At 43.0% G+C, this 144,179-nt stretch overlaps 1 protein-coding gene and 1 long non-coding RNA gene across 3 annotated transcripts; one reads left to right on the top strand and one right to left on the bottom strand.

Annotated features, from left to right (window-relative positions):
* Positions 1-33,855: 33,855 nt before the first annotated feature.
* PLPP4 (phospholipid phosphatase 4) lies at positions 33,856-126,209 on the bottom strand. Of its 2 annotated transcripts, XM_081005326.1 has the most exons (8): positions 125,472-126,209; positions 88,179-88,287; positions 80,524-80,614; positions 76,694-76,757; positions 73,526-73,650; positions 44,562-44,732; positions 38,521-38,709; positions 33,856-38,157 (listed from the first exon to the last, which is right to left on the bottom strand). In XM_081005326.1, exons 1-8 carry the CDS (start codon positions 125,525-125,527, stop codon positions 38,108-38,110), a joined length of 855 nt encoding a protein of 284 aa, XP_080861452.1. In that variant the 5' UTR covers positions 125,528-126,209; the 3' UTR covers positions 33,856-38,107. The 2 variants fall into 2 exon arrangements, with proteins under 2 accessions (XP_080861452.1, XP_080861453.1); XM_081005327.1 differs by having other exon boundaries at positions 33,856-38,709; positions 125,472-126,208.
* On the top strand, positions 81,194-100,665 carry LOC308477108. The gene is made up of 3 exons (XR_013986390.1): positions 81,194-81,402; positions 99,073-99,179; positions 100,520-100,665. It is a non-coding gene; the product is annotated as an uncharacterized lncRNA (long non-coding RNA).
* Positions 126,210-144,179: the final 17,970 nt, after the last annotated feature.

The following is a 144,179-nucleotide window of genomic DNA, read 5'->3' as shown; positions in this document are numbered from 1 at the left end:
CCTACTTGTGCACATCTCAGAGGCATCTAGATAGTCACTGTGGGGGGAAAGTTTAGATAGACATTTGACTTGATCCAAGGGGGCTATTCTTATGACATTATGTTGCTCTGTCATTTAAGGGATTCATAGCTTAAGGGTAGCTAAGCCATAATGTGCTACAGCTAAACACACTAGATGACACTAACAAATGATCAGTGATTAAACAGACAGCATAAGCATCAGACAGTTCAAAATGTCACGTTCATTGCCATCCCTGCTTACTTGGCAGGATATTAGCTTCCCAACACATGGCTTCCTGGGCTATGTGAAGCTGGATTGCAAATCATCCACATGTTTAGACAGGTAGAAAAGGGAGGTGCTTTTAAAGGTTACTCCTTCTGTGCAAGTTCTGGAGGGTGTTCCCTCTGAAGACTGTGATTAATGTGTTAATCAGTCCCCATCCCTTGGATAGCCTCAGAAGTAGGACAATAGTAACCAGAAACAGGGAGAATATTCACTCAGTGAAAGGGAAAGGGAGAAAGATTTGCTTCTTCGGAAGCCTTGGGCTATACCAGCTGCTTCCGCTGAACAGCAGGTTGACATTAGCATCTAAGGCAATCACTTTCCCACTGTGTCTCTTAGTAGGTTTCGAGTATTTCAGGATAATTCATTTCCTCTTCCCTACAGTGACAGTCAGAAACTCAATTCTGTTTCAATGGTCCACAGTTAGCACATTCCAGTCCTGCTTTTTTATTATTATTAAAAAGAAGTGAGTAGTTTCTTGCCTCAACAACATTCTCTGCCCATTTTTGCAGAGACGGAATTCTCTTTGCATTCTTGGTCTGTATGTTGCTGTCTACAGAAACCAAACAGAAGGGGAAAGAGACACAGACAATCAGATTGTTCTCAGTGACAGCCTTGAAGACTAACAATATACATTTAGCTGCATTAAGAGTGACTTATGAATAAACTGGTGATGTGTCAAATTAATTCTCTGTAGGAAGCGAAATCCCAACACTAGGATTATTCAATTTCGTAACACTGAGTTGCCACTTAATCCAGTCCTCCTTCCTTCACAGTGTCAGGGGGTATTCAGGCACATTTCTCTCAACTATGCAAAAACCAATACAAAGACCAATTTGTAAGTATAAAGGAGCAATTTGTAAACATCAGATTGGAGATTCAGCTCAATATTCTACTACCCATAATTACTAAGTTGACTTTTAGGTGCCTGAGTCAATAGGCATGTCTTTTCTAAGGGTGTTTGTTGCAACTCATTAGAATAATGAGCTTCTTTTCCCCTCAAGAAAGGCTTGCCTCTGATTCTTTTCTATAATTTCTGCTTCTCTGTCTTTGGCATCACAGCCTGCACCAAAGCGTTCAACATTTCTGGACCTGAGAGAAATGTGGTGTATGAGGACTGAGTCAAATGTTTATGGTCTGAGGTAAAGCATATGACCCCTATGACTGCATGTGAGTTTCCATAAAGAAGTAAGGAAATGTGACATTTCTTTCAAAAGTCTCTTCTACAAAAATATGCCCCGTTATCAGCACCTCTGTGATAGGCATGTCCAACCACCCTCCCATGTCATCTGGGGAAGAAAGTTCTGGCCACAGCAGAGTTTACACCTCTCCTCAGCTCACCCTGCCCTTCTTTGAGGTACTTGTTGCCATCAGATAAGGGACTGATTATTTTCCACCAGGCTGCCTTCAAAAGTTCCCCTGAGTCTCTCTGAAGCCTCCCTAGGTAGTACGAAGTTAAAATGATAGGCTTGAGGGTGCTTACATTACACTCAGACCACACAGTTTTATGAAACAAGAAATTAGTTTACTAAAATGGAAATATGGAATATAAGACATGCAGTTGTTGCAAAGAAAGAAATACAATGCGCCCAAATTACAGACAGCCAAAAAGCCTTTGGAGCAAAAATGAACAAAGTCTATACTGCCCCTAAAACTCACCAGGCTGTAGAATTCCTACTCATGAGTAGCCTTTTGTTCTTTCGAGCCTCCCTCCTAGACTCATCAAATTGTATAACTTCGAGACCTGTCTTGGTCTCAAGGTTGGTACCACTGCAAGCTTCCTGCTGCTGCTCCCGCTCTCAGTAGCCACCAGCAGCAATGCAACCTCATGTGTCAATGCTGGTCTATCTATTTATCTTCATTGACTGGCAACAACTCTCTGGCTCTTTAGTATTTCAAACATGAATCTTTTACTGCCGTACCTTAGATATGGCAGGGATTGAATCTGGGGTATTTTGCATGCAAAGCTTTTGCTCTATCAGTAAGCTGGATCATTTCCCCCAATAAATATTTGTCTGTTTAAGCCAGTATTGTCCACTCTAATGGTAGGCAATGACTCTCCAGGGTCTCAGGAAGAGTTCTTCTCCACCATCTGTTACCTGAACATTTTAACTAAAGATGACACAGACTTTCTGCATGCAAATTATGTGTTCTGCCATTGAGCTATGGACCTTCCCCAGCTAATAATAATGTGAATAGTAAAAAAGAAATGTGCTACTGCAGTAGGAAGATATTTCCTTCAAAGGTGGGCCATCATTACCAAATAAACCAACTGCAGTATTAGTGTGAAATGCATTTTTACAAGAAGCAAAACAATACAGTTACACTTTTGAAGATTCTCTGAATTCTCCAAGATCCATAGCAGGAACTCTCTTTCTTTCTTTCTTTCTTTCTTTCTTTCTTTCTTTCTTTCTTTCTTTCTTTTTCTTTTGAGCTAACTCCAGAAGTCTGAGATCCATCAAGTTTTTCATGTTTTGAAGTGCCTAGCAGCACCTCCGAAAATACTGTTAATGGTTTGCTAATTATTTACTAAGCCATGAATATTGCAGATTATAAAGATGGAGTTCTTAACCTATCAGGCATGCCAAAAATTTCAGTCCTTAAAATAAGCAAACAGGGCATGCTCACAGAAAGCATCAGTTGGACTGCATAGACTTGCATCGTGTGACAGTATTCCCTAAATAAAAATATTTTAGATCAACAGATACAAGGAATAGACAACATTGGCCCCTTCAGCTAGCCCAAGGACTCAGCTATACAGCTGCAAGCAAAACGTTTTGAATGTGCTGTAAAGTGCAATATACAATTGTGACACTAGATGAGCTATAGCAAATTCAATGCATTTCTCAAAATGATTTTTTTTAAAAAAAGCATTTTCACAACGTTTTCAGCATGTGTGTAGATTCCACCACAGTCTTTCCTTGAGGGGAGGGCTGAATGTCCTAATGTTTGTGTGAGCCCTTGTTAACATTACCTCTCAAGATGGGTGTTCCTGATCTGCCTAGTATGCCTGTATGCAAAGGGGAGTTGTCTCTTTCCCCTTCTACATTCAATGACTTCTTATTGAATGCTGATCAGAGAGTGCCCTGACTTTCAGGAGCGACATTTGAAAGCTGTGAGCTATTGCAGTTAGAATGCAGGGTCTGAAGTCTTGGTACACCCGCGGCAGTTTGTATCTTGATTAGGGGGGACTGCACATAATAGACCAATTTTATGAATACACACACACACACACACACACACACACACACACACACGATGGATGGAAACAATGAGCCAGCATTCCCATATCCTGTGTAAAATTGGTCAGATCTCTCAAAAGTAGTTGCATAACTCAAAATGAAAACCATTATCTCAAGTTAATGACATGGGATGAAAAGAAACAATATGCCGTTTCTAAGGTCATTCTGGGACAACTGGTTAATTCAGATCTAAGTTCTATATTGCTATCCACAGAGCCATTGCCCAAAAGCAAATTTAAAAAAAATATAACAAAGAGGTATATAGGATAGAAGCCTGTTCATTTCATTCTGAACCAAAAAGCAGCCATCTGTTGAATAGGATTCTCAATCTGTTTAATGGTCACAGAAGCGCTACATAATAAGTTAAGATGGGACATTGGCAAAAAATATTGCCTCTAATGAAAATACAGATGGTCGCAAGGCAGCAAAGGTCCATATGGCCCCCAAATACTTATGCACACTGTACAAAGCCTTGTTAAAAATGATATTAAAAACTAACTGATGTATTACGGCAAGAGATGTCAGAGGAATCCTTTGAAAGCGGACTATCAATATTATTTCCTTCTGTCATGGCAGCCCCTCATAGCAACAACTGCTGTGAACCCCAACAAGTACTTAAGGTGGAGCAAGGCAGATACACTAAAAAAAAAATTTGAACTAAGTGCAACACAAGAGTGGACAAAGAAACACAGGTTGCAGCTAGGAGTGGCTAGGAGGTAGGTAGAGTCATAGATCTAAAAAAAAAAGTATAGACTCACGCACACTGGCCAGCTTCTGTTTTGACTTGAAATGTTCTCAGAACATTGGGCTTCTCCGAAGTACATAAAGGCAGGAAGCGGGCAAGGGGACTGCCAGTCCGCAATAGTGTCCACTATTCCAGCATGCTCTGCTGGAAAAAAACCACCACCAAAACTAAGCCAGCTCATTAGTCTATTTAGTTCAATATTATTTACAGGGGAGTCTTTCAGATTGAACTGAGACCTTTTCCTTGCAATTTTGTCCTCAAACCACCAAACTGCCATTTCTCCCAATAAGCTCTGCAGAACCTAATTTTGGTCCATGTATGGGCAATCTATCCAGAAGATAAATTGTATTTCGGGGAGTTAGTGATCTGACATGGTTACCCTCTCTGACTCTGTTCCTTAAGTTTTTTGATGGCATGAAGAACAGCCTTTAATGCCCTAATCAGTTGGAAGGAAGTGATAGTGCTAGGTACCTTCTTTGATGTTGGACATTGTTTTGAGAAAGTGAGGCACTGGGAAGGGGTGGCTAATGAATGATCTGCATGTAGCCAGTCGGGCAAGCCACACAGGCTAGCTATCTATAAATCGGATGGTTTTGGGCAGAGTTTTTGAGAAGATCATGCACAGACTGATCTGGCCGCAGGGCCATGCAAACTGAGGCTACCTGGGGAGTCACTTTGCCGCTTCTTGAGGGCTTCCAAGTGGCAGACTGAAGTGCTTGCTTGGTATGTATATATTGCTTGCTGTTTAGAATAAAATCTTTAATCTTCTCACTCACTTGTGTTTTGTATTACTTCTGAATCTCATTTTAAAAGAACCACCTTGCATTTGGCAAGACAGCCCAGCATTCGGTATTGGCTACTCTGCAGAACTCATGCAGAAGCTTTCTAACCTCACCGCCAGGTATCCTTTCCGACTGAACCTGTGACTTTCTGCATGCAAAATGCATACCTCTCTCCCTGAGCTCTGGCTATCTCCAAGTGTTGGTCTTCACTGAAATACGACGAAGAAAAGGGAGATGCATAAACTTAATTTAGCATAGGAAGTTTCATATGCTAAGTGCCAGGTATATTGTACCAAAATAGCACCCTAAGTGCACCTCATCAAGGAATTTGTCATGGTAATTCAACGCAGGGGAGAGGCAGGATCAATCTGTCAAGATCATTTTATTTCAGCAAGGAGCATCAGCTATGTCTGCTTAAATCACTCTGTCCTCACTTCACCTTTAATACAAGGTATAAGTATTATTTTAGAGCTGAGTAAAAATGGGAAGGGGGTCAATTTTTGTGCCCCTGCAAAGCACCCCATCAGTGTTTTGGGAGTACATGAATGGCTGTGATATTGTTCAAAGTGAGGAAAATGTGTTAGTCCCTTGCGGTGGCAACCTGATCAGAGCTCCCTGTCTTGTTATATTGTGCTGGTGGGCAATGAAGCCCCAGCACAGCAAGGCAAGACAGACACCCCAGTCCAACAAAAGAGACTGATGTGTGGAATCAGGTCTTCATGTGCCAGTCATTCACTGGATTAGGAAACATGTCTTAAATCAGAATTCTGATGGGAGAGAGGGAAGGGCAATGTGTTATTTTAGCTTTGAAGGTTAACTGAAGAAACAGAGCCTGGTATATTCTGTCAAATTTAATACATAAACTTAAGTCAGGAGCACATAAATTATGAACTATGTTTGCGTCCAAAAGAGACAGTGGTAATATAAAAGAGATATGGCTTGAGTGAGACATGAAAGGAATAAGACTAACTTATTGGAGAAAAAGCTACACACACAAAAATAATAATAATGAAAGGCTGCATGATGGAACATTTCTTGCTCTGCAAGTGAAGGAAAGAGAAAGAGGAAAGGGTAGCAAAATAAATAGGACAAGAATTCGCAAACGACTGCGGCAAAAAATAAACGAAGATCTCACAAAAAAGTGGCTATCACCAAGGAGATGTGTAAATATAGTACCCAAGTTTACCAGCAATGGAACAAGAGGCAGACAGTTTGACATGTCAGGTCCTCCATCATGGAGGGCACGTGTTGCGGTGAGATCACCAGAAACTGCCTCCCTGTTGTGGGGTGGGACCGTTTGGATGGCCACAATGCCCCATTGGTTGCCCCTTTGTTGCTGGGGCAGAAATTTGGTCAGTTGGGTTGGCTATTGGCTGCTGAGGGGCTACTTAAGCTGCTGCACGTCTCTGGAGAGTTTCACTTTCTTGAGATGTGCAGCAGATCACCCACCCTTCTCTCCCTATATTTAGGGTTGTTCTCATGGCCTTGCTATGCCTGTTTAGGGGTCATCTTTTTTGGAGCAGGGGCCTGGTAGGAATTTTGCCATTTGGCTGATTGGCTGGTGCCACTTGGTTTTTGCCTACCATGTAGCAAATCGTCACAACTTTGTAAGGTTGGTGGTTAGACATTTGGTTCAATGTTTTGGGGAGGGAAGTGGTTGGCTATGCCTGCCCCTCCATTGCTGCTGCTAGGGAATTCCATTAAAGGAATCCAGGGGCTTGCCTTGCTTTTGTCTGAACCCTGTCAAGGGGCTAGGGCCATGCCAGAGCCCCTGGGAGCATCTGGGGTGAGCTGTGAGAGCGAAGGAGTTCTTGCTCCCCCAGGATGCTTTCCCTTACTGACATATGGTGGTGCCCAGTGTCAGTCCTGTTGCTGCCACCATGCAGGTTCAGGAAGTCTGGAACCAATGCCTAAGCAACCACTCCCATGCTGTAATCAATAAAGTTGTGGCCAAAATTTAATGCCAAAAACCTTAAACTAAAATCTATTGTGTCTTCATTTGGTGGTGGTTTTGGAGGTCTTCACACACAACTAACTCAAGAAAACAATTTTTGAATAGATATTAGAATTGTAGCATTAGGCAATTGAACAGGTTAGGAAAGTTTAATAATCACATTTATGAGAGGTATCTATGAAAAGTTTGTGAAATGATTTGTAGACAATGCTTAGAGCAGTAAATTGTGTCTACAAGGAACCAAGCCACATGATCTATAATGCCTCTCTCAGCTCCTAAAGGTATGATCAAGTCCCATTGATTTGGCTAGGAAAATTAAGCACGTATCTAATATCAACTGCTGAAATCAATGGGACTTTGTCTGGATTATGAGTCTAAAAAGGGACCAGAGTGGTTCTGAAATAAAGATTGCCTATCCTAGTTTTGCAATGTATTTCTTTTTCTTGGAGGAGAAGGTAGACCAAACTCATTGGATGCTTGCTGCACATACTAGATTCATCCTTGTAAAGTACATATTCATAACTGCTTACTCAGAAATCTCACTGTGTTCACTGATGGTGAGTTTCAAGTAAGCATGCACAGGACTGCAACCTTATGAGTGTAATATTCTGTATGCCTACTCAAAAGTAAATTCCATCTAGTGCACTTGGGCTTTCTCCAAAGAATGTGTGCATTGGATTGCAGCTTTCATCTGCCAATTTGTTCCACCTTTAATATACCCTCTTTAAAAAACAAAACAAAAAACTAAAGCCATGTTATTAATTGAAATAGTAATATGGTTTCACTTTCAACTTGACAGAATTTAGCATAACTTGAAATAATACAATTCTAATGTTCAAGAATAGCAGTGAACAAAAATTACTTGCCACATAGATCTTGATGACTTTCATGAAGGTCAGATATGACAGAGGTTTTACTCAAATTTATTAGTAGTTAATTGAAAGAATGAGCTACAGACATCAATCTGAATGTTGAATTGTTTGACTCTTCTAAATTTTAAGAGATAATGAACCAAGATTCCACTTTGCCAGTTTTCTGTCTCATTAAATTGCTGCAAGGCTTCCTGTGCCAGATAATTCAGTCCTTCATCAAGGCAACTCCAAGCATCTTCTATAGCCAGGTCATGGCACAAAATATTTTTTTCCTCAGAAAGAGACTAATAAAGTAGAGATAGACTCACTGAGGGAAGAGGGCCCGTTGCCCAAGTGCCCTCCAATACCTGGAGCTGACACTGTCAGAAGCCACTGAAGAAGCTCTCCATGCTTCTCTGTTGGTATCACTGAAAAAACGATTTGAACATCAGGATTTGCCCTTCAGGTGAGCCAGCAAAATATGTTCTTCTCAAAGTCAAAAGATTGTCACCATTCTCCCACTCGTGCATTGGAAATGTGGTACATTCCCCTCTCTTCACATGGGACACAGCACAGCCACCTCCTTTCTGAGATATTGGAGTCAGGAACTTTGTTCACCCTCTCACCAGCTGAAAGAAAAGAAATAAAAGACAGGGCATGAAGAGTAGCACTATCCTTGTCTTCTCTGGAAGTGAGAGGCTTGGGCCTACCTCGTGTTCCTCCCAACTACCGTAATATACAGGTAGCCCTGAGGTTCAGTTGGTAGAGCATGAGATTTTTAATCTCAGGGTAATGGGTTCAAGCTCCACATTGGGCAAAAGATTCCTGCATTGCAGGGGGCTGGACTAGATGATACTCGTGGTCCCTTCCAACTCTAGGATTCAAATTCACATCTTACACTTATTTAGCATACGTGATCGCAGCTTTACACGTGTTACTGATAAATAATTATTTATGAAATGGCACAAAAATGGTGCGCAGTGTGAGGTGGGTATAAGAAAATTGCATGTGGGTGAGGGGGAAGAGGGCAGGAGAGCAGAAAAATGCAGACAGCAATCTCAGAGTGTTTGGCTGCAGAAGAGGCGGTTGGAGAAGGTGATCAGAGGAGCCCAGTTAAGAAGGTGGTGATGACTTTGTTTACCTCTTCCAGGAAGACGTGGAATAGCTAACTGAGGGTCAGCAGGTACTGACTGTTCAAGAACTGGTCAAGAACTGGTCAGATCAAGTTCAGAATGTGAGGATGAGTCAGCAATCTGGCACCTCCAGAAATTTTCTCAACTCTTCCAAGTCATAAAGCACACAAATGATCTGATTGCTCCAGCTTGTGGATGTAAGGAGTGTGTTGGAGATGATCTCATTACAAGGAAATTGATGCAAATTATAGAGATACTGTACCTCGTTTAAAACTTTCATGTTTTACAATTCCCACAAATATTCTGAAGACAGGATTTAAAAGGGGTATTTTCCAATTAACCAGTGAAATTTCAGAAGTGGTGGCTTTAGAGAATGCACTGATTTTTTTCCTATCATCCACTTGAACTACTTGCTTCGGCAAGTTGATGCCATCTAATTCCCTTGCACTTAAATCCACAGAACTGTAACACACCTATAATGCTCCAGTCTTCAGAGACGACCCAAGGTCAAGGACTGCCTGATTCAACACTTAATGCCTACAATCATTCCTAGCTCCTTGTGCAACTCTCTCCATTTTACTAAAGAAAATAATTTCATTAGCGGGAGATGGGTGTAGGTTTTTCCCCCTCCTTGCAGGTAAGATTCCCAGAACTGCATAAGGGGTATTGAAAGATCTCATTAAGTTCTCCTCCTTACAGCTAACCTAGATAATATGCTCAAAAAAAGGAGAAAGGCAGTATGCTCATCTTCAGAACTGCTACCCTGTGTGGGTGCAGACAAGTAAAATATGCCCAATCTTTGGGCATTCTTACAGAGCAGCTCCAACTTGGCCCATTGCCCAGTTGATTTTGTGCTGTCTCACTTCAGAGTTATAGCAAGCAATAGCCCCACAATTACAAACTTTAAACATGCTTATGGAACCCATAGGTTGTATTTATTTAAATCATTTATCGTTGAAAGATTTGGATCAGTATATGTGATGCTTCCAAGTTGCATCCCATCTAAGCCTTTGCTTGGTCAGGGAATGCTGGGTTTCAGAGCTGAAGAAAATAAATTAGCCACATTCTCAGGCTGTTCTCAGATGCTGCAAGATGGACTATATCTTATGTCAGTTTCAAACATACAATTTTTTCAATCTTTCATATACCCTTTTTCAAGTCTGTCACCACAGGAACACCATGTTATTTCTGTTCCTGATACAAGTCTTGAATGATTTTTTATTTATTTATTGTGAGAATTTTTTGAAAGCTGCTTTGAGAGCCTCTTAGGACCACAAAGCAGGATATAAATATTCTAAACCAATAAATGTAGGCATATATTGGAAACAAATCATAACTACTTAGGGGTTCTTTATTATATAAGCCTGAATACAGATAGAGATGTGACCATGGGGTGTAGGGAGGAATCTAAGTGAAAAAGATCTTTTTCTGTGTTTGGCACATCAATAAATTTAGCGACCTCTTCAAGCTGCTCTGGTTTTAATGTCAGCATTTTGTAATGACCCAAGATGTAAAAGGCGCACTTTGTATGGGAAAGGTATAATGTGCTCTTAAACTGCTAAGTGAATGCGTTTCCCTGGACAATAAAATATTAAGCTGACTGGCAGAGTCTGGTCTTTTATGGAAAAAAAGTCCTTTTGTTTTTCATCCGCTGACTTTATAATTTTCTATGTTCAGTGAAGCTTTTTACGACTCTCTTCCCAACCAAAATTCCTCTGACAAATTTGGAAGGGCAAATTGCAGCTGCCACCCTCTCTTGGATCTAAGTGGTTACTCAGTCTCCTGGAGGAAATGACAGAAAAGCTTTTAGGCAAATCCAGTACTAAATGTCCCTCAGTTGTGGCAAACCCTATGGAAATTCAGGCCGTGCAACGATTTCACATTGTGTGGTGCCTCTGAAATCTGTGTCCTCATTGCTCTCTCACAACCTTTATGTACCTTATGTAGACATCACTATCTATCCCATCACCAACTCCTCGGGTGCCATGGGGGGGGGGGCAGTAGGATTACAGGTAGACACTAGCAACCTAAATCCTTGAGAAAACATCTATAGCAACTTCCCCATGGCAGAATGAAGGAAGAAAGCAATACTGAAAATGAATGCCAACTACAATCTGAAGTCTGGAAAGTCTTTTGAAGACAAATGAGTGATATTGAACACTATGAATCTTCAGACAATTGTAGTCAGACAGAGCTTCCTTTCCAGCTGAGCATTTAAACTTCCTTTTTGTACTTACTACACCTTTATATGTATATCTGTGGCTGCTGAGTTTTGTGGGTGGTTTTTTTTCTAGTTTGGCTAACTGAACTGAATCTTTTTGTGAATCTTTTTGTGTAACGTTGTCATTATAGCGTTGCTGGTTGTTCTAGTGGAACAAATTGTTTTGTGTTGAATATTGGATAGGGTATTGACATTGTCCTGTGCTTTTTAAAAGAGTTGTTGATTTATTAATTTTCATAATGAAGTTAATGATTACACTGTTGTTTCCATATCGGAGCCACATTGGGTGTGGGGTAATTGCAGTACACAAATGCAATTCTTGACTTACTTGCAGTTCTGGCAAACGATGACTAGGTGAAAAGATTCCCCCTGTTCCTCAAGACCAATGTTTAGGTTGATGATAGAAGCCACATCCAAGAGTGTCTTGCAAAATCTTGCCTTTGGCTTAAAATAAGCCTCAGGACTTTGTGCACCGATTTCTTAAATTTTACAAGCAGCAGGGGAAGTTGCACAGAGCATGCATTCGAAGCAGTAAAACAAATTATAGGTACTACCCATTTCTTCTTGTTATTTGGATATTTACTTTCTTTTTCTGCCAATTGCTTCTGTCCCATTCATACCAGACCAGGGAAGCTATAGCATACTCACCATACACTGAAAGACAATTTCCTTCCAAAGAATCATGGGAATTGTAGTTTGTTAAGGGTGCTGGGAATTGTAGCTAAATTGGAGTAGACCACAGTTCCAAGGATTACTGAGTGTGTGCTTTCAATGTATGTGTGTACATAGCCTATGTCTCTCTTCACATCCAAAAACAGCAGGTCCATTGATTAGCTAGGCTTATCAGGCACTGAATTAACATTTGTACAGTACAGTGCTATTTTTCTAGAAAAAGAGGTGCCAGAACGCACCATGAACATTCCTCTCATTTTCTTAGAATGGCATGTCAGTATATGAGAACATCGCAGCTGCAGACAGCCAGCTTGTTGACATCACAAGATGCGGCTAGCTGTGGGAAAGAAGATTCCCGGAAGTTCACAGGCTTCTCAGAGCTCTGTGAAGAGTGTAATTTGAAACCTTCCGTTTGCGTATGTACAGGAAGTTTTTCAGACTTGCTAGAAGAATTGAATTGATCGGACATGTTTTCTGTAATGCTGTAAAGTCAGAAATAAAAGAATGTAAATAGACGTTTCTGACTGTCTCCTTTCCCTGCTAGGGAAGCAGGAGGAGGGGGTGTGCATTTACCCACGCTGGGAAAATGTTGCCTATCAAAATCTCCCTGGTCTGTCCGGGATGTCAGCCAGAGGAGGTTACCAGTAAGCAAGCTCCGAGAGCAGTGAGTGGGGCCAGCCTCTCTGGAGGGGGCTTGTAAACCAACATGGCAATGGCGCCCACCTGAGAGGTGCCGGAACTGAATTCCAGAGAGTTCCGGATGAAAAAAGCCCTGGTACAGTATATTAATCTTCTCAAAGTATAGCCAAATTCACATTTATTACACACATTTATACACTTTATAATATCCAACACTCAGTAGGTGTTATGGGGTTGTAATCAAGTAGGTCCCTCTAAGGGCAGACCAATTGAAATTAATGAACCTAAGTTAGTCATGTCCATTCGTTTCAGTGGGTCTACTCTGAATAGGACTAGTGTTGAATACTGCTCACAGACTGTCGGCGACATTCAACATAGTGCTAAGTGGGGATCTGTGTGCAGGGAACAAGTTCTGCTTGCACAACAGGACATCTTCCCTCTTTCCCTCATGCACACCCTAAACCAGTTCTAGACTGAGAAATGGAAAAACCTCTGATTTTATCAGAAAGGTATTTTCTGGGATATTTCATCTGAGCTCCAACTGAAACCCAACACTAGGCACTCCACAACACTGTCTCTAGCAAGTGAGTGAATGATGGGTGCTTTTCACTAGAGCAAAACTGGTTTTAAAGAAATGTTTTGTACAAATGCCTGAATCCCAAAAATCTGCACAGAAAAATACCAGTGAACTAGAAAGCGGGGAGTTAAATGGAAAACTAGGCTACTTCTGTGTCCTCTCCCCACCCCCACCCTGCCTGCTGTTCCTGATTGTGGAGGTTTGGGTGGTGGTGAGAGAGGTACGCCTCATCTCACTGCCAGCATGTCCTGTGACAACTTTACTTAGAGGTGAATCTCATGGATCCCAGCAGCAATTACTTCCAAGTATGTTTAGGCTCCCACCCTAGGATAAATCTTCATGATAAGGCACGTCCTTGCTACTGTAAATAGCTCAGGACCCAAGTACTGTTGCGTGGAGCATTTAACAAGGAAGTATTAGCTTCCAGATAGCCTGCATGCATATCAATATTTAATGCTTACCACTGACACTTCAATAACAGATTTTGTTTTACAAAACCTTCCCCTTCTTCCGTACGCTGTACGATGCATGGAGCAGTGTCTCAGCTGGAAATTTACAGCTTGCTCCTGAAGTAGGTCTTTGTCTCTCCCAAACTTTCTACAAACTTTCCAGACAAAATGATGCTGTGCCAACTCTTTATCCATGCCTCTTTGCCTTGTGCCCTTTCCTCTTCAGTACCGGCAGAGAATATTACATGACTCCAGGGTACAGAGCTGTGGGTCTGTGCCCTTGTCATCTCCAGGACTGGCCCAATCCATTTTGCTGCCTAAAGTAAAGGCCAAGATGTTCCCTCTCTCCCTATTCCATGTGCAAAAGCCAACCAGATTGGTACGTGCATCTTACTTCAGACCAGTCTGGATAGTTATCTTCAAAAAAAGTTTTTGATTGAGTTTCCACTGAAATGAGGCTGCATTTTAATGCATTTTAATGTTTTAATGTTGTATTTTAATCTTGTTTTAAGCTGCATTTCAAGCAATTGTTTTTATATTTGGTGTTAGCCGCCCTGAGCCCGGTCTTGGCTGGGGAGGGCGGGGTATAAATAATAATAATAATTATTATTATTATTATTATTATTATTATTATTATTATTATTACTTCAACACTGAAAAGTGGGCGGTGTCCTCCATTACACCCCAGAGATGCTGTCTAGATTAGGGCAGGCCTGTGACATTTGCTCAGATGCCTCCCCATTGCTGCCTACCCTGCAGCATCTGCTGCCTCACTCTGCCTAATAATATAACCCCCCCCCCCCGGTCATCTCTATATTGCAGACTGCAGTGCGTTTGTTGGGGGGATAGTTTTCTTGCAGCGGAACCAAAATATTCTATCAGTAGCAGTGCACTGTGAATTCACACTAAAGGTGATATTTGAAGAAGGACATCCTGGCATGCAGATAGTTCTATTAACCACTATGATACATTACTTTCCAATTCGTTCTTCAATGGGACTCCCTAGAAACCTAGTTTACCTTGTCTCATAACAGGAGAGAACAAAGAAACAAGCACTTCTGAAAGGAATGTTTGTTTGCCTTTTTCATTATTGCTTTTACCACTATATCTATATTTACACTTCAGTGCAGGCACTCTAAAACTTCTCAAAGCACCTCAACAAAGCAGAGCGGAGGGAATATAGATAGCTGGATGGATGCAAATCACCTGCAAAAGTCCATATACACCAGCCTCCCTCACTGCCACTCTCCCCTCCTCTTGCTATTTACTGGAGTGAGCCACTGCATTTAATTAAATTAGTGGCCTCCCACAGGAAGATACCTTTCTTTATTTCCCATGTCGTCATTCTGAAATGAAACTCTGCTCCTGGGGATTGGAAAAAAATGATTTTTTAAGAGAAACAAAAAGATGCATGGTGATGAGGGACAGAGAAGGGAGGTATGAAGGCAAAATTATAGAGGAACAAATTGGAAAATGAGTACATGCCAGTTCCTTAGGAGAACATGACAGGAGAGTAAACATTGACTATGAGAGGAAGTCCCTTTGAACTCAACAGGACTTGAAATATGCTTAGCATTCTCTTGCATGCAATTGGGCAAATTTGTAGCCCAATTGGTTCATATCTTCCATGGAAAAAGGTTTAGACTGAACATTATGAAGAACTTCCTGACAGTACAAATATTTGACATTGGCACATGCTGCCTCTGAAAGTAGTGGATTCTCCTTCACTACATGTTTTCAAGCAGAGGTTAAATGTTCACCAAGCAGGGATGCTGTAGTGGTGGATTTCTTGCATGGGGTGAGAACCTGGACCAGATGATCTTTGAGACCCCTAGCAACTGTACAATTCTGTGAGATGAGCCCATCAGCCATGCTGCTTAAGATGAAAGGGTAGCAATGGTCTTGTTGTCTTTATCCCACAACCTGTCCTCCATGACACAAAAAAAGGTCAGTTAATCCTACCTTTATGGACCATTCTGAGTTGGACTTTCAACACACGCCTGGAACAGCAAAGCAAACACTATGTTTCCTATTGAAGACAGTCGGCACAACTCCTCGAGAACCTGGAAAACCACTGAGAGTCAGAGTAGACAGTACTGAACAAGATGGCCAAATAACCTGACCTGATATAAAGCACTTTCCTATGTCTGAATAATGCTCAGTGAGGAAGAGAGGGTAAGTTAGCAGCAAAAATCAAGCTCAGTTGCAGCAACCCCACATGACACATGCTGTTGCACAAAGAAGAATGTGATTATCTGCTATGTGCCTATGTTCTGCTCATTTTCCTACACAACTATAGTGAGTAACTCACATTTATAGTTATATAAACATGGGCATGCTCAGAAGCTTAAAAAAAAAAGTACTATGAACTACAGCTGTGCATTGTACTTTCAGAGATTTAAGTAATTCACCCTGATATGCAGGGAGTGGGAGCCAAACTTGGATTCTCTGGGGCAGCCCACAGACCCGGTGACTGCATTAGCAAAAGGTATTAAAATTCTGGGCATGTGTGCTCTATAACTCCTGAGGGTACATTTCTTCTAGTTGAATTTTCTGGGTAATAAATATTTCAGAGGCAAAGCACCACCTATGCAGTCATTCCTCCTATCACAGCTTCGCTCAAGGGTTCCAGCTCATTTATCATTTCCACAGAACCCCACAAGTCTCAGATGTTTGTCTGGTAGAATTAGGCAAGTGCTTTATAGAATGAGAAAGAGTAGTTCCTCATGGAGTGGGAGAAGAGCAAGCAGCAAAAATGGGCCACTTCCATGGAGGCCAACGCTGGCAAGCTCCACTAAATAATTTCTAAGTCTTTCTGCTTAATTATGTTCCAACCACCTCAACCAGGTCAGAATCCCGATAGCTGCATGGGTAGTTCCATCTTCCCAAGCTTTGAGACTGGGTTCAGGGGAAAACAATACTCTCTACCACATAGTGAACCACTTTTGAAACTGTCAAGACTTTTAGTAGTTGTTAGAGATATGAGAGGGCAGGGGCTTCTGGTTAAAGAAAAACAATCCGAAATCTTATAGAGCATTGAGAAGTCCATGAATTCTACTTCCAATAGTTCTTTGGACCCATATACAACTGATTGGCATTATTAAAACCTATCTTTATTATTGAAACCTATCTCAACAACCACAGATATGCAGATGACACAACATTGATGGCAGAAAGTGAGGAGGAATTAAAGAACCTTTTAATGAGGGTGAAAGAGGAGAATGCAAAATACGGTTTGAAGCTCAACATCAAAAAAACGAAGATCATGGCCACTGGTCCCATCACCTCCTGGCAAATAGAAGGGGAAGAAATGGACGCAGTGAGAAATTTTACTTTCTTGGGCTCCATGATCACTGCAGATGATGACAGCAGCCATGAAATTAAAAGACGCCTGCTTCTTGGGAGAAAAGCAATGACAAACCTAGACAGCATCTTAAAAAGCAGAGACATCACCGTATAGTAAAAGCTATGGTTTTCCCAGTAGTGATGTATGGAAGTGAGAGCTGGACCATAAAGAAGTCTGATGCTTTTGAATTATGGTGCTGGAGGAGACTCTTGAGAGTCCCATGTGTTGGGAAAGATTGAGGGCACAAGGAGAAGGGGACAACAGAGGACGAGATGGTTGGATAGTGTTCGCGAAGCTACCAGCATGAGTTTGACCAAACTGCGGAAGGCAGTGGAAGACAGGAGTGCCTGGTGTGCTCTGGTCCATGGAGTCACGAAGAGTCGGGCACGACTAAATGACTAAACAACAACATCATCATCTCTAGTGTGCCAGATCTAGCTCTTGCATACTATTATATTTCTGGATGTCACCTCACAGTGGATGCTAGCAAAGTCAACAAAGTATCTTATGGTACGTTAAAGACTAATATATATATATATGTTGTGGCATAAGATTTTTTTGTTCTAAATATACTCTCTATGTACTTCTGTCCACCTTTTTAAACAGCTTTTTAAGTTATTTTATGATTAAGTGGTTTACATATAAATGAATGAGAAATAACAGGCTGCCATCTATATCACCACGTGCATTTTATTTTATTTTACATTTATAGCCTAAGGCAGTATACATGGTTCTCTCTCTCTCCATTTTATTCTCTCAACATCTCATTAAGTCAATAAAAGCTGGTGCTGCACTATTAGCAAAACTCTTTTATAAACACCCACAATCTAGGTAAAGTCTACCTGGACTAAAGCTGCAGTCCTATGCCTGGTTACTTGTGAGTAAGCACCATTAAATCCAATGGTCTTGCTTTTGAAAATGCACACGTCGCATTGCTCTTTTAATCCTGTTGTTGGTTGCAACAAAGCTGTTCCATTTGTTTCATTGGACCAGTATCATTTATATTCTAGCAGGCCAGCACACTACTTTTTTAGAGTTCACAAATAAAGTTGTCAGAAACGTGTTTCCTTGCGTTTTCAGCTTGGTATCTCAGCAGTAAAAGAGCTATCTGGGCTGCTGTGCACTCACTAGGGACTCGTACACTGAAACTTAGTCACGGCGAGGTTTAGTAAGAAATATATACTGTACCAATTCAATTCTGGGATGCAATTCTTGGAAACCTCAATGAAAGAAAAAATAGTATCTTTTAAGTCTTGTGCACACCATGCAACAGTTGGACTCCAGATCATTACCTAGAGCTGCAATCCTATGCATACTTTCCTGCACAATGAAAGCAGTTGATACTTAGTTCTGTTCTGAGCAAGCATGCATAAAATTGTACTGTAATAGTGCAGCCCAAGGGACTACACAGAACTCAATGTCTACACTGAACCCAATGGCTCTTACACCTATGTAAATTTGTATAAGACTGCAATGTAAATCACTGAAAATCTCAGCTTTATCATATTCTATTTTAAGGAAGGTTTCTGGCCCTAGGGGGAGTGAAAAGAAATCTTAAAATGTGTAAGCAGTTCTGAAATCAGACCGATGTTTCACTTAATGAGGCTTGGTGAATATTTTTGCACCCTGTCAACACTTGATACAAGTTAGCAATGTTGCAAACGTGCCTTCAGAATCCACTATTTAGCCTCTTTGACAACGGAACATTCTGTTTCCTTTTAATGAAAGGTAGGGTAAGCATCTCTTTTTAAATCTATTGTAGCAGGGTGGCAGCAACCTTGCCCTTGCATTAAAAGATGTCAGAGAGAAAGAGGGAGAGAGAGAAATCCCAGCGATTCTTTTTTGATAAGAGAGGAGAGCATACATGAGGAAATTTCTGTACTGAATTGTGTTTCCATGTAGTTTATTTCCCTTGCCACTTTCTGTCATGTTATTATATAGTGGACACTAATAAAGATAGTGACTTCCAATGATCCGAATGAAATTGATGGTGTGTACATAAATAGCTTGCAATGCTGATTAAATGAGAAACAAGATAGGGTAGGAAAGAAAGCAATCTGATGCACGAGATAGCATCTCACAGGAAGGATATTTCAAATATAATAGTGTTGAGGAGAGTTCAGTGTTCAGCATGTACTGAATAGGAGTTGTTGGCTTAAAAACCATTCTTTAGCATTTATTCCCTGCCGCTGCTACATGCACAGGCCTGGAAGCCCCACTGAGTGCAGTGAGACTTACCTCGAAGTAAACCTCTATAGGAGTGTTATATAAATATACCAAACACTGTGATCAACTCCCAAATCTCATATTTTCATTGAATCACAACTCTGCAGAAAAGGGACAAAAGAGAATAAGTTGATAATCTCCAATTTTCTGAATAACCGATGCGCAGAAGTTGAAGAAGGACAAAGCTGCTTTTTCCATAAGGACCACGTGAAGAGAGCCATACATTTGAGGATTTGGTTGCTGTGCTATTAACTGCTGCCAGATTAACAACCGCAAACTAATTGGAAAACATCACATTTAAATTGATTAGAAATACAATATCAAGAAATGTGGACTACAGCGCTGATGGAAGAATTAACAATTAAGCTGCAAGCAATCAAGAAAAGAACTAAAGTAGATATATTTGGAGAAATTGTTTTATTGAATCTAATATATATACATATATATACACACACAAACCTTTACACCACCTGGGATGCATGGAAGCCTAGAGCCATTGGCTTTGGTTAACTGTTTAGTTAACTACTTCCCCTCTCAATTATCTATTAGTCTCAAAATTATAGCTTAACAACTACTCCATTATTAATATATGTACTCTCCTGATATTGTGTTGCCCTTATTATTTTTGTGATGTTATGTTTGTATGAAAAACTTTATAAATAGAAATATGAAATAAGAATAGCATATGGCGCTTTGACCTGATACTTCTTCAGCAAACAGCTTATCCAATTTATAGTTCTGTAATCAAATCAGTTAATTGTAATAGCTGGTTCCTCAATGACTTCCTAGTGTCATCCTAGACATGAAATTACTTAATTGGGGGAAGAGATTAGAGGGGATGTGAAGAACTTTCTAATTAACAACCTGACATAGCAAATGCACAGGTTGGAAGGGGGTGGGAACACGCTGGTCCAAGGTGCCAGGGGGTCACTTGGCAAGAAGTTATTCTGGTAATGCTTTAGGAATGAGATTTCTACAGCCAAATCAGTGACTGGATGCAGAGAGGTCTGTGGAGGAAATGACCAGGCCTATGAAAGGCAACAAACCAGCAGACTAATAGAATTGTAAATTGGCAGCAATGAAGGAAAAACACATTTTCTTCAGGATTGTATTTGCCACCTACGGACACAGAGAGAAGCAATGGAATAACAAGGTTTAATTTCCTCATTATAAAAATGCCACACGACTGGCAATTTTGAGCAGGTGGTACCCAATAAAACCCACACACTAATTATTTTACCGAGTGACTACATTTCATGCAATAGGACTTGAGGTATCATTTCATTAGGACAAAGACCGTCCTGCGGGAGTGGAGAAAGACGGTGCCTCTTCTATCCCCATCTTCCTTTTCAAATGTCACATTTCATGGTACCTTTAGCAAATGAGAATCAAACAGCTGTGGAAGCTTAATGGGAGCTTACAATATCGTTGCTTGATCACAAGATCCAAAGTTCTACAGCAGGCATAGGCAAACTCGGCCCTCTAGATGTTTTGGGACTACAATTCCCCTCATCCCTGACCACTGGTCCTGTTAGCTAGGGATGATGGGAGTTGTAGTCCCAAAACATCTAGAGGGCCGAGTTTGCCTATGCCTATTCTAGGGCCTACGGAACTGGGAGCAATCTTTGAAGTTAATATATTTTGTATTTGTGAAGTCTTGGAGTACGGTAATGTTTCCGGTGAGACTCTCTTCTCTCCCCCCCCCCCCACATAAACCTTCCCCCAAAACGCTCCTTACTATATACAATTTTTAAAGCCTAAACGAAACATTAGCACTGCAATGAATTGACTCAGGTTGGGTCTCCCCAGTGTGTGTGTGTGTGTGTGTGTGTGTGTTTGAGATGACTCAACAAAGCTTATTACAGCTAATAAAATTGTTCCTCCCATATAATCAAGATGTATGTTTTTCTGTCTTCCATCTATTTGGCCACTGAAAATATTTACATTATGTTTAGATAAGATAAGATAGGCACTGGCATAAGATTGTAGCCCTAATATAGTATTCCAGGATGGACATAACATACCATTGACAACTGAGCGTTTGGTAACTTCTTGACATGAAACAGAAAGAAAGCACTGGAACATCCAGACAGCACTGGAACATCTGTAGAAAGAAGTATTTTTGTTCCTACTATGTAGCTGGCAGCAGCTCCTGTGAATAAAGTAATCAGTAGTTGGTGCTAATTTCTCCAGCAAGCAAATATTTTCTCAGCCAAGGAGATTTACAGAAGCGGTGACATATGTTCATAGAGGTATTTCTTTCCTGAAGTGCTTCTGTTTCAATATCCAAAGGGAAACTAGGTGGATACATAATGCTAGCTTCATTAGAACATTTTGTGCTCGTATGCGTGGAGGAAATGAGCTCATCTGGACCTGTCGTTTCACAACTGCTAGAATGCTACAAATTCCAAACACTTCTTATAACTCCCAGATGGATGGAATAATCTTTGGAGGGAGATAGCTACCTTCTCTCTATGGTAATGACTTCCCAGTCTTAAATGGGCAAAACCTATCTTGGTCTCTCCTATATTCCTCCTTAAACACTTTGTAGCATGCAAGAACAGTTGGGCACACTTAGGGATAGAAGAATGTGCCATTTTTGGCTCCCTCTGTTTTTCATTCTTACAATCTTAAATTCAGTTCTCCACATTTTGCAGTGATATTTGATTTTATTTTAAAAAATCCTCATGAAATTTCATCAGTGTTTTAGTGCAAATTTCTCCTAATGAATGCATGTTTCTGCGGATCAATGTACAAATCTTTACAAGCAAATTCCCCTAATAGAATGCATTGGTGTGAGTTATTTCCACTAATATCTTCATTTCTACCCACATGTATTTCTGTAAAAAAGTGGTTTGGTTGGAGAACTGTATCATAAAACTCACATAAGTGCAAATTTTGAAGGATAGCTGTGTTTCAATTTGTGCACTGTTTTGTAAAGTGCAAATTTGATAGATGTGGCTTTAGATGCATACAGGAGGACTCTCCTGTGTGAGTGTCTGAGGGCCCTGCTCCTTCCTGCCACTCACCACCTGGCCCGGGCCGGGGCCTGAAGGACTCACAGGGACTGCTGCGCTCTGCTGCCCAGGAGGACTCTCCTGTGTGAGTGTCTGAGGGCCCTGCTCCTTCCTGCCACTCACCACCTGGCCCAGGGCGGGGCCTGAAGGACTCACAGGGACTGCTGCGCTCTGCTGCCCAGGAGGACTCTCCTGTGTGAGTGTCTGAGGGCCCTGCTCCTTCCTGCCACTCACCATCTGGCCCAGGGCGGGGCCTGAGGCCTCACAAGGACTGCTGCGCTCTGCTGCCCAGGAGGACTCTCCTGTGTGAGTGTCTGAGGGCCCTGCTCCTTCCTGCCACTCACCATCTGGCCCAGGGCGGGGCCTGAGGCCTCATAAGGACTGCTGCGTTCTGCTGCCCAGGAGGACTCTCCTGTGTGAGTGTCTGAGGGCACTGCTCCTTCCTGCCACTCACCATCTGGCCCGGGGCGGGGCCTGAAGGACTCACAGGGACTGCTGCGCTCTGCTGCCCAGGAGGACTCTCCTGTGTGAGTGTCTGAGGGCCCTGCTCCTTCCTGCCACTCACCACCTGGCCCAGGGCGGGGCCTGAAGGACTCACAGGGACTGCTGCGCTCTGCTGCCCAGGAGGACTCTCCTGTGTGAGTGTCTGAGGGCCCTGCTCCTTCCTGCCACTCACCACCTGGCCCAGGGCGGGGCCTGAAGGACTCACAGGGACTGCTGCGCTCTGCTGCCCAGGAGGACTCTCCTGTGTGAGTGTCTGAGGGCCCTGCTCCTTCCTGCCACTCACCACCTGGCCCAGGGCGGGGCCTGAAGGACTCACAGGGACTGCTGCGCTCTGCTGCCCAGGAGGACTCTCCTGTGTGAGTGTCTGAGGGCCCTGCTCCTTCCTGCCACTCACCACCTGGCCCAGGGCGGGGCCTGAAGGACTCACAGGGACTGCTGCGCTCTGCTGCCCAGGAGGACTCTCCTGTGTGAGTGTCTGAGGGCCCTGCTCCTTCCTGCCACTCACCACCTGGCCCAGGGCGGGGCCTGAAGGACTCACAGGGACTGCTGCGCTCTGCTGCCCAGGAGGACTCTCCTGTGTGAGTGTCTGAGGGCCCTGCTCCTTCCTGCCACTCACCATCTGGCCCAGGGCGGGGCCTGAAGGACTCACAAGGACTGCTGCGTTCTGCTGCCCAGGAGGACTCTCCTGTGTGAGTGTCTGAGGGCACTGCTCCTTCCTGCCACTCACCATCTGGCCCGGGGCGGGGCCTGAAGGACTCACAGGGACTGCTGCGCTCTGCTGCCCAGGAGGACTCTCCTGTGTGAGTGTCTGAGGGCCCTGCTCCTTCCTGCCACTCACCACCTGGCCCAGGGCGGGGCCTGAGGCCTCATAAGGACTGCTGCGCTCTGCTGCCCAGGAGGACTCTCCTGTGTGAGTGTCTGAGGGCCCTGCTCCTTCCTGCCACTCACCATCTGGCCCAGGGCGGGGCCTGAGGCCTCACAAGGACTGCTGCGTTCTGCTGCCCAGGAGGACTCTCCTGTGTGAGTGTCTGAGGGCCCTGCTCCTTCCTGCCACTCACCATCTGGCCCGGGGCGGGGCCTGAAGGACTCACAAGGACTGCTGCGTTCTGCTGCCCAGGAGGACTCTCCTGTGTGAGTGTCTGAGGGCACTGCTCCTTCCTGCCACTCACCATCTGGCCCGGGGCGGGGCCTGAAGGACTCACAGGGACTGCTGCGCTCTGCTGCCCAGGAGGACTCTCCTGTGTGAGTGTCTGAGGGCCCTGCTCCTTCCTGCCACTCACCACCTGGCCCAGGGCGGGGCCTGAAGGACTCACAGGGACTGCTGCGCTCTGCTGCCCAGGAGGACTCTCCTGTGTGAGTGTCTGAGGGCCCTGCTCCTTCCTGCCACTCACCACCTGGCCCAGGGCGGGGCCTGAAGGACTCACAGGGACTGCTGCGCTCTGCTGCCCAGGAGGACTCTCCTGTGTGAGTGTCTGAGGGCCCTGCTCCTTCCTGCCACTCACCATCTGGCCCAGGGCGGGGCCTGAGGCCTCATAAGGACTGCTGCGCTCTGCTGCCCAGGAGGACTCTCCTGTGTGAGTGTCTGAGGGCCCTGCTCCTTCCTGCCACTCACCATCTGGCCCAGGGCGGGGCCTGAGGCCTCACAAGGACTGCTGCGCTCTGCTGCCCAGGAGGACTCTCCTGTGTGAGTGTCTGAGGGCCCTGCTCCTTCCTGCCACTCACCATCTGGCCCAGGGCGGGGCCTGAGGCCTCACAAGGACTGCTGCGCTCTGCTGCCCAGGAGGACTCTCCTGTGTGAGTGTCTGAGGGCCCTGCTCCTTCCTGCCACTCACCATCTGGCCCAGGGCGGGGCCTGAAGGACTCACAGGGACTGCTGCGCTCTGCTGCCCAGGAGGACTCTCCTGTGTGAGTGTCTGAGGGCCCTGCTCCTTCCTGCCACTCACCATCTGGCCCGGGGCGGGGCCTGAAGGACTCACAGGGACTGCTGCGCTCTGCTGCCCAGGAGGACTCTCCTGTGTGAGTGTCTGAGGGCCCTGCTCCTTCCTGCCACTCACCATCTGGCCCAGGGCGGGGCCTGAGGCCTCATAAGGACTGCTGCGCTCTGCTGCCCAGGAGGACTCTCCTGTGTGAGTGTCTGAGGGCCCTGCTCCTTCCTGCCACTCACCATCTGGCCCAGGGCGGGGCCTGAAGGACTCACAGGGACTGCTGCGCTCTGCTGCCCAGGAGGACTCTCCTGTGTGAGTGTCTGAGGGCCCTGCTCCTTCCTGCCACTCACCATCTGGCCCAGGGCGGGGCCTGAGGCCTCACAAGGACTGCTGCGCTCTGCTGCCCAGGAGGACTCTCCTGTGTGAGTGTCTGAGGGCCCTGCTCCTTCCTGCCACTCACCATCTGGCCCAGGGCGGGGCCTGAGGCCTCACAAGGACTGCTGCGCTCTGCTGCCCAGGAGGACTCTCCTGTGTGAGTGTCTGAGGGCCCTGCTCCTTCCTGCCACTCACCATCTGGCCCAGGGCGGGGCCTGAAGGACTCACAGGGACTGCTGCGCTCTGCTGCCCAGGAGGACTCTCCTGTGTGAGTGTCTGAGGGCCCTGCTCCTTCCTGCCACTCACCATCTGGCCCGGGGCGGGGCCTGAAGGACTCACAGGGACTGCTGCGCTCTGCTGCCCAGGAGGACTCTCCTGTGTGAGTGTCTGAGGGCCCTGCTCCTTCCTGCCACTCACCATCTGGCCCAGGGCGGGGCCTGAGGCCTCATAAGGACTGCTGCGCTCTGCTGCCCAGGAGGACTCTCCTGTGTGAGTGTCTGAGGGCCCTGCTCCTTCCTGCCACTCACCATCTGGCCTGGGGCGGGGCCTGAGGCCTCATAAGGACTGCTGCGTTCTGCTGCCCAGGAGGACTCTCCTGTGTGGGTGTCTGAGGGCCCTGCTCCTTCCTGCCACTCACCATCTGGCCCAGGGCGGGGCCTGAGGCCTCACAAGGACTGCTGCGCTCTGCTGCCCAGGAGGACTCTCCTGTGTGGGTGTCTGAGGGCCCTGCTCCTTCCTGCCACTCACCACCTGGCCCAGGGCGGGGCCTGACAGGCCTCACAGGGACGGTTGTTGTCACTGCTGCTGCGACCCAGGGGGATCCGGAGGGGCGCAGAGTTTGTTTTAAAATGTTCCTTTTCCTTTCATTTTTTTGTATATGCGGGGACGGGGATGGGGGTGGGATGGATGTTTAGTTGGGAATTTGTTTGATTTTAATGGATTTGTAATTTTTATAGTTTTTCATTTGTATTGTTTTTTGTTTTCTGGGTTTTTTTTATTGTTTTAAGGTCTTATTTTGTTCTTAAGGGGAAGGGTCAGGGCTGCCGGGGAGTGGGTCCCAGCCAACAAAATGGCTGGGGTATGTTCCACGGAGGGGGATGCGCTGGGACAACCGATCTCAGTGATCACGGGTAGGAGGAGGAGTTACGCTAAGACCAGACCATGTCATTACAGAGGAGGCAGGTTTAGTCGTTGTCTGAGGACTATCCCTGCCTCCGGGTCTGGTCCTGTCCGGACGGATACTAGAATCAGCAAGGGATACCCACATAGCCTGAAGGTGCTGCTGTGCAATGCCAGGTCAATGATTCATAAGACCACTGCCATCCATGACGTGATCATGGATGGAGGATTTGACCTGGCTTGTGTAACAGAGACTTGGTTGGATGAAGCAGGTGGGCCTGTTCTTGCCGCTGCTTGTCCACCAGGTTTCTCTCACGCACAGCAACCCAGGCCCTGTGGGCGGGGAGGGGGGGTTGCAGTGATTTTTAGGAAGTCATTAGTTTGCACCAGGCATCCTATTGGGAAGACCCAGTTCTCTGAGTGCATGTTCTGGAAGTTGGGCAATAGGGGCAGTACAGGATTCCTTTTGGTGTACCGACCTCCCCGCTGCACCAAGGATTCCCTGCCCGAGCTGCTTCAGGTCGTGGCGGATGTTCTCCTGGAGACACCTAGTTTGGTTGTCCTAGGGGATTTTAACATCCATGCCGACACGACCTTACAAGGGGCCGCTCGGGACTTCGTGGAAAGCATGGCCTCCATGGGGCTGTCCCTGAATAAGTTTGGCCCAACCCATAGCCACGGACATGCCTTGGACCTGGTGTTTACCTCCATGGATGTTGGTGTTCTGACACTAAGTAAAAGCGAAACAAAAGAAGTGCCATGGTCAGACCACTTCCTGGTGCAACTTGACTTCTCCGCGACCCTTCCCCTCTGCAGGGAGGTGGGACCGATTCGGATGGTCCGCCCCCGCCACTTAATGGATCCAAATGGTTTCCAGAGAGCGGTAGGGGATGCTTTATCCCATGTTGATGGCCTTTCAGCTGATTCCCTGGTGGCCCGCTGGAATGTGGAGTTAACCAGGGCTATTGACTGTTTGGCTCCGAAGCGCCCTCTCCGATTGCATGGAGCCCGGATGGCCCCGTGGTTTTCCACGAATCTGAGGGCAATGAAACAATCGTTGAGACGGCTAGAGCGCCGGTGGCGGATGACCCATTCTGAAGCTGACCGGACACAGGTTAGAGCTCAGTGTCGAGCCTACCAAGTGGCGGTAGCGACGGCGAAGAAGGCTTTCTTCGCCGCCTCTATTGCATCTGCAGAAAACAGCAGCAGGAGACTTTTTCAGGTGGTCCGCAATTTAGCGGAACCACCTGCTACATCGGGGCCCAATACGGGCCACATGATCTCCTGCAATGATTTTGCAAAGTTTTTTGCAGATAAAGTCGCTCAGATTCGGGAAGAGGTAGACGCCACCGTGGGAGCAGGGCCGGGGCGGGGGAGTGCTAGAGTCCTGTCTAGTCAAATTGTGTGGGATCAATTCCAATCTGTTACCTCCGAGGATGTGGACAGGCTGCTTGGACGAGTGAAACCAACCACCTGTCTCCTTGATCCTTGCCCATCCTGGCTTATAAAAGCTAGCCGGGAAGGGCTGGGCGATGGGCTTCGTGGGGTGGTGAATGCTTCCCTCCGTGAGGGAGCCTTCCCAGACCCGCTGAAAGAGGCGGTTATTAAACCGCTTCTTAAAAAACCATCTTTAGATGCGGCCACGATGGCCAACTATCGCCCAGTCTCAAATCTTCCATTCTTGGGCAAGGTGATTGAGCGAGTGGTTGCTGAACAACTCCAGGCACGCCTGGAAGAAGCGGACCATTTGGATCCCTTCCAATCGGGATTCAGGCCTCATCACGGGACTGAAACTGCCTTGGTCGCACTGGTTGATGATCTCCGGCGGGCTAGGGACAAAGGTGAGAGCTGTTTCCTAGTTCTGCTGGATCTCTCAGCGGCGTTTGATACCATCGACCATAACATCTTTCTGGACCGTCTTGAGGGGCTGGGAGCTGGGGGCACTGTCATACAGTGGTTCCGCTCCTTCCTCCTGGGCCGTGTTCAGAAAGTGGTGTGGGGGATGAGTGTTCAGACCCTTGGGCTCTCACTTGTGGGGTGCCTCAGGGTTCTGTCCTCTCCCCCATGCTTTTTAATATCTATATGAAGCCGCTGGGAGAGATCATCAGGGGGTTTGGACTGGGTGTTCATCAGTATGCAGATGACACCCAGCTCTACCTCTCCTTTAAATCAGAACCAGTGAAGGCGGTGAAGGTCCTGTGTGAGTGTCTGGAGGCGGTTGGAGGATGGATGGCGGCAAACAGATTGAGGTTGAATCCTGACAAGACAGAAGTACTGTTTCTGGGGGACAGGAGGCGGGCAGGTGTGGGGGATTCCCTGGTCCTGAATGGGGTAACCGTGCCCCTGAAGGACCAGGTGCGCAGCCTGGGAGTCATTTTGGACTCACAGCTGTCCATGGAGGCACAGGTTAAATCCGTGTCCAGGGCAGCTGTGTACCAGCTCCATCTGGTACGTAGGTTGAGACCCTATCTGCCCGCGGACTGCCTCGCCAGAGTGGTGCATGCTCTGGTTATCTCCCGCTTGGACTACTGCAATGCGCTCTACGTGGGGCTACCTTTGAAGGTGACCCGGAAACTACAACTAATCCAGAATGCAGCAGCCAGACTGGTGACTGGGAACAGCCGCCGAGACCATATAACACCGGTCTTGAAAGACCTACATTGGCTCCCAGTACGTTTCCGAGCACAATTCAAAGTGTTGGTGCTGACCTTTAAAGCCCTAAACGGCCTCGGTCCAGTATACCTGAAGGAGCGTCTCCACCTCCATCGTTCTACCCGGACACTGAGGTCCAGCACCGAGGGCCTTCTGGCGGTTCCCTCACTGCGAGAAGCCAAGTTACAGGGAACCAGGCAGAGGGCCTTCTCGGTAGTGGCGCCCTCCCTGTGGAACGCCCTCCCACCAGATGTCAAAGAGAACAACAACTACCAGACTTTTAGAAGACATCTGAAGGCAGCCCTGTTTAGGGAAGCTTTTAATGTTTGATGTATCATAGTATTTTAATATTCTTTTGGAAGCCGCCCAGAGTGGCTGGGGAAACCCAGCCAGATGGGCGGGGTATAAATAATAAATTATTATTATTATTATTATTATACTGAGTTACATTTTTCGCCCATCCCTAGGCGCAGTAGGCAGATTTGTGGAGGACATGGCTGTCAATGGCTACTACTCATGATGGCTGTGTACTTCCCCAAGGACCAGAGGCAACTGAAGACTAAGCACCGAGGAACTGCCATCACAATCTGCCTGTGGGCTTCCCTGGACTAGATTTTCATTTGGTCTGATCCAGGAAGGCTCACCTTGTGTTCTTGTTCACCAGTCATAGGCCAGGTTCCTATTCAGTAGCTTGCTCCCTTACAAAGATAAAAGGGGAAAGTATTGTAGATAAACGGTTTAAATAAAAGAAAAGGTTCATGTGCTATCTCAGGTATTTGTTTTGGAGGGAAAAGCTGGGCAGTTAAGAGTGTGCTAGCACATCAGATATGAGCAGCAGTAGCTCTCTCCAGCAGAAAATGGCTGACATAATCTCCAAGTACGTAGCAATTTAAATCAAATACTTTACATTTAAATGTTTCATGCTGCTTGGGTACTCTGTTCCCAAGGGAGAAAATAAATCTTTTTTAAAAAAATCAAATGTACCTTTTTATTTTCAACTCCCCCCCACCAATTAAAATGTCAGTAGGATCAGCGTAATAGTCTCCTTTGTGGATCTCAGTAGGGAGAGCTTTACCAGGTTTTTATGTTGCACTGCAAACATCATATTATGACATTTGTGTTCAGATGGAACTGGGAAGATTTCTCCAAGGACATAACATTTATTTTCTCGGGTTTTTCTATGGACAATATTTACAATTGCTACATAATGAGGATGGCGAGAGCTTTTTAATGATCCAATAGAGACATTAGCCTTATGGTAGGAAAGGAAATAAATTGAGGGTCCAACTAGACAAGAATGCATTTAATGTCTCTGATTTTCCTTATTTAAATAGCAGCTGTGTGGAGTGGGAGTGAGGATAAGGATCAGGGCCATTTTGCACAGGGATGAGGCTGATCCTTTGTCCCTGTGGTCTTGATAAAAAAATGAAAAGGGGGGGGGACTCCCCTGTAGCTGCTATTTGGCTGGGTAGAAAAGCTGCCATTGGCGAGCATCATTTCCCTACCCCTGGTGGATGTTTTTCAAATAACAAAAATCAAGACATGTTTATTGCATTCACGCATTTAACATATCATGTACTTTGGCCCTAGGTGGCTGTGACTAAAATTCTGCTTCATTTTATACATTCTAATAATGAATTAAGCAATCAAAACATTGACTTTCCTTCCCTCCTTTAATTCTTTCCAGATCACTTTATATTCTCCTGGTGATATTCAAGACATAACTCCATCCTGACGTTTACAACTGAGTATTAAGTGGGTCACAGAGCTCATCTTTATACTTCTACATTTGTTTCTTCATTCTTAAGATATCCTTCCTCTGGAGGCTTGTACTCCCCTCTGGCAGTGACTCCAGTTGATACTGAAAATGTTCTTGGATCTGTTGCCAGCTCTCCCATAGTCCCTTCAGATGCTTTCCCCCCTCTTTATTCTCCTCACAGGGAGTTCCTTTTCCCTCCTTTTTTCTCATGCCTCATATTATTCCATTTGATCTTCTTCTCTTAACCTCTACATTTCTCAGGAACTTACTGGCTCACTCCTTAGATGTGGCTGACACCTCTTCACCCTGGGCCTCTGACACCTTGGGAGACATATTTTTAGGACACTTTCTAGGTTTGATTGAAATTTATTTTAAACCATTTTTAATGTTGTATTTATATTGCTGTAACTTACCCAGGACATCATCACCATTGACCGCTATTTCAAGCAGTGACTAGACTCTATTAAAGACTATTTTCAGGCATTCATCTCCTTAGGAAAAATAATATAACTAGCTGCACCATAACTCCAGATGGTCAACACAAGGTAGAGACCGTTGCCTGGGCGAGATTTCTTCTATGTTGGCTAAACATCTACCTCACATTAGACAAAGATCCTCTCCTCAGAGAAGTCTTGTCAGACCTCTTTCTTTCCCCAGGGCTACAACAGTTTAACATAAAGGTACAGCAACTTGGACTGTCAATGGAACTTTTGCGATCAATGCCTCCAACATCTGCCAAGGCTATAATAAAACTAGGTTGTGGGACATTGAACTCCAGGAACTAGCAGCAGCAGCAGCAGCAGCAGCAGAGAAAACATGTTCCCCTCTTTACTTTCAACTTTCTTGGGCACATGAAACTAATTATAATTATCTTGAATTTCTGCCAGGTTTAATTCAAACCCATCAAACCTCCTTTGGGGTAGGTTCTCGGGAATGGTGGAAGGAGAAAGAATATGCCCATGTGAAGACCACCTGCTGGAATCTCTTACTCACATGGTTCTTAAATGTAAACTATATGCTGATCTCCACCAGCAGTTTCTAGATCAACTCTGCATCCCCAAATGGAAACCAGAGTTGGAGGTCATACAAACGCATTGCAGACGTCTGATCTCCCTGGAGACCTAGAGATGTAACGTTAGACTTTTTCGCCTCTTTTCATTTGACAAATGTTCTGTGACATTGGGGAGGTGGTAATTCTGTATTGATTTACTATGGATGTTTGTATGTGATGCCAATAAAAGGTTTGATGATAATAATGATAACTCCAGACCAGTTTGTCTCAAAATATAAATTTAAGCTATATAAGAAAATACTCATCTGCCACAGGTTAGCCACAACAAACTGGCACCAAAAGGCTTATTTCATACGTTTTGTTTCAAATCAGTATTCCAGGTCTGAAATTACCCAAAGTGACAGAGATTCCCACTCATTTATTACATGTTATTTGACATCACCCCCACAGAGCCATCTCCAAGGAATTGAAGCTCCATAGTACAGACTCTGTGTCTGACTTTCAGAATGGTCAACCTTCAAGGCAACTTTGCAGGCAAGGGATTTTGGGGAAAATCCAATGAGTATAAGAGAAGTGAAATTTCTCTTGTGAGATTCATACAAGCATATTGGCTTCATCTTAGTACTAGTGATAGGTGAAATCACTACAGATTAAACTGGATTGGCTCAAACATTATCTTCCCCCCAATTATTGTACCTCACACATTGCAGCAGAACAGTTGTAGTGGGAGAGACTGTGTGTTCCCTTTCCTCCTTCAGTTTGCCATCACTTCTTGCCTCTATTATTGGCTGCTTCTATTACATGTCGGAATATATAATCCTTACCTTGTATTTCAGGTGAGTATTGTATGCTTGCAAGACTAATATCTGTGAACCTAGAAATACAAATTTCAATGATACCACTAAACCAGACTTTACCCAGTTATCTGACCAGCTATCCAATGCATTGAGTACCACTGTATGAAATAGCACAAATCTGCTGAGTGCCAAAAGCTCTCTTTGAGTGAGTTCTTATTATATGCACAGAAGGCAACTTCTCCCGATATACACATTGTCATTTCAGTATGCATTGATGGCTGCCAACAAGAAAATATTGTGTAATATAGCTACGATTGAATTTTTATTGTGCATAAGGGATAAGAATTAGGAACAGAAAAGGGACTGCTTTGAGAATGTGGGAACCACTTATCAAAAATAAATAAATTGTGCAGTTGGGTTGCCTGAAGCTATAATAAGTGCTTTGTAAATATAGCATTAGCTTTGTCAAAACTATTGATCAGGGGTAGGGCATCTATGGCTCTCCAGATATCATCAACTCATACTCCCATCAGCCTCAACTAGGATGGCCAATAATTGAGGATGATGGGAGTTGTAGTTGAGAAAAACCTGAAGGGAAACAGGTCCCCCAACCATGACCAATTATATAGGGTATAGGGCGGTGTATAAATTGAAATAATAATAAATAATAATGATAATGATAATACATCAAGGGTGGTCAATATAGTGCCCTCCATCTGCTTTGTGATACAACTTCCATCTGCCCTAACCACTAGTTATGTTGACTGAAGCTGATAGGAGTCTGCAATGTCTGGAGGGAGCCACATAGGCTATATCTGTGCTAAATAACCAGATGCAAAACTAGAGACAAATCTCTACTGTCCTGTAATTAATCTATGCATTTTCTGCTTCTACAAACCTACCAGCAACAGGGCTAGGATGAATGAAGCCAAAATTTAGCATCTTCTGCTTTAAAAAACAAACAAACAGAAGACTGAATCATAATTCATGTTTCACTGCCAGAGAAACAGATACCCAGAGCCTGAATGCGTCCACTGAACCAGGCAGCCGTGTTAAAAACCTGGTTTATAGTCTACTGGCTTTCTTTTCTCTCCATTTTCCCCTGGAGCTATAATTCAAAGTCACCTGGGCATCTATTGCTCTGAGTTGATTAGGCCCTAAGAATGTGATGCTACTTGCTTTCAGTTAAAGGACATAATATACCATCTCTGCTAAGCCAAACATTTTGATGCACAGAATCATATCATCATATGCTATCAGTCGCTCTCACATGCATCACAGAAACCACAGTTTCTCCTGGCAGAACGTAGAGAGGTAAACATGAATGAAGCTGAATCTATGACCAGAAAATTGGATTGTGGGAGTTGTATAAAAAGGAAAGAAATAAGATCATTTAGGGATTCAAGGAATATTACAGACGACATTTCCTTTGTGAGACAGCCGTGGGTACTTCCCAATACCAGCTTGATGACAGCTACTTGACAACATTATCAACATTCAGAAGTCAGTAGGGTTTAGAAAGCCAAGTCTCTTGCCAACAAAATGAAAATTACAGCATCACAATGTACAAAGTTCCCACATTCAAGTTCATTTTTATTGGTGCATTACAGCATTTACATTTCCTTCACATTAAAAGCACAAAATTAAAAAGACAGTGATCCACAAAAATGCCTTTTCCTCACCATCTTGCACTAGTAACTGCAGCTCTTCTGGATATTTCCATAAGGTTTACATCATTACATCCTCAGTAAATTTTAATTACATTAAAATCAAAAGCTTTTACATGGATTCTTTTATGGCCCTCAGTGTAATTACCTCCATTAAATACACTTCATTCTTTTGCCGCATTGCAAACTCTCTCCCAACTATTTATCTAGCAGTATAGATATATTTTTGTGGCACTGAATGCCACATTCTATAATCTGGTTAGCCGGGATTCATTTAATGGTTGGCAAGTCTTCTAATTATATCTTAAGGAAATGGGTGGAAATGGCTGGAGGAGGAAGGGATGTCTTCTTCCAAGACATGGTAAGTTCATACAGCATTCTGGAGGAGAGCCTATGTATTTCATTCATTTTTAAGAATTAGGCAGAACGAAATGCATTTAATGCATCACTTAGAAACATTCAGTCTTGTTGTGAGAGGAAACTAGGAAGGCAGCTTTGTTATGGAAGAGGGAACATTTATGAGGAAAATTAAGAATGATTGATGATACCTTAACATCATTATGCGAATCAAGCCAAGATCCAAATGCATACTGGAACAGTGGCTACATTCAAATCAGCAGAGTGAAGCTGCTCTACATAGTGACCAGGCCAATTTTGCCATTGACACTGCAAGCCACAGAAAAGAGCTTGAAATGGTACGGTGGAAGTCAAATGCCCTGCATAGTGAATTGTGGTGCACAAATGGCTTGCTACAAGAGGTTGCTTTCTTGCTTTTGAAATGGACACCATGTTCAGTTTGTTCCTGTAAACTGGGCCACCATGAGAAGTTTTTTTTAAAAAAACCATATGGATTAAGCCAGAGCTTGAGGGCCACATTCACCAACCTGGGCAACTTTCTGGGGGCCACGTATCAGTGGCAAAAGTGGTATGAGCAACAAGCATGAATTTTACTTTCATACAGTATGCTAGCTTCTTCACACTAACACACTTCTCTCGATCCTCCATCAAGACGCATTACCAGAGTTCAATGACATATTTCAGCCAAGTCAAAACACTCAAGGAACATGCCTAGTCAGGCATGTGGCTTTGGGGATGTATGGCCTAGAGGGGGTCTCAGACAGAGAGGCTTAGATTGCTGCATTTGCCTCCTGGGCCTGAAGTTTCCCATACAGTCTACTTGACTTGGTAGCCTCCAAAGCTCCACCTGGTTTAGAAATTCGAGATGTGCCAGTTTAGCAACTTTCAGTTTTTATCCCAAATATAGTGACATTGGTGGAGGGCATGTATGAGTAGTACAATAGCAGATTGGGGCCAGCCTCAAAGGAAATGAAGCAGGGGAAACAGACCATTGGAGAGAAACCTTGTGCCTGATCTACTAGTCTCACCAGGACACCTGAAGGCACAGGAGCAGCTAAACCTCCAGGAAAGCTTTTTAAACCCAGGGCAAGTTCAGCAACACCTCCTGCTTAAAGGCCGGTTCCCATGACAAAGGCTTTGGGTGTTCTTCAGGACATTCCCACAGTCCCTCCTCCAACCACAGTTGGCACATATAACATACTAAGGTTTTGAACTGTTTGTTTCATGCATAGACAGATGTCTGAATAAAAAAATTAGAGCACCTCTATAACAGAATTCATTCTGTAAGAATTTTTTTCTCTCAAAAATATAGATCTAGGACCATTGTGAAAATTTCACTAGTAAGACAGTAAAGACAAGTGATTCAGAGTATATGTAAGTATCTGATCATTGGGGGAAATACTGCAAAACTTCCCAAACCCTATAAGGTAGGCAAAAGTTATGTCATTGCATATTCAGGAAAAGTGAATCCTGATACTATTCTGACTTTCCGCCCATTCATAATTTCCTTTTCTCTCATACATACAGAGGTGTAAGATCCATATCTCCACAGTATATTTTACATCCCAATATATTTACATAAAAAACACACACAGGAACACAAATGTCTCTTCCTATTAAATTCTACAGGGCTTTTAAAAGAATGTGATTCTAATTTATTGTATATTTTCAGTGTATACAATCCTCATTCCGGGTATTTTTTTTATTTTACTGTGTGCAATGGATCTATTTTAAAAAGGGGGTTCATCTGTTCTCACCTCTGACCCAAAAAAAATCATAGTTGTCAACCAACAATTACTTCCTTCAGGTAACCCTTGACCCCCCGCCAAAAAGGAAAAAATTGGCAAAGAAAATGCTCAGTTTTTATAGGGGGATGTGAACTTGCTAAATTACAGACTAGGCCAATGCATAGTCCATCAGGCACACATTAGGTGTAAGTATAGCTATGGTAGCAATCCCTTCCAGTTGAAAGCACCATAATGGGTAGCATTGATCAAAGCAGTCTCTGTTAGTCCAGCTAGCTGATCAAACCAAAAAATCCCATTGTCAGATTATTACATAAAACATCTTCTTCCCTAGTACGCTTTTATAAAGATTTCAGTGGCATGTTTTTCTTTCTGTCATCAAAAGGGACATCATTTCACTGCAGTATGACACTTGCACAAAGAATTAATGGAAGAAGAAGAAATAAAGGAGGGAAAGATTAATGAATGTGGATATGCTACATAATTGCTCTGCTCCTATAAGGGTGGCAGAGACCTTCACCAATGCATCCCTAACTAAACTGGGGGAAAGATGCACAAGGCAGCAACCTGGACCACGTGGTTGTCTTCATGTCCTGAGGCTGTGAGCATTGCTCCCAACACTGGGTGTGCAGTGTGCAATGAGGGACCGAAGAAAGAAAAATCTCCCTTGAGTAATCCTGCCCACTTGTTATTCACCACACCAAACAGTGGCCAATGACTTTGTGAGTTTTTGCTGAGATATCTGAAATCTGAAGAGGGGCTGATGGAATAATGAACAGGATATAAACCATTTTGTCAGTAGATGCAGTCTTGTGCACACCTGTGAAATATCACAGCAGGTTCACGAATCTGAGGTACAGCCTGAGGTACTTATCAAAATACAGTGGGCTAGTTCATACTTCGAACACTGCCAACAACCTTGCATAAGCGAAAGGCTGCACACGAGTGAAGGGTCCCTATGGAGTTCACCAAAGCAGCATGCTCGGCTGGGAATCCCCGCTTTTTGCCACAGACTTCTGAAATGAGGTCTACGATTGTTCACATATATGCCACTGAGTGCTGCCACACACACACCTTCCCATGCATGCACTTGTAGTAATATAACAGCAGCCTCCCAAACAAGCATAGCTGTCAACTTTTCCCTTTTCTTGCAAGGAATCCTATTTGGAATAAGGGAATTTCCCTTTAAAAAAGGGAAACATTGACAGCTATGCAAACAAGGTGCTTGGGAAAGTGCTAGATTCAGAATTGCAGATGCAGAAGATAACACAAGTTAATATAGCGTTGGTGGGGGCAGGGAGAGTCAATCTTCCCAAAAACAGATTGCCATGAATGGCAAACTATTAAAATCCCCAGAAAATAAACAAAGGAAGAAAAACCCATTAGACTAATGTGACTCTAGCTCACGTATTCACAAAAATGTGTTGTTTTTTCACCTTCACAATTCAGGATATTTTCGGTGTTAGGTTTTTTTTGTTTTGTTTCTTTAAAAAAAGGATTACAACTTGCTGTTTGGCAATGAGTTATTCAGCTTGAATGTAAATTATGCTCTCAAGGGAAAGAGGAAAAAAAGTTCCGCTAATGTGTTAATATTAAGAGTGTCCAAGTCATCCTATCAATATACGTTATTGCCAGCTAAGAGTTCCAAGGTCTTTGCATAACTGTGCTGTGGACATCTTGCTCAGGAATGACTGATGCCTGCAATCTTGGCCTCCTCCAGCTCTTGCTCTTTTGTATATTTAAAACCATCATTTCATTATAGTCAGCACAGAAGAACGCTGCCAGACTTGATGGGCAGCACAAAGATATTTGCACTGCTACGTGTTAGACAACTGGGAGACACACAGAATGCTCTTGTAACCGCATACAGAGTTATGAAACATAAAAGAAATAAACCTTTTTGATACATGTTGAATGCCTTCGGAAAAGAAGGTGTGGTGTCAATCACGGTTCAGAATGCCTTTAACTTCTTAGCAGAAGATATTTAATCCCTTTGCAGTCGATATGGTCCATCCGAGTAAGAGTTGGTCCTGATCCGTGTTCTAGCTCAGCCACAGGTTCACTGGGTGGCCTTGAGCAACACATTCTCTTCCAGCCTCTGCCACCCATCTATAAAATGGGAATAATAATGACCTGCCTCAGACGGCTGTTGGTAAGTATGAATAAGCTAGCACTCTGCACGCTGGAAGTGCCATGTAAATAGAGATTAGTAATCATGAGCGGCGTCTCACGGATCTTAGTTCTGTATTTGTCCCCCTAAACAATCATTGCTTTTGCATGGAACAGAGGGTGTGGGAAACACAGGACAGAGGTGTGTGAGGGGAAAGAAAAGGATATGGAAAAGTAAGGGAGGGGTATGGCAGAATCACAGCTGTTTAAGAGACATTTGTTATGCAGAGAGACCAGTTTGGATTGGCGGAATGTATGAAAGGGCTAGAAGTTCATCCTGCATGTGTATTAGTCATACCGGACCTTCTGTTATCCCTTCCAGAGGCAGGCTGGTTGCATTATCCACTGTGGGCGCCTCTTCTTTCTTCAGCACGGTCTGAGCAAGCAGACTGACGTAAGGCTTGTGACAAGACAGGTTACCCAACGGAGGGTAGTGTTGTCTGTAGCAAATGTAAGCAAACATGAGGCCGATGACCCCTCCGACAAAGGCATCTAAATGTGGGAGGGAAAGGAAAACAATATTTGCTTAAAAGTCATGTATTACTGTTAGAACTACAGGAAAGGCAGAAAGGGAGGGAGCCCCCAAATTAGATACAGCATGAACTCACTACGGCCTTCCCATCCCCTTCAGATAGGGGGATAGCTCAGTTAGTGTGGGGAGGGTGGCTCGGTGGCTCTGGGCTACCACACCAGCAGGTACTGAACAATCTTCACGACACAATAGCTTGTCTTCTTAAACTGGACTGCTGAAATGAAGTCAGCTTGGAATGACCAGAGACTGATTTTTAAAAATGTAGCTCACCTGGTTCAAAACAAAATCCTATGCTCTCCTCAGAGGCAACATGTCTGCACATTAAAATTAATTGTTTGATTAATGCCTTGCTCCTGTTGAAGTTTGGGGTTCTAGTAAAACACAAGTGTCAGCTTCCTTCCCCCCCCATTTGGATGAGACTTTTCTGGCTTTAATGTTAATTATTACCTAGGGTTTTTATTTTGATCATCTTGTTATATTCAGTAAGTCAACAGAAACAAGCAACACACACACCAAAATTAAGAAAGGTAGGAATCACACGTGCTTGATTTTGGTTAACCAACATGTTCTGTATTAAAAGGGACCTGGAATACTTTAGCTGTGGAATTCTTACACTTTAGTTTCGTTGGTCAACTTTTGATAGTCAGCAGAAGAAACTGTACACAGAGAATCTGTCTTCAGGTGTTTATTTCCCTACAAGATTGATATTGCAAAGAGGAGGAAGCTGGGGTAACTGCCTCCCTGCCCCCAATGCCCTCCAGCGCTGTCCTCTACATAAAAAAGGCAACCTTCTGTACAGTTACATTCAGTGTAACAGTATGAATTACACTGTTACAAGAGCCTGTTACACTCATGTATGCTTCCTGCATACATTAGAGCCCTAATTTGCTTTATTTTGCAAATACATGTATTTAAATATATAAGGGTTCTAAAGCTGGGGTAGCCAACCCAGTGTTGTGGACTTCAACTCCCAACATGCCTGAGTCATTGCCAGGCTTGCTGTGGCTTATGGGAGTTGTAGTTCATAGCATCTGGAGAGCACTGCAATAGCTTTCCCTGTCCTTAAACATGTAAGGAGCTTACACAAGTGCAGCAGACTCCTCACTGCTGAAGTTCACACTCCAAATCATGGCAGATGGCAACAGACAGGTTGAAGAGAAACCCATAGAGGGTTCATATACAATTTCAATGTGATTATTAGCAGTAGCAGAAAACTAATTTGGGGTTTATCTCATGTTGTTAGGAAGCCTATTATCTGGAAATGCTATCGCCCTGAAAATCGCTTGCAAAGGTTAAGTGAGAATCACCACTGTAGTTAAACATATGATCTTTAATGACTAGTCCTGGTGCTAACAATTCCACATATTCACTTTAATAGTAACAACTACAATTGCCATGTGGATAGTATAATGGCTTGAAAACACTTCATATTAAAGCTGGTCTATGACAGTCATTCCATGCAGCAAAACCAGTTATCACATAAGTACAGTCGTACCTTGGAAGCCAAATGGAAGCCATCCCAGAAGTCCGTTCTACTTCCAAAACATTTGGAAACCAAAGCGCAGTTTCTGATTAGCTGTAGGAAGCTCTTGCAGCCAATCAGAAGCCACAGAAGCCCTGTCAGACATTTGGTTTCCAAAAATAGTTTACAAACCGGAACAGTCACTTCCGGGTTTGGAGCGTTTGGGAGCCAAAACGTTCGGGAACTAAGCTGTTCGAAAATCAAGGTGCGACTGTACTGGGTTATGCTGTTGCTATTACATTGGTGTTAAATAAATGAAATTTGTGCTTTTTAAGACCAACCCAAGCAATTTCCAAGCAACTGTAATTTGAATAGATTTACAAGGTGGCATCCAACTTCAACCTTGTTCATTATTTGAAACCACTAGAGGAAACTAATACTTTGTTCTATCAAGCAATTAGTGCAAAACAAAACATGCCATGCTGAACAATACGTATTTGTTTTAATTGATATTGATGACTAACACCCTCTCTCTGAGCATTATCACCCATTTCTTCCACCTTTATTAAACTCCTTTGCACCTATGTATGCACTCAAATGAGGGGCTTCAGCTACTTATTGCTACTTTTATTATATTTGACACAATAAAACCAGGACATTTAACCAAGATATTAGTGCAATATGCTTGTTCTTGTTTCTTAATTGCATGACTGCTTTCCACAAGGAATTGCAAAAGAAATCTATTTAAATACATGGCTTCATGTTTATAGTCTTTACCCTCAGCCTTTTAAAAGTTCCTACACAGAATTTATAGTGCCCTGTCACTAAATAACCAAGATCTATTTATTTTTCTCCATTTGTGTTCTGCACTCATTATAATTAGCATGCAGTACTTCTCTCCCATCCTCTATCAAGAGAATCTTCTTCCTTCCCATGAAAATAAATGGTGTCCCAAAGAAGATAAAACAAATTTAACACAAGCAAATATTGGAGATCATCTTGTATTCAAGAGAGCTGTATGCATCTAAGGTTGTCAACGACAACCATATAGAAATGTGAAACAGTGAGCCCCAGGATACTTGAACAATTACACTTGCACACACACATATTCACTTGCGCAACTAGTAAAATAAGAGACATTTTGGGGGACACATATATAGAGCAATTATTTCATGCAATAAACTTAACACTAATGTGTAGGATAATCAGAAACCTAAGAACATAAGAAGAACTGCTGGATCTAATCCAGCAATTCCCTCACAGTGGCCAACCAGATACCCATGGAAAGCCAGGAGTTTAATTTGAACACCCTGATGAGCATGCTTTCCCCATCTTGCTTGAAAATACCTCATCTTGCACAGGTGTGTTTCCACTTACTTCAAGGGAAACCTGTGAGTATTCCTCTTGAGTGAGAATCTTCTCCCGGGGTGGGCAAATATTTACATGGATTTTATGTCAATTTGCTTTTTTTAACATATAATTTTATGAGTAGTTAATGAATATTTTATATTTTTTATATAACCCACTTGGAGATTTTTGTCAATTAAGTTCTATGTAAGACTTTAAAAACAAAAGCCTGAAAGCTGAACCTGAATGCAACCCTACTCTTCTCTTTCCTCTTTGTGGTGCTTCCATTAGCAGCTGGCAAACTAGAAAGCCATTTCCCCAATCCCCCACCTCAAATGGAAGGGCCTGTGACTTTGAACTTTTTGGAACTGCCTCAGAATTATTTTACTTTATTTTTTTATCTCTACAGTATGGAAATAAACACAAAGGATGTCACAAGGAATAGGCTGTTAGCCCAGATTTAATGCTTGACACTCAGTAGCCTTTTATCCATTATAATTATTTCTGTGTACCTTGTTGGGAAAATAAATTGCAGTCTTTTTTTAAAAAAAAAGAAAAGAAAAGAAAAGAAAAGAAAAGGAGGGTGGAAAACCTTGTTAAAAGTAATTACCGACCTGCTTGGAATTCATAATGGAGCAAGTTCATCTGCCATCGTTCCACCGTTATGCTATGCTTTCCCATTAGAGTGGAAAGGGGGTTGTCATATTAATTTAGTCAAACTTATATATGACTTTTTAGGTGTATGCTGTCCTATTTGCCTTTCACATACAGTACCTGTGTCCCATATGTTATGCTGATCGTCCCTGTTTGTTCCCCACTGGGCAATAAAGGCTGTTATCACAAGTAATTCAGCACAATTGCCTGTCTCCTCTCATCATAAGAGACAATGACTGAGCAACAAAGCCTGTAGCTGCATTTTACTGAGTCATTTAAGTCTCCCCATTCTGGACGTGGTCCTTTTAGGTAAGTGCTAAGGCCACCTGCAGAAAAACATGTTGTTAATACAGTCCTTGGTTCCCATCAAAAAGCCAGCAGAGTTTTCCCAGTTCTACCTCCTTAAACTTCAAAGACAAGCATAGACAGCCATAATGGACATAGCAGTAATCCCCTTGGGTACAGTGTATTTCCACCATACAGAAAACGCTCCTGTAATTATCTGCCTCACAGCACACATTTCATTCCATGAATAATTCTGGCTTTTGGCACAGCAGATTTCTTAAGCACATACTTCGAGACTTACCTCTACAGCAGCCTTCGGAATAGTTTTGCCTTTTACACATATACGTATGCATACCCACAGGTACACACACATACACATTCTGAACACATCACATGCCCTGCATAGCAGATCAGGGGAAAGCATATTCTACAACATAATATCTATGAATTTGACAACACACTCTCAGTTCATGATATGAGGTTAAGAGAAGACTTCTTGTGTGAGTAGAATTCTGAAATAGTTTTCACTGAACTATCCCCAAGAGCCTTCCAACACACCCTCTACGTGCTCATCCAGATGCAAGACCCACTGTATTCAATGGGTCTTCACTTTATTCAATGGGTCTTTTTCTAAACCTTTGGTGCATTTATTAGGGAGTTGCAGGACTGTTATCTGACTACCTTTAAACAAACTGGGTTTCTTCTCCTTTTTTCTATATTATCTTAAAATGCAACCTTAAAGCTATTAAAGGATTCATTTTCAATGACTCAGAGCTGGATCAAAACACCAGATGATAAAATTATTCAATCCCTTGTCAAAAACAGAAGATAATCTACTCCCAGACCTTCAAAGTGTAAGATAGGTTATCAAAAAATTGCATTAATAGGCAACACCCAAAATGTGGAGAACGTAGACATTCAGACACAAATGCTGACTATAGCAAATGGTTTTTGTGTGTGTCTGAAAATAGTTATACATTCCCTCACTTCTTGAAAAAACACCAGTGTATGCTGACAAATCACATTTAGGAGTCTATTAACAGCCATCTGTTTATTTCTAAGATTCTGGGCATAAGATTCATCTGGGATGCTAATGTTCATATGAATGTAAACATTCACTATATTTTGGATTCACTATGTTAATGTTATATCATCTATAGTATGTTACAAATACAGTATTTATCTATATAGTTAACTACAGATCTAAACTACAGTGATTCTGCTTTCTGCAGGAGACGAAGAATCCTGAAAATACAGTTAAGCACCTGATGCCTGGATATAACACTTGATGATGTAAATCAAATACATGCATGCCTGTACCTCAAATCAGTACCTATCTATCGTAAAACATAACACAAAAATGGACACATGTAGGCTCAGTAAACTAACAGTTAGAGTGGACCATCATTTCTTTCTACTTTATTATGTAAAAAAAAATATATATTTCCAAAGGAATACCCTGGGGTCAGAAAATTTGTAAGGTGGAATGGGGGACAGGTTGGAGCCTCGCCAACTCTGTTCTGTTTTACACTGGCTAAACTAACTGCTGACCTGTAGCCAGAGATCTAGCTTCCAATTTGTAGTCAGGAATCTTGTGAGTAAATTGCTGCTTATGGGATACCCACTGGTGGAAGAGGCCATCAATACCAATCTCCCCTCTAACCTACATTCCTTCTTCCCTTGGAAAATCTGTTCCAGAGGGTTGGGAGACCCCCCAGAGTCACAAGAGAAGTGGGATGGGGAAGAGGAAATTGGCAAAAATGTTCCACAAGCCAGAGCCTCTGCTGGATTATTCATGGAAGAGCAACTCTGAAATTGGAACAGATGTCACTTACAAGCCTACAATTACAAAACTGAACTGGGTCAAAAAGCCTTAACTAATTACCTCTGCCCTGTATTTCATTTAAAAGATTTATTGTTGTTGTGTTTTTTTAAAAAATCCTATGTGTGGATACTGAATCAGAGCAGTGATTTGTCTTTCCCCTTACTGTACATGGATAAGAATCACTATAGCAGACAAAGAGCATGGACAACTGACATAAGGGGGGGATTCCCATGGCTCACCTTGCCAATGATGCTTGTAATCGCACATGCGTGACAGAGCGATCATCATGGCGCAATACAGAGGTAGAATCGCTGCACAGAGCCGCCAGCTTTTCCCACGGCCTTTCTCGGTAAAGCAATGCAACTTCCCAGCCAAGTAGAAGGTGGTGAAGCCAAGGCCTGAAAATGCAACTGCCAAAGGAAAAAGAAAATGTAGAACCAGGTAGCAGATGAGAGGTAGCAGAATGATACAAAGAGGCTGCTTAGAGAGTTGTGCATCTAGAAATCCAGTCCTTTTGCTGCAGGGAAGCAACAGCTAATGATGGGATCTTAAGCTCACAGTGCATCATCGTTAAGGATCTCTTGTGATTTCCAACAACTGGTATTCAGAGGCATTTTTCTGTATCTGCTCTCATACGACTTATTAGAGACTTACATTTTCTCCATCTTTTTTATCTGCAACAACCCCTAGGTACATTCTAGTTTCTTCCTGTTTTATTGCAATAAAGATTCACCTCCATAGCAATACCAGCATTGCTTAATTCACCTCTCCCCCCCCTCCCCATGGCACATTTCAATCATTTGTGAATATTTACATAATGTTACTCTGGTAAACATTATGTAAATATTCATAAATGGCTGATATATATCAAGATGCACATGTAATTGGCTTTAGGTAATGTGCGATGCTGACATTATTTATTTATTTTAAAGATTTCCTTACCATCTTTCTTTTTAAAAAATGTCAAAGTAGTTCACTTACTTTTTAAAAAAACAACAACACACACAAAATAGAATAAAACAAGCAATACAGCATCAGCTATAAGCCAATGCAAATCTCTGTAAGCTGGTAGTAATGACCAGTGAAGGCCTGGGAGAATAAATATTTTTTTTAGCAGGTTCTGATAGCAAAGCACCATTGGTGCCTGCTTTCTTTCAGAGGGGAGGTTGTTCAATACACTGGACTCCACCAAAACAGAAAGGCCCTGCCCCTGCTTGCTGTCAGCTGGATCTCATCAGGATGGTCCTCAGCAGGTTGTTTTGGAGCTATTTTTAAGGAAAATCGGCAAAAATAAGACTGCCAACATGGGTTGCCATACATCTGGACATTTTCCCCGATTTCTGCCCAGATACTGTTTCCGACTGCAGTATTCTGTGGTTGTCTGGGAAATTCCAGACACATGGCAACCCTCCAAGGGCCTCATTAGAAGATCTTAGTGAAAGAGCAGGTCAATATGGAAGAGGGCCAGTAGTCAATGGTGGGCTGGGATGGCAACTCTTGGTGGGGCGAGCTAGCACCTTATTGGCTCCACCGTTGCATTTGCACAGCAGAGCTCCTTGCCACTTTTCCACTTCCAGCTGCTGGTAAGTCAGGTGGGCATCTACATCCCACTCCACCCTAGTATCCACTACTGGAGAAGGCATTTCCTCAGATAAACTGGTTTAATATTTATAGGTCAGTACCAACACCGTACACCTGACTGTGGACAGCAAACTGGCAGCCAGCACAGTTCTTTTAAAAGCGGTGTCTCAGGATCATGGCAAGTAACTTCACTTAGCAACCTAGCCACTCCATTCTGCACCAACAGCAGCTTCTAGGCCAGTCTTAAGGGCAGATCCTTTTGTTGTGCCTGGTTTGTGATGCCTTGTCCTCAGGTTATTCAGGTTGGCTCTGGTGTGTCTATAAAAGGTAATTCCAAGAGTCCTGGGATAACTGGTGAGGATTCCCATCTCTAATTAAGGGGTTCCATTGCCAAAAGTGGGAACCAAAATATGAAAAATAAATGCAATTTCTCACTTGATTTAAAGGCATTGCTTACAGGGTGCTCTCTGGCTATCCAAGTAAATGGGAGTTGTGTTTACACATAGAGCATGTGAGATAATTTAAATGGAATAGCTACTGTTATTGCTCGCAAAGCACTTAAAGAAAAATCCCCATTAAATTCAAGTTCAAATATAATAATTTACACATTTGATTTCTATAAACTTGCCACAGGCCTCCACTCGTCCCACTGTACATACCTTCCCATACAAAATGAAAAAAAGAAAATATAATTACTTCAGTGCACTACAGATGAAGATGCAATTTTAGCTGAAATTATAATAGTTGTTTTTTTTAAGCATGCTCTAATTTGAAGCCTGCAAGCGTTTGTGCACAATTACTAAAGAGCTGCTTTTTGCCTTTAATCACACCAATACATCACCTCTTTGAAACAAAAACAACAACGGGGGAGCCCAGATACCAAATTCTCTCATGATGATTTCAAAAAAGTCTTGCAAAGATGCAGCAGCCCAATGTAGTGCAAGGAAGGCAGTTAGTGGAAGTAGCAAAATGCATAGACCACATCAACAGCTGATTTGCATGAAGGCATATAGGAATTATAAGATAAAACCTAGGGGGAGCACTGGTGAATAGATTGTCCCTTGAGCACAAGCTGTCAGTTTTCAAAACCACAATTTAAGTCAGAGCGATTACTGAAAACCCCTCTAGTTAGGGGTTTGCCCCACCTCTGAAAAGATCTGTGGGAAATGCACAGTGCTAAGAATTATAAACTTCATCATGCGAGCCTATTCTCATGAGATTGTTTCACGTGAACACTTCCAAAGGGGTCAGAAAAGTGGGTGAATCTTTTCTGTGGCATAACACTTCTTTGGTATAATGTCTTCTTTCATTTAGCATCAATGAAGGTCAATTTCTACACAGAAAAAGAATCAGCAGCTGCAATTTCCATCGGGACGGCAGCTCCTTACAGTTTTATAGTTATGCCTTGTCTAAAGATAAAACACCTCTCTCAATCAGCCTCCCAACTGAACTTGCCATCGATTTGAATCTGTGATTAAAAATGCATTTGTTTTGAGAGATGAAATGTGCCAAAAGCTTCAAAAACAAATGCCATTTTGGCCTTTGTTTTCAGAAGCAATGCATGCAAGATAAGAGGGTTAACAAAACTCCAGTACTCAATAATTATGCCTTTGTAGGAGTACAGTAGGGACACAGGTGGTGCTGTGGGCTAAACCACAGAACCTAGGACTTGCCGATCAGAAGGTAGGCGGTTCGAATCCCCGCAACGGGGTGAGCTCCCATTGCTCGGTCCCTGCTCCTGCCAACCTAGCAGTTTGAAAGCACGTCAAAGTGCAAGTAGATAAATAGGTACCGCTCCGGCGGGAAGGTAAACGGCGTTTCCGTGCGCTGCTCTGGTTCACCAGAAGCGGCTTAGTCATGCTGGCCACATGACCCGGAAGCTGTACGCCGGCTCCCTCGGCCAATAAAGCAAGATGAGCGCCGCAACCCCAGAGTTGGTCACGACTGGACCAAATGGTCAGAGGTCCCTTTACCTTTACCTATAGGAGTACAATGCCCATTCTTGGCTACTGGCAATTTAGGGAAAGTTTAAGTGAATGGAAGCAAATGGAGAAGGAAGCAAATGGTATCCTATTGGTTACTAATTCCTCTGTATTGAGCAATTAGGATAATGTAATGGAGTTGGGCAGGGAAGATCTGGATTACCATCAGTCATTTGCCTAGCTAAAATCAGTCATTTGCCTAGCTAAAACACATCATGTAGAAGGGGAGATGGGAATCTTGTGCAGGGGTGCGGAGAGTGACTGTCACATTTGGGGTATCTGCCACAGAGCTGTCTCAGGGAAGGGTATTGTAAAATAGTGATGAAAATGGTAAAATAGCTTACAAGCCATTTTAATAATCTAAATGGGCACTTGAAAATGATAGACAGATGGCAGATAGATAGATAGATAGATAGATATAGATATAGATATAGATATAGATATAGATATAGATATAGATATAGATATAGATAGATGATAGATGATAGATGATAGATGATAGATGATAGATGATAGATGATAGATGATAGATGATAGATGATAGATAGAGATAGATAGATGATAGATAGATAGATAGATAGATAGATGATAGATAGATTAGATAGATAGATGATAGATAGATAGATAGATAGATAGATAGATGATAGATAGATAGATGATAGATAGATAGATAGATATAGATAGATAGATGATAGATAGATAGATAGATAGATAAGATAGAAAGATAGATAGATAGATAGATAGATAGATGATAGATAGATGATAGATAGATAGATAGATAGATAGATAGATAGATGATAGATAGATAGAGACAGATAGATGATAGAGAGATAGATAATAGATATAGCTAGAATCATTATGAGTTTTCCTCCAGCCTCATAGAAACCAGAGATAATAGGCAGCTTCCTTGATGTTCCGCTTTTGCAGAACGGATAGTCTCAGGAGGGTTCCCAGAGTATGAGATATTATTTTTTCCTTTTAACTACACAAAGGCAACATGAAGAAGGCACAAATTATCACATCCACAGGGTTTCCAGGCCTTATTTTAGGGGGGGGGAGAGGCAGGCTTTAATGCTTTTCCCCCCTTTGAGAATAGAACAAATGTAATTGGGGCTAAGGGGCAAAAGACTGTGAAACAAATCAGACTGGAATGTATTACGACTGAATCAAACAGACTATGTGGAGCTGTTAATGTCAGATGTGAAGTAGAATTTGTTCCTATAACTAAGAATTGTTTAGGAATGGAGTTGTGTGGGTTTTTATTATTATTATTGTTTGGTTTTCATTTAAGAAAACTGACCTAATTCATACCTCCTAGACTAAGCATTGGGGTTTTTTGTATGAATGGTATAACAAATAGTTCAGTGTTGAATTTGTGGGGAAAGTGGCTGAATTTAGTTTGCTGGGAATGACATTTCAGGGCTCTTTACATTTCAGTGTCCCCACATTGTGTTTTGTATTGTTGTAATATTTTAATGCCATTTGATGCTGGTATGTTAGAGGGAAAGCACGTGTGATGTGGTCCACCTATGAAATGGAGTCTAATCTAACTGTTACAATCAATATAGCTCTTTCCTCTTCCCTTTATTAAGTATTATCTTTTGGCTGTGTGAAAACTGGTAAATAATAGAAAGAACATGATAGGATTGAACCAGAAGGTGAATATCTAGCAAACTCTGCCTTAAATTGTTAAGCTTATTCCTTTAAGGTGAAGGGGATGAGGGCAAATATTGACACTTACAGTCCTGAGTACCATCAAATCTTTCCTGTCACCTGGAGCTGCTACTCTTGTGCAAGATGACTAACTGAGGGAACCCTGCTGTGTTGTGTGGTTATGAAACTAAATACAATTTTTGCCAGCCCTAGCCTTTCTAGTGAAATATTTATTGTTAAGATTGATTTTCCCAGCTGTGAAACCATCCAAAATTGGGTTATTTATCCAACAACCAGTGCACATAATGTTAGCAGAAAAGAAAAGAAATGTAATTATCAGCAGTTTGAAAGCTCTCCAGTCTTGAGATGCATATGGATTTTGAAATTGTCGAATAGCTGTGCATTGTCTGTAGACTAATTCTCAGTTTGATAAGGTGAGGGTGTAATTAGTAAAATAAATAGGAGTGGTAATATTATGTCCTAAGGACTTGGGGATGCTGTTTCCTCTGCCACAAATTAGCTTTGCTTCTTCCAATACTATACTTTGTTTTACTACACTCTATACATTGTGAGGTGATCAGCCTGTGGTCACAATGTAATAGGGGCTTATGGCACACTGGCACAGTTGCAAAAGGATCCAGAGGATGAGTCACGGCATACAGAAGCCAGCCTCTCTCTCATATGCAACATACTGCTGCCAGGCACCTGGCTCAATGTTGTTGTTTAGTCGTTTAGTCGTGTCTGACTCTTCGTGACCCCATGGACCAGAGCACACCAGTTACCTGGCTCGATAGTACAGCTGATTCTCAATAGTACAACTGATCTGTATTTTCAAGATGGGGAGGTGGTGAGGCATTTTTCTACTAGGACCCTGCATGTACCCAATGATTAACCTTGTAACCATAACTGTGTTGTTAAAACAGTCCCATAGTTTTCTCAGTCTGTCCTCGGTTCACTTCTGTGATTTGAGTTTCAATTCACTCTGCGTAAATCAAAGCTCTGTGTTTCACATTCATTCTTAAGGGAAATCTAAAAATGAATATAATTTTTTTCCCTTTGGGCAGAAGCGTATTAAATTTGCAGGCACAGAAACTCCTACTGAGTGGGTTAAACCTGATGGCACAAAAAATGCTTTTGTGAAAATGGTAAAAGGCCCCTAAGAATGCTAGCTAAGTTCATATGTAATGGCAAGTATGGTTTGACTGGTGGTACCACCAGAATATTAGACATACATGTTTTCCTCTTCCTTCCCACATCATGCACTCTTGATTTGCTCCCTCACTTCCTTGGTTGAGGAAGTCTATGCTCTGCCATTACATTTGAACCAGTGAAACTATGGTTTCTGCAAAGTACGAAGTAAGGGAAGGAACTAGAATATGCAAAGAGAGGGAGCGTACAAGCCCAGATGTGGGAAATAGCAAAACCATAGCTTGCAATTATGTGAGAATCAAACCACTATTTGATAGGTTTCATGAAGGACGAGGAGGAGGAAGCTTAGGCATGGAAATGCAGCACTCAGTAGAGTGAAAAGGAAGGGGGAGGCAAAGGTAAATATTGGGGGATTTGATGTGGTTGGATTGAGATAGGTTATTGTAGTGGTTCTAGGGGTTGCTCGTGCGTAAGCCGGTGCAAACACCTGGCTGGGTTGCCTGAGTGAACCTTTTCTGTCCGGACAGCCACTCACCCGTGGCTGTCTCAATCACTGGCAGAATCCGTCAGTGGGCGTTTCTTAAACTTCTTCCAGCAAAGAAGCTCTTTGACGCCTAGTCTCCTCCTACTCTCTCTGCGCGAAAGCCTTCTGCGCAAGGAGGGCGTAGGCAGTGGAGGACCTCTACTCTCCCCGCTGGTCCCCGGCAAGGAGTCATGGGACCGCCTTGCTGCTTCCCCCATCTGCCCCCCTTCTCCACTGGTGCTACGCTGATTCTCTTCCCCAGAAGATGGGCTGCCTCTCCCAATCCCAGGACGCTCTCTGGAATCCCTCTGGATTTTGCTCTCTCCCTCCGGCACTGATGGCAGTTCCCTGACAGTTATGTACAGTCTGATCAAAATTATCTCACTATCTTATTTTCTCAGCAATTTCTTTCTTTCCACAATGATTAAGGAAAATGAAAAATCATTTGAGAATAGGTCATGAAGAAAGCACATTCAGTAATCCTATTAACCAAGGAGATACTCAAGCAAAGTATATATTTTTAAAATGCAAAGTATAAATTCATCACCTCCATCCAACCATGCAGACACAAACACACACACAATTCTAATAGACCTATACAAGCTAACAAATAAAGCTGGAAAACATCATATTAAAGTATTAACTGCAGTACTTTAAACAAGGTTTACATTCTACTTTTGCTCCATTATCAACTGCCTTTCCCCCTAGTTGTGAAGAATTAATATTCTGAGACGGTCCATGTAATGATTTGACATACTACAACTCCAGTGAAAACAGGAGAAAACAAATGGCAAACAATCATCAGAAAGTTTGTCAGGCTTTGATAAATCTACCATTAACATAAGCTCACTGTTTTCAAACCTTGATACTAGGAATACACCTATTCCAAGTCCATTCATCTTGGTGGATCTTGGGTTTGGTGTTAATAGGAAAATAAGAACCCTTGTACCAAGTGGGACTTACTTCTGAGTAAACACACTTGTGTTTTACATACTGTAGTGAACACTTAAGTCTATTGCACTATGTGTAATTGTCATTTGAAGAGGGCTCATGTTGAATGGATGGGAAAATAACCTGCAAGCCAATGGTCTCCATTTCCTTTTGTCTGCAAGCTCATCAATAGCTCCTTCTTAAAAAAAAAACCAAACAAAAAGAAAAACCCCCACAGAAGTATGGCTCATTGCATGATCTCCACATGAGGGAGGGCCAAAGCAATTTTTCTCCTCAAAGAGTTCCCCTATCTTTTCAATGCTGAGAAACATTCCATCAACCCACCATAGGCAGAGGTGAAGCAGTGCACATTCATTTCACGCAGGTTCTCACGGTGAAGTAATCCAAAACAGTATTTATCGTCTGCTTTGTAATAATTTAAGGGGCAGAAATTCACTGGGGGAGTTCACTGCTCTCTCCGCTTAGGACTCTGCAGTATGTCAGCAGCAATGCCAACCCTGACAAACACTGGAAATATTACAGGGTTTACTTTCTCTAGGCCTTTTGAAGCTATAAGTAAATGCTGCAGAGATAGAGGAAACAAAGCAACTGGGGCAGATCATTCCATAAACACTGTTCTTCTGTGGTGCCTGGCAAGGATGATAACAGACTGGCTTTCCTCTAGGCTGCTGAAGCCCATGGAAGACAGCAAGATGAAACAGAAACCATAAAATATTTGTATATAATATGAATTATAAATATTTAAATCATGTAAAATGATTCAATAGACTTAAATAAGAACATAAGAAAAGCCTGCTGAATCAGGCCAATGATCCATCTAATCTATTATCCTGTTCTCACAGTGGCCAACCAGATGCCTGTGGGAAACCAGCAAGCAAAATTTGAGCACAACAGCATTCCCCGTCTTCTGGTTTCCAGCAACTGGTATTCAGAAACATTGCTGCCTCCAACTGTGGAGGCAGAACATAGCCATCATGACCATGACTCTTTCCTCCATGAATGTGTCTTTTCCTCTTTTAAAGCCATCTAGGTTGGTTGCCATCACTGCCTTCAGTAGAAGTTCCATATGCACTGAGTGAAACGCTTTTATTGGTCCTGAATCTTCCATCATTCAGCTTTGCTGGATGCCCACAAGGGGTTAAATTCATTGGATGTCCACATTAAGACATACCTAAGCAGCTTTCCAGGACGCGGGTGGTGCTGTGGTCTAAACCACTGAGCCTAGGGCTTGCCAATCAGAAAGTCGGTGGTTCGAATCCCTGCGACGGGGTGAGCTTCCATTGCTCGGTCCCTGCTCCTGCTCAACTAGCAGTTCGAAAGCACGCCAAAGTACAAGTAGATAAATAGGTACCACTCCGGCAGGAAGGTAAACAGCATTTCTGTGCACTGCTCTGGTTCACCAGAAGTGGCTTAGTCATGTTGGCCACATGACCCAGAAGCTGTACGCCAGCTCCCTCGGCCAATAAAGCAAGATGAGCACTGCAACCCCAGAGTCGGTCACAACTGGACCTAATGGTCAGGGGTACCTTTACCTTTACCTTTAAGCAGCCTTCCCAACCTGGTGTTCTCCAGATGTTTTGGACAACAGCCAACAACATCCCTGACCATTGGCACTGCTGGCTGGGACTGACAGAAGCAGTAGTTAAAAATGTTCAGAGTGCACCTGGATCTGTAAAAATTGTGAAAGGCTGAAACTAAAGCTCAATTGTTTATCAGTGCTCCCAGCCTATTTGGTTGCAGTGGTGGAAAGTGGGCAACAGGTTCATGCCTTGCGGAACAATTGTCTAGCATTGTGATTTGGAAAGGACTCCCATCTGCTTGGAACCCTCTCGACATGGACCTATCTCTCAATAAACCCCTGAACATGGGTGAGCATTCTGAGGTACAGCCTAAGGCACACTCTAATCTAGGCAGGGTTGTTGGGACTAAAACTTCATCCATGTAATAAAGCATTACAGCCAAACTCCTCTGTGGTTGTTCATTTACAGGGGAAGATCAGTCATGGCAAAAAAAAACCCCTGATTTTCAGGGAAGCTTGGTCATCATGGCTGATTGTCTAATTAAGGAACACCTAATAAATACCCAGGGACATGGGTGGCGCTGTGGGTTAAACCATAGAGCCTAGGGCTTGCTGACCAGAAGGTCGGCGGTTCGAATCCCCGCGACGGGGTGAGCTCCCGTTGCTCGGTCCCTGCTTCTGCCAACCTAGCAGTTTGAAAGCACGTCAAAGTGCAAGTAGATAAATAGGTACTGCTCCGGCGGGAAGGTAAACGGCATTTCCGTGCGCTGCTCTGGTTTGCCAGAAGCGGCTTAGTCATGCTGGCCACATGACCCGGAAGCTGTCTGCGGACAAACGCCGGCTCCCGCAGCCAATAAAGCGAGATGAGCGCCGCAACCCCAGAGTCAGTCACGACTGGACCTAATGGTCAGGGGTCCCTTTACCTTTACCTAATAAATACCCAATAAACCCCAAGGTGTGCAAGAAGTGATGGCAAGCCTCATCTTCTTCGCTTAGAAAAGTGGTTCGGCATGATTTTTGCATGCAAACTTGGAGTGAATTTTCATTGATTGATTTGCACTTTTCATATCTAGAATGTGCAAAGCACAAGCTTGTTAGATTGATGCATTAAACCTCAATGGGTGGTATTCTGTGCTAGTCCTGCTCAGAGTAGCCCTACTAAAGTTAATGAGCATGACTAACTTGGGTTTATTCATTTCAGTGGATCTACTCTGAATAGGGCTTAGATACAACCCAAATACAACTAAGATGTGCATGCAGCATTTTTTGTATAAAATGAAACAAAAATTGTATTCCGATTTTAATACTGCAAAGCAACATGTATGACAAATTAGCTCTTTCTGTATACAGTTGTCACAGAATGTCTTAGCTTGAGGCAGCAGATGGTAAATATTCATGTGTTGATTTCGTTGTGAGACAGATATGTCTCCGAAGAGTCTTAACTCAGATTTGAGCTGGCTCTTCCCTTTAACATGTTACTTTTTTAGATCACAGAGGCCACAGAACAGGGGAAAGATTGGGAAGCTTAAGCAAAAAAGAAAGTGAAGCAGTGATCGTTTTCCTCTCCCACAGGCATTGTAAGATGTGAATGCATCCCCTCCCTCCCCCCTCCCTCTCTCTCTCTCTCTCTCTCTCTGAGAGAATTCTGGAAGAAAATAATTCAGGGTGAATATTTATTATTTATAAAGCACCAGAAGTGTGCCAGGTTTTTATTTATTTATTTGCAGAAACAGATGCACAAGAAATTTGCAGAGGAAGCTCCTGGACAGACAGATTTTTGTCCACATTTTAACCGACAAAAACAGGAAGGGTCTGATGAGGGCAAAAGCTCTAACTGCCCCAATCTTCCCTTCATCTGCACCTGAGGCCCAGAACCAGAAAGGGCAACAAAACAGTGGCACAGGTAAGGACCTTGAAAGACACTTCATGGCTGTGCAAAACTGACTTCTTTAAGTGCACCCTTACGGTCTCACTTCGGAGACTGGAAGGAGAGCAGCCATCTAGACAACATGGATTGGCTCCAGATTTCACAAAATACAGGCAACCCCTGATTTGCAGATCCCATTCCATCCTCATTCTGCTCTCTTCCAGATTCAAAACGACCCACACGTCTGCGGTTGCAAGTCAATTGCATGCACCCAAAATGGTCACAGCCTGTACACTATGTTAGTTCTGCAGCCCATAAGCATGACACACATTTGAACCCACGCATACCTGGCAACATGTTTCTGCATGTCAGTTGGTGAATACAATATAGTTATCATAATGAACTTCTCCTACTTTATGTAGGGTTAGTCGATGAATGCAACACCAGCACATTCCCCAGCCATTAAACGCTACCAAAACAGCCAGCCAGCCAGTCGACAAACAAAACAAAACAAACAAACAAACAAACAGAAATAGGAGAACAAAAATATATGGCCAAACATCTGAAGGCCCCAATTACGGGGCTATCATTTTAAAGCTGACTTCCGTAGTCGGGTACTAATCTTCTAGTACTGATACTTGACTTTGGAAAGCTTGACTTAGAAGTCTTTGCAATGTGTTACTATGCGTAACATGTAACCTTTTGGATCTGCTGCCAATGCAGCTGTGTTCTGAGTACTTGGAAGTGCTGTAATAACTGATACCCCCCCCCATCTGCCCTTTTCAATCCCTGAAAAAAAAATATGTGTGTGATGATGGTGAGGAACAGTTGAGACTTTCAGAGGTGGTTGGCTACCCTTAGTAACCCATCAGTATTCCCTTGGAAATTGGAAACAGAATGTCCCAGGGCAACAGAGCTACACCTATAATACAGCCCTGGTACCTAGTGCATTTCTTGCTTGTCTCCTGCAGTGGGCTGACATACCATACCTTGAGAATGCTAGGTCATAGAATTGTAGAGTTGGAAGAGACCTTAAGGGTCATCTAGCCCAGCCCCCTGCAACCTCATACAATATTGCAATGTCTGCTGAAATATGAGCTGCATCCGATGAGCATATATTACTTTGCACTAAAGAAGAAAATTGTCACAATTTCTAAATGGCAGAAAATTACAGAATTGCCAAAATACCAATTTACAAAGCTGCCCGAGCAACAGCAAGAGACAAATGATCCAGCGCTTTTGTTTATAGAGCCTGATACTTGCCATGATTACCATCTATTTTCCAAATGCAAACAGATAACATTCATCATTGGAATGGCACAACAACTTGCTACAATTCTAGAAGGGGTTTTACACTGCGAGCTTCACACTGTTCCTGCAACTGGATATATGTCTCTCTCCTTAAGGAAAATGCATGACATCAGATGGAAGCCGAAATTACAATCTGACTGTGCAACCAAAAGAACAGTTGATGGATGTACATTTCAAGGTCAACATTCTGGACTTATTGGCACAGGAACAATACCTTTGTGAACAAATGAGATAATAAACCAGGACAGAACGGTATGTTCTCACATTTTTTAATATACAGAGTAGCAGAGAAAGAAGGCAGTGAACATTTCAAAAGAAGGTATATGAATATTATGAATATGAGACAAAACATAATAAGCAAACAATATAGCAGACATTGGCGATAGGATTTTACAATGATACATAACTTACCAATGCTAGATACAGTATGTGTTCCTCACAGCATCCCTGTAAGGCAGGCCAGTCATATAATCTCCCTATAAAATATGGGAGACTGAGCTCCAACACCCCAACAGTGTTGACACTTCTCTAGAACTTTCCACATTCGGCAGCTGGGTCTGCGAGTATCCATTTAAATTTCCCACAATGCCCTGGAGTGACACTAACTTTTGGCATGCAACTTTTGGCATGGACGTGGCCAACTGAAGTGGCACCTCCCAGCTGCCCCTTGAAGGTTTCTTCTTATCCTATGAGGTTCACCAGGGGGCATTTTGCCCAGGACCACTCTCAGACTCAGAGCCTGCCCTCTAGGGTATGTAGGTATGTGAAGTCAGGCAGGTTGGAAAGCAAGCAAACCAAACAACCAAGAAACAAACCAAAAACACCTTTTGCTGAAGCATTTGTTACAGAGCGTTTATAGCTGGATTTGGATTTTTTATGTGAGGAACACTCAAAATAACTAAACCCATGCAGAAAGTTTGCCTTTCTACTAAGCACATTTATCCTTTTGATGCATTGTACCTCTGTAAGAGGTAAAGTACGGCTTATTAAAGTCAAAGGAGAGCAGAAGTGGACATTTTTTACCAGTCTTTTGGGATTTGTGTTTTATTGGAATCTGCCCAGTCTCCAATTACCTATAGCAAGCTTTTTCATCTCCCAAGTATGTATGAGACAAAGGTGTGTGGAATTACCTTTGGGGAAAATGTAGCAAATATTGTTCAAACTGAACTGGGTCATAGCATCACATTTATAATAGTATTACTTCAGCCAACAATGGGACTTCTTTTTTGCTTTCTCTCATAGAACGATATTTAATTTGGCGTTTAGTCACAAGCTGCTATGATTCTTCTCAATCCTGCTTTCTTGTCTGCTATTTTTAGCTTAATCATTTGGTTCCTTTCAGTTTCTTTGCCTTTCTTCCCAGAAGCCAGACCGGTGATTAATTTTCCTCATAAGATTTACTTCATCAGGTTCCTATATAATATTTGAGGCCACGCATTTTTTATTTATTTAAAAGTTTCTTGAGTAATAAAAAGCTAATAAACATTAAACTTTAAACAGGAGTTTTGTTTCTCCTCTGAAGCTTCAACCATGACCAATGGTAGGTAGCTGAAACTGGGGCAGGAACTTAGCTAATTAACTAATAATGTTTGCATCCCGAGGCCCCCAAGCCCTTCCCCTGAAAATAACTTCACACTGACATGTAATTTTAGTTTAAGTTATTGGGCAAAATTTAGGCCACAACTTTATTGATTACAGCAAAGTGAACGGTGTTGGCTTAGGCATTGGCAACAGACTATAACTGACTCCTGCCTCTCTGTATGGAAGTCTGAAAGGGTTAAAACCAAACGAGGGAGCAACATCGATGAAGACCAACGAAGCTCACCCCGGGGTTCCTGTGGTCCTGGCATGGCCCTAGCCCCTCAAGCGGACTTCGGACGAGATCCAGGACCCCCAGATTCCTTTACCAGAATACCCTTATTAATGGAGGGGCAGGTGATGGCCACACCTCCTCTCTCACACACTTCAATAAGCCAATGCCTAACTGCCAAATCTTACAAAGTGGTGGCGATTGCTAAGGGGGTAGGCGAAAACCAAGTGGCTACATCCAATCTGCCAAATGGAATAATTCCTACCCAGCCCCTGCTCCAAAGCAGGTGACCCAATCCAAAGCAAGGCCAAAGCAGCAGCACCTAAAATTAGGGAGGGAGGGTGGGTGTTCGGCAGCGTGATGCAAGTTCCCCCAGTTACGCCACACTGCCGCTTTTATAGGCCCCAGGAATCGCGCCAACTGCCCAGATTGGCCCAAACAGCCTGGCACGATCCCGGGGCCCAACAGTTAAGGCTTGGGCCGTGCCTGGCAACAACTCTCCCAGTGGGGTGGCTTAGGGGCCCGTGCGCAACCAGGACCCTCCATTAAGGAGGATCCCATATCCAGTGCTATTTTTCTTAGAATGGCAATGGTGCCCACCTGAGAGGTGCCGGAATTGAGTTCTGGTGAGTTCTGGCTGGAAAAAAAAGCCCTGGTTGTATCGATTCTAGAAGGAGAATTCTTGAGGTTGCAATCCTAAACAGATTTTTTATACACACTTAGGCTGCAACCCTATACTCACTTAATTGGGATTAAGTCCCATGGAACCCAAATAGTAATTAAGTCTGAGTAACTACATAGAGGACTTCAGTGAACAGGAGTAAATTCCATCAAACAAAGTGGGCATAACTTCTGTGTCAACATGCATAAGATTGCACTACAAACTAAATTTACGTTTTCACAGCTGAAGTAGATTAAAGTCCTCTGTCACAACAAGTACATTAGAAAATTGAAGTTTTGATGTTAAGAAAGTGATGCAGAAGTGCATTGAAAAGTGTGGAACGAATGTGTGATGAAAAGGAAGGCATACAAAAAGACTACAAGGAAACTGGGATAGAGATTGTCTGAATGCTCATTGTCATATAAATTTCCTGCAAACAAATCAAAATGAATGCTGTATAATCTAACCGCCTTTGTGCAACCTAATCCAAGATGGATGCTCAATAAACAAGAGGAACCTATAATCTGAGACTACCTGTTCATTTCATGTCCGACTGGCCTTCCCTGCCCAGTTTGAACACCAATGGAAATGTTATCTGAAGCACTTCTTGTGTTTCAAAAGTGGCTTGCTGTTCTAAGTGAAGAGGGGAGAAAGATTTAAAACTACACTGGGAGTGCAGTTCTCTAGACTGTGACGAAAATGCTCAACTCATACTTGTGTGGTGTGTGCACTGAAAAATCAATGTCATTTTCATCAAAGTAAGCAAGTAAACTGTTTGGTTATAATATACAGCATGAGTAGGCTGCATGCTACTCAAATGATTCTTCATGGCCCACTTCTCCCCAAGGTGTTTTGTGTTGGCAATTGGATTTTATTAAGCACCAAAGAATCCCAATGGTCCATTTGAAATAGTAAATTTACAGCTCTTGAGTCTTTGGGGGTAAGTTTGAAAACAATGATAGCAGTTCTCATTATTTCTAGGACTCTATCAAGGATTTCATTTCATTGGCTCAGGGGATTTTAAACATTTGGGGTTTAACAACACAGAACTGGAATGTAAAAGCAGCCCTACTCATAGCCCAAGCCCCAAAGCTACTAGTTCCAAATTTGCAGAGGACTGTGTAACAACAGGAAAAAATAGATTTCTGCTGTATGTTCCAATGCTCTGGGTGCTCAGAATTTTAGGACTACAAATGCAGATTAATCTAAACAGGATGCTTAGACATGTGCATTTTGTTCCCTTTCTTTTTCCTTTTACAAATAAAAAATAAAAAATGAAGTCATAGGAACTACACTTTACAGTGAAAAACTCGTGAAGGAGAGTGGCTTCTTAACCCTTTCCACTCCTGGCTACTTTTTGCCACAGAGAACATAATAATAATCTGGGTACCCATATTTGGATAGCTTTCTCCCTCTCAGTTTAGGGCTGCAGCCTCTGTAACTCTGCATTTTTTATAACAACAAAAAGAAAAACCCCAGCTGAAAGAAAAAGAACATCTTGTATAATTTGGCTGCAAGCTCTTCCCTGTCCCAAGCTTCTCTCTGAAAAGCTATTGATTGTCCTTAGTCCTTTGCAGATTTACAATTACACAACAGAATTTGACCAGCTAGATAGAGAATTCTTTTGTGGTTGACCAGTCTAGTGGTTTTCTTCTTAAGATTGGTTTTGTCTGTTGTCTTTGTTTCTACTGCTATTTACTTTTGTCAGTATATTTGCATATAACGTTGCATAATTAGCCAGGCTTTAAAAGGAAAACAACAATATGTGAGTGTCTCAGACATAAGAGGGTGTTCGAAACGGGGCAGACCAATGCAAGCAGAACTGAAATGGGTCAGAATTGCCAAATTTCAGGTGTGAATCCCTTAAAAAATATATTCCTCCTTCATCCCTACTGCAGATATTCCCCCCAAAGTGTAGGGAAGAAGCCAGTGCAATCCACAACAGCAGGGATGGGGCAAATGTGCACATCCATCATATGCTTGTCACTGCATGCTTCTGGGTGCCTTGAATAGGGCTCACCCCACTCGTGAAGTTTATGGAATTGCCCTTACAGAAGGGAGCGTTGCATGTATATATGGATTTGGATTTGATATCCCGCTTTATCACTACCCGAAGGAGTCTCAAAGCGGCTAACAATCTCCTTTCCCTTCCTCCCCCACAACAAACACTCTGTGAAGTGAGTGGGGCTGAGAGACTTCAAAGAAGTGTGACTGGCCCAAGGTCACCCAGCAGCTGCATGTGGAGGAGTGGAGACGCGAACCCGGTTCCCCAGATTACGAGTCGACTGCTCTTAACCACTACACTACACTGCATATGGTGCCTGGCGTGCTCTGGTCCATGGGGTCATGAAGAGCTGGACACGACTAAACGACTAAACAACAACAACTTAATGTAAACTGAATGCAACCCTTCAACTTCAACGCTAACAAGGAAGCACTGGATGGGGGCAGATGTCCTTAACTCAAATGTTGTTATGCTGGGAGACAATTAAGAGAAAGAAAACCTTCCAGGGTCCAAACTATTCTAAACAAATATAAGAGAATGAGGATAACAAATCACACTAAACGTCCCCAAACTAAAATTAGGAGGTGTACGGGAGGTCTTCATTCTCCTCAACTGAACTCTTCCCTTTATTGCTATGGCTTCTTCAGAGGGTGAAATATTTCAGAGAGACATTCCTACACAGTTGTTAATTAACAGATTTATCTTGAAAATAGGAAAGTGGTTGCAATTATGGCCAAAGACCTGGAGCTTGTAGCTCATCTATTACTTAAACTGTTCAATCAGTGCTGAAGGAAATATGGTTATACTCCATGAAATTACTAACTGAAGATAATTAATAGCTCAGATTCTCATACCCAACTATAATGGCATGTGCAGAAATCATGCATGATATAAATTCTCTTACTGTACAAAAGTAGGCTATTGAAACTAAATTATGTCTCCACTACACCACACACAGTTTGAGTTTCTTTAAGCTAATGAATAGCTTCAGGAAAAACAAGACTATTGTCTTCCATAATTCATTCATGTCCCAGTTAGTTTATGTGAAGAGATTTTTGATGAAAATAATCTGCCAGATTGCATATTTTTCTACATTAATCTTATTTCCTTTGGAATGCATCTTACTAAATCATACTCAGAGTACATCAACTGGAATCAATGAATTCTTTAGTCATCTGTGGTACGGAAGTAAATCCATATATTCAGAAATGAATTCAATTAGCAAGGTAGCCATGAATCACTTAAATTCATTGATTTCAATGGGTCTACTTAGTGTAACAATGACAAACCTAGACAGCATCTTAAAAAGTAGAGACATCACCTTGCCAACAAAGATCCTTATAGTAAAAGCTATGGTTTTCCCAGTAGTGATGTATGGAAGTGAGAGCTGGACTATAAAGAAGGCTGATCGCCAAAGAATTGATGCTTTTGAATTATGGTGCTGGAGGAGACTCTTGAGAGTCCCATGGACTGCAAGAAGATCAAACCTATCCATTCTTAAGGAAATCAGCCCTGAGTGCTCACTGGAAGGACAGATCGTGAAGCTGAGGCTCCAATACTTTGGCCACCTCATGAGAAGAGAAGACTCCCTGGAAAAGACCCTGATGTTGGGAAAGATGGAGGGCACAAGAAGAAGGGGACGACAGAGGATGAGATGGTTGGATAGTGTTCTCGAAGCTACCAGCATGAGTTTGACCAAACTGCGGGAGGCAGTGGAAGACAGAAGTGCCTGGCGTGCTCTGGTCCATGGGGTCATGAAGAGCTGGACACGACTAAACAACTAAACAACAACAACTTAATGTAAACTGAATGCAACCCTTCAACTTCAGCAGCAGAAATGCATATACACACACACACACACACACACACACACACACCATAGAGGATGTGCTTCTAAACTTAGGAATGCTTCAAACATGCATATCATCACTTCACAAACTTGAATGTGCAGATGTCTCATCACAGGTAAACCACAGATAGAACTTTCCTATTATCTCACACAACCGCTAATGCAGGTGTTAAGTTCAAATATTCAGATATTACATTGAAACATGTATGAATCATCCCATTTTATCTTCCCTCCATTATACCCTGACAGCTTTGCGAGGTATGTTAGGCTGACAGACAGCAACTGGTCCAAGGTGACCTATAACAGGATTTATGGCCAGGTAGCATTTGAACCTGTATCTCCAATGTCCTAGTTGCTAGTACAACCAGTACAACCCAGTGGCCAAGTGCAGCACTAATTCAATTTCAACTCAATTCAATTCAATTCATATCTAGTGTGTCAATCAAAATCAAGCTATCAATTTACCATGCAAGATTAAGGAGTGTGTGGTTTCCACCTTTTATTTCTTATGTAAGATTTGCCCTATATAATTTAGCTTATGCCTCAATGGCACCTTCAAATTACAACCATCCATTTCACACCACTAACTGGCTGCCTAATTAAACAAGAGATAAAACAAAATCATGAATGCAACCAGCTGGGTTAAGAAATGTATATTAAGTCGTGTCTGCTTTTTGGAATGTTGCCTGGATAATGCTAAAGCCATTTTTCTTTTGCACCACAAAATTGACCAAATTAGGAAGTTCTCACCTAAACATAAAATCTTCTTTAAAGTGATTTTATGATGTGTAAAATCCTGAAAACATTTTTTTTCTTAGAGGTGTGTTCACCCAACCAGATACTGGCAGTTACTCCTAAAAAATATGGAGTTATTGTCAAGGACCAACTGCTTCATAATTCTTACACAGTGAGTGCTTTTGAATACTGTAAACATATTGGGAATGGTTGGTATCTGCACAAAGACGTTGCAAGAGGAACAGCCCTGAGGTTACCATAGCTTAAAATGAAACTATTGTTGAATTTAAGAAGATAAGGGTGTAAGAAAAGCCTACTGGATCAGGCCAATGGCCCATATAGTCCAGCATCTCATATTGGCCATCCAGATGCTTGTGAGAAACCTGCAAACAGGACCCAAACACAAGAGCACTCTCTCTTTCTGCAGTTTCCAGCAACTGGTATACAGAAGCATTATCACCTGGGACTGTGGAGGTAGAATGGAGCTATTGTGGCTGGTAGCCACTGATAGCTTTATCCTTTATTACGTTGTCCAGTCCCAATTTAAAGCAATTTAAAAAGGTTACCGGAAAAATAGCAAAAACATCAGAAGGCTATAGTCTTGGGCAGAACACAATGAGATCAATCTGCATTTTGTGAAACAGATAATATTAAACACACACACAGAGAGAGAGAGAGAGAGAGAGAGAGAGAGAGAGAGAGAGAGAGAGAGAGACTATTTCACAAACAGCTCATCCAGCTAAAGAACTCTGGACAATTGCCCCTGTTTACTAATATGATGCAACTTGCAGCCATTTCATAGGCTATAAGTTGGCACTGGCACAACACATTCCTACATTTGAGAGTCCATGAGAAAAGGCTATAATTTCTATGCAAGGGGGAGCTGGACAGCAGCCTCAACCAATATATCTGGGTCCAATCAGTTACACACTGAAGTGCTCTTCTGCAGTCCACTGATCATGGAAATATCCAACATGCTGCTTCTATATTTTAGAGCTGTAATGTAGCGTAGTGTCAGTGTGAGCCTATGTCCTTGCACTCAATTTATTTTAATTTTTAAAGCAATATTATACCACTTTCTATACCCTCCCTAGCTATGGCAGCTATCCTGAGATTCCTTCACTGGATTTCTACTCATCTCCAGTCAATGCCCCATCGTCTATTGAATGCAATTGTTATTCAGGGACTTATGAGTGAGGGGTCATGCTAGCTGACAGCCTGCAGCTTTCAACACCCCCTCTGAATTCCTTGCTTACATATTAGGTATCTTCCTATTAGCTCACTGATTAAACTGCTGGGGTGGACACAGGCTTCTTAGATATGATACACACAGCTACTGCTCATGGGCATACCTTCCCCATCCCCACATAAGAACGGGAAGCCAAATCCTTGTCCTGTGCAATGGACCACAGTCAGGAGTTGCATACCCTTTGTGCTCCATCCCTGCAGGATGTGTAGCCCCTGGACCATGCGGTACCTAAACTCCAGGTATTCCAATGACCGCTCCCCACATCAAATGGGGGGCACCTTTCGCATGGTCATGTGCAGTCCCCCAGATCCCAATGTGGCTCCCAATAGTATGGGCTGGCTTCACCCTCCCCAGGCTGGATACCTGGAGTTCTCTGCCTACCTCAGCCAATTGCCCAATCCCGCCTGGGGAGGCATTGCCAAGGGATTGGCCAGGTTGGGGGGCCGCCCTGCCCACACATCAGAAGGTGAATCTCACCTGAGAAGCGTCAGTTGGCTCCAGAGCTTTTCCCACCCTGCCCTTCCTCAGTTAAACCTTCTTGTGTAGGTTAACCTCTTCTCCACAGGTATGCAGGCGCTGCTACGTCATGGTCGCTGTTGAAGGGCCGGAAATTAATTTTTCTGCATTGGCAGGTCTTGCCTTCCCCGTAGCAACTTTGGCGGTTTCAGGCCTTGGGCGGAATCCTTTAGTCTATCTTCCCTAAATGGGGGGGGGGGGCGGTGTGTGAAGCGGTGATCCACACACCCCTTGCGGCGGTGATTCCAGGGTTCCCCATTAAAGGGGTCTTGAGGGGAGGTATTGCCCATAGGCTGAGAGGTTGTCATTGCTCTCCCCTGAGACGGCAGCAAAACAGGAGGCAGGCTCTCTGCTTGAGCATATGTTCTCCAGAGCCAGCCCAATCCCCACACATTCCGGATAACCCTGATGGCCCCCAGATCCCCAGCTGGGGACTGGGAAGGATAGACGCCCAATGCCTGAGCCAAGATCTCCCTACATCTGAAACTTAATAAAGTTGTGGCCAATTATAATCCCATAGCACGTTGTCTTGAGTCATTATTCCACTCGGGCGTCACCTGGGGTTGGGGGGACTCCGCCTGTCCACGCAAATGTTTTCTGATACTCAGTTGCCTGCATTGGCACAGGAGGAATCTTTGCATCTCCTCATCTTAGCAGAATCCCAGGTGAGTAAATTCCATGTGACTCCAGTCTTCTCGCAGGAGTAGGTGGGGTGGGGTGATCAATAAACTTTATACTGGCTTTTAAAAACACTAGCAAAGGTTTTCTAGTGGTTTCGGTTAATGCTTGCTGTTTTATCATTCTTGGCAATAAAAATATAATGTAATATAAAAGAGCATGCTTTTTGACCAGAAAGCATCAATAGAAACAGCACCCCTTATTAGTGCATTAACTTTCAGTTTCATACTATTATGTGTATTAGTGAACCTGGAAAAGTGAAACAGCTTTTCTTTTATAGGGACATAATTCTTTCAAAGAAAGTAAAAAATAAAAAAATTCTACCTTAAAAAAAATGGAAGTCAGAGTGCAGCCACTTCCACAAGCAAAGGACACGATAATTACTGTTATAGAAGTTACAGCCAAATACACTGATTACAGGCTTTATCTCACGGTTTCTCATAATGAAAGACTCTGATCTGCTGTAGTCAACCGTAATTGCCACAACTATTATTCAGTCAATAGAACACACATAATGGTTAGATGAAAATAAACAGAAAGATTTAGCGTAAAGGGCTAAAACTTATAGTGGAAGAAATAAACAATGAGCAGAGATAATACCCGAAATAATGTCCTAAATATTCAGATCTCAAGTGAGTGTTGTTGTTTTTAAGTCAATGAAGGCTTTTGGCTTCAAAAGCAATTGCACACTCTACCCAAAAGTCAACATATCACATCAGTGAATCTTTACTAATTGAAATATGTCTAAGAAAATTAAACAACTTACAGGGGTAAGGGGAATAAATTAAATCAGGCACCCCCAAACTCGGCCCTCCAGATGTTTTGGGACTACAACTCCCATCATCCCTAGCTAACAGGACCAGTGGTCAAGGATGATGGGAATTGTAGTCCCAAAACATCTGGTGGGCCGAATTTGGGGATGCCTGAATTAAATGATCTCATCAGAGGCCACACAATTATTGGCAGGAGTGCAGCATACACATTAGCCCCTTTATTCATCAATATTAGGGTATATAAACATTTCTCACAATGTTATTTTTCATTTACAAAGTAATTCAAAGTCTCCAAAAGTCAAGAGAAGTTCAACAGAGTGCCAACATTTGGGCTGAAATTGTAACTGGGTGTTAAAAAACAGGGAATTCAGGAATTGCCTGGTAGAAAGGACATGGGTGATGGACAGGAAATAGCTTAATGCCCAGGTTAAAATATTGCACTCCACCCTGCCTGGATTGCAGAATCCCAGCTATATGGAAGAAACCCTGGTAAAGTATATACATTGCATGCAGAATGTTGAACCCAGGAGGGAAACACCCCCATATTTTTTAAAAAATTGATTCATTGCAATGAAAAGCTAGACAGTAGGCACCAGAAAAGCTCCATTTTTAAACAGATGGAAGTTAATTAAAAACTCAGATAATAACTTTGAAAAAGAGACTTGTCAGGTTCTCATACTGTTAGAAAATTGGTATGCTAATTCAGCAGGAGGCTGTGCATATAATGCCCAGCAGATTGTTTTCCAACTTCTAATGGCAATACACATTCCTCCTAATCTGATTGGGGTGGCTTGCTGCTTTTGTGCCCTCCTTGTGATACAAGACTAGATGGACCTTTGCTCTGATTTAGCAGGACTTTAATTACTTCCTTTTAAATTCAACAGCTGTGTGTGTGTGTGTGTATGTGTGCAAGCAATCTGGGAACCCCCATATATTCCATGCATACTGCATGTTCACAAAAGAAGTATTTGAGAAATGGTGCAGTTTTTTATAGCACAGTACACATAATTACAAAGGTTTTTAGCTAGACCTTTCAGAACAAACCACGCTTTAAAAGTTTAACATTAATAATTGTCCTAGAAGACATGCTTTTCAGAATACTTTCCAGTTGTATTAATAACACTGAGCCTTGTTGAGCTATGGTGAGACTTCCAGGCTAAAATAATCCAAGTGTTGATTTAGGTCACACTCAAGCCATTCATCTCCTCAGTTCAAGAATGAATGTAACTTCCCAACCCTCACAAGTAGCAGCTGGTGCCTGAAATCAAGTATTCACTGCAAGGGGCAGAAGGCATTCAGAAATGAGGCACTGAGAAATCATTCCTCAATTGCTCAAAAACAGAGGGCTACTTACAGTAACAAAGAGCGGAGCTATTTTTAAAAAGCACCTCCCAGATTTAATTTCCAACCTTTTATCGCTGGACATCTGGTCAGCCTGGATTTGCTTCACTGCATGCAAATGATGGCCTCGGAAGAGTTTATTTCCCATGCACTCTCACTCTGTGACATTGTTCAAAGCCAAAATTACACTTAACAAGAGACGCTTGTCCAGCGGAAGTTCTCCAACAAATATTCGAAGAGTGACACATTAGTAATTTGCTGATGAATTACCCTACAGGACTCAAGCCACATACCTCCCTTATGAAAGTATATTCTTGACTTGGCATGGATATTAGGACATTGATTACTTGAACCTGCCACAAGTCCAATCAAGAAGCACCATTTGATTATTCTGTTAAAGTACATGGAATGGTTGCCAACTTTTCTATCTTATTCAATTAAAACACATATACTGGTCTCTAGAGAACACAGGTGACTAGCCCTTAGCCTAGGGGCTGTATGTCCTCCCCTAGTGCTTCCTGAAGCAACCGCTTCCATCTACCCATCACAGCTCCTTCCTTTCCAGTTGTTTCCTTCTTATTCTTCCTGCTTTAAAAATGTTTCCCCCTCTTTCAAATGGGGGAGAATACAAGTGCAGACCCAGGCAGCAAGAATAGCAGATAAAAAGACCAGTACCAGAAAAGTATCTATCAAAAGGAATTTGGAATTTAAAAAAAAGGATTCAAATCCCATTTAAAAACCTTCAAAATAGAGGACATACAACATGATCTAGGAAGGGAATTCCATAGGCATTGGGCCATCACTGAAACCGAAGGGGAGAGAACAAAATATAGTAGTATTTTATGAGCTCCTTGGAGAAAGTGCAGGATAAAAATCTAACAATAATATATTTTGTTTTTACAAGATAATGAAGTCATAGGTACCTTCAAGATTTATCTGATAATTATGATTGGCCCTGATGGAGAATGGTGCTCAAAAAGGATTTTTTTAGCTTTGCTAAATCCTTTTGCAAGTTTTTATGGCTTTCTTCTTTTGCACTATTCCTGGCTGCTTTGGGAATAACTTTGGTTTGGATTTTTTCAGTGAGCCAACTCTCAAATTCCTTTCTTCGCCACCTGTCTGTCAATTTCTGCAAGTGAGCCAGACCAAAAGCTCCCACCTGTGACAAAACCCAACAGATAAAGCCATGGGCTTGTGTGGACCTTTCCCAAAGGCCAACAAGGATCTTGCGCTTCATTTTTATGGCTGACATGGAATTGATTTACTAATGGAACTCGGCATTTGTGTAGGACTTGTGTGAGTACTCAAGCACATTACAGTAGTACCTCAGGTTAAGTACTTAATTCGTTCCGGAGGTCCGTTCTTAACCTGAAACTGTTCTTAACCTGAAGCACTACTTTAGCTAATGGGGCTTCCTGCTGCCGCTGCGCCGCCGGAGCCCGATTTCTGTTCTTATCCTGAAGCAAAGTTCTTAACCTGAAGCACTATTTCTGGGTTAGTGGAGTCTATAACCTGAAGCGTATGTAACCTGAAGCGTATGTAGCCCGAGGTACCACTATACATGCATGCTGAGAACGATCTTTATGGCTCTGTAAGGGAAATCAGTATTATTAATATTAACCCCATTTTGAAGATAGGGGTGAAGAGACTGAGAAATAAGTGGCTTGTCAAAGATCACCCAATAACTCCATGGCTGTTCTGACATTTGAATAGGGGCATGCAAGGCTCATGTTCTTAATCACTATGTTCAGTCCTTTGCTCTTAAGAAACTGATAGGCAATCAACATCTCTGTAAACAAGCAGTATGTTTTGAAAGACTGAGAGCCTCTTTTTGTATTCCTCCGCTCTCTCATTTAATTTTGTTTTGCAGCCAGCTGAACAGACACCAGCATCTATAAAAAGACTGACAGAGCACAAAATAAGGCCTTTCTTCATGAACCACACACTTTTGTCAACTCCTGTTCATCAGTTTATTTCAGGGCCTACTCAGCTAATTGTCTTCCTATACATCCAAGGAACATCCAGCCTTCTCCCAGTGAAAAAGGATGGGCGGGGTATAAATAAGAAATTATTATTATTACTATTATATAAAGAGAAATACTCAGCAATACTTCCTGGAATAAGAATAATACAAGGACAGGCTGACATATCAAACAGTCCCCATTTTAGCACTGTCATAATCAGCCTGCAAAGAAATCACCCTCATTTGATGCCAAGAGCAAATTGTATGATTTAAAACATGTTTTGATCCTACCACCCACTGATCATTGATGGTAAGAATATGTTGTTGCTTATTGGATGTTCAGCTATCACACTTGCTCATTAATAAAGTGGAAAGATAGCAGAGGATTTTGGGTTTTTTAAGTCTGGCAGATCTAGGACTAGATGTACACAAGAGGATGGACTGCAGATTTATGTGAAAGCAAACTATTAAGCAATTTTCCCTCCCTCTTTAAGATGTGAGATTTGTCTTGTTTTGCTTTCAGTAGGACCCTCTCCAAGGTATAAAGAGAAGAGGAAAATCACAGAATATTCGCCAACATTCTGTTCTATCCAAAAGCATGTCATAAAGACAGGCAGTGAGATACATTGTAATGTATCTCCCTTCCAATGGAGTTCATGTGAGTGGAGGCCAGGAGTTCCACGTCAGGTAAAGTGAGCAGGTTTTGCAGGCACTATAATGCTGAACCCAAATGCAGCACTTTCTTCTTAGCCTGTGATCAAAGACCAGAACTCAAGGCCAACTTTGAATTGAAAATCTGTCCCCTGGCTCTTCCTCCTCCCCTGCAACTACATCCAGAATCACAATCCATTTATTTAGAAGGGAAAAAGCCTAGAAGGCATTTTCTTGGGCTTCCATGGTAATGGATTTCTAATCTCACTACATGACTCTTCCCTTTTGCTGAGGTGCTCATTGGATTCCTTCTTCTGGCGTTATGCAGCTTTCTCACTTCAGCTGTTAAATATTCAAAAGAACCGGAGAAGTTAATGCATGGTCTGGCTCTAGGACCAAGGTGGGAAATGTTATGTAATATGTCAAACATGCCAATCCAATCCTTGCTGAACACCGTCAAGAAAATGGAACCTCACATAGCAAGAATTTGATATTATGAACTAAGAAGATCATCTGCTTTCAACTGATCTTCTTTACTCATAGCGTGTGACATGTTAGCTTCATCTACAATTTCCTACCCATGTTCAGACAAACCTGGGTTGGGGGGGTATATTTAATCATAGGAGACTGCTTTTAATTCTCCTTTCAAGAGACCCATCATGCATTAATCATGGCAACTGCCATTCTTTTCTGAGAGAGCCAGCTACATTTAAAAAAAAACCCTACTGTAAAAAAAAATGAAAACAAGCAAAAAAGGGTTGTGTTGTCGTTGTTTTTGCAATATTTCCAAATGCAACAGGTGCTGGTGAAAATTTGTTGAACTAACCTTGAATGGTGTTTACAACAAGAGTGGGGAACCATTTTCAATCCGAGGGCCACATTCCCTCACTGACAGATTTAAGGTAAGGTTACCAGATGTCCCCGTTTCCTGGGAAGAGTCCCAGGATTTACAAATCAGTCCCTATACAAAATCCATTGAAGTTAAAAAGTGTCCCCGGATTCATTGAAAAAAATCTGGTATCCTTAATTTAAGGGTGCCACATTCCAATAGTGGACAGGTCCAAAGTACACAATTTTTTTCTATAGTAGGCTATGTTTCAACTATGCAAAAGCCAGAAGGTTCTGCACATGCACATCTCTCTCTATCCTCCATCCAGGCAAGCAAGAGGCATTATTAAGAGTGAAAGAGCACCTTCCAGCCAGGGGGAAAGCATTTGAGAAGAGTGTGGAGCAGGCAAGTGGGAAATGTGGCCTGAGGAGGGGGAAGGCCTGGGAAGAATCGTGAAGGATTGATAGATTTGGGAGGCCACCTTCAGCACCCAGGCCTGAGGTTCCCTATGACAACACAACATATATTAGCAGAATGCCATTCTGTTGAATTAACTGGCTACAAATAAGACCAACCCTCTCACTTCCATCTCCCGCCTGGCTCTCATGTGTTTCACAAATTCACAGGTTCGCCCCCTCTTTTCCTGCTTCAGACAACTGCTTCTTCAAGAGATCCTATATATTTTGGAAAGGGGCGTCTCAGATCAAACTCCATCAAAAGCATGCATATAATTCTACAGCCACTTCTCTAACAACACTGCTAATCTTTCAGCAATTTTCGCAAAGCAGATTACTTATTCATTCAAATGCAATGCACTTGAGTAGCTGCCACTCTCCGTGAATGCCTGACAGCTCTGCGTGCACAATGACAGTGTTCTTTTGCATTCTTCTGTACATAATTTGCTGGGTGTGTGTTACTGGTGCATCTACCTGCTCTAGTTTTTTATGTAAGTTTCTTTCTTCCTGTAAAAAACAACAACACAATAACAGTATCCCAACAGAAATGACAGGTGCTGAACAAAAGACTGCCAAGAGAGATGACAATCACAAAGGCTGCACTTCCTCCAACACATCATTTATTTCCTCATTTAAATTTATACAGTTACTTATCTTGTAAACCAAGCCTGAACAACTTGCGGTGCAACGTACTGAATGCAGCTCTCTAGCCATGTATGATGGCTTATCAAGGTTCGAAAAACTCATGGCCTTCCAAAAAACAGGGACTGATGAAGCAGGCCATTCTCAGGAGCACCTGGTAGAGAAGGGCAGAGTTCTGAACCTGGCCTCCCAAGGAGAGGCTTTGCTGCTGTATACTAGGATAGCGGGGAAGCATAGTAGCAAGGTTGTGACAGTTCAGATTGGCAGAGCCAATCTGGTGCTTCTGCCAATATGCTCAAACTGTCCTGACTTCGCTGCCACCACTCACAATCCCAATATCCAGTACTGAAGAACATTTGCTGGTCCTTTAGACCCAAAACATTTCTTTTTAACTTGCAGCCCTGGACATTCCTTCCATCTCAAATCACTCTTGAACCCTCAGGAGAAATAAAGGCGAAAAAGAAAGAAAGAGGTGAGCAAAAATGTGAAGCTACTTTGGGATGAACTTACAGGAAGAATGGATGCTTGGAAAGCTTTTCCTGCCTTCGGAGACCACATCTGGATCACCTGTGCAGTCCATGTTAGACTTCATGTCTCCATCTGGAAAGCAGCGGTAAAAGAAATCGGGACGAGGTCTGCAAGGAACACCATGGACATTTGAAACGAAAGAGCAGCCATTAGTAAAACCTCAAAGTGATAATTACATTAAACTGACTGTTTACACTGAGGGAGTTCATTTCCTCCTCTGTTCTGTTGAGCAAGGGTGCTGCAGGAAATCAATTTACTTGGTGATTTAATCTAGAGTGCTCTGGCCATGAAAGTTGTTAGGAATTCTAACAGCCTACTACATAGTGTTGGTAAAGAAATAGATGAGCCTCAGAGTGCAGAGCAGTTTCTTTAGAAAATTAACTGGATAGTTCAGTTTTAAAGTACATTTACTATATATATCAGGGAAGGGGAACCTGTAGTCCTCCAGAATGTAGGATTTATCTAGCCTCATATAGCCAACAAGCTTAACTCTAATTAATGCATGAAGGTGTTAAGACCATTGAGTAAGCTGTCCTGCCAGGCTTTGCTAGGTCACAACTTCTCACCTTGGGAGGAAGAGCTACTAAACACTTTGTTCTCTCTCTTTCCACCATGTGAACCCTACCCGTAAGGAAGTCTAAACTAGATCATCCAAGTTTAGACAGTGTGGCTTAAGCAAACCATCTTTGTGTTTTTATACAAATGATTTAGAAGCATTTACGACTTTTGGAACCTAAGTAAAGCTGCATGTCTTTTCTTGCTGCTGTATGGAGTAGCACCTGAATCTAACCATTGAAGAGTTTGTAAGTAAACCATTTCTAACTTACCAAATGTGTGGTCTCTTTCTATGCTAAGGGAAGTGGAGAACTTTGGAAGCAATTTAGAATGTGATATTTTAAAGGTCTTATATTTCCATACTTTGTTTTGTTTCATGTTTTGTTATTTTAAATCTCTGATGGGGCTCTCACCAGAGAGTACTTGCCCCAAACCTGGATCTAGGCATCCAGGGAATTCACCTTTTATTCTATCATATCTATTTTCCCTTTTACCAAACCAACACAGACACTGCCAGACTTCAGCTTTCATTACCCTCACCCAGCATGACCAGCAGTCAGGAATGAGAAAGCTGTAGTCCAACATCATCTCTGGGAGCCTCAGTTGGTATGGGCCCATATGTCATGCAGAAAGCACAACTAAATTCCAGATTATTATAAGTCTTTCTTTTAAGGCTGACAGAGATTTCAGCTGATGAAACCAAGCTAAAAGAGAGGGAGAGACTGGTGCGAACCTAAAAATTATTATGGACCCCTCCCCTCCCTCCAAAATTCACTATTTTATAAGGGACACCAGAGAAAGCTGAATATGTAAACAACAATTTATAGAAACAGTATGTATCTCACAGACACAAGAATGAAGAAACATTCAGGCAGGGGACAACTGTTCATAAATATTAAAGATCTTCAGCAAGCTAAGCTTTTATCTGCCCAACTCCTAATGAATCACTGGAGTGCACATTATCAAAATTCATGGGCAGAGAAGTGGTGAAAAAAACACCACACCCTCCTATTGCTCATGATGTTGACAAACTGATGCAAAACCATGGGTGAATGTCATGGGTCTTCCCAGCCCGCTGGCCACCACATCCCTGATCCATTCAAACTGAGTAACCCTGAGATGCTAATGTAAGGAAAACAAACCAAGCCTACGCTTTCCAAGTGATGCCCCCTTTTCACACACCAGAGAGAAGGAAAAGAGTAAGATTCCATTAAAACAAAGATGAGGAACCTATGGCCCTGGTCAGTGGTGAGGCCTATTGGGAGTTGTAGTCCAGCATTATCTAGAGCTGCTTTCTACAAGTGGTGTTCTCCAGATATTTTAGACTACAGCTCCCACCATCCCTGACCACTAGCCATGCTGATGGAGTTGTGGTCCAAAAAAGTTTAGAGGCATATCAGGTTGGAGAACGTGGATCTAGACAGCCAAGGTTCCCCAACGCTGAGTTAAGATATATTGCTGCAGCAAGTGTTTGAATGAAAAATAACTGGGATGGCGGGAGTAGGAGAAGCACAGAGCTTGACATCAGGCCCTCTATCTGACATTATACATAACAATAATCCCAAAAGGCCTTTTGGGGATTGTGCATAATGACAAGAGAATATACAAAATTCAGTTGATTAATGCATATTTCCCTGCTTAAAATTTTGCATATTGACCAAGCCACAATGTGCCACAATTCCCTCTGCACATTCTTTGTGAGGCGGTTGTTAACTATTCAAATTACATTCCCCTTAACCATCATTTAAGTGACACTTCCTCTTTGACCTTTTATGTTCTTGCTACTAGTTATTTTGCAAAAAAAAAAAAAAATGCTCTTCTAGGAAGAAATCTAACTATGTCCAGTCCATTCCACACCAACTTTCCATAATCTTTCAGTGTGGCTATGAGCTTGTTGCTGAAACTTATTTTCATGAGATTTTATTTTCAAGGACTATAAAATGCAGGGGTGGGGGGTGGAACTCTGGCTGCCAGATTGTTTTTTATAGCTTCTATCTGGGTACCTGCACCTCCGAAGAAGTGTGCATGCACATGAAAGCTCATACCAATAACAAACTTAGTTGGTCTCCAAGGTGCTACTGGAAGGAATTTTTTATTTTGTTTCAACTACAGCAGACCAACACGGCTACCTACCTGTAACTATAACTCCATTTATATTGTTCATTCTATTGGGCATTTAAAACAATTGTTGTGATTCCACACTGGCCATATGAAAAAAAGGTTCATGGGAGGTAGTTACTGGAAGAAGGAATACTGGATATGAATACTGTTTCATAAGGGGACTGCATTATTCCTGCTTATGCACAATGAACGATTTCAGGTACAGAAGATTAATACCTTCAGATGTGCTACTGAGCCCACACATACTAGATATTTCTAAAGAATAGCAGAACTGTTAGAACAAGCCATTAGTATCTCCATCCTTTATATAGCAGTTTCCTATTCTACAAGGACAGGTGCTGCAATCATCACACTACCTTTGTACTAACTTTTATTTATGTAAACTTCCTGATTACCATGTCCATTCAGAAGCGTTCATGGTTACTTGACAGTTAGCAAAGCTCAAGTCAACAGTTGGAATATTCCAAGACTTACCTCCCCACAATTAATTTAATAGTGTTTGTGCAGACTCCATTCAAAGCAAGAGCCAAGGAAACAGCTAAAAAACAAAATGAAACAAGAACATAATAACCCAGAAGCACAGCATATAGAGCCAGATTCAAGTCAGTTGTTGCACTAGTGCAACAGGATATTCCACCCCTCTCCTCTCCACATTCCCTCCCCAAATCTGTTCAAGAAGGTCAGAAGAACCCTCAGAATAGAGAGGAGAGATCATCCCTCCTAGCAAACAGAAATGCTTGCACTGAGGGAACAATCTCCTTAGCATGATGTTGAATTCCAACCATACATTTTAAGTGTTCAATATGTTGAGAACTCAGAAATAGATTGAAATAAGAGTCTTCAGTAAGGTTAACTCATAGCTTGTAAATATTCAAAGCGTGTGTGTGTGTGTGTGTGTGTGTGTGTGTGTATCACCCTTCCTTCAAAAATCACAGGGTGGTTTACAATCTAAAATATTGTATACAGGCTATTCTCAGAGAACCCACACTAAAATCAATGGGCAAGTTAGTCATTTCAGTAGATCTCCTCTGAGTATGACTTACAGTAGTCAGATACAACTCAAATACCCAATTCTCCTAGGTTTTCTTGCATCATGGGTTTGTGACTTAAAGTTGCCTCTTTATTGGCGAGATAGATGGTTTTGTGGTGGGCTCCAATTACACATATAGCACTGATGGAGCCCATAAGGCTCCTGATTTCTTAAGCTCCACCTCAATAAGAGATCTTCTTCTGGGGTACGTTGGGTAGTCCCCCACACTCCTGAGGTTTGGTCAGCCTTTAACAGGGACTAAGCCTTTAGTGTAACTGTCAAATGCCTTACCAACAGAGGTGTGGCAGGAGTCATCCATGCTTTCTCATCTTTTAAACACTGTACTGCTTAGCAGGTCTTTAAAAGTCTCATTGTTTCTCCAGCCAGCTTTTATCAAATGTTACTGTTCTTGTGCCATGCTTTCAGATTGCACATCACCTTGCTAGCTTTCCTATAAAAGCATGGTTTATAAATATCTAAATAAAGTAACACTACTAACCAATTAGGAAACTGGGTTGTGATTCCAAAGTTACACTGGGAAGGTCAGCCCTGTACTGAGTCAAGGAGATAAGAGGAAAGTGGACAGAAGAAAGCATATGGGTCCCAGCAAGCCAGCAATCAAAGAAGCAACAACCGATAGCAAAAGACCATCTCGGAATCTTCCATCCAACCAAAAGGACAAGCAGGGGATGTTGGTCAGTTCATTAGCATCCAGAAAAGTTATACAGAAAACTGCCAAGTGCTGAGACCTACAGATCCTAAAAAGCGAAAGAAAGCTTCTCCCCAACTGCCTTGTGGCTTTGATTAAAAAGCATCCTGCAGTATTTTGAGATAGATTACTCAGATGAGACTTGCTCCATGAGGTCTTGTGTTTTGTTTTAAAACAGGCATCCCCAAACTTGGCCCTCCAGATGTTTTGGGACTACAATTCCCATCATCCCTGACCACTGGTCCTATTAGCTAGGGATGATGGGAGTTGTAGTCCCAAAACATCTAGAGGGCTGAGTTTGGGGGTGCCTGTTTTAAAATCTCATGATGGCTCTCTAATTCAAGGTGATGATTTTAAAAGGCCACACAGTGAGACTTATGTATATTTTGAACTAACTACACCTGGAATCTTACATATCCAGTGGCATGAAGATTGTGCTAGTATGAGAGAAAAGCCCACCAATAGCTTAGTATTCCCCATCTTTGAGCAAAATATGTGTGGCTTCTCACTTGTCATAGTATTCCAGTGGAGTTCTTGCTCAACAACAAGTTATTTCGTCTAGTATAAAAAGGCTGTTTATGCAATACTATTTAAAGAACAGTATTTCATGGCCTCTGCTAACAAACTTATAGGGCTTTGCTACTCGGTGTTCCTTCCTGCAGAGTCATAGCACTGTGCAACACTGTTAGGTGACAAGTTAGCACAGGGTCATCCAGCAATTATCTGAAGTCATTCAATTGTCCTGAAAATTTCTGAACAATCGTTTCTTAAGGGTTACTTGCCTCTCAAAGGATTCATTGGAAATGCAAGCATGTCGCAGCACAAGTCTGTGGTATCACCTTGAGATGCTTCTGGTTTGAGGAGCCAGAATTAAATTAAGGTGTTGCCGTATGAATAGCATTCTTTCACGCTATATGCACCAGCAGAAAAGTGCTGGACAGCTCCTAAGAAACAGCTTTCTTGTGTAGAATGTGGCAAGGCACTTCACACTTTTGTGATTGAAAGCATCATTTTTTGCAATAGAGGTAGACAACCCAAGTAATGAAGGCTACAGTGCTGGAAGGGTCAAAGTTGACATTAAATATGTGCCATTCCAAGGAACAAGTTCCATGAAACAGCTTTGCAGCTGGTATGAAGAAAATAACTATGAACGGTAAATGAGCAGGGGATGCCAATAGTTTTGTGGTGGAATTGGAACTCTTCCACCCACAGTTCTTGTTTATGTTCACACTTCAAATGACTCAAGTAGGTGCTTTGAAATAGTGGCATGAGAGTACGTCCTCAGTGACTGCTCAAAGCAAATGTGCCTTTTTCCTTGTGTAGCATTTGGAGAGGCCGTAAAGATTTGCTAAAAAGCAAAGCCACTGAAAAGGCTAATGTAATAGGAAGGGACATGTAACTCTAGTGGTCTGGGCAAAATAGAGTGGAAAGGGGTAGAAGAAGAGGGATAGAACTGGTTTGATGGAGTGTAATGGGAGGTGACTAGATCTTTCCAGTCCCCAATTGCCCACAGGCTACTTTGACAGGTGATGCCACTAGCATGATAGCTGCTTCGGCTTCAAATGAAAGAGTAAAATCCTTTCTTCCTTGAAATCAAATGACACCTGCAAAGGAAGATCCATTTTATTCCCAAGATTAATTCAAACTGGGGATACATAGGAAAATTTGGACTCTAAGAGAACTCCTGGATTTTTTGTGTACACACCAGGTGTGGGGATCCTTAAGCCTTTCAGAGGTTGCTGAAATAATAAATTAGTAGTAGTAGTAGTAGTACCGTATTTGTTTGCCACTCTGGGTGGCTCTCAACAGAATATTAAAAGCATGATAAAACATCAAACATTTAAAACTTCCCTAAACAGGGTGCCTTCAGATGTCTTCTAAAAATCAGATAGGCACCCAATTCAAAAAGCACAGAGTGTTGGCTGCAAACAAAGACTTGAGAGTGTCATACAAGTTCTTTTGTCTTCACTGCAGCTTCAAATTTCAAGTCATGGCTTGAACTTTTCTGTGCCTGGTTATCATATATGATGCTGGGCCTGGGAAAGGTTGCTGGGCTTAGCCTAAAACTGCCTGGCAGACTGAATGTTAAGGCTTTGGTGTGAGGCTCACTTAGAAAGTTTAGAAATCTCTCACTCTTTCTCTTTAGATCAGTTACCACAAGAAGAAATGTAGGCTTCTTCCAAATAGCTGCAGCAGAAATTCAAACACGCACACCGCTGCTCATCTCCCCAAGGACAGAAAGAAACACTATTTTATACAACCTTCCACTGCCACATAGCTTTCGCCCACTCCTCTCACCTTTGCCTGTTCTTTACTGCTCTATCAGTAATTTCTGCTGACTTTAAGGTGCCGGAATGAACACAGGTTTCAGGAGGAATAAAAGCTCTTGCCTAACAAAGCCCAGGAAATGTTGGTTGTTTTTGTTTTACTTTTTCTTTTAAGGGTATAAGAACATCTGACACATGCTTCCTGAAAGAAATAAAAATGTTCTTCCCACATTTTCTGAGAGCAATAGCTTTCCAATAAAAAACAAATAAAAAAGCAAGAATATGATTTTCAGTTTACCTAAAAAAGCTTCCTTAATTTCAGTCTTGTCTGTCCGTCGAATGATTTTCACCACAAAAATGACAGCCAGAGGTGTCAGGAATGAAATGGCCTATGAGAGAGAGATAAAAAGGCATCATTTGTTACTGCATCTTCTCTCCATCAGTCCCATGGAATTAATAATTTCCAGTTAGCTTCATTTAGATGATCTGACTGAATTATCTCTGGCGAGTTCCCTAGATTAGAGCAAAGCTGCATGATCACTATCTGTAGCCAAATAGCACACATGCTTTAAAAAATAAATAAATGAAAAAATCAGAGGCTTAGTTCTGAATCTTAACTGATATATAAATCGCTTGGAGCCCTACTTAAAATGTGTCAGCTTTTAAAATGGAAACAAAGAGCTAAAAGAGGACTGATTACTAAGTTGCATATCAGCAGTGTTTCCCAGAAATAGCTACACTGTTTGTAAGCCCCATGTGTGGAAACTCTGTGTGTACATGACAGTCCAGTTTGTACGTCATGGTAAACCATAGTTAATGGTTTCCCATGAGCACACCAAACTGGGTACTTGCACTACTTCCCAATCACACCAGGGAGAAATAAGCCATGATCCCTGGTTAAATATTATGTCCAACCCAGGGAACATGATTTGTTTCTCTCCAACAAGCCAGAATCAGTAAGCCAAGAACAAACACTGGCTACATTTTGTTGTTTGTTGGGTTTGGATAAACTCTAAGGCAAGGATCATGGTTGGTTTCCTCCCAACACAAGCTGGAAAGCATGGGGCAGAGTGGCAATTGGTGCGGATAAGGAACTGCAGACAGAAAGGAAATCAACAGTCTCCTTAGGCTTGAGCATGAGCGTCCATGCATCCTTGATGTATGCGTTTATTGCCTGGTATGTATGGTAATGCACCTAAATGTTTGCAGCATCAGGATCTATTCCGATAGATAGTATACTATAAAAATAATGTTGCAAAGTTAAATAGTAAACTAGCCTGTATGATTTTTGCATTCTCCTAGGAAGCAAGGAATCCCTTGCTGCCATAGACAAAGCAAAGTTTGGCACAAGGATGTCAAGGCAGTTCATATTGCTTTGAATAGGTTTTCATGCTAGTGATATACAAAAATGCAACCTAGTGTTGTTGTTTTAAAAGCAACCATGTTGTTGGCCCTGGTACCACTAGGATGCCAGTGTAATTAACTGGCAGAGTCAGGTAGTTATTACTTGGGGGGGGGGGGGAGCAAGCAGCTAAAAGACCAACAATAAAACAATTCTAAAAGACCAACAATAAAACAATTCTTTAAATACATTAATAGCAGAAGGCTGACTAGGGAGAGGGCCGAATCCTCTAATGGAAAGGAAGTCAAAGGTATGCTAAAGAAGAATAAGGAGATTGTGGAGAAGCTGAATGAATCCTTTGCATGTGCCTTCACAACGGAAGATATAGCACAGATCCCAGTGTCTGAACTAACTTTTGCAGGAAGGGAGTCTGAGCAACTGAGGGAAATTGTGGTGACAAGAGATGATGTTCTCGGCCTAATAGACAAAATTAAAAATCACCAAACACCAGATCCAGATGGCATCCATTCTTTAAAAACTCAAATTTGAAATTGCTCATTTTCTAATGAAAATATGTAATCTGTCCTCAAGATCAGTCTGTATAGCTGAGAACTGGCCAATGTAACACCAATTAATAAAAAGGGGATCCAGAGGAGATATGGGAAATTTAAGAGCAGCTAACTTAACATCTCTTCTGGGAAATCATAGAAAGCATTACAAAAGATAAAATTATCAAGGCATGTTCAAGAAGAACAAGTCTTGCTGAAGCAGGGCCAGCATGGTTTCTGCAAGCGCAAGTCCTTTCTCACTGACCTATTAAGTGTTTCTTTGAGAGTTTCAAGAAGCATATAGACTAGTTGCTGGAAACCACAGAAGGGTAGAGTGCTCTGGCATTCAAATCCTGCTTGCTCATTTCCCACAAGTATCTGGTTGGCTACTGTGAGAACAGGATGATGGACTAGATGGGCCACTGGCCTGATCCAGCAGGATCATCTTACGTTCTTATGTTCTGTTTCTTGTTAACAAAGGGATTAGAGATTTTTGCTTTTCAGCCACAATGTTTCTGTGCAATGGCATGATGTGTTTGTGGGGTTTCTACTTGGGCTCAGTTCTCCAAGAATTGACAGTGTTCCTGTTCTTGCTTCCAAAAAATAAGGGAATGGGCTGATTTACAGTCCAGAGGTCTGGTAAGTGGAAATGCATGGGGCCTTGTCTGCTGTGAAATATGCCACTGCCCACAGCTTCCATCACTCTTATCACAAGCCTCATAAGCTTCATTAGTGCTGGGACACTGCTACCATTCATCATTTCAACTTGTTCCTGCCACTCTCACAGAAAGGATTATTTTTGTCTTGAGATGGGATTACGATATAAAATGTAAGTCTAAATTCAAAAGGCCCAATTAGTTGGAACAAGACTTACAGTGAAATCCTGTGTATGCTTACTCTGAAGAAAGTCTCATTACATTTAATGGGACTTACTCCCAGATAAGCATGTATAAGACTTTCCTTATACATAAGTTCTGGAAGCCTTCTCCATTGCTGCAATTATGTAGGCTCCACACATCACAAGGTTGCACCTGTGTTTACCATCCAGTTACCATATACAACATGACACATGAGAACCTCATAGATGCATGTGCGTGCATCTTTAAAAAATATTATTATTCCAAATGTTTGCAGGCTGTTAAGGGGGAAGAAACTTCTGCCTCTTCGGTCTCTTATTTGTATAAAGAATTGCATTGTACCATATTCAGACAAATGAGCCTGCCTTTGATTATCCCTTGGATAAATGCGTTTGGTGAGTTAGCTTTTCCACAATGGCTATAAATCATATTTTTTAATGCTATAAATCTTTAAGCAACCTGTGTTTGTGTATATAATTGAGATTGGATTCTGAGCTGCGTATACTAGCGGTGTGGCATCAGCTCTGTGTGTTTATATGAATTACGTGAGGTGATCCATGTTAACAAGGCGTGTCAAGGTGGATCAGGGAGTTCCCGAACTTCTGAGAGACTCTGCTGCCTTTTCCTTCTTTTTTGTACATAAAGTCAAACTCTCAGCTCCCTACCCACTGCCTTACTTTGCTTTCCCGAGAAATGAAATGAAGCTGACTAGGGAAATGTCAAGCAGTCAAGAAAGAAAAAGTTGGGTCATTTGTTTTGACAAGCAGGTCTACCTTTTAATCACAGTGAATTATTCTCCCAGTGAACTCCAATCAAAGTTATTTAGGGGAGGGATGCTGAAGGAAACACACAGATCCTCCTCCTTATAATTTTGGCTGGGAAAGCAGAACAAAAGTTGTTGGGTTAAACTATGGGGGTGATCTGCTTTCCCCCCAATCATTCTTTTTCTCTCTCTTACAAACAGATTCCTAGCACTTTGTTTTTTCTTCATGGAGGGTACTTCCAGGAAGAGTGATGAGAAAAAACCCCTAACTTTTCAGGGATTTTTTTACTGCAAAGGTGAAATCACTGAGCACAATAGCCAGTGGACCTATTACTCCAGACTTTTGTGGCTTTGGTACCCAGGCACCATGTATGAATGTTCCCTCATGTCCCCAGTTTTCAAAATGATTGCCCAAAACAATGTGAGAGAGGGAATGTGTCTGCTATTTTCTCGTCCTCAAATGGTAAAAGTCTGCCCTTGCAGGGAAATCGCTTCCACATATTTTTCTGAAATTTGGCAGGCTTCATTCCTTCAGAGAGCATCCAATTCTGGCAGAAAATAGAAGAGGCTAAGTCTTTTTTTAAAATACAAAACAAAACACCAACACATAAATGCCTTGATAAATTTGTTTGAAATTTGGCTGGCACAATCCACTCAGGAAGGGTTCCTTTGCAAGCAAATGTCAACCACTTATGTGTAAAGAGGGAAAAGTTATAGCCTTTTTAAGATTCCACATTATAGCCAACAGGGCCAAAATAGAGCTTTGGATTTAACCAATCTGACTGGGACCCAAATGACAAATCAAATTGGAATGACACAGAGCAGATTTGAAACAGACTGGGCTGTAGAACCGCTCCAGGTATAGGGCGGTATATAAATCCAGTAAATAATAATAAATAATAGAACACTACAGATACAAGGCTAATAGTGTGATTGCTGCACACACCTAGCATGTGCATGCATATGAGACTAGTAACACCAGCATTTCCTGCAGCAACTATGCTTTGTGAATATGACCTCAGTAACGTGAAGTGTGGAGCTGCCCTTGCAATAAAGAAAGCTGCTCAAAAGGTATTCCAAGCAGGTTAAAACAGGTCTCCTAGCCACCGGCAATCATACGCAATGCCCTATCCTGAGTTCCTATTCATATATGTGGGAATTCACAGAACATTTCCCTCTGTTGTTCTTTAAACTGCCTGAGGGCTGAACTACACATTATTGCAGTAGATCTGTGGTTGGCTGTCCAGGTGCTTTTCCTTCATTAAAGAAAAGAAGATGCCATGTGGGGATGGGCTGCCAATTTGTCTGGAGCACATAACGGTCCTGATAATTTTGATGGGCTTCCCTTTATGTGGGACATGATTAGAGCTCCCTGTTCTCTCCCCCCCCCCTTTTTTTTTTAATGAAATGTAGTTATAGAGCAACACTGCCAATTTGTTGAGAGCAGCAGGTTCAATACTTCCCCCCCTGAAGTTTTCCCACTCAAAAATCCTCCCCCTCCGGTGGGTGTATGAACTCAACAGTTCTTAGTTTATCTTTTGGTTGCTATTTTGTTGATGTTGTTAATACTGTTCTATAGATTGTAAATGCTGTGTTAACTCGTTAATCATCTGGCATGACTTTTGCTTTAATTGTGATTGTGACATTCAGCTTATTTTTTTAGTTGTTGCTTTGTTAACAGAGTTTAATAATTGCAATTGTTTCACTGATGATCTGTTACTCTATATGCTTTATGCTGTATTTGTGATGTTCCATTTTCTTATTATTATTTATTGTTTGTAAGCCACTTTGGGACTCATTTGAATGAAAAAGGGGCATAGAAATATTAAAAATCAGATCAGTTAAAGCAATCAATGGTAAGCTACCTTAAATCTTTTTGTGACCTGTACCATCTTTCCCCTACATACCATCCTTTCATTTCCTTACATAGTATCAGATTTTCTGTCCTTTGTCTTAACTATGCTATTTTCCAGCAACAGAGATCCCTGCATGCTTGTCCCTTCCATTAACTGCTATAGCAAAGTCCCATCTTTACAAATTAGCCACCTAAGGTCACCTAACTCCAAGGTCAATTCTAGACCTGACAGCAACCAACTCATAATAGCATAATGAATAGTACTTTGTGTTTATGCACACCCAAAAAATGTACCGTAAGTATAAATACAATGCTATGGTGTGCAACTCTAAAACATTCTTCTGTACTCCACACACCCCTTCAAGAGCCAAAGCTAGGGTAATTGGTTGTCTTTTACAAGTTGCTATCACTCCTAAGAATAAAATCCATAACATAATCCTAGATGAGATCTCCTCTATATAATTCCAGGTAATGTTTTCTGTCCTGCCAGTGACATTTTCCTGGATAGTGGCTGCTTTCATGGGCAAGACCTTCTTAAAATCAAGCACATTCATTATCTATCCTGGCAGCTGAAAGATACAGAGCTGTACAAACCTTCCAGAAAAGCACTTCATGCCCTCTCATTACTTCAGGAAAACCCACTATCAGATAAGATTTAATGTGTGTGCTGAAAAATATTGATTTTCATTTAGGGCCACCTGGATAATATTTTTCCTGGATAATATTTTTAATAGGTCACTGCTGAACTGAAACATCCCCCCCCCTTTCCTTTTAAACAAAAAAGTCAGTGGACAACTGGGCAGCCTTACTGCTATGAAATGAAAGGAAGCCATGTTTTGCTCCTGAAGTGCAGAACAACACATCAGTATACAGAATTTGCAAGATTTTACCTCCCTCTCCAATCAGAGAGTAGATTCATACCTATGTACGACAACCAAGTACAAAATGCTTATGGCCCATATCAGAAGTGAGGGGCACATTATGTATTAGGAGGGCTTGGCACAAATACAGGCCTAATCTTTTCCCACTAGACAACTTGTGCTTGTTAAAGAGAGAAGTGCCATGAAAAAAACATATGCATGCAGAGCTGACCTCAAACATTTGGCCATCTGAGGTAAAGGACAAGATCGTGCCAGCCATTCTGTGTACAGAAGACAACATGATTGGCAGTTCAATATTACTTCAGTGCTGGTGACAGGATCTTGTCCATACAGGCCATGGTGTTTTTTGGGTGAGGAGGGTGCTACATGGTGCACTCAGCTCTGATCTCTAACAGAACAGAATGAGTGGTGATTCAGGATGAATGGCTACAGGGCTGTCCCTGGCATATATTCTACCTGAGGTAATCACCTCACTCTGCCTAATGGTAGGGCTAGCCCTGCATGTATATCCTTTGCAGCAACCTCAGCTATGCATGCACCTCATGAAAGGTTAAGGAACAGAGAACACTTCTGTTCCTTTTCAATAGGAATCCAGAGGACTGAATCCATGTTGCAGAACTTGTCTGAGCAATGTCGAACAAAAAATAAATAAAAGCTAGCCTGCCTGCTCAATATATCCACTGGTGCTGAAAACAATTATATACTTCAGGCCTACTGGCTGGCTCTGAACTTATGGCAGTCCCACATCTCAAATGGCAAATGCATGTGGTGCATACAGTATGGGCTGTCATCTCCCTCAGCAAACAGGTTTGTAGTACACAGCAAGGTCTTCCAGCTGTAAAACACCAAACTGACTTGGTAAGATCTCCTGGAAAGCCAGATAGCATGATGGCACAGAGTCCATGAAGAAAAGCAGGGAACCCTCAAGCATTCTGGCCCAATCCCTGTTAGAATTACTCTACTGCCATCTGCACTGGGAAAAGATCAGAACAGTAGGCTAGACTGACCATCAGGCTAACTGCTGCAAGGATGCTTCTTCCTCTCACGCCTCCAAGGAAGCGTAGATGGCAATGATGAAACTGACAAGTTGGGGAGGAAATGTGGTGGATATTGAACAAGAGATGGGTGTTTAGCAGCAACTGTTTGAGTTCCAGAAGCCTCCTTTGATTTAAAACCACTATCACATCAATATTTAAAATGCTTTGGGATCCATGTTTACCTGACACAGGGAAAGCAGACTGGCACCAACAATTTTGGTTGCAGGCAGACATTTTTCTATTTCCTGGGGCATCTGAACAGCACCAATGATATGATATTGTATGGCTAAATCTATTTCAAATAATGCTCTTGTAATACACACGCACACACACGCACACACACAATCTTTGGTTGTAAATCAGTTTTGGAACTTCTGGAGAGGGAGTGATATATAAATTGAACAAACCTAATTTGACTGGCAGTCAACAATTTATAAAATGAGAACATCAATCAATCAGAATTTGTGACAGGGTGGCTTAAAGAAATGTCATACTGTCCTTCACCCCAGCATGCAAATAATATCATGTTCCATTTATGTTCTCACTGCAGCCTGCGAACGTAACTGTTCTTTTAAAAATGCACTCATTTCCAGTTTCGCTTTAGCTAACACACAGTCATCAAACAAGCCTCACACAGCCATCAAACAATCATTAAATCTCTAGTACTTACAAACATGAGGCGTGTAGGTATGTTGTCAGATTCAACCAAAGGGTTTTTATAGAGCCAGATCTCTTCTGGCTGAATTACTCTCTGGAATGGATCCAAAAATTCTGTAAAACTAAACAAAACAATAAAAGAACACATTGTTTCACCATGTACCTGGAGCAAGAGACCTCAAAAAGTACATCACGGGAGATTCCCGCTTGCCATAATGAAAGAGAGACATTGTTTAATCAAGCGCAAGCAAATACAAGGCAGAAAATGTTTGCTTATCTCCCTTCTTACCCTTACCCATCTCTAGAGTCCAGGGTGAATTCTATATTACAATATGCAAAAAGACATAGCAAAATAAAACCAGACTAAGAAAACAGAATACATATTATGAGTTGTATCCAATGAAGCTGTTGCACTTGTGCAATGGAACGTCCCCTCCTACCCCCAGCAACCTCTCATTGTACACCCTCAAAATGGGTTATGGGATTCTCCAGAGCAGATTTTTACAGTTCGCCAGAAAAGTAGAAGAAGGGGAAGCCATGTTACATGAATGGTACTCCACTCACTGCTTTACATCTCCAGTTCCTTATACCATACAAGCTGGAGTTTTCCTCACACCACTGTTGTCCAAAATGAAAAGGTTTCAGCAGCATGAAGAAAAAAACCTAAGTTATGTGGTAAACTTACAAAGCAGTGACAGACAGTATTTGGAGCAATGAGTCAGCGACAAAATGCCTGAAGTATTTTATTGTTGCCCAACACACTCTGGAAAATAACAAACTTCCTCACCAGCAACCTGCAAAAATATAGTACTCTAGCTTCCTCCTTTGCCAAACTATTAAGGAGGATTGTCCCATTGAAGAAATCTCTTGCTTCCAAAATTTGTGGGGCAGCAATATAATATTTTGGACCTTTTCCTCCACTTGTTTCCCCTTTGTTTGGCCTTAGAGAGTACAGTTGTGCCTCAGAAGTTGAACGGAATCGGTTTTGGAAGTCCATTCGACTTCCAAAACATTTGGAAACCAAAATGCGGCTTCCAATTGGCTGCAGGAAGCTCCTACAGCCAATCGGAAGCCACAAAAGCCCCATCAGACGTTCGGCTTACAAAAGAACATTCGAAAACCGAACACTCACTTCTGGTTTTTGGTCGTTCGGGAGCCGGAACGTTCGACTCCCAAGGCGTTCGGGAACCAAGGTACTACTGTACTTGGAACTACCTGAAAAGCTTCCACAGGGCAACCATAATATGTAAACTGACCCCCAAGAGGCACACATCTATCAAAGCTGCCACAAATGGCCACACATAGAAACACAGGAGCCTGGCTTAGGTTGAGTCAGACCACTGGTCCATCTAGCCCAGTCATTGTCTACATTTACTGGCAATGGCTCTGCAGGGTTTTAGGCAAGGCTCTGGCCAATCTAGAGATGCTGGCAATGGATTCTCTGCCACGCAGCCACAGCCCTTCACACTCATGAATCTCAGATCTGCAAACCAATGGCGTGCGCAGCAACAGTGGGTGTGGCCCAGCAGACACAATTCTTCATTCTCTATCCAAGCAATCAAGAGCTATTATCACAGATCAGGGACACAGTCTAGCCAGGTTAAATAACTAGAGGAGGCTCCTGGGCCAAAGGGGACTGTAGCCTGGAGTGGTATAGCCTGGACTGAATTCTATAAATCCCTGGAAAGCTACGTTCACCCTCTGGGGCTGAGATTCCCCACCTGTGATCTCTTCGTTCCTTCCCACCTCCCAGTCTTGCATTGGATGGGTGAAAAACCTATTAAAAGATGTGTTCAGAAGCGTTTTTGAGCAGGCTGGCCTGCACAGCCTGTGGCCCAGCAAGCCAACGTGACCCAAAGACTCATTCAAAATACTGGGTTTGCTACCTTTCTGGGAATGCAAAAGCAAAGGGTGAGGCGTTGTCATGCATCTGACATGCTCGAATGCATGCTGCATTTGGCATGCCAGCTCACCAGTTTCTTCAGGCCTGCGTTACCTTTTGTTTTATAAAGAAAAAGTAAATGTAGTCACAGCAACAAAATCCACTGCATTTAAATACTGTCAGATTGCTGCCTTCTACATTTCCTCTTCTGTCTATGTAAAATGTTCAAATTGTGTCTTTCAGCCATATGCGGGGGAGGGAGGGAACAGGCAAATTAACCTGATGAAAGCGAACAATAATCAACTAGAGTCACAACAGAAAAAGAAACTCCTGCTGAAGACTTGGCTGCAAATCCAAAAAACAAAACAGCACCGCTCCCCCTCCCGTCAAAAGACCAGATGTATTTCATGCTGTTTGTCAACACTTGTGCATATATGAACTCAGTAGTACAGTGGCTCCTAAACTCTACAGACCAATTATTGGAGGTCTCGGCAGACCACTTTTTTGCCTCTTTTTTAGCATTTGTAGTGCATGGTGCTAGATACCGAAGTCATCACTGGGGCCTGAATGAAGCTTGTGGGCCCCTGGTGGTCAATGGACCTCATTTTGGGAACCTCTGCTGTAGTGTACGAATTATATTAGTGGGCCTTCTCAATAATAATAATAATAATAATAATAATAATAATAATAATTTATTATTTGTACCCCGCCCATCTGGCTGGGCCTCCCCAGCCACTCTGAGCGGCTTCCATAGAAACCAAAAATACACTAAAATATCATAGATTAAAAACTTCCCTGAACAGGGCTGCCTTAAGATGTCTTCTGAATGTCAGGTAGTTGTTTATCGTTTTGACATCTGATGGGAGGGCGTTCCACAGGGCGGGCGCCACTACCGAAAAGGCCCTCTGCCTGGTTCCCTGTAGCTTTGCTTCTCGCAATGAGGGAACCGCCAGAAGGCCCTCGGCGCTGGACCTCACCGTCCGGGCAGAACGATGGGGGTGGAGATGCTCCTTCAGGTATACTGGGCCGAGGCCGTTTAGGGCTTTAAAGGTCAACACCAGCACTTTGAATTGTGTTCGGAAACGTACTGGGAGCCAATGTAGGTCTTTCAAGACCAGTGTTATGTGGTCTCGGTGGCCGCCCCCAGTCACCAGTCTAGCTGCCGCATTCTGGATTAGCTGTAGTTTCCGAGTCACCTTCAAAGGTAGCCCCACGTAGAGCGCATTGCAGTAGTCCAAGCGGGAGATAACTAGAGCATGCCACCACTCTGGCGAGACAGTCCGCGGGCAGGTAGGGTCTCAGCCTGCGTACCAGGTGGAGTTGGTAGACAGCTGCCCTGGATACAGAATTGACCTGCACCTCCATGGACAGCTGTGAGTCCAAAATGACTCCCAGGCTACGCACCTGGTCCTTCAGGGGCACAGTTAGCCTATTCAGGACCAGGGAGTCCTCCACACCAGCCCGCCTCCTGTCCCCCAAAAACAGTACTTCTGTCTTGTCAGGATTCAACTTCAATCCATTAGCCGCCATCCATCCTCCAACCGCCTCCAGGCACTCACACAGTGTTGGGTTTGGAACTTAACAGGTTAAGTTGTTCCCATGATGCCTCAGCATTCTGACGTCAGCTTTAGAAGCTGGGAGGAGTTTGGGAGGAGTTACGTTCTGTTCCCCTCTCGGTCTCTGAGGGAAGAGGTCGCAGTGTTTAGTCATGGCTGCGGTGAGCCCAGGAGATTCCTGGGGAATGTCGGAATAAAGGACTGATAAATAGACAAACCGGGCTCTGTGTGTTTGTCTGAAGCTAAGTGAAGCTACGTGACAGTTTTCGCTGCTGTGTTCAACTCTGCTGAGGCGTGACTGGAGAGCTACTGGAGACGGAGCTGAGTGGCGCAGCTCGGAGGAAGCGCGCCGGGCATAAAGAGCTAATTGGGGATCGTAAATCAATTAGCGGGGGTCACGCCAATAAATCAATTTCCACAGGTTATGGACCCTTAATCACCGATTGTAAAACTGTCACAGGAACGCTTTGAAGTGCCGGAATGCGTTTGAAGTCTGCGGTCTAAGGCAGAGAAAGCCGGCAGGACGCAGCGGAGATTTTTGCCTGGTGTTAAGAGGCAAAGGAGAGCTGCGGAGCTCAGAGCAGCTGAAAGACACTAAGTGGTTGCCTGTGCTGAGAGCTGAGTGCTGGGAGCTGAAGAGCAGCTGGAAAATCGTTTCTCCACGGATGAGTGCCGGAGGAGCTTGTGATCTGTGAGTACAGCTTGGGGCCCCTTGGGAGAACGGAAGACAATGGCAGGCAGCCAGGTCTTGGAGGACATTGCGTTTGAAATGCTCACTCTAAGAAGTGGAGCAAGGGCTGCCTGGGATGTGCTGTGAAGCTTCAGCAGGAGGCCAGAGCCCTGGAGAAAGCATTGAGAAAAGCCTGGAGATGGCTGGTGCCCCTGTTCCTGATGTTTTAGCCTCAAGGAGTGCTAGTGAGCAGATCGGGGGGGCGAAGGATTCCAAAGGCAAGTGTAAAGGCTTGTCCACTGTGCGTGCTGGAGTGGAATGTCAACAAAGCAGGTTCCCAGAAAGCCGCAGTGGGAGCCAGGCCAGAGGGGGCGGAGCTGGCAAGGAGTGCTTTTCCAGAAGAAGGAGGCCAGCTGGGAGGAGCCCCGGGCAGTGTTTTTCCACTGGAGTTCGTCGTTGCTACGTGTGCAATTTGACGCGACGCTTGCTACGTGCTGCCCATGGAGAGCGGAGACAGCTGGGCAGGAAGGTCCCAAGGTCAACCAGCTGAGTTCTCATGGGAGTCAGTCTCGGAGAGGAGGCCAGCGTGGGAACGCAAGGGAAAGACGTGGTTCAGACGCTGGGGAGGGTTGTTTTCTTATCACTGCTTCTATGGCAACTGTGAAGAACAACTCCAGCCAGGACACGGTGACACGCTGAGTTTTGAATACTGCTGTTGGTCAGCACCTGCTAAGCGAGCCTGCTGGCGAAATGCGGAACTGCAGGGCTGTTTCAACAGGACACAACTGTGATGTTAGCAGACGGAATGAGAAAGTCGGTTTCTGCTGTGGCTAACATGTTTTTTTCTCCTTTACAGGAGGAGCTAGAGGTCTACGTTGTGCCGGGTCTGAATTGTTGTTTGTTATCCATTTTCAGAGGGGGCAAACAAGTGGCCAACGTGAAAAGGGGGCAGAACAATCTCTTTGTTCTGGAGTCACCTCTGGAGGGTGGTGGGAATGCTGGAAAAGCACAGGCGCAGTGTGCTAAGGTTCCCAGTCATGTGCAAAAGCTGCACAGGTGCACAAAAGGGTACAAACTCCGGAAATGTGGGAGGTCCCTAGGGTGCAGGGCAGGCAAGGGTGCACAGGTACATGGTTTTCCCAGGTTTGGGAGGGTAGCCAAAGAGCCCTTTGAGCTCTTTGAGGCAGGTGGTCCAAAGGTTCAGGAAATGATCTCCTGTGGATATGATCCTGCAACCAATGGGTGGAAGTTTGCATACCCAGAGGGTGATCAAACCAAGCTGCTGGTCAGTAAGCAGGCTGAGTTCTGTGAACAGGGTGAGTGTTCAAGACTCAGGGATAGTCCTGATTTTTCTCTCAGAATGTCTGTCTGATTCTGAGGAGGAAAGGGAGCCAGAGGCTGATCCCGGTGATAGGGACCAGGTCCAAGATCAGGGTTCAGAACCCGGTGATGGGGACCAGGTCCAAGATCAGGGTTCAGGGCAGGTCTGGGCATCTCCAAAGGTTATGAAAGGAGTGTCCAGGTGTGAGGCTTCATCTCCGGTTAGCGTAATGGAGAAAGCTCACAAACAGGGTGTCAAGTCAGAGGGGGAAGGATCTGACGGAGAAGACACAACTGCTGGCCCAAATGGGTCAGTAGGGTATCAGGTCACAAGTGCGTGGAAAAGTGTCGCACAGTGTGATTCTGGGAGTGTTGAAGGGGTTCAACAGGTGCCTGGGAAAGATGCCGGGAAGGGGCACAAGGCAAAGGGAAAGGTGTTGAACTCAAAAAAGGTCTTGTCAGAATGGTTCGGCAAGAGGGGGTGTTGGGTTTGGAACTTAACAGGTTAAGTTGTTCCCATGATGCCTCAGCATTCTGACGTCAGCTTTAGAAGCTGGGAGGAGTTTGGGAGGAGTTACGTTCTGTTCCCCTCTCGGTCTCTGAGGGAAGAGGTCGCAGTGTTTAGTCATGGCTGCGGTGAGCCCAGGAGATTCCTGGGGAATGTCGGAATAAAGGACTGATAAATAGACAAACCGGGCTCTGTGTGTTTGTCTGAAGCTAAGTGAAGCTACGTGACAGTTTTCGCTGCTGTGTTCAACTCTGCTGAGGCGTGACTGGAGAGCTACTGGAGACGGAGCTGAGTGGCGCAGCTCGGAGGAAGCGCGCCGGGCATAAAGAGCTAATTGGGGATCGTAAATCAATTAGCGGGGGTCACGCCAATAAATCAATTTCCACACACAGGACCTTCACCGCCTTCACTGGTTCTGATTTGAAAGAGAGGTAGAGCTGGGTATCATCTGCATATTGATGGACACCCAGTCCAAACCCCCTGATGATCTCTCCCAGTGGCTTCATATAGATGTTAAAAAGCATGGGGGAGAGGACGGAACCCTGAGGCACCCCACAAGTGAGGGCCCAAGGGTCTGAACACTCATCCCCCACCACCACTTTCTGAACACGGCCCAGGAGGAAGGAGCGAAACCACTGTATAACAGTGCCCCCAGCTCCCAACCCCTCTAGACGGTCCAGAAGGATGTTATGGTCGATTGTATCAAAGGCCGCTGAGAGATCCAGCAGAACTAGGAAACAACTCTCACCTTTGTCCCTAGCTCGCCGGAGATCATCAACCAGTGCGACCAAGGCAGTTTCAGTCCCATGATGAGGCCTGAACCCCGATTGGAAGGGATCCAAATGGTCCGCATCCTCCAGGCGTGTCTGGAGTTGTTCAGCAACCACACGCTCAATCACCTTGCCCAAGAATGGAAGATTTGAGACTGGGCGATAGTTGGCCATACTGGCCGGGTCTAAATATGTTTTTTTAAGAAGCGGTTTAATGACCGCCTCTTTCAGCGGATCTGGGAATGTTCCCTCACAGAGGGAAGCATTCACCACCCCGCAGAGCCCATCGCCCGGCCCTTCCCGGCTTGCTTTTATTAGCCAGGGTGGGCAAGGATCAAGGAGACAGGTGATTGGTTTCATGCGTCCAAGCAGCCTGTCCACATCCTCGGGGGTAACGGATTGAAATTGATTCCATGCAACTTGACCAGACAGAGCTCTAGCACTCTCCCGCCCCAGCCCTGCTCCCACGGTGGTGTCTAGCTCCTTCCGAATATGAGTGATTTTATCTGCAAAAAACTTTGCAAAATCGTTGCAGGAGATCTTGGGGTCTTTACAAGGCCCCGGTGGTAAAGGTGGTTCCGTTAAATTGCGGACCACCTGAAAGAGTCTCCTGCTACTATTTTCTGCAGATGCAATAGAGGCGGTGAAGAAAGTCTTCTTCGCCGTCGCTATCGCCACTTGGTAGGCTCGACGTTGAGCTCTAACCTGTGTCCGGTCAGATTCGGAGTGAGTTTTCTGCCACCGACGCTCTAGCCGTCTCAGCGATTGTTTCATCACCCTCAGCTCCGAAGAAAACCACGGGGCTGTCTGGGCTCCATGCAATCGGAGAGGGCGCTTCGGAGCCAGACAGTCGATAGCCCTGGTTAACTCCGCATTCCAGCGGGCCACCAGGGAATCAGCTGAAAGGCCATCAACATGGGATAAAGCATCCCCTACCACTGTCTGGAAACCATTTGGATCCATTAGGTGGCGGGGGCGGACCATCCGAATTGGTCCCACCTCCCTGCAGAGGGGAAGGGTCGCGGAGAAGTCCAGTTGCACCAGAAAGTGATCTGACCATGGCACTTCTTTGGTTTCACTTTTACTTAGTGTCAGATCACCAACATCACTAGAGGTGAATACCAGGTCTAAGGCATGTCCATGACTATGAGTTGGGCCCAACTTATTCAGGGACAGCCCCATGGAGGCCATGCTTTCCACGAAGTCCCGAGCGGCCCCTTGTAAGGTCGTGTCGGCGTGGATGTTAAAATCCCCTAGGACAACCAAACTAGGTGTCTCCAGGAGAACATCCGCCACGACCTGAAGCAGCTCGGACAGGGAATCCTTGGTGCAGCGGGGAGGTCGGTACACCAAAAGGAATCCTGTACTGCCCCTATTGCCCAACTTCCAGAACATGCACTCAGAAAACTGGGTCTTCCCAGTAGGACGCCTGATGCAAACTAATGACTTCCTAAAAATCACTGCAACCCCCCCTCCCCGCCCACATGACCTGGGTTGCTGTGCGTAAGAGAAACCTGGTGGGCAAGCGGCAGCAAGGACAGGCCCATCTGCTTCCTCCAACCAGGTCTCTGTCACACATGCCAGGTCAAATCCTCCATCCACAATCAGGTCATGGATGGCAGTGGTTTTATTCATCATTGACCTGGCATTACACAGCAACACCTTCAGGTTATGTGGGTTTCCCCTGTTGATTCCGGTATCCATCCGGTCAAGGCCAGACCCGGAGGCAGGGATAGTCTTCAAACAACGACTAAACCTGCCTCCTCAGTAATGACATGGTCTGGTCTTAGCGTAACTCCTCCTCCTGCCCATGATCACCGAGATCGGATGTCCCAGTGCTTCCCCCCCCCTGTGGAACTTGTCCCAGCCATCGTGTTGGCTGGGGCCCCACTCCCAGGCAGCCCTGATCCTGCCCCTTAAAAACAAAACACAAACTATACAGAACCAATAAAACAACAGAAAACAAAAACAGAACAATTATACTAAAATTAATCCCCAACCAAATATCCATCCCACCCACCCACCCCCAACAAGGGAAAAAAGGAAAAAAAGAAATACAAATTTAAATTGCCACCGACTGCTTGAGGACATTTTAAAACACATTAACCACTTGGAACAGGGAAGCAATTGCATAACACTTCCCAGCTTCCCCAAAAGTTTGTTCCAAATAAGGGCCTGGGCCAGTTGGAAAAGGCCCTGGAAGGGAGCAGGCCCTGCAGTCCTCACCCAGCCAATGGGTGGGATTGCAGGATAATATCACCTATCCTGCAATCCCTGCCCCCCCTCCTCAGCAAAGGGCTGTTCGGAAGGTGCAAACTTGGCTCATAACATACATTGCACTCCTCTGTTTTATTGATGCTGTTGATGGATTCTTTGTTTTTACTGATGTATTTCTTTGTATTTTAAACTATAATGTGTGTGTGCGTGCACGCCATTTACTCTACTTTTTCTTGTCACTGGAAGGGGGGGGGAGCTCTGGAAGTCCTATAGTGAAACCCTTAGTACAACAAACACCCTCTGCCAAACACTTCACAGGGCTCGAAAGTCTATGGCAATAGCTATATCACAGTATTAATTAATGATGTAGCAACCTTGTAGATGTGGCCGGAACTTTGGGCTTAATCACATCTCCGTTTGCCCAGTCACTTTTCTCCAGAAAAACCCATCATTTAGCACTGAATTGGAACCAATAGCAATCATATTTTCCACAAAATTGCCTTTTGTTCTGATTTAGTGCTAAAGGGCGGGTTTTTCCTGGGACAAGCAGCAGGGCAAAGCCAAAACTGGTGGAAATGTGAACAAGCCCTAAGCAAGAGAGAGTCAGGAGTGCAGACAGCAGTTTCCAGAAGACATTTCCAAAGCAGCCATCAAATTGTGAAACCCAAATAATGGGTTTGGCAAAGTCAGTTGTTATTGCATCTGCAGGATCAGTGAAGAGGAACATATCTTTGAGTATGTGCTAATTTGCTGATAGTACAGTGGTACCTCGGGTTATATATGCTTCAGGTTACATACGCTTCAAGTTACAGACTCCGCTAACCCAGAAATAGTAGCTTGGGTTAAGAACTTTGCTTCAGGATGAGAACAGAAATCGTGCTCCGGCAACGCGGTGGCAGCTGGAGGCCCCATTAGCTAAAGTGGTGCTTCAGGTTAAGAACAGTTTCAGGTTAAGTACAGACCTCCGGAAGGAATTAAGTACTTAACCCGAGGTACCACTGTATAGGTGAATATTTGTTGTTGGGCAGGTTTTATTTCCTTTGCACCAGGCTCCAGTTGGTGGATCTTGGGATTCTAGTAAAAAAAAAAAAAGGAGTTTTCATAAGTTTGAAGGGTCTCTTGCCTCTCCTCATTCACACACACACACACACACACACACACCAGAGTTCCTTCAGGAAAGTTCAAACAAAGATTACTCCCAAAGACATACCGGAAAATATTTCACCAGACTTTCACAAAGGAAAGTCTGGCCTTTTTTCTTTTTTTCAGTGAAAATAGGAAGGTCTTTGTATTTCATCCAGAATCTCCAATCCAGAATACCATATGTAGGCTTCCAGCTATATATCAGTCATCAGAAACAAAATACTTACCCTGGTGTTCTTTCTTTTTGCCCTTTTCTGTACAGTTTGGCATAGAAATATGTATTTGCTGAAGGCTATGAGCAAACATTTCAAATCTAAAGCTATGATACAGGTGCCAATAAGCCAATGGAACAATATTTGCAGACTTTTAGTGCCTTTTAATAAGACTTTCCCAGAGAACAGAGTTTTCAGTTTTCATGGGAAGTCAAGATTGCCACATTTTATAAAAATTGGTTTGGGTTTCTGTGTTTTTTATTTTATGCTTTGCTGGAGGACCCAACATGAAAGGTTTTAGACTCAGACCATAGTTAAGGGACAGGTTTGGCTAAGTTTGTTAGATGAACCAGTGAGGACAGATATCTGATTTCTTCCGTATAATTGATGTTTCAATTATTTAACAATCAGAAGGTAGATTTAGCATTTATTTCATCATATTCATGTTAGCTACTTAACACACTGCACCCAGCCTCAGTCTCCATCTGCCTGAGGCTGCACCTTCTTACATAAACCTCCCAGAGAGTTTACCTCCAAAATATAGCAAGCCTCTCGAAAGGATATCACCACAAATTAAACTTGAGAACGTTCTAGAGGACAGGTCTCTCAAACCTTTCTTCCTCCCACAGCCACCTGCAAAGTGAGGCCATCTGTGAGAGGATGCACAGCAAGGCTAACTGAGGAAGATGATCTTAACAGGAGAGACTCTAAAGGATGGGAATGAACATGTTTGCAGGTATCAAGCCTAGATATCAAATTTGGAAGTAGAAGGGACTCCAGTGTAGAGAGAAGAGCTCCATTTTGAGAGACACCCTTTGGTATGAATGAAGGAGCCATGATGGGCCTCCAGATGCATCTGGACTTATCAGCCCTGGCCAGCATAGCCAAATGCCAAGGATGATGGGAAATGGAGTCCCATTCTCAGCATGACCAATTGCCAAGTTGTAGTCCACATACCCCAGGAAAACCACAGCTTCCCCATTCCTGACATAAGGAAAAGGAGGAATAGAGGTTCCACTCTTGAAAGATGTGGAGCAAGCCTTCTTTACTAAATAATAATGATGCATGTATTGTAGATTACTTCCAAATATAATCTGGGGTAAAGGTAAAAGTCCGCTGGATGGTTAAGTCCAGTCAAAAGCAGTCGCGGTGGGGTGCGGTGCTCATCTCGCTTCAGGATGAGGGAGCTGGCATTTGTCCACAGACAGATTCCTGGGTCATGTGGCCAGCATGACTAAACTGCTTCTGGCGTATGGAACACCATGACGGAAGCCAGAGCGCATGGATATGCTGTTTACCTTCCCGCTGCAGCAGTACCTATTTAGCTACTTGCACTGCTGCGCTTTCGAACTGCTAGGTTGGCAGGCGCTGGGACAGAGCAACGGGAGCTCACTCCATTGTGGGGATTCGAACTGCTGACATTCTGATCAGCAAGCCCAAGAAGCTCAGTGGTTTAGACCACAGCGCCACCCGCATCCTAATCTGGGGTACACTACTTAGAGATTTTTAAAAGTATTAAGCAGTTCATTTAAATGCTTACCAACAATTCCCTCCTTTTATTTCACTACTTAAACCTCACCTTTCATGCCTTGAAAATAACCACCATAAACGTTAAGGAACCTTTGCATCACAAAAGAAACTTTATGTCACCTTCATGCATATTTAAAATACCACTTTAAAAAACCAGTTTTTGAACCTCTTTCTAGTTCCTCTGCAAATAAATGACCGATATGAAATTCCTTACTGCAGCTTTGATGAAAAGCCAACCCAAAAGGAGGCCAGAAGCTGATAGTCAGGGGCATTGGTGAGGCAAGATAAGTACAAATGCCGGTGTTTATCACTGTCATCCTGTTTACCACATGGAAGTTGGAGGAATTCTATTAAACAGAACAAAATGTTGCTGACCAGTTGTGCTGCTCAAATAAACTGCTTTTATTTGAGCGCAAAGACTCCCCAGAGCAGGGAGGCTGTTTTCAGGACAGTTGCAATTCATTAGTCTGAAGGGTGCAATAAAATAAACAGAATACTATTACCAAAATATTAAGCTGGCATTGACAATGTCCCCCACTTCTACAGGGCAACATTCTGCCTTCTTTGCTGAATATATAAAGACTGCAACAGATTCAATGGAGCAGAGAGTATGGACCAGCTTCAGACGCCCATAGGATGAATGCTGAACGAACCACTGTGATGGCTACTAACCCTTATGGCTTCAGTCTTCCTCTGTGTCTGAATGCTGGTTGCTGGGAACCATAGGCGCCGACTCCATAGGGCCTGAGGGGGCCCGAGCCCCCTCAAAAATTCGTTTGGGGGGGCTCCGCCCCCCCAATAATCTCGGGCGCCCCTCCAGCAGAGCGCCACCGCCGCCCCTCCCCCAGCCCAAAATGCACAGGGTCGGGCTGCATGCCTCCTGCCCTCCCTCCCAAGCAAAAGCTCCACCCAATTTCCTTCGGAGCTGATTAATAGGCGCAGCACGCTCTCCCCTATTCGCTCACGAGGAGGCGGCGCCACTTTATTTGCATATTCATGAGCTCATTTATTATTCATGAGCTTTCGCGGGCTCCCCCAATATTTTTTATAAGTTGGCGCCCCTGCTGGGAACCATAACAGCGGAGATGATGCTGAGCTCAGGGTGCTGCTTGTGGATCTCACTGGCCTCTGGCCGGCCACTGTGGAAAAAGGATGCTGGACTAGATGGGCCACTGGCCTGATCCAGCAGGTCTATCCTTATGTGAGTGCACACATTATGGTTTCTGTATGTATAGTCCCCACACAGAGGAGGCAGTTCATATAAATGGCCATAAGGTCAGAATCTGTTTGGACAGTTCCCAAGTGATGGGAGACACATCACACCGATTATTGCTGTGGACCCCTGTTCAAAGGATGTTTGAGGAGCTCATGTTTTGCAAATTCCACTAGAAGCTGTCCTGACCCACATCTCCTGGCCTAATGCATGGATAAGAATTCAGTCATCCATTAGGTTTTGCTCTTCTCGGGCCATTTCTGTTTTCAGCCGAAAGAGGCAGCAACAAGCATTTCAAAATCAACATTTTGAGATGAAATCCTTTAAAATGTTTATCTTGAAGAACAAATGTTTCCATTGAGATCTGAATTTTTTCTTTGGGGTCTTCATAAAAAGCTAAAAAATAATGTGAAAACTGGAGGGAACAAACCTATGAGTGCGCACGTGTAAAAGTGGCATAGCTTAGGAAGAGACTGCTTTGTCCATGCCTACCCTGCCACCTTCATATTTTCCTGGGGTGAGGAATCTGTGGCTACAGGTCCTATCGGTTCTGACCATTGGCCACGCTGTTGCAAGTTGAAGTCCAGCATCTGGAGGGCCAGAGATTCCTCACTCCTGATATATATCGGAAGGGTGTGAAGACAATAGATTTAGCATGGGGAGAGAAAGATGTTTGCCAGACCTGAGAGAAGAAAAAAACTAAATTCCAGCAACACATTCTATTTCAGGGGTGGATAATTGGTGACTGACACCTTCCCTGTCCTGGCCCTTTGGCTATTTTTGCTGGTACTGATAGGACAAACAAGACCTGGGACTCGGATATAAGCTGCAAATAATACATTTTAAATGTGTTGTAAAGTGCAAGATACATATATGACACTAGTTGGCGACAGTCAGCTATGCCAAATTCAATGTATTTTTCAAAACGTTTTTTAAAAAAGATTTTCACAGCATTTTTTATATGTGCGTAGGTTCCACTCTGGAGAGCCACAGGTTTCCTACCCATGTCCAACATACAGCAGTATTTGTTCTTCTGAAAAACCATTGAAGTCTAGAATGCAATTATCTAAATAATTAAAAGCATCAATAATTATCCTGATTGCCCCCACACTTCAACAAATGTCCATCAAGTATACTTGTTGTGTTCATGCACTACAAAGGCTTATTGCAAACCATAAGATTTATAGTTTGACCAGGCTGTTAACACTATTGCAAATCAAATTTTGCCTCCTGTGTCGTAAAGGGGAAATGCCGCATGATAAGTTTCTGAACAAAGTAATATGCAGTGTTTACTCTCAGTTTTGATTAACAATCTATAAAGCAAACATGAGGCTCTATTGCCTTTGATTGTCCTAAGGGACAGAGGGTTCTTAATATTCAGCAAACACACCATGCAAAGAATTTAAAATTTGTTTCAGAAATGAACAGATCTAGTATCTCATTTTTATTCTTAGCCACACTGTAATTAGGGATTACTTTAAAAAAAATCAAAAAACCGCACCAAATATTAAGACAGCAGTAATGACAACTATTGGGAATAGATAATATAGTTTGCAGTAGGAGGCAGTCTAGATGACAAAGTTAGTAAAGCATGGGTCAAGAATCCAGGAAGCCCAATCAAAACTAAATGGCAAGTCAAATGAGATTCAAAACATAAAAGCGCATTCCAGGTACAGCCCAATGCTAAAATAGTACATCGCTATGCAAAGACAGTGAGTGCAGCAGCTGTAACCAAAGATATCTTTCTCAGAAGAAGCTGAAAACACCCACCCTCAAGTTCAGGAGTCCCCAAATCTTCTGGGAACAGGGGCACATTCAGAAATCTAAGAAATGGTCAAGAGCACCACAAAAAAGCAGGCAATACCCGCTTCCAAAAAATGGGCACCCAACCCAACAAAGGCCTTAGTGGGTGCCAAGAGTGGGGGGCATGCCCAGTGGTGAAATATTGGGAACCTGAGTCCAAGTAAAAGTTCTATGGCAATAAACCTATACACAGTTAAAAAGGTAAAGGTAAAGGTAAAGGACCCCTGACAGTTAAGTCCAGTCGTGAACGACTCTGGGGGTGCGGCTCATCTCGCTTTACAGGCGAGTTTTTCCAGGTCATGTGGCAACGGAACACCAAAACCAGAGCAGCGCACGGAAATGCTGTTTACCTTCCCGCCAGAGCAATACCTATTTATCTACTTGCACTTTTTTGGCGTGCTTTCGAACTGCTAGGTTGGCAGGAGCTGGGACCGAGCAACGGGAGCTCACCCCATCGCGGGGATTCAAACCGCCAACCTTCTGATAGGCAAGCCCAAGAGGCTCAGTGGTTTAGACCACAGCACCACCCACGTCCCTGGTTATACACAGTTCTCTGGGAGTATATCTCTGGAACTTAACATGCATTGACTTGCACAATTTTACACTATAAGTTTATTTTAAAGTATGCCTCATTGTTTCACTTGAACTTACTACCTTAGAAAAGGAGCACCTTTGAAGCCTGTGGCCCTTCAATTAGTTGTTTCCTGTTCATATTAGATATGAATTGGCTACAGTGGTACCTTGGTCCTCAAACGCCTTGATTCCCAAATGCCAAAAACCCAGAAGTAAGTATTCCAGTTTTCGAACCTTTTTCAGAAGCCAAACGTCTGATGTGGTTGTCAGCTATTGTTTCCAGGGCGCCTGCACCAATCAGAAGCTGCACTTTGGTTTTTGAACATTTCAGAAGTCAAACGGACTTCTGGAACGGATTAAGTTTCGCGCTTTTGTTTTTGCTATTTATTTTGCGTTTGTGGCTTTTTCAGTTAATTTGTTTTTGTGACTGTGTGGAACCCAGTTCAGCTACTGATTGATTCAGTGAGTGAGTGAGTGAGTGAGTGAGTGAGTGAGTTTGTCAGTGAGTGACTGCAGAAATGGATAAAAGCCCCCCATCCAAACAATGACTATCATCAGTGCAAATAAGATTTTTTTTTTAATTTTTATCATCTATTTTATAGTATAGTACATTTATTGCTTTCATTTTATGGATCAATGGTCTTGTTAGATAGTAAAATTCATATTAAATTGCTGTTTTAGGGTTGTTTTTAAAAGTCTGGAACGGATTAATCCATTTTGCGTTACTTTCTATGGGAAAGCGCGCCTTGGTTTTGAAACACTTTGGTTTTGGAACCGACTTCCAGAACGGATTAAGTTTGAGAACCAAGGAACCACTGTATTTAATTAGTCAGGTCCTCCTGTCAGGTAGGATCTTGAATTGTTCCTTTCCTCTTTTCAAGCCAGAGTAATTTCTCCTTCATTTATTTTCTTTTAATCTCCATTTGTTTCAGTTCGGTTTTATCATAGTTGTCGAAAACTAGTGTGGAGCAAACTCAACTGTAATTAAGGCGTATCCATTCTTAAAGAAATCAGCCCTGAGTGCTCACTGGAAGGACAGATCGTGAAGCTGAGGCTCCAATACTTTGGCCACCTCATGAGAAGAGAAGACTCCCTGGAAAAGACCCTGATGTTGGGAAAGATGGAGGGCATAAGGAGAAGGGGGCGACAGAGGACGAGATGGTTGGACAGTGTTCTCGAAGCTACGAACATGAGTCTGACCAAACTGCGGGAGGCAGTGGAAGACAGGAGTGCCTGGCGTGCTCTGGTCCATGGGGTCACGAAGAGTCAGACACGACTAAACGACTAAACAACAAATTAAGGCTATCACTTCTAATTCAGTGAAACAGCAGTTTTTATCCACTTCTTTTCTAACTCTCAAAGTAGCTTCCCCTTCCCAGAAATAGTGTCTCATTTGCAAAAGTTAAAACAAAGGATACAGTAATTGAAACAAAATATATCTTTGTCTATTTAAACACATATATAAAATTTTAGAAAACTCAAAGAGAATAAAAGGGTCCAAAGTTGTGGCTCCCTTATCCTACCTTGGTGAGCAGATAAATGGCTACAATTCACCTCCGGTTTTGATGGACATGGATCAAATGCATAACACACCCATTGGCCAGTCACATCTGTTAGAATTCCTGCTCCATGATTGCAGTCATGGGATTTTTGTCTATCACATGACGGTGCATGTTTTGACTCCACAGAGTGGGAAGTGACGGAGACAGGATGTTTGTGTTACTGTGTTCTGTGAAGTGGGACTATTGCCCTTTGCTCTTTCTCTTTGCTGTCTGATGCTAGAGAGAGGGGGAACCATGCTGCAGTGCTCTGGGTGTGTTTATATGTAAATAAAGTAGATTAGCCAAAATGCTGAGTTGCTGAGGTCTGTTACGCAAACCGCGAACACTCTGCAGATCCCTAAGTGTGCTGATGTCTGTTGGCATCAGTCGCTGTGATGTTCGGGCTGAAGAAAGCTTTTGAAGCTCCCGAACGATCGACCAGGAGGGAGATAACATGCCAGTCAGGCATGTGTCTCTGCCAGGGTCCTACTCAAGAGTAGGATGAGCTCCTTACAACATCTCCCCTCCATTAAATAATGTGTTCCTCCTCTGTCAAATGGAAATTGCTTTTATATACTGTCAATCTGGCCAACTGACTCCACAGGCCTGGAGCAGTTACCAAGCTATGCACTATTTATTTATCTTCTCTCCTTCGGGAGGAAGGGAAGAGCTAATTTTACAGAAATCACTGGTGTAAGTAGGTAAAGGATTATCACCCACTGTGCCCTATTGAGTCAAATGCTGGGGAAATATTATAGAAACTAAATTGCACTGGAATACTAATTGGCAAACAAAAAGTTATTAGAACACACCTGTATTTTCTGACAAACTTGGACTAGTAATCAGAAAGTCCGTCTCGCTTACATTTGTTTATTAAAATCAGCTTCCCAAAGAAACACTAATTTGTCGTGCACATCCTCGCCTGGGTATCCCAGATGAATAAGTAGGAGTGACCTCAGAATGTTTAACAACGTTGCTTCTTTGTGGAACCTATATCGTTTCAAACATGAAAAATTCATGGTTGCGCCCTGGAGATACTTTAAGGAAATCAGTAGAAATAATAAATTACTTTTAAAAGGGAATTTCAGTGGAGAAGGATTTGTCTTTGTCCTAGTCCAATGATACAGATAAGATAAAGATTCGCTATATATTCTTCCTTGTTGCTTTTAACGTCAAGGAAAATCAGCAGCAGTTCAAAAACTATGAGTTTTATTTTTACCACAGTCAGAAGCTTTCTGTGGAAAGCCCTTGAGAATGAACAAATTTTAAAAGTTTGTGCACACACAATTTATATCCAATAATCTGCTGATTTTGCAATTCACAATTTATTGTAATTTTATGCTGATCTTGATATCCCTATTAGTCTCGCTAGGGTATCTGCCATGAAATATACAATCCTGATACTCTGCTGATAAAGGAACATCAATTATACATTTACAAACGACCGAAGTTTGTTGAGGGATTTGGAAAGTTGAGTGTGAATGTAGATATTCAAAGGAAATGGATCCTTGCCACTGACTTACAATCTACTATGATAAGCAGGTAGGGAGGAAACAAAGGCTTTGAGTGTGTCTGTGGAACCCAATAGGCTTTTTCAGTAAGCCACCAGGTGTTCTGTAAATCAAGTTCTCTTCTAAGCACAACGGGGGGTTATAGCTGCTTTTTTCTGCTTTCTCACTCAGCAGATGGCTCCCAAACCAGGGCAGGCTTACCTTTCCCTAGGCTACAGCTGTTCTGCAGTGCAAGATCTCTTGCTCATATTCATTCTGCCTATATTTAAGGGCCTAAATCTCACTGAGCGTCAAGACCCCTAAACAGAGGTGCCAACTTATGCCGTAGGTTGAGGGGGCCCAGGGTCATGGGTCATGTTACACGTGAGATGCACGAGTGTGACGTCACACACACATTGTTAGAATGAGGCTGAGCAGGGAGCCATGCATGGTGTGGCTTCTAAGGCCAGCAGCTCATCCTCTCTCGTACTCAGCCTCCTTCCACAGCAGTAGCAGGAGGAGGAGCAACCAGCCACACCACCCAAGACAGCTCACCTCCCATGAGCTGGCACTGCTGTCCCCAAACCTAGATATTCTAAGGAAGATACAGAGGAAAGGAATTACACATTTGCCCCAACTAGAGGTCTTTGCGGCCCCTCCCCCGGCCCCTAGTCTGAAGATATAGCCCTTTTGCCTTTTTCAGACTCACAAACTGAACCCCAATAACATCTCAGTTCCTTGCAATATCATGAATTCTGCACATACAGACTTGATGGGGCTTTTTAAGACAACACAGCAAGCTGCTTCCAGGAGGAGTCAACTTTCCCAGCCTATTTATGGCCCTGCAGCTTGTAGAGAGATATGGGTTAAAACCAGTATCAGATCACAAGTATTACCACTCTCTGAAGATGCATTGTAGAGAGTTCTCTAGCAAGAACCAGGTGGAATCTACACACATATTAAAAAAAGCTGTGAAAATGCTTTTTAAAAAGTTTTGAAAAATACATGGAATTTTGCATAGCTCACTGTCACCAACTAGTGTCACATTTGTATATTGCACTTTAAAATACATTTAAAATGTTTTACTTGCAGCTGTGTAGGTGAGTCCCAGGAAACATTACAGTTAGTGTCCTTGTAATTGTAATTAGTGTCATATAGTACTATACTGTGTCACTAAGTGTTTGCGGCTGAGGTCAGGAGTTTCCTGTTGAAATTCTGTTCTCATTTAAGAGAGATAAACTTCTTGTTTAGCTAACTGTTCAGTGTGTCCTCACAGCTTTCCATGACAGTTTTTTTAATAAATAAAAATAAAACATTTATTGGTACGGAATCAGCACATTTTTAAAATGACTGTTGCTCTTGCTGAGTTTGTCTAAGATCTACTCTGTATCAAGCTGAGTTAGAACAGTGATTTAAAACTAATTGTGTGTTGATTCTGTACCTATGAATGAAATGCATTTATTTATTTAAAAACCCTTCAGGAAAAAGTGTCATAATACTGCAAAATACTTTAAACAAAACACTGAAGAGAGAAAAATTACCTTTTCTGTCTTCAAAGTAGTGTGTGTGTGTGTGTGTGTGTGTGTGTGTCAATACTGGGAAAATAACCCCAAATTTATAAATCCCACTTCATAGTCTAATAAAACACATTAATGTGATGGTGGGGGGTGGGGACTTTAAATTGTCAAGCAAAGCAATGTACAATCCTATAAATGTTTATTTTGAAATAAGCCCTGCGGTGTTCAGTGTGGCTTACTGTCTACTGTGTTTAGGATTGCAAACATGCACATTACAGCTTTAATAATGGAGGATGAAAAACAGTCTTGGAGGCACAGTAGATAGGAATAAACCATCACAATCCCGTAAGTATCTAAATACCAGATCATGGAGCTTAAATAAGTTTTAGCCCTTCATTCCAACCATGGGGATGAACTGAATTTCATTTATTGAAAGGATAAATCGTGCAATAGCGGAATATCCACCTCTACTCAGTAAAATATATGAAGACCAATTACTCAATAACAAACCATTGAGCTAAACCACTGAGATGTCACAAGTAGCAGCCGCCATTGACGCTGTGCAGTACATTATTCATTCTGGGCCCCTGACATTCAAATATTGGGAGGGCCTCCTGTAATAGGGCATCTTCTGTATCCATAGGGACTCTTTGTGCCTTTTAGAACCCTGCTTTCCCAGGGTTTTGAAATGTGTGGGGAGCATCCATGAACACAGAAGTCTCCCCGCTTCATGCGATCACACCCCACCCACCCCCAACTCAGAGAAGGTAACAAGGGGAAAGAGTGAGCACACTCATCCATACAGCCCACTATTATGGGATTACTCTACCCAGCAACAAAATGCCTGACCAAGGCTTCAGAATTTAATTTGTTCTGAGAAGTACCAGAACTGAACAGAGCTCAGATAAAAAAATCCACTCCTAGTGACCTCGAGCTTTCTTCATTTCAGCAGTACAATTTAGGGTGGATTGGGGGACGTCATTTTGTTGCTGCTATCGCTAAACAAATCAGAGTCAGAAATCCTTACTGATCTAATACCAATCACCCAGGGATCTACCAGCATATCTACCTTCTGCCAGCCACTGACTTAAAAAGGAAATCTGGCCGACACAATGTGAAACCTTGCCCCACAAATTTTACTTGTGTCCAAAGATTTCCGAGAGCTTAATAAACTAGCTTCTCTTATTATGAATTAGATAATGTTTGGTGAGCTCTTAAGGATGTGAAAAGCTCTATAGAACTGTTAAGTATCACTGTTTCAGATGTGACAGTAGTGAACCATTGAACCAAGATAGATACAGTTCAGTGAAGGGAAACACTGATCAAACAAGCTCTTTGCTTTCCTTTTTATTGCCATCTCCCCCTTAGTAGTGCTATGAAAACAGAAGCAAGGCAAGAAGTAATGGCTTTCAACAGTAGATATGGAGACGGAGGTAAAACAATTGTCCTAATCTTAAGAGCAGGTCAGAGTTGTGCAGGGATGGGGAATTGGACAGAGGTTGTTGGACTCCAACTCCCAACAGCATGATCAATAGTCAGGGATGCAGGAACACAAGCTTTGAAGGCTGGAGATGTGTAACACGTGGACCACACCAGGACCAGGTTCATACCCTGCAAAGTTGTTCTTTTTCTATTGCCTGAGCCCTTACCAATCACTGTGTGGCTTACCAGATGACTCACACACCAGGAGTGTATGATAACCATGCATTTACTTCAAAATAATTCACCAATAAGCATTATTACAGTAAATCATAACTCCTTTTCCCCTGTTGTAACCAAGTCTGCTTGGCTTCTTGGAAGCAAGCAGCTTCAGCGATGCAGATGGTAACTCAGCAGCCTGGGTGCTTTTACCCTCCAAGTAGGTCAGCCAGCCTGGAAGACGAGGCAGAGCACATCCCCAGCTTGCAAGCTGGAGCTTGACAACTGTAGCAGGGTCAGGATTTCCTGCCGGTTCTTCTGTAGCAAACGCACCGTTCCACTTGAGGTGTCCTGCTGCCCACATTGTTCTCCCTCAGCTTGCCCAGCATCTGATGCTGGTGGTTGAGAACTGGATTGTCACCTCACTAGAAAGGGCTTAACTGAACTCATTTACTGAAAGAACAGTGGGGCTCACATTGTAGAGTACTGCCCCATGCAAGGGGAGATCCTGATTTGCAAAGGATCTTCTCTTCCAAGGAGGAGCTAATAAATAATAATAATAATAATAGTAATACCTTGATTGTCATTGTACAACCTGTGTACAATGAAATTAAACAAGCCTCCCTCCCCCCCCACCACCACTCAATCTCTTAGCGAACAACACACCACCTCGCAAGTCAATTTCGTGATGTTATTTTCCGTTCAACAGCCTAACAGCCCATGGATAGAAGCTATTTTTTAGCCTGTTGGAACGGCTGATTATACTTCTATATCTCCTGCCCGAGGGTAGAAGATTAAAGAGGTGATGCCTGGGGTGTGAGTCATCCCTGAGAATTTTTTTCGCTCTCCTGAGGCAACGATCCCTTGCGATGTCATCTAGCGCAGTGTTCCCCAACCTTGGGCCTCCAGCTGTTTTTGGACTACAATTCCCATCATCCTTGACCACTGGTCTTGCTAGCGAGGGATGATGGGAGTTGTAGTCCAAAAACAGCTGGAGGCCCAAGGTTGGGGAACACTGATCTAGCGGACTCAAGGGACAGCCCATGATATCATGTGCTGTATTCACCAACCTCTGTAGAGACTTTCTGTCCGTGGCTGTCAGGCCAGCATACCACACTGTGATACAATATGAAAGGACACTTTCTATTGTGGACCGGTAAAAGGAGTTCATCAGTTGTTGTTTAACATTATTCTTTCGCAAAACCCTAAGGAAATGGAGTCTCTATTGGGCCTTTCTTACCACCTGAGTAATGTTGATTTTCCAATCCCAGGAATTTAAAGGAGGAGACTCTCTCCACACAGCCCCCCCAATATACAATGGGGCAGGTTCCCCTCTCTTCTTCCAGAAGTCCAACACCATCTCCTTCGTCTTACTAATATTTAGGTGCAAGTTATTCTCTAAGCACCATGTAGATACTTTTTGAACCTCCCCTACAGGTGCACAATGGGATGAGGCCCCTTCTCAACAGTTGCTGAACACATGTCTAGTGGGAGTTATGACCAGCCTGGGTTAGGATATAGGAGCACAGCGGAAGGGCTGCCTATGAACTGTGAATGAGGCAGAGATAGTAGATGGGTTGGAGCTCCTTTAATTTCCTTGGTCAAACCCAATGGGTGGGTGGGTGAGTGAGTGAGTGAGTGAGTGAGTGAGTGAAGGACAGACTATCCTTTTGGGGCACCTCTATTGTTGCTTGGGCCAGTCCTTGCATTTTTCTTTAGTGGGTTTGCTAACAAAATTCAATCTGCCTTGGATTCCTTTTCTCATCCCAAGTGTCAGGGACAGGCTGCCGGTTTTGGTGATGAAGGAAAACATTCTGCGCATGCATAGGCACTGTTCTTAACTTTTGTTGTGCATACTCCAGAGCTCAGCCTGACAACAAATCTAGGGCTGCTGAACCATTCTGTCATTTAAATTCCACTATCCAAGAAACACATCTTCTCCCACAGTGCTGATCTGAGGCAGTGGGAGTGGGGAGAGAAAGATTTACTAGAAGGGTATCTGGATATCTGGAATTTTCCCATATTTGTCAGTAGAATCCTGCAACACAACTACATGGGAGTAAGCACCATTAAACTTGGGGGGACTTATTTTGGAGAAGAGATCATACATTGGTGAGTAAATCAAAGGAACTTCTGCTTAAATATGCATAGGACTGGACTGAAAGCTTCATCGCAGTCTCCCAAGCTGCTCTGTTTTTTAAACCATGCCTAGAATTAAAATACTGAAGATCTGGAGGAGAGTTTTCAAAACACATTGTTCTCCTTGTGGATTAATTCAAAGCAGGTGGTTTTATAGCCTTTAGAACTAAATGAAAATCATCATTCATATTAGTGGTTTAAATTACAGAAAGGCAAAGGTAATTCATTGAAATGCCCTAATGTAGGGGAAATATAAGCTTCACTCTTGGTAGTCAAATCTGAAGACAATAGCATCTTCAAAGCAGTCACTCTCAATAGGAAATTAGTTTCTACTGCAAAGATGGCTTCATACAGCTACAAACATTTTGTCGTCAAAACACTGATTTCAGGAAGGTATATAAATATGGCTCGATGGTTCATACAAATGCTTTTGTTTCACCACCCCTTTCCCCCCTCTCTGTGTGTTTTTCTTGTATCTGCACATTTCCTTTGCTCCTCCAGTACATCATCTTAAATTTAAGCACTTGTGGTTCACTGAGTTGTGCCTCGTGTCACAGATATGTCATTCTTGATAGGACAAGAGGAGAACAACATCCAGCAAAATTACTAGCCATGTGACTGTTATTGACTAAAATCCAGATCCTCCAGCTTATACACTTCAAAGCATGCTTCTGAATACGTAAGGGTAACATTTTCTTCCTTTGCAGCTGTGAAAGGCGGCAGGGAGCCATCTCTTTACAGGTCTGAAATTGGCAGACCATGTCTTGTCCAAGTTCACAGTTCAGAGTTTTGTTCAGTTATTAGAAATCACAAGATGGAGATTGCAAAAATAAAAAGTAACTGACAGCAGCGGTGCCAAGGAGCAGTCTCAGAGCCAAGTCCTCCTTATTTATCTACCACAGTAGAAAAGGTCGATGATGTTGTTTTGCAACAGAATGAATTACATTTCTCATTGCAAGTGAAAAACATGCACTTGATGGCACTACAGCCTCCCCACAATACAAAATTGCAATGGAAATCGATTGTAACCAAAATTCAATCAACAGGTTCAAAAGGAAACTGGCCACTTTTTCGACTGGGTGCAACAATGTAGCACACTCACATTATAACTGAACATCCAGACATTCACATGGAATAGAAAAGATGGAGACATAAAATGATAATACCCAATTTATTTGCAGAATCCGTTTCACAGTCTTGTCTCAACAAGAGCCCTTGGCAGCTTCGTTGTTGAAGGGTTACTGAAAAATGACAACAAGGAAGATGAAATTGATGGTGACTTATTGACAATGATGTGGAAAGTGCCGAAGCAGCAGTGACTGGTACCCAATATAGCTGGTGAGGTGGAAGGCAGGAAGCCCACCAGGAGATGCAGCCAGACCAGCAAGGAAGGGCTGGGCCATGGGAAGTAGTCTGGAGCAAGTCCGGAGTTGGGAGCCAGGACTCTGGATCAAAGAGCAATCAAAGATCAAACCAGGAAGCAGAACCAAAGTATAATTAGGATCCAATGGAGAACATGCAGGCAAGGCGGGAGAACAAGTCAGGATTCAAGGAAAGATCAGAAATGCAGAGATATGCCAGGGCTTAGGCAGAGTTTGCTGCTCAAGCAAGACACAGATGAAAAGGGGAAGCCTTTTATACCTTTTCCTGCAAGGGAAAAACAATGATCAGCCAACGTAGTGGGAAGTGGGGGGCAGTTAAGAAGGTTTCTTAATGCATTTCAGTGGTTTACCACATGAGGCAGCCACACATGTCCTTAAGCTGCTCTTGACAGGAAGCTGGACAAGAATTTCATCACCTCTGAAAACAGGAACAGAAGAGCTGTAGAGAGCACTCAGCTCCACTCTAAGTCCAGGGTCACCAAGTGACTCAACCATAACATGACATTAGAGGTTGGGTGGTCATTGGTTAGTCATGATTTAGTTGAGATTCCTGCATTGCAGAGGTTGGACTAGATGAGCCTTGGGAATCCTTTCCAATTCTACAAGTCTATGATTCATTCCCCGCACAAATGTAGCAAATGGTTCAGCAGTTTAGTTACTCCTTGCAGACAGCAGAGTTCAGAACAGATAAGAGAACAGTCAGGAACATTAATCTGTCATTAGCAGGATGCCCACCAAATGTGGACAATGCCTGTAGTTTTAAACATAGGCTACCTTTCCATTGTAATCTCAGACTTTCCAAGCATGTAAATACAGGGAGGGCAGACAGAGAGAATCAACTTCTGACTCCTGGGATAAAAACAACCCTTAAGATATGTTTGTCCTTCCTGCTCTTCTTAAGTGGGTATTTCATTTGGGAGGGCTGTCACCAAACTGCCTTTGCCCCTTCCCCTTCCTTGCCATCTTTCTGACAGTCCACACTGGTCAAAAGACAGGTGCACAGACATTTGGAAATCATATAAAATTGTTCTGGCTTCTCAAGGAGACTGTTTCAAGAAAAAGTTGCATCTGAGGCACCAAAAATCTTTCTGCAGAGGAACCCCAATTCACTGTCCATCAAGTCATATCAGTGAGAGCATGAGACAAAATTACTCTGTCTGCATTAAATACATAATCTTCTGAAGATCAATTGCTTGTGCTGTTGGATGGTCTATTTTCTACTTACCACCACAATTTCGTGCCAATATAAAAGCTTTAATCCTTTCTGCTTACCTAGTACTAATACTACTTATTATAAATCACCAGTTGTTTGCTGGTACCTTGAAGTACATAAAAATGGCATGCTCCATGTTGAGGAGGTTTGCAATAGTAAATGAGAGCCACCGTCACACACACACCCCGCACAAAACACCTGCATTGAGGACATTGAGATTAAATATAAATAAGGTGAGAGACAGGACCAATTTGAGGAACTTTTGCATCATCATACAGCACAGGTGGGAGAGAAGAAAATATGTTCGTATCTTTGTTTCTCATGGGGACTGAAATGTAGGATTCTATCTATAGTCATGAGTGAATGTATTTGTTATGCCACCCACAAAGGACAGGTCTGGGTTACCAATAGCTGATTAAGTCTTAACTGACGTAGGATTACACAGGTTTAATATAATAACTATTCAATAATAATAATGTACATGTCTATACAGATTACATCCATATCACCCCACAGATATACACATGTCTCCAAGGGATGCTGTTAACAAGATATTGCTTCTAAAGCACAATCCAATTACCCTGAATGACATTTCTACTGTGAATTACCTCACAATCAGTGAAGATCTCAAGCTATGATAAAATGGCCCTGAAAAGATGTTGTTCTTAATCAACACGTGAAACAATTTTTAATGTTAGACAATGTCACCTTAATCAACACTAGATCCCAGTCATGGCTGCAGTAGCCAAATCTGAAAAGTCACAAAATAGCATTCTTTTTACGAATGCCATCTCACCAAAAAGCTAAATGTGACCATGCAAAGGCATGCATGGTATGTAGGCTTTTTGCAGTTTGATAATGAAAACTGTTACTTTGCATGTTCCTTTATTTAGGCTGGCAGCCAGGAAATCAAGAGCTAAATTTGTGACTCAACTATGATTTTTTTCCTGTTGTTTATTTTTTGCATTCTGTTTTGTTATGGCTTTTAAGCTAAGCAAATAAAATTATTCCTAGCTAATGACAACCATACCCCACCTTGTCACTGCTGTATTTTTAAAGTCCATGCATCTTATAAGCAGCCATGTTACTTTTTTAAAAAAAAATACACCCAAATCTACTTCAAGTGTTTAATGAGCAGACACTTTGTTCCAATTTGTATCTTGTATTCTAGATAAATATATTTATATGGTATCAGGTATACAAGATACAAAATGTAGAAACCAAGCTCACAAATCAATGCAGAGAACATAATAAAATACAGTATATATCAATGAGTTCACAGAATACAATATGAGACACTTTCAAAGACTTGCTGGAACAGTAACATTTTATTATTTAGCCATTTTTCTTAACACTTAGCTAACGCCTAAAACACATTGCAGATAGTGCCAGCCTGATCCCAGTGGACACAGAGTTCCATAATCTCAGTAGCCACAACTCTGCATGCACATTTCTAGTTAGTGATAACATGACATTACAAGAGCAGTCAATCATGCCTCAGTGATGGACCATAAATGTAGCGCTGGGATATAAAAAGTAAGGTGGTCCTTTAAATACCACAGAACTATGAAGAAGCCATAAACTTCACTCTGACTTTGTGCTTTGTCTAGTCTAACAGCAAAAAATAGTAACACTTTTCAAAAGGAACATTTTGATTTAGCATCACTGCAAGCCTTATTCAGGCATTATGGTCGCCACAAGTAGAAATCTGCTTTGTACACTTTCAGCAGTAGTAAACCATGTAGAATTAGTGGTCTGTGTTCCTCTGCCCACATCTGCCTTGAGGTTCTAAGTTAAAACTGAATCTTTGTTTAAGCAGGTTCTAGATCATGCAATCTCCCCTTGACTTCTCTTATCCATCTCGCATCCTCACTGTCATTCATTTTAACATCATAACACCATATCTAAGTTGTCATTTTGGTGGTGTGATTCATCCCAGCCCCCTGTCCAAAGTCTGGATATTCAACCCTATATTTCATCCTACAGTATCCAGCATGCTACATGCAAACAGGTGGCTACAGAAGGTCAGAAAGAATAGAAAGGTGCATGCAAGTGTATGTAGAAATTAAACTACTGTACAAATGTAAGAGGTATACTTGTTCCTCCACTTGCCTTTGCTTCTGGCCCTGCCTACCTCAGGCATACAGTCCAAAAGGTTATCCAGAATGGAATGCACACCTTGATACCAAAAAGGTTGCCCCAACCCTGCTGTAGACAGAGATGGACAGAGAACAGGAGGATCTGGCAGGCTTTTCCTCTCCAAGAAAAGGCAGGAAAGGGAACCAGGATTGCAAAGCAATCTACTTTATCTCTTGTGTCTGCCTGTGGGGAAAAAACACCATTACTCCAAAGAGTAAATCGGGGATGCAGATAGATATTCAACTATTTACTGGGCACAGAAATGTCTAACTATGACTATGAATCATGTCTGAATAGACCTGCTAGGTCAAACATTCTGCCTTCAAAAGCCTTCACTTCATTCTGCCTTCAAAAGCATACACTTATCTTACCCCTGATTTGAACCATCATTAGGCTACTTAAGCTATCTAACTTCAGTAGTAGAACACCCTGGAGGATGAGGTAACCTTCACCATTTGATATTTCTAAATGCAAAGGAGTATTCACTTACTCAAATTTTAATTAGGTTATTAATTACTCATTCATCAAGTACAGCTGATGCCATCTCAAACAATTGCTTGCAGTTTTATTACTTTTATGGATGCCATACTCCCACTCTAACTCAAATACGTGTCACACCCCAGTGCTCTGCGATAACTTAGGCCCAAGAGTTTTCACCACTTTGAAATAGCTGGAGATTGCTAGTCAAGTCCAGCCAGGGTCATTCACATGCAAAACCCAGTCTGAATCTTGAGTGCCTGGATGCTCACAAAAGAGAGGCATGGTGAGAAAAAGAAAGCTAGTCCCATGAGTATGCACAGGCATTCATGGTTATTATGTGCTCTGCACATCACCCTTGCACTGCACCACTGTTGGTGCTCTGGAGAAGTGGAAGTACAGTAGTACCTTGGGTTAAGTACTTAATTTGTGCCGGAGGTCTGTTCTTAACCTGAAGCACCACTTTAGCTAATGGGGCCTCCCGCTGCTGCCGCGCCGCCGCCGCACAGTTTCTGTTCTCATCCTGAAGCAAAGTTCTTAACCCGAGGTAATATTTCTGGGTTAGCGGAGTCTGTAACCTGAAGCGTATGTAACCTAAACCGTATGTAACCCGAGGTACCACTGTACTATAAATATAGGTACTGTCCATTGTCCTGAAACAGGGCATCAGCACTGTCCTACTGGACAGCACCCGTTCTTGGCTGCACTGCAAGGAAAGGCAGACTATTGGGAGAATTTTATGCACAACACAAAGAAAATAGCCCATTACAGCACTGGTGTTTGTTATCACAGTTAAAGAACACGGCCAGGATACTATATATGCAAAACAGATGGCTCTTTTACTGTTATCGGACAAGCAACTGAATTCCTGTTAAAGATGATCTGGTGGGACGAGTTAACTTTTCTGCCTGTACTTCTTTTTCATTCATTAAAGCTAGAACTAATGAACACAGGATGTCTCTCTTATGTGGTTTAAAGTGCCAGACTCTGGAAATGTATTTGGAGTAATAGATACCTTAGAAAACCAGTAATAATTTGCAAATCCCTTCTCATTAAAATCAATCTTTTGATCCAGCAATGAATTTGATAACCTGGCTTGATAAAGAATTATATTTTTCTTTCTCCACTTTCATCCAACTTTAGTATTCAAGGAAGAGTGGAGTTTATTCCCATGAATACAGAATGCAAACCTGGCAGAATTTGCCCCAGATGAACCAGCAACTCTGCGACATCGTCACAAAGAACAAAAAGAGCTTTCACCAACTCTCCCCCTTCTCCTGAGAAAAGTGCAGTTTCAGTTCCAGCAGCCTGGGGGGGGGGGGAATATTAGTACTGTGGTTCGTGGTTCACTTTTTCAGGTAGCACATCAGACCAATGGGGGAAGATAAGGAAAACCAAGAGAAATGGGGTTGTCTTTGAAGTTACCACTACAGTGATGAGGATTTCATAGCAATGAACACCATGAAACTGGTTTCTCCTGTTGTGGAAATAACATTAGACAATTGTGGCCCAATACAACAGAAGAAGAAGAAGAAGAGTTTGGATTTGATATCCCGCCTTTCACTCCCTTTAAGGAGTCTCAAAGCGGCTAACAATCTCCTTTCCCTTCCTCCCCCACAACAAACACTCTGTGAGGTAAGTGGGGCTGAGAGACTTCAAAGAAGTATGACTGGCCCAAGGTCACCCAGCAGCTGCATGTGGAGGAGCGGAGACGCGAACCCGGTTTCCCAGATTACGAGACTACCGCTCTTAACCACTACACCACACTGGCTCCACACAACAAAGACTAACTCATCGCCATTTTGCTGACCCTTGGTAAACCCCACTGGAAAAGTATTGTTTGGGAACTAGTTCCACAGCCATTATACTACTCTGGGAACTGGAGTTCCAACAGCATTGGGTGGGCCCCAGCTTCTGCACTCCTGCAATAGCCTATCCCTGCAACGAACCATGCTTTGTCATGACATGAATGCATTACTTCAGTGATCTAAAGTGTGTTCCTGTAATCAGTATGATCACCCTCTTGCTTATAGGGAAGGGAATTATCAGAACTTTCTTGTGCCCTGATAATTAATTTCTGGCACAGGTGAGATGTCTTTTCCACCAGGACTTACTTTCTGGTCGAAAGTTCAGTTTCATAGCCATTCTGCTGCACTAGCTCCCCCCAGACCCTTCTACTAAACACAAACACATAAAACATAACAGAGGATTGTAGCAAAATGCATCATACTAGCATAAATCTGTGAGTAGTTCCCATGGTAGTTAGCACACATGGAAATCTTATCACTTGCCAGCAGGAGTCCCACTGAAAGTACTTCTGACAAATACAATTCCATCTTTATTTGACTCTTTTATCACAAATCAGCAAACAACAAAGCTTCCACAACATCTATTGTAATTATCATTAAAATCATGCTGCCTAAATCCATGCCTAGTGATGTGTCGTTTCCATAATGAGAGCATCCAAGTATGAATTCTGGTGCTGTTCTGTATTTTATCAACCTTACCAATTTATGTGGGACAACATTTATGGAGCAACAGACAAATGTGACATCTTCATGTTAAAGCAGTTAATCAAGTATTATTCATTCCCCCCCTCTCTCTATATATATATGCAAAGAGGGGGCCAATGTACTTTTGAAACCTCATTCAGCTAACAATCTATCAGCAACAATACAAATCCCAATGACTTTTGCAAATATGTGGTAGAAGGGAAGTGGCATTGCATTTTTCTGTGCTACCAAGCTCCAGCAACAGATACACCAGGCACTTAAATTCCCTCATCATTATTTTCATCTATTCAACTGGAATATTATACACATGGATCCCAAATTTTCAGGTGGATTAAATGCTTGGGGCAGTCACTATGGGGAATGTTTCCTTGTCAAGAGAGCGCAGTAGAGAGTAGTGGCATTTTTGTGCCGTCAATTGACAAATGTATTTGTTTAGAATATTTATAGTCCACTCTCCATCTGGATATATCTGGGCAAGTAAACAATAAAATCTATTTAAATAAAAAATACAAGACCATAACAATTATGAGCAGAATACAATACACTGAACAATTAATCACAGAAATGGAAAAAGAAAACTGCTGTTCCAGCTGGGTATTAATAACATACAAAAGCCAGAGTGAAGAGCCGAGTTTTAAGCTATGTCTGAGTGAAACAACTATAGGCACCTGCTGAATTTCAGAGGAGAGAGTTCCACAGTCGGGGAAGAAGGTTTATGAACATAACATAATGGAACAGGTGGGAAATCAGCTAAAAGGAGGAAGCTCCTTGGTAATATTATATGCTTTGGATGTAAAAGATAGCAGATTCAAATCCTGGTATCTCCAGGTAGACTTCAATGTGAAATGGTGGAGAGTTCCTGCCATTCAGTGTAGTCCAGGGATGGAGAAATGTTTTCCGCTCCGGGGCTGTATCAAAAGTGAGTAGAGCAACAGATATGTATAGGAGGCTACATTCCAGCCATGCAAAAGTCAGATGTTTCTACACATGGGTTCACACACACCTCTCCATTCAGTAAGCAAGAGGCAACCTCACAATACAAGGAATATGATAGTTCAGCCAAGCAAAAGCAGGGAAGTAGGGCTGGTGGAGTGAATGGCCTGTCCTACCAGACAGAGAAGCTTGGAGCACCACATTCAGCCCTGGGCCTGATGTTCCCAACTCCTGGTGTAGACAATGACCAATGTTCTAGCTCAATATCAGGCAACTTCCCTATGGACAAGCCTCAGCTCTCTAAGAAACAAACAGATTCAACCTGGAGAAGCCCCCATTCAAGGCTCCTTCTTTTAGGCAACTGCAAATTTTTCACTGAATAGACCACAACCCTCCAGCCCACAGCCAACCATGATGGGGAATCTCCTAGTTCAGAAGCTATCAGCCGTTGATGTGCAACAAAGTAGTATCTTCGGGCTATCGAAAGTTGTTGTACCAACATTTTCAGCCAGTTCTGGAAACATCAGATGGCATGATCATCAATGTTAATTAAAAAGCAATCAAGCTGAACAAAAGATGGTAATCTCTACATTTGCCAGTACAGGGTAAACTTTTGTCTTACACAGCATGTTAACCAGCTCATGTTTTTTTAAAGAACTGAGAATAACTACAAGCCTTCTATCTAAACTCAAGACCAACAGAACTGGAAATGCATGAAACATCTCAGAGTATACCCGCCCCCCTCCCCGAGTTGATCACTTTAATGCAGCAACAGTCTTGCTCCCCAAGTAAGAATTTTGCCACCTTCCATTCTTCTGAATTAACTCTAGTCTCACCTTCAATGTTAACAGGAGCATATTCTCTGTGGGTAGCCAACAAACCTTTGCATGCTGTTGAACTCCATCTCACATCAGTCCCAGTCAATACAGTCAGGGGTTCTCAACTGCCAGCCCAATCCACAAACCAAAACACTTGGGATTTTAGAATGGGGGGGAAGGGGATTTCCCCTTTTCTTCAGCTGGGTTGAAGACTGTAGCTGTTTGATCTGTCCTCCCTTATATTGCATCCCCATCTTGAACTCATTCACTGCCATTTAGAAAAGGATATCTATGCATGCGTGCATGCAACCATGCTTATCTCATCTGGAAAGGACTTAGTGGGTACATCTGATGCTTCCAGGAAGCACTGATGGGCAATGTGCCAGCTTGTGGGAAGAGAAAGCAACAGCTTTAAGCATGCCCTACCTAGAGGTGTTCCTCACAGCTTCTGACCAACAACAATCTATCTCTCCCTATATGCAGTATAGAATTTGCTGGCTGTGTCAAAGAGTTGAATGGGAACCTTTTTGTCCTGTGCTTTGATTGGCCTGGAAGAATGGCTTTTGTTTTTTTCTACTCTGAAGACTGACCATTAGTGAGGGGCCCAAGTTAAATAGGTTGGTTGTATTTGTGCAGGTATGTGCAGGAACAGGTAGGTACCCTGAGACATTTTTGCAGGTGATTGAACAGTGATTCCTGAGGCTTCCACTCAGGGCTGTGAGACCCAGGAGACCATATGAATCATTTGGGGGGCTAACCTGTATCACCCACTTAGAGCTACGAGGTACGAAGGAGAGATGAGACAGGAAGACCTTCCTCCTCACTTGAAAGGTGTGGCCAGGGGGCTGGGGGATATATTTCACTACTTCTTTCCTTGGCAGGAGAGTTTCATCCAGTTATATCTGCTTTATTTCCCTGTTAGAAGTATTGAAATTTATCCCCACATATGTTTTCCACCCATTCAGATCCTACAATGTAGCAAATGAAAGTGACCCTAGTTAAACCCCACACTTGGTGTCTTACTACACTATTTACATGTTTCCGCACACAACCATCTAATGTGGTAGCCAATCCAAGCTGGAACATTAATGTTTTCTTTTCCTCTCATAGCCTACAGTACAATTCTGTGAAGATTTCCCTGCTTTGGGTTTTCTTATGGGGCATTTCAAACTGCAACCTTTTTAACACCCCGTCATTTTTAGTGGTACCAGAGGGAGGTCTTTTTTTAAAAAAGAAGAAGGGGAGATCCCATACAAAGGGAGTCTTTCGCCTCCCTCTCATCAGTTTTGGCTCCTGCGCTCAGCAACCAGGCAAGACTATTCTGAATATTTAACTGAAAGCATGCACACTATTTTGTAATGTATTGATTGGCCTAATAAAAATCCCTAATGTGGATTTTTATTACGGGCCAACACCTTTGCTTTCTCTATAGTCAAACAAATAGTCTACTGACACAGAGAACAGAAATCACAAAATGTGCACTGCAAATCCTTCCAGGCTTAGCAGCATAAAAGTGAACACTTTCAGCATGCACTAACTTAATAAAAAGTTGAGCCAAACAAAATTGTACCGTAAGCTTTTCTGATCAGTGTATCTGGAGGGTGAAGGCTGGTATTAACAGGCAAAGGAGGGAGTATGGAGAAATCTCGCATCCAGTCATTGGAGCAAGCCCTTAATGTTACTTTGGAAGCTCCTTAAGGTAGCCTTGCCGAACAAAACACTTGTGATAAGTTATTTAAAAAGATTTGCATTGTTCTTTTCCTTTGTGCTGAATACGTGCCCTTCAAATCCTTAGTCCATGCTGCAGGTTTCAACGGAAAGGAGAATCCCAAATATGATCATAAGGGTTACCAGCTGCTGTGTGGCATTTCAAGGCTGTAAAGTGAAAGCCAAGTGTGTTCCCAAGGGGGGGGGGGAATATCTGCTACATAATTTTTTTTTCCTTAGAGAAAGGTGGTTTGCCTCTTCTAAGAAAGGTGGGGTACAGAAGGGTGAGTTTTTGTTTAAAAACAAGAAATGTGACAAATCATTAATAAATGCACACAAGATTCCTTTTTTAGCTCCAGAGTCCCTTTGAGCAAAATAGACCCTGCACCATTTTTAAGTTATGTTACATAACATGTCCTCCTCCACCCTGCAAGGAAAAAAAAGAGACAAAACAAGGCACCAAATACAGCTGATTCACTTTCTTTTTTAAAAGAAGATGAGAATCGGCAACTGTTTTCTACTACTTCCAAGCTACAGCATGCACTACAAAAGCCAAACACTTGGTGGAAATTACTCAGCACAAGTGTCCAAGATCCTTTACAATTATCAAACATGCAACACTAACACAAGCATCCCAGCCAATTAAGAAGCAGCAGTGGTGCAGGGAGGCTGTGGAGGCAGCAGGACAAAAACCTGCTTTCTTCTGTCCCCCCACTTTCCAAATCACAGTCATCTTTCTCCCTCTTGTCAGCTTCCAGCAAAAGGCAGGAGGAACCTATTCAGCAGATTCCTGGCACAGGCAAGGAGGAGAGAACAGAGCATATAAACCAAGCCTCACTGCAGCACCTGGGCTCTCAGGTCAAGATTCCTTGATGTTGTTCAACTGGTCAAAGGAAGCATGTTTTTTCTATCCTTGGTGGAGTGAGGAATTGAAACAAACAACTCTGCTAGCAACCTTGGTGCCATTTATCACTTTCTGTACATTTTTTTTTTTTTTTTACACTACAAGCCTATGCATGACTACTCAAAAAGTAAGTCTCACTGACGTCAATGGGACCTATTCTGGGGAAAGCAGCCATTGGGCTGCCACCTTACAGCATGTTGGGAAAGGGCTGCAGCTTAGGGTTGGAGCATGCAGAAGGTCCTATGTCCAATCGCGGGCATCTCCAGGGAGGGCTGGTAAAAACCCTGGAGAGCTACTGCCAGTCAGTGAAGGCAGTACTGAACTAGAAGGACCAATGGTCTGACTCAGTATAAGGCAGCTTCCTATGTTAACTCGGAAGTTAGTGCCACTGAGTTCAGCAGGGCTTACTCCCTTTTAAGTGGGCATAGGATCGCAACTGAAAGTTATAATGAGGAGAAGAGAAGGAACAGAAAAGTTGAAGCAGGTTGAGGGAGAATTGAAAGTATGGATAGGATACTAAAGTGAGCCACTAACAATGATTTATTTATTTTTAACAGAACAAAATTTAAACAAGCCATAGAACAAATACAGTGCTAGTCATGAGGCTTACTTTTGGGGAGACAGGCACCGGATTGCACTGTAAGTCAAGTAGAGAAAGGGACAAATATTGAGGAACAAAAAAAGGATTTCTCCTGGTGTTGATCCCCTCCTCCCCTTCTAAACCATTCCCAGCAGATAATGAACAGAACTTATACAGAGGGACACTTTGCAGCCACACGGTTGCAATCATGTTCCGTTATCTTCTAGATGGTGCTGTTTTACAAATTCTTCAAAATTATTAATTTTCATGAGAAGAAGAAGAAAATGTTTTATTTCTTTTCCCCCTGTGGACCAAACTGCACCAACCAATGGCCGGCTGTGTCAATGTTTTACTGTTGGGAGCATTTTGACACCCCTCCCCTCAGGCAGCTTTCGGACTGAAAAACACGTTCTTTGCGGCTGGATTCGTTTGTGCCAGGGCTGCCTGTTTCCAGTGACAGGACTTAACTCTGGAGCACGCAGAGACACCTCTGAGAAAGGTGTCTGAACGCGTGCAGAGTGCATTTCTTTTCCTACCATGTGACCACAAGCAGGCTTCGCGTATTTGGCGGGGGGGGGTGTATAGAGAAGGACTTTTAAGTTAAAAGAGAGGGTACCCTTTGGTTAGAGTAAGGATTTAAGGGGAGGCAAGTTCATTTTGGGAAGCTTTCAGTAACGCAGGTCCTCCCTGACCACCTTGACAGGTAGGGCGCGCAGCTGGAGCCTCTCCCTCCCGCAGCCACAGATCTCCCGGGTTGGCGGCACCCAAAGGCCATCTAGTCCATCACCTCCCCTCTATCTCTCCCCGGCTCTGGCAACGGAGCTTTTAAAAATAATAATAACAAACAATAATAATACTCGGTTGGTGCGCACTGGCGAGGCGAGCCGCCGTCTAGAGGAAACTTCCTGGGCTACTTACATGAAGACGCCGAAGAGCAGGACCCGTATCCCCACCTCCAGAGCGAGGTCCCACATGGCTCGGTCCAAAGAGAAGACGGGCTTTTGGGGGGCTGATGGTGGTGTGGAGGAAGGTGAGAGGTCCGATCCACTCGGCCGGCGGCTGCTTCACCACCTTGGTTTTAATCCCATGGAAAGAGGCAACAGGGAGGCGAGAACCTCAGCCCAAGCGCGGCGTCTCTCCGGAGCCCTCCGTGGCCAGCCGAGTCCAGCGCGGCGCTCCCAGTCCATGCCAAGCGCCAGCCAAGCGCCCGGGAGTGCAGCCTGCGCCCTAGACGGCAGCCGCGACTGCGGCGACAGCGCGCTGGCCTCTTGGAGCTGCTGCTGACTCTCCCGCGCTGCCCACCCGGCGCTGCTGCTCTTCGCCTTCTGGCCGGGACTCCCTTTCCTCTCGCAGTCTCGCTCCAAGCACGCCTGACAGCAGAGACGCCTTTCGCTTCCGAGAGCAGTCTGGGCTGAAGGGATCCTGGGGGGTTTCCATGCCCCTCCCCGTCGAGAAAAACTATCTGTTGCCTGCCTCTAGCGGTCCGACGCTCTCCTGCCTCTCCGCCTCCCGCCCACCAGCTCGGGAGATTCCCCTCTGGCAGGATCTCCTTGGCTCTCTTGATCAGCATCCGGAGTTGCCCATTTTCGCCCGGAGAGACGCGTTACCCAGGAGCGAAATGCCAACGCTCATTCAGTGTGTAGCACGGCGTGGGAAATCACCCGTTATGTTTACGGGGTTGCAAGGTGGTGGAATAAGGGCTAACGCTCCTGTCAAGCCTGCGTAGCGCAGCATCACAGGCAGAGACTGAGCAGGTAAAGCTTTCAGCAGGCAGGCATCAGGAAAGCTTTCTTGGATGAATGGTTTGCTTTCTGTTCCCCTGACACAGAAGCCCTGCCAGGAAGAGTTCCTAAATAAGGCAAAAATCTTTCAGAAGTACTACCCCCCCCCAAAAAAAATCCCCAATCAGCATTTATTTATTAGCTTCATAATCATGCTTCCACTCTCTCCTTCCATTTTTGTTCTCACAACAACCCTTTGAGGTAGGCTAGCGTGTGAAAGAATGGCTGTCCCGATGTGCTCTGCAAGCTTCATGGGTGAATTGAGATTTGAACCTAGGTCACCATAGCCTCCCTATATAGCAGGTTTTCATCCCCCTGGTCAACAAATTTCGACAAGGGCTGAACTGGGAATAAGAGAATCAGGACCCTTACACCAAGAAAAGAGCATTTTGTGTGAGCTTTTGCATGCAGTTTTCAACTATAGCACTCAAGCTCTTCACTAGTTTTCTAAAAGATAGCCAACAGAATATTTGGGTCCAGGGCAAATAGCAGCTCTTGGGCTGGAGAGTGAGCGCAATTTTCATTGGGATCAGAGAGTTGGGAGGAAAGGGTTAACCTAAGGTTACCAGATTTTTTTCCAATGAATCCGGGGACACTTTTCAACTTCAATAGGAATGATAGGATTTTGTCAGGGGACTGATTTGTAAATCTGGGGACTGTCCCCTGTAAATGGGGACGTCTGGTAACCTTAGGTTAACCTGTCCTGCCTGCCACAGTAAAACTCCTGCTTGGTGCCCCTCTCCACCCCCATATTAGCTATTTACATTGGGGAAAACATGCACATTAATTCATGTAACTAATGTCACGTTTAGTTTGGCTGCTAACTGCAAGAAGCAGTGTCTTGACCACAAATGCCTGGACATGATTGTGCTTGTATTGCTTTTCTCCTTAAAATATCTAAAGTCCTTCACCCCATCACCCAATATCTTGATTCTAATGTACTGCGAGAAGATAGAACATGTGTAGATACTGGAATATTAAAAGTCACAAAATAAAGGCACCTTGGAAGAGAGAATAATCCTGCTAAATTCCCAAGAAAAACTTCAAGCATGGCACTCCTTCTCTTCCCCTCATGCACATTTATAACACCCAATATCCCACACTGAAACCAGCAGAGGTTTTATATATTTTATTTAATGAACACATTTACATCCTGTCTTTCTGATTAATTGTCCAAGGTAGCTCACATTGAACATATAAAATGATAAATCAACCATAAAACCATAAAATGCCAATGAACATTGCTAAGACTCTCTTCGACTAGGGAATATCCACCCGGCAAAGGCACAAGGAGCCTATGGCTCACCATATGTTGTTGGACTGGGTCTCCCATCATCCCCAGCCACTGGCCATGCTGCCTGGAGCTCATGGGAGTTGGAGTCCAACAACACCTGGAGGGTCACGCATTGCCCACCACTGCCCTAGCAGATAAAAGAGCAGAGCAGGTGGTAGGTGAGCCTTCTTGCGAGGAGAGTGTCCCAAAGTCAGGGTGCCACAAACATAACGGCCACCTGTTTAACTTCTGAGAACGGGGCAGCATTTCAATCAATGGCAGGGCCAGGCTGACCATGAGGCAGGCTGAAGCAGCCGCCTTGGCCAGCAGAACCCAAAGAGGCGATGGCCCAGTAGACCAGCCCACTTGCGGAGAAGCAGCGGTGATAGTGGCTACCAGTGAGATCTTGCAGGAGCTCACCCAAATATCATGAGATCTTGTAGGCTCCATGAGATGTGCTGGAGCTCACTGTTGCCGCTTTGCAGCTGCAGCCACACAAGCTAGGTAAGGGGGAGGCTTCAGCAGCCGGAGGCTTCAGCGGTGGAGCAGTGATAGCAGGGTGGCACCTTTCTGTTTTGCTTCACGCAACAAAATTGGATGCATCGCCCCTGGTCAATGGGCAGATTTCTAGGGGAGGGGAAATCGGGTCCTCCCTTAAAGAGGGCACGTATTGTGGTGAGACCAGGAAAACTGACACCCTGTGTTGTGGGTGGGTACAATTGGTCAGCCACAACACCCGATTGGTAGGCCCCTTATAGCTGGGTGCAATCTGGCCAATGGGACACAGTCCAAATGGTTTGAGGGACCTATTAATGCCCATGCACGTGACCCAGAGCTTCCTCTTTTGGCGCATGCATTCAGAACACCCATCCACCTCTCCCTACCTTTAGGGCTTTGCACTTGGCCTTGCTATGCTGTCGTGTGTCGTCTATCGTTGGGACAGGGGCACGGCAGGAATTTTCCCCACTTGGCTGATTGGCTGTTGCCTTTTGGGTTTCGCCTGCCACATAGCAAATCGTCACAATTTGTAAGGTTGCGGATAGGCTCTGGTTCAGGTGATAGGGATGGGAGAATGCTCTCACCATCCCTATGTGAAGGATTAAAGGAATCCAGGGACGTGATGGTTTGGTCAACCCCTGAGAGGGGGTTGTGCCCATGCCTGAGTCCAGGGGGACATTTGGGTGGCGGAGTTGGCCTGTTCCTGGCTTTCCGTTTCAGGCCTGCTAGACAAACACACTTCCAATTGGGCATGTAATTATACTCGGATGTGGATGAAAAGTTATAATCACAGTATACTAAAAAAGGTGGGGGGGGGGATTAAGGAGGCTCTGATTTCTTGGGGCATAGTTGATATACCATGCATGCATGTAACATCCTCCAGTGTTTAAAGCCAGCTGTTGTCTCCTTAAAGGTTTGCTGCTGAAGCATAAAATAGTCTACCTGAAATCAACTGAAATAGCTACAACATATTCAGTAAGGCATATAATCTGAGTTTTTAGTTTGATTCCTTTATCATAGCTTCTGTTTTTTCTTTACTGATGAAGACTTCATGAAAACAGTAGTCAACAAAATAACTGTGGTCCTGCACAGCAGTGCAATGGGGCTTTCTAGATTTATTCACTGGGTGCCTGTGGAATAGAGGTGCACAGGCTCTGGGCTGTGATCTCCAATCAGGTGAGCTGTGGAAAGGTTATGAAGCAACTGAGAATGTCTAGTTGGTGGCACACCTGATGTTCCTACTAAAGGGGACTTTCTAAGCAGCCTAGCCTAGGGCCTGTGATATTCATAACACAGCACTCCTTTTGATGAATATGCCATTGCTGAAGGGAATATATATATATATATATATATATATATATATATATATATATATGAATGAAGTGGTCTGCTGAGACTCTAGTCATTTTCAAGTCATCTGCAGGTGGAAGTTTTAGATCTTCTGCTTGAGGCGAGTAATACACGTATTCCAAAGCTAGAATGTAACACTTGTAGATGCAGGGATAACTAGGCATGCCACATATTCCAGCATTAACTGAACACATATAAAGCAATAAATAATTCTGTATCTAGGAGTATTCCATATCTTTTTTCTTCTGTAATATTTTTTGCTTCTGTTTGTTTTGTGTTTTGCCTTAATTACTAAAAAGGTGTCTATATAGTTGCCAGCAAAGGAATGCCACTGCTGAATCTTCTTAGCAGTTGCTTAGGCAAGCAACAAATGTTAGAAGTGTTTTTTTATCTGATCCCCTACAGGCTAAAATAATCCCCAAGATTCAATAGTAATATATGTATTTTTTTTCCTTCATAACAAAAGCCAAATGGCTGATTTCTCTCTTCCCCCCAGGTAGTAGATGTAAATGGAAATGTCAGGCATAATATGCCTGCTGTCATTCTCATGAAGCATTTAAGTATCAGATCAGAGATTCTCCAAGAGTTATCTGTTAAATCTCTACAGCCAGGTATTCCGTTTGATGATACGGAGAGAATTCAGAATGGTGAACAGTCTGCTTACCTGAGTATGTCACTATTAAATTTCTCTCCATAGCCAGTATCTGCCACCAGACTATACAAGCTCACTGCATTCTGCACTATATGCACTCTCAGAGCCAACACCCATCTAAACCAGTATCCAAATTATGAGCAAGAAGAAAGGCTCTGACCCATTAACCTCAGATGTCATCTCCCTTAGCTATTGTTTTCAGAAGGCTAGAAGTGGCAAGGTTAAGCTAAACTGGGAGGAGTCAGTGGTCAGGGCTGGTGAATTTCACAAAGGACCCACCATAAATTGAATACAGTACTATCCAGCGCCAGTCCAATACATTTTGCTGCTGGAATCAAGGTGGTGCTTCCAGTACAGTACAGAAAGTGGTTACACCAGAGATTGGATCTTCTTTCAACATGGATGAGAAGACAGCACCCTCGATGGGGTGAGGAGAGACATTTGGTTCAGCTGGCATTTTAATGAGAAACTACGAGAGTCACACATCCCAAAACAAAATGCAAACTATCAGCTACCCTCTGAAATTATCATTTCTCTAAATTTTGTGATGCAGTAATTCAGCCAGGCAATGTATCCAAAAATGCATATGGCTGGGGAAAGTGTGCATAAAATAATTTACAAAACTCAGTATATTGGGGGAAAATACTTGCAAAAAAATTACTTGTATACAGTGGTACCTCGGGTTACCTACGCTTCAGGTTACATACGCTTCAGGTTACACACTCTGCTAACCCAGAAATAGTGCTTCAGGTTAAGAACTTTGCTTCAGGATGAGAACAGAAATCGTGCTCTGGCGGCACGGCGGCAGCAGGAGGCCCCATTAGCTAAAGTGGTGCTTCAGGTTAAGAACAGTTTCAGGTTAAGAACGGACCTCTGGAACGAATTAACCCAAGGTACCACTGTATTAGTGAAAATAGATTACAAAATGTGTATTGTAGGAGAATGTGGTTTTGAGAAGTCATATATAACACTTTGATACACATTGAGCACTGAACTTAAAATTGTGAATTTGAGAAAAATCAAAATCAACAGATTTATTCCTCCCTAGATAAGGATGTGTAGGGCAGCCTGTAGGGGCCAGGACTGATCTGTTCTCCCAACACCTCGCCACTTCTCTCCACCAAGCAGCTGCCTCACTCTGTTTAATGACAGGGCTAGCCCAGCCACCACGAACTTCTGAATAAACATTCAAAACCCTGGCAAGCTACAACAGGGATCTGTGGCACCTCCTGATTGTTGGAATCCGGCTTCCATCAGCCCCATCTAGCATGGCATATGGTTAGGGGTGATGGGAGTTGTAGTCCAACAACATCTGGAGATCCTCAGGTTCCCTTCCTCTGGGTTATGAAATGGCCTCTTCTCTGCACTTGTAAAGCACCAGATGTGAGTCTGGATAGATATATTTATTTGCTTTATCTTTGATTCATTATCTGGGATGCTTATGCCACTGAATCCATATTACTGGCCTTTATATCATCAGGCTTTTTCAGTGGATAGTCTCACTTGCAATATTCCTGCTTAGAAGTAATTTACACACATGGATACTGCTTTATTAAATTTTTCAAGCTCATTTCCAGTGGTTTTTTGTTGTTTTTAAAAAAGCCAGTCTATATTTGTGACCCATTGCACAGAAATGATGCAGCTCACATATGTGCGAAAATAGTATAGAGGTGGCATTTTTCAAAAAAGTCAGCCTGTCATCCCCATGCATCGAACTGTCAGACAAATGTTGGGGGTGTAGACTTAAATCTCTCTCTGGGCATCATCATTTTCTACGTTCTACTTGGAATCTAGCTCACAAATGACATTAAGTAAATGTTAAGCAGAAACAATGGCATCATGCTAAGTCCCACTGAGTCCAATGAGACTTCATAGAAGGTGTGTTGAGGATTAAATCTAAAGCACTTTGAACATTTAAAAAACTGAAATATAAATTATGAAAACTTTTTTTAAAAAAGTCTAAAAAGCTAAAAACACTGAATATTCTTATCAGCTCAGAGATTATTCATGTTGTAAAACTTTTCATCTGTTATATTTTTTTAGAATGGCAGACAGGAAGAAATCAAAATTAAGAGGCAATTATTTCTGTAGTAACAAACCAAAGAACACTTTCTCTCCCTTGATCTATTATAGTGCTAAACTGTGGATCTAGCCTTAAGTATATGGGATTCAGGCAGCAGAAAAATATTCCTTTTCATTTTCCATATTGAACACATCATTTAATTTGGCTAGAAGCTGCCTTCTTAATTTAAATTCATTAGGTACTTGCTATCCTGCGCAGTGAAAACAAGATTTTTTCCTCCTGAGATTGCTTATATGTCCCATTACCTGCTGTAATAGTCATCATAATAAATTCATAAAAATGAAGCAAAGTTTTTCCCCTGCTATCATCATTGGCTTGCTGATGCCTGATCACTAAACATTTATTGCTCCTGGTTATTTATGTAGCATAAAGATTGAAGATTGATTTTCTAATACTAGGTGGGGTTTGCTGTGCTAGCAGCTGGTTAAATTTCCTTTGGAGTATTCAAGAGAGCAAAATTGATCTAAGGATAGAGGAAAATAATTAAGATATATACTGTACTCTATCAATGCCCCTCAATGGAAGCTCCACGATATCACTCAATGCACATTTGTTACTCTACATCTCCATGATTGTGTCTTGTTCTGAAATCAGGTTCTAAGGCCAAGGGCAGAGACAAATGCAATACAAGATGGCGGCTCACAGTGGCATCCTCCTACCTTTGCAACTGCTCTGCCATCCAGATAGATTTAATGCTGCTCTTGCTCCTTTTGGGCCATGCTTCAGTCTCAGCCAACATCTGAAGGGCCACAGGTTCCCCATCTCTACTCTAAGCCATGGTTTGTCTGCTGTACATCTGGAAGCCCAAACCATAGTGTGTGTTCTCAGTTCTGGTTAGCACATGGTTTCGCGTGATGTCTGAATTGAGCCACAGATAGAGGGAATGAGAGAAATGTAGGAAGCTGTTGTAGGCTCAGAATAAGGCTGAGATTTCTGGAGGTTTGTAGAGGACTGGTGATGCTATGAACATTCACAAGGCCCCTAGCTGGGATTGAAATGCAGGACTGGCCCAAGACTCCACTTCATAAAACAATGTGTTTGCCATGATATCTGAGAGAAAGAGAAGAGAGCTTGGCAGGCACTGGAGCTTTACAGGAGAAAGCTGCTTATTCACTTTGCAAGGCTTTGGTCAGACTTTTGATGATACACAGAAGGGAAATATAAGGCAACAGAAGAACTTGGCTGCTGCATCACTTTATTCCTTTGAGACAGGATGACACAAGTCTTCCTAGCATAACTTCTGAAATTGCCACCACAGAAACTAGAGTAATAAAAAAAAAAAGTTTGTCCCTTGGGACCAGAGAAGGGGAATGGCATTTTGAATACCGTATATGCTGCCACACAGCTTCGTTTCTTCAACATCAATGAATACAGCAAGTGTATTCTTTCTGTGGCTTAGGGACTTCTGCCCTCCCCACACTGTTCTACCTGGCTGCATCAGCTGTGGTGTGAGGGAAAACACAAGAGGAAAGCAGTCTGTCTTTCTCCTCTAAGAAGATAGCCTGACAAAACTCCCTCCAGAGCCAATGGCTATACAGTGGTACCTCGGGTTACATACGCTTCAGGTTACATATGCTTCAGGTTACAGACTCCACTAACACAGAAATATTACCTCGGGTTAAGAACTTTGCTTCAGGATGAGAACAGAAATCGTGCAGTGGCGGCGCAGCAGCAGGAGGCCCCATTAGCTAAAGTGGTACCTCAGGTTAAGAACAGTTTCAGGTTAAGAACGGACCTCTGAAACAAATTAAGTAATGAACCCGAGGTACCACTGTATATTTATGGTCCCAGTGTGGGGGAGTAATTAAGAGTTTTTGACCAGCATTCAGGAGACCAGGGTTCAAATCCCCACTCAGCCATGGAGCTCACTGGCAACCTTTGACCACCCACTGGCTTTCAAACTAACCTGCTTCACAGTGCTGTTGTGATGATAAAATGGGAAGGGGAAGAAGCATGTAGACTACTTTGAGCCACTTGGAGGGGGTTGGACTAGATGACCCTGGAGTCCCTTCTAACTCTACAGTTCTATGATTCTGTGTTTATGCAACCACAGCTGGGCATTTTGAATAACGTTCTTTTTCATGAACAGAGTTCTCAGAGGATCAATCCCATCTGCAGCTCTGGACCTCTTGAATAGTTACATTTTCCCTCTACCAATTTACAGGCAACTCAGCTTTACTCTCTCAGACTACGCTGAGCAAGTTAATTTACCAGCAAGCAGGTGCTTTTATTCCTGCCAAATCTCATATGATTACATTTTGCCGGTGCCACACAGTTGCAGACTTCAGTTTAGCTTAGCACGATACAATTCTGGACATCATCTTAAAATCTGCACATATGCACAAATGATTGCTTCGGAAAAGCCCTGGCTGTTATAAATAAGGGCAATAAAATGGCAGAAACAGTGCAGGCAGAGGGGCATAACCAGTGCTTTTCTTCTTAAAAAAAAATGTTCAAGGGCACTCTCATTTTCCTACTCATATTGAAATACCGCCCCTCAATGAGGCCAAACGTAGATTCACAAAATGTTTAGGGGTATGTGTACCCCTGCGTCCCCCCCCCAAAACAGCACTGAGAGTAACTGGCACGCCATGAAACAGTGTTGGGCATCAGAGAGAGCACAGCAACAGCTCTGTTTAAAGCAGTACTTTAAATATCAATGGCTTCCACAAAAGAATCCTGGGAAGTTCAGTTTGATAAGAGTGCTGAGAATTGTTAGAATGCCTCTCTTCCCCTCCCAGAGCTACAGTCCCCAGAGTAACAGTCCATTCCTCTTCCCTGGAAGCTCTGGGAGCTCTTTAAGCTGCCTATATTCTAACTGTTTGAAAGGCTCTTTTCGGTACATGTTGCCAGAAGTGGCTGACTGGAAGGGAGAGGCTGATGGATGAGGTGGTGGAGAGATCAGCACGGTGCAAATGCACCAGCAGGAATACTGAAATGGCTCTGCCATTGCATTTGTACCACACCATACTCCCCATCATCTCCCCCCTCCCTCTTGGTAAGGTAATATTGACACACCTGCTGTGAACCTAGGATAGCACCTCTGCCCCAATTGATGAGCCATTTTTGGCGCATACTGTCATAGGAGATATGAAATAGACCAGTATGTTGCCCACTTCATCCTCAGACACTCTGCTCGGCTCTCCAGTGTTGCTGGTTTTAGATTTTTAAAATAAAATAAAATCTCAGTCTCTTAAAAACTATGATCACCTTCACTACAGCCATTATTATGCATAATTCTGTTGAAATATGGGAGGGATTTTTATGAGTCCACAGAATGGAAAGATCTAATTTATTCAACTCAATTACTCACATAGATGCACAGTGCAGGCTCTTTGTTTGGATTTTTGATATATATAAAAACAGACCTGAAGAAGTTCATCTCCTGATCCAAATAGCAAAGATATGTTTTGGAAAAGTCAGTTCAGCTAATGTCCTGAACCCCTGGCCTACCTGGCAGCAAGTCAGTATGTCAAGTCCAAAGTCTAGGAGTCCAAAGGTTAGAAAACACAGTCCAGGGTCATTCCAAGTAGGCCAAGTCTAAAGTCCAGCAGTCAGGATACAGTCCAGAGTCAAACCCCAAACACAGCCCCTTAGAGGTCCAGGAGCATCCAAGCCAAGGTCCCTCAACATGGGCAGGTGAGCAGACCCAGCACTTCATCTCTGCTGTCCTTTTATACTTTGTCTGCTGTTTGCAGGACCTGGGTTTGATGAGTCATGTGACCCTCATCTGCTCCAAGCCTACTTCAGCTGAGGAATCACACACCTCCTCCCAGAGCTAGCAAGCCCCACCTGGCCAGGAGGGAGCTGGGCTGTGGGCCCTTGCTTACCTCTGCTTCCTAATGTGTCCTTCCTGCTGCCTCCTGCACCTCAGAGTCTGCCAGGTTCATGATAGGGCTCCCTCTGACTCTGGTAATGGATCCTGCTGCTCTGGTTCCTGTGTTCCTGTGCCTTGCCCTCCATGCCCTCGCCATCCTCCATCACCCTCTGAGTACTTACTTCCCCATCTCCTGCTCATCTCAATGTGTCCCAGTCCAGGCTACACGCTCACCAAGACCCTCTCCCTCCTCCCTGTTGCCCTACCAGTTCACGACACCTAAATACCAGTTGTTGTCACAAGCAGATATCTGGACTGATGAGAGCACTTTGAACCAATCTCACCCACATATCAGCCCAGCCACTAACCTTTGCTGTCACAACCATGGGTGCCTCCTTCTCCTCCAGACTGTCACTATTTTGTGGGAGGGATTCAATAACATACTGGAAATTTAGGTTTGCACAGTTAAAGTTTGCACGATTAAAGTGCTCTGTCTCCCTAGCACAAGAAGTTCACTTTTAAAAAAGCATATGCAAAAAATAAATAAATGTGCCATTACAAAAGTGACAGGGGAATGCAGTGGAAAGTGTTGTATGAACAAATAATTAAAAGGAAGATGTGTGAACACCCCACAAGCAAATCAGGATCAAGCATGCTCATTATTGTTGCATAACTAACAAATCAGAAAGAACATTCACATCAGAAAGAACTTGGACATGGTCTAACTTATGTGTAAGCTTTTTTGCAAGCAAATCAAGAGGAAAGCTTCATACACAAGACGTCTGAATGAGTCCTGTAATGCACTCAAGGCATAGGCTCTGTGTATGTTGAGTTCTTGGCAGAACAGGAAAAACTGATTCAGGCATACTGATTCAGAGGCAGAAATGTGACCTTGTCTCTTAGCAAGAGAAGTTGTTCTGTGGCAAGTGAGGCAGAAGAGAGTATCAGTGCCACATGAAAGTCATTCCACAGGACAGGGTCTTTCAATAGGAAAGAAAGACTCAAAGGACTTGCAGACTTCAGTCACTTTGATGTAATCATCCACATCTTAATTACTTTATGCAGCAAATCTTAGCCTTCCAAAAAAAAACAAAAACCACAGTTCACACTTCTGCTGGGTTCTTGTATAACCAATTGCAATTGTCTGGTGTCTGTGGCTAATTGGACAGCTATTCTGTTCATTAAAGTATCAGTGTTGCTTTAGCACTGTTCATTTAAAGAAATTATGTCAGCTACGGACAGGAAATTTATGAGGCTTTGAATATATGTGATGGGAGCCCCCTTGTGTCCTAAAATCACACTGCAATGTGTAGTAACACAAGATGGATATGCATACTGGGTGGCCAGGGGTATATACCAGGGGCAGTAATAATGTCCATGGCGTATGTGTTCAGCAATTTGCTTTAAATCCTGGTTTATAACCCTAATGTAGCAATCAGTATGACTGATAGTCTAATTAATATTGTTAAGCAGGATGATTTTGCTGGATGCCACTGACAAGTATTTCACAATAGGACTAAAAGAAGGGGGATCATTGGTGGAATGGAGAAGAGAAAATACATTACAATAAGAGAAATTCCAGAGAGAATTTTTGTCACACTTCAAAATGTCTACATTCTGGTGGGGAAACCCATTTAAGACTCTAGAAATGGATTGCTTTTGCTCATCCCCTCCTAAATTCATGGCAGTAGGAGGGGATGAAGAAGACTCAAGTCGTCTTCTTTTTTGTTTTTTCCCATCTCTACTTGACAGCTTCATGGGGGAAAAGAGAAGGGGACTTGAATAACCTAATAGGCCATTTTAACTAAATCATTGTTCCATCAGGAAAGCCAAGATTTGAGTGCTGCTCTGGTGCCAGACAACCTTACCTAGAGGGTTCCTATTTATCATAATGCTGTGATGGAGTTTGAATTGACATTTTATGTCTCTCCTCTGGCAATGCCTGGAGCTTTCCTCTACACTCCAGCATTGACATAAAATCTTTCTTTTTCCTGAATGGAAGTAGAGCACCTGCTCCTTAAGATTATCCGTAACTCCATCCAGCTACACCAACTTTTATTTTCTTTTGACTATGTGTGTGTGCGGAGAAGTATCATAAAAGTTTAGTAACACAGGTCCAGTTCTCATTCTGCCGCCACTGCCCGCCTGCCCGCCCCCCCCCCCCCCAGCTAGATATATAACTGTCAGGTGCAATGTGGGATGTAGAACAGTCAACATGGATACAGAATTAGGTGCTTGGGCTCAAAGCAGCCACACCAAGGGACTTCAGAAGCACTGAGCCAGGAACTTCCCAGAATGAATCACAGTATTCTGTCATTCCACCTGCAGTGAATAGACAGTTAAGTAGAACTTCAGGTAGAGAACTGGGGGGAAAACAGCACCTGCCAGTGTGCTATTCTACCGCACCCCAAAAATGTGCTCCTACAAGCGGAATATGCTTTGCAAACTTACAGAATAATTGGACATCTGTTTATGGCCACTTTTACCAGTGGTGCTGAGGAAAACTTTATTTTAGTATTTAATTTGGAGGATGGCTATTTTTAAAATTTCAATTTATAGCCCATAGGAGTATGGTTATTACAGTCAAGTGATCAAGCAGATACCTTTTTCCCCCTCACTTGGTTTACCATAACAGGTGAGGCATTGCTTCAAGATGACATCATTCCATTATGTCAGAGAGCTGCCTAGTACAAAGTCCAGCATTGTCTGACACCACTCTTCCAGGTTTTCAGAAGGAGGTCTTTTTCCTGCCAGCTTGATGCCAGAGATTGAGCCCATTACATTATGCATGCAAAACATGCACATTCCCATTGATGTGGACCCTGATGCTGATCATTATCTTAAGCAGATAAAGATACAATGTTTCTTTGCCCTGCCCCATACCAGATCATTGCAGATGACATTGTTCAAGGAGCAGAGAAAGCAGAAAACTTTGAAAATGCTTCACACAATTAGTTGTGGACAGAAAATTCTGAAATTCTCTCTAGTGGAATCAGCATTGCCAGTTTGAAAATGTATTGATTTCTGCCATTGAGCAGAAAGGATGAATTAATCAGATGGGCCTGTGCAAAAGCATTCCATTATCGCAGATCTGGAAAGCGTTCAGATACTTTAGCAAGAGGGGTAATGAAGAGAACAGATCCATGTATTACCAGAAACACATTTGTGCCAATCTGTGCCTTCATTAGAAGTGCAGCAATATATGTGACCATGTAAATGAGCAACGTAATATTCATTTTACCTACCCTTCACATCCTGTAAAACGAATAGCTAAAATAAAAGTGCACCCAGTGCATCTTAAAATGCATTGTGTGTCCTCCACGACACAACTGTAATTAGGTGACTAATGTACACCCGATTGTGCAGACTTCTACCAGATTTTAATGTTGTCATTGTTATTCTAAAGAATTCTGTGTACTAGCAAAACAAGACACCTTTGTGAATTTACTGCTTTGCGGTGTTCTTACAACATCAGCTAATTCTGGCAATCAGGAGTAATAAAACTGCCTGTGATGGTTATGTAGCAGCTTATGTGTTCGAGGTTTGAACAGAGTCATAAAGTATCGTTTTCCTTTTTAAATCTTACTAATGGTTATAGCAAATCATTTCGAAGAGGGAAAATTATCATTGTTTGCTTGCCTAAAATGAGTGGAATTCTTATGCAAGCTTTTGTTCATTTCTTCCATGAGATAAATGATCATTCAAAGTCTTGTAACATACCAGACTCAGAAAAGTGTACAGCAGCTTTACTCAGCTATGGGTTCATTCACATTTCTGTTTGGTCCATGACTTGTGGGCATGGGTCCAATAGGTTTTTCTCTTGTCCCACTGGTTTCACTGGGAAAACCTGCTGTTTATTGCTGAATCAGAGCAAATGTCAATCAAGCTTCCTGCAGACTGACGTTTGTTCCAATTCAGTGGCAAACGGGTTTTTCCTGGGGAAGTGGTGGAACAAAAGAAAAACAGCTTGGACATGTGCCTAGAAGTCATGGACCAAATGGAAGAAATCCCGGACAAGAGAAATTGTGGGTGAGCCCTTAGTGCCCTCCAGATGTTTTGGATTACAATGGACTTGGGGTGCATTATTTCAATGCCATAAGGCAGCCTTCTCCAACCTCGTGTCTTCCAGGTGTTTTGCATGGCAGCTCACATCAGCCACAGCTGCACTGCCTGAGGCTGATGGAGCTTCTAGTTCAAAACATCTGGATGACACCAGCTTGCAAAACATGAGATGATGTATCACGTGCTGCAAATTTCCCCCACTCCTGCTCCACATCTCCGGCTACTGCTTGTGGGGAAAATACATGCCACATTTTGTTTCTAATCATTACTAAGAAAGAAGAGAAGATGTGAGACTGCTGCTGCTGCTGTTGTTGTTGTTTTAAAAATTAATAAAATGCAAAATTAAGCACAGAACAAAATCATTGCAGAAAACAAGTATGAAACATTGAAGCAGGGGCCATATATTCCAGATTGTTGAAATAAGAGAGATTAACAAGTTATAAAAATAAAATCACTATTGACATGGATATTCCTTATTTTCCAGAGGAATGAGCTGCATTTCCAGCAAACCTTCTTTTGTGAAGCTCTGCACGTATTCCTGCTTTATTGTATTATCCACAGACATTTATAGGCCGGGGTGGGGAGCAGGAGATTGGTGATGTTCTGCATAATTAATGTAAACAATAAAGTCATACCAGAAAGAAATTTGCCTTTACTTTTTTGACCTCTAGAGTTTCTCCGTTTATTTGTCAATTTTTCTAGCAGGGCTGATTCCCATGTCTTCGTGTACCAGCAAGAAGTGTATGTTCTGGTTATGTCCCTCCAAAAAATCAGGCTATAAGTGGCTCTGGCCACATTTAGCATACGGATAATCAACTCCTTACAGCATAATCCTTTATTATCTTCCTCAAAGATGTTTAGAAGAGCCAGTTGTTGCGTGGGTGTTATGGGTGTTAGCGTGGGTGTTATGTTACAATTTGTAATTGTGTTAATCTCTTGAAACACAGAAAACCAGGAATTATTTAATATCATATATTTTACACATATTTTCTGTAAAAGATTCATATAGAATATGTATTTTTCTGATGAGCGCACTGCAAAGTGTGAATTTTACATAAACGTCTGTCCTTTATGTATAAAGTGTGCATAAATGCAACAGAAAGGCCTGGAATGGTATGAAACAGATCTGTTATTGAATGATACCCAAATAGGACAGAAGCGGCTCCTCAGTCCTTCCCTGTCTCAGAAAAAGGGGAGAAGAATTATGCCATCCTTTTTTCTTTCACACCAAATCATCACTTGAGGAGCATCCCATCTAAAGTAGTTTTCTTGCACTTGCCAGATGTTCCCAGTGATATAAAACTAGGTCAGCTCTCTGTTAATAATGTGTCTCTTCAGTGAAAGAATGTCATTATTACCTTTGTGTTTCTTGAGAATTTTAAAAACAAAGTTCCATCACTGCCTTCCCTGAAACATAAGGCCCAGTATACTGAAACATTTGAGTTCCTATCTTAGGGCCTCTCCAGACTGGTGATGGATTTATGCTAGTGATGGATTTATTCTGAACATTTACATATCAATTCATTGTTCTGTTATGCTTCCACAGGGTTGCTGCATCATTGCTGCCTAAAACGGCACTCTTATGCTATAATGCAATAGAAGTGATACAAAACAACAACAACAACAGCAACAGAACATTTGTAGTAGGAAAAGTTACAGGATTTTTTGCAGGAAGCTATGAGACGTGTCCCAACTGGAAACGCAGCAGTAGATCCATTCTTAAACCTCAGCAGGTACAAAAAAGAAAAGAAACAGGTATTGCATATAACCACCCTGATAGCATCATGAGCACAAATCATCATCAATAAAGAACAAAAAAAATGATTTCTAGAAGGACCTTTAGGGCAATGACTCGTAAGGTTGGATAATTACTTCTTTGTATGTTCCCTGAGAAAAGGACCACAGGGCTCCTTTAGTGTACTAGTTAAATGATCTCCTTTAATATTTTTCTTCTTTTGTGCTGTTTCCCATGCAATTTCCCACAAAATTGTAACTTTGAAGAAGATAAAAAGGCAACATGATTCACAGCTGTGCATGAGAGTGTTCATGCAAGCATAAATGTATTGTTAATTTCCTGCAATCTATGGTACAGTGAAGGTTCTTTATTAAGCAAGAAAACTGCTTGAGTCCTGGCTTCCAAGGTATAATAAATCAGTCCTGGGTTTCAAGTTCATGATTCCTCTTAATAGCAAACTGAAGTGATTGAGTGCAATCAGTATGGGAGAAAAACAGAGTCACCAAAGGTGGTGGTTTTCACATACTCTGGGGACTCCTTAAATATACAAAATATATATACTTGCATACTAAGAGGAAAATACATTTACTTTTCTTTCTATAAAAGCCTGACCTATGAGCTTCCAGGGCAAATGAAATGCTGAGCTCTCCAGTCCATGCCATACCAAATGCTCCAAACTGATCTCATGTTATGTAATTTCAACAATAATCAGCTGCCCCATCCTCACCGGAAGCAAAGGGACACCTGCATCAGAGATCAAATAGAATACTTTGCCCATGCCTCTTTCCAGCAGTGCTGGTTAAATAATGTGGATGACCCATATAGCTAAAGACGTGTACAGAACTATGCAGATAGGGTGAATATATCAGAGCTTGCTCTGGTCCCTCCACCACTGCCTAAAAAGGTTTCTCTGAGCCTTTGCAAGGTGAACGTCACAGAGAAGTTTCTTGCATCATTGTGGAAAGAGAAACTACGTATATCTGCTTGGTTTCTTTGCATAACCAGTTGTTAAAGGCAGGCCTTAGGGGCGTGGGAAGTTCTGGAGATGCACCTGCTGATACGAGCTATCACACATTGCAATTTTGCAACAAAGCAAAATTTGTCTCCATGACAGTTTTCTGCCACACCAAATTTGCAGTCATTAGATAATGAGGTCAATGTAGATTACATTTTACCCAGACTCTCCTGAATCTACTATTCTAACTATCTGCACTGGAGTTAATTCTGTCCTCGTGGCAGGAGTGGAGAGACACAAGATGGGGGTCTAAAAGCTGGCTTGATAATAAGTCCCACTTTTAGGATCAGGTTGTTAATCTTTTTAGCCTATTCCGTAAGTGTTCAGTAAATCTGACTGCCCTTCATTTGACTTTTTCCAACAGAGACCCGTCCTTGCATTTATGTAAACAAAATTGTACAATAATGCAAAATTCTGCAGCAAAATAGCTTATCAGATTTGGTGACATAATGAAGTCAATTGGCAACAATTCTCCAGGATTTCAGACAGAAGTCTTTTCAAGCCATGCGTGGAGATGCTGAAGATTGAACCTGGGATCTTCTGCATGCAAAGCATGAGCTCTGCCCCCAAGCAATAGCCCTTCCCTAAGCAGAGTGGGTTAAACCAGAAAGCCTAGGACTTGCTGATCAGAAGGTTGGCGGTTCGAATCCCCGCGACGGGGTGAGCTCCTGTTGCTCGGTCCCTGCTGCTGCCAACCTAGCAGTTCGAAAGCACATCAAAGTGCAAGTAGATAAATAGGTACCGCTCCAGCAGGAAAGTAAACGGCGTTTCCGTGCGCTGCTCTGGTTCGCCAGAAGCGGCTTAGTCATGCTGGCCACATGACCCGGAAGCTGTATGCCGGCTCCCTCAGCCAATAAAGCGAGATAAGCGCCGCAACCCCAGAGTCGGCCATGACTGGACCTAATGGTCAGGGGTCCCTTTACCTTTACCTTAAGCAGAGCATTAGGGTATAAAAAGAGCATTGTGGGAACACTGGAAGAGTAATAGCTGGGGTGTATTACAAAATTAACACTCCCTGCCCAACAGAATCATAGAATTGGAAGGTGCACAATGATCATTTAGTTCAATTCCCTGCAATGCCGGAATCTTTCACCCAACATGGGGCTTGAACCTACATACCTGAGATTAAGAGTCTCATGCTCTACCACCTGAGCTATCCCTCAGGGGTTGCTAGGCTTCAAGCATCTATCTATGCAAGTTCTCCACATGCAGAAGTGACTTCCTGCAACATCAAGAAAAGAAGTCAATAAATCTAATACATGAAGAGGATCTTAAGGTGTTTATTATTATTATTTATTATTATTATTATTATTATTATTATTATTATTATAAAAATCTCTAGACTGATTTTTGCAACTAC

Source organism: Podarcis pityusensis (assembly GCF_964106645.2).
Source record: "Podarcis pityusensis genome assembly, chromosome: 5".
NCBI lineage: Eukaryota > Metazoa > Chordata > Lepidosauria > Squamata > Lacertidae > Podarcis > Podarcis pityusensis.
The sequence above is the reverse complement of the archived record's forward strand: the minus strand, read 5'-3'. Positions and strand labels throughout refer to the sequence as shown.

Excerpts from the sequence above, each read along its gene's own strand:
- PLPP4 (XM_081005326.1), bottom strand. The coding sequence starts at position 125,527 with ATGTGGGACCTCGCTCTGGAGGTGGGGATACGGGTCCTGCTCTTCGGC. Across the intron at positions 80,615-88,178 it reads TACCTACACGCCTCATGTTT|GCCATTTCATTCCTGACACC; the intron begins GTAAGTACTAGA and ends TCTCTCTCATAG. Across the intron at positions 38,710-44,561 it reads TTACAAGCATCATTGGCAAG|ATGCCTTTGTCGGAGGGGTC; the intron begins GTGAGCCATGGG and ends TCCCACATTTAG.